This window comes from Uloborus diversus, chromosome 9 (genome assembly GCF_026930045.1).
Source record: "Uloborus diversus isolate 005 chromosome 9, Udiv.v.3.1, whole genome shotgun sequence".
NCBI lineage: Eukaryota > Metazoa > Arthropoda > Arachnida > Araneae > Uloboridae > Uloborus > Uloborus diversus.
In genome coordinates, this window is record NC_072739.1 from 105,689,509 (window position 1) to 105,816,534 (window position 127,026).

The 127,026-nt window shown below is 32.4% G+C and overlaps 2 protein-coding genes across 4 annotated transcripts; one reads left to right on the top strand and one right to left on the bottom strand.

Annotated features, from left to right (window-relative positions):
• Positions 1–2,229: 2,229 nt before the first annotated feature.
• LOC129229233 (protein arginine methyltransferase NDUFAF7 homolog, mitochondrial-like) lies at positions 2,230–49,865 on the bottom strand. 3 transcript variants are annotated; one of them, XM_054863496.1, is made up of 10 exons: positions 49,573–49,865; positions 49,328–49,452; positions 37,460–37,540; positions 30,119–30,229; positions 24,224–24,475; positions 18,315–18,419; positions 15,091–15,234; positions 11,717–11,822; positions 7,122–7,189; positions 2,230–2,423 (listed from the first exon to the last, which is right to left on the bottom strand). In XM_054863496.1, the coding sequence occupies exons 1-10, from the start codon at positions 49,619–49,621 to the stop codon at positions 2,262–2,264; spliced, it is 1,203 nt and encodes a 400-aa protein (XP_054719471.1). In that variant the 5' UTR covers positions 49,622–49,865; the 3' UTR covers positions 2,230–2,261. The 3 variants fall into 3 exon arrangements, with proteins under 3 accessions (XP_054719471.1, XP_054719470.1, XP_054719472.1); XM_054863495.1 differs by having other exon boundaries at positions 49,546–49,865; XM_054863497.1 differs by lacking the exon at positions 24,224–24,475 and having other exon boundaries at positions 49,546–49,865.
• Positions 49,866–50,826: 961 nt separating this feature from the next.
• LOC129229203 (ATP-binding cassette sub-family D member 3-like) lies at positions 50,827–118,248 on the top strand. Its single transcript, XM_054863464.1, has 26 exons — positions 50,827–50,977; positions 51,112–51,151; positions 52,970–53,016; positions 53,127–53,178; positions 56,352–56,440; positions 65,964–66,033; positions 73,560–73,586; positions 74,823–74,893; positions 78,637–78,760; positions 78,852–78,908; positions 80,720–80,772; positions 82,076–82,165; positions 83,672–83,741; positions 85,722–85,791; positions 92,338–92,426; positions 97,205–97,394; positions 98,650–98,728; positions 98,808–98,871; positions 100,425–100,502; positions 102,943–103,008; positions 104,418–104,531; positions 107,773–107,823; positions 108,158–108,202; positions 110,372–110,476; positions 112,134–112,190; positions 118,137–118,248. Exons 1-26 carry the CDS (start codon positions 50,868–50,870, stop codon positions 118,209–118,211), a joined length of 1,983 nt encoding a protein of 660 aa, XP_054719439.1. The 5' UTR covers positions 50,827–50,867; the 3' UTR covers positions 118,212–118,248.
• The last annotated feature ends 8,778 nt before the right edge of the window (positions 118,249–127,026 follow it).

Genomic DNA, 127,026 nt, shown 5'->3' on the forward strand with positions numbered 1-127,026 from the left:
TCGCTCTTTCAGAAGAATGACAGCTCGTCAAAGTAAGAAAAGCAAGGTACACTGCTTGACATTGAAAATGCAACACCAAGAAGGAGTGGTCAGAAAGTGATGAAATTTGGAAAAAAGACAGAGACAGCAAGGAATAATAAATGATCTTAATTTCAAAATGATAGGCAGATAGATAGTGCCTCGGAGAGGCATGTTGACAAATGGAAGCACTGTGTGGTCGGGCGTTATCCTGCTGAAAAATTGCATTAAATAGCCCTTGAATGTAAGGGATTGCCACCAACCGCAACACATTATCCAAGTATCGTTGAGCCGTTATAGTGCCCTGAATACGAAATAGAGGTGATATGGAATTGTACGCAACTGCGCCCCAAACCATTATGCCACATCGTCGTGTGGTGGGACGTTCCACAGTTACTGGCGGATTAGATCTGTCTCCACGTCGACGCCACAGTCGTATGCGGCGACTATCACTGGATAAACAGAAGCGAGATTCATCTGAGAACACGACATTTCGCCATTCTGTCACCCACGTCGCTCTAGTCCGACACCATACTAAACGTTGCTGTCTATGTTGTGGGTTCAATGGTTCTGGTTGACACGGGAAAATTCAGGGTATCTTGCACGTGCTGCAGAATCGAGGAACAAATGACTTGTGGGTCTGCTACAGCTTGTCGGTGGACGAGTCGATCCACGCGTTGAAGTCACTCTGGCTGCACCTGCACCCCTCAATCTTGCCACATTTCGTTGTCCCAACCATCATCGGCACAGCCGATACACCATGCTAGCATCCATGTGGGTATCAGCTGCGATTTGACGTACGGACCAACCTCCCCTTCTCAGTTCGATCACCGTACCCCTCGTAAAATCGTCCATCTGCTGGAAGTGCCTTCGTTGACGTCGGCATAGCATTCTCTTGTGTTACATGTATCCTCCAAGACAAAAACAAAATTTCTTCGGTAATTCTCCAGTCACAAATAACGATACTAATATTGCCCATTCTGCAAGTTCCTTCCCTAATATCTTACTTCACATACGCCAATTTCCAATATTTTCTGGGGCCGATCCCCCCCCCCCCCCCCGTTTCTTCCTCTGATGTCAAAACCAGACTATAAAATGCGTTTTTACGACTAGTAAGTTTTGGTATCTATTACATTCACCAAAGATATAAATTGTACCTAATAAGGAGTTTCTAACTATAAAACTTCTTCCTTTTCACACAAATTCATCTTTCTTCTGTTTTTTTTTTTTTTTTGAGCAATCACGATTGCTTATTGTTCTCACTTGACCGTCTTTGATGTTTGGGTTCCTTTTTCAGCTTGGACCAGGAACACTAGCACCACCGCCCACTGGCCTCTGCAGGCGGTGTGGCGCGGATGCTCCGGTCCTGAGCTATACGCTTCTCCTGGTCGGAGGCGTCCATGTCCAGCACCATCGCCCACCGGCCTCTGCAGGCGCGGCTCCGAGCACTGCCTCCTGGAATCCGTTTCTCCTGGTCGATGATATCCATGTCCTACACACACATACACACACACACGCTCATACACACATACACACATGCCTACGTGCATACACACAGGTCTACGCACACACACAAGCCTACACATGCATGCAAGCCAACACACAACTATACACACGTAACTGCCCAGAAGGTGGGGCAGGTTTGGGGGGACAGGAGCCGTTTTTAGAAATAGTAGTCCCGAATGAGTAGGGCCTTGTCGTAACTCGTGATTGTGAAAAACATAATTTGAATTCAAAATTTCAGAATTCAAATTAATTATCTTTTTTTTCAAAATTAGAATTTGATAAAAAAATTCGAAGAAAGATTTAGATGGACGTTAAGTATTGGTGAAAACATGCAAATTGCTCTTCAGGGGCGGCACATTAGGTCTTTGCACGCGGGCGGCCAACACCCTGGGATTGCCCCTGAACAAAGCTCAATCATTCTCCATATCAAAAACTTGAGCAGGCCACTATTTACCTCGGCTATCGTTACACTGAAGGAGTGCAGCCAGGAATTACCTTATTAGATTCTGATCTTTCCTGAAATTTCTTTTGCATTAAAAAATGCATTCCATGTACCGCCGAGACATGTGTCTGCTGTAATCTGCAGTTTGACATTGTTATTTTTTATAATTTGAAACCTTTCTCTGTTAAATGTCTAGCTAAAATAAAAACCTCACTACTACAAACTAAGAAAATAATTGCACAACACAGTAACATATTGCACAAAATATTTATTTAAAATTTGCTTAAAATATAATTTAAAAACCTGCAGGAGGATATTTACGAAGTCTATCTTTCAGTACTACAGGGTATAAAGCTAAAAATTTAAATCTTTCTCCCATTTCATCAGGACTCATTAACATTTTATATCCAGATTTCAGAGACTTTTGATCTTCAGGAGTTGCACTTTCCATAAGTTTCTATGAAAAAAAAAAAAAAACAGAAATTAACAATAAAATACCACAAATTAAAATTAACCTATTTTTTATCACCATGTACTGGGCATTTTTATACGTCATTATTTGACAAGTAACAACGTATGAAAACATGTTGTTTCTTGACATGTTTACGTTCTCAAAATGACAAATTCAGTTAAAAGAATATGAAAAATAACAGAACTTTAAAAAATACTAAACACTTTTCATAATGCACTCAAAAGGACAAAATAACTTTTCTGAGTCAGAAAGGACATTTTAAGTATTCCTGTACAGGGTGGCGACAGGAACTGTGAAAAAAAGTTCCCTGACTTTTCCCTGATTTCCCTGATTAAGTTCACCAAATTTCCCTGATTTACGTTACCAATGATAATGGTTTTCTTTCTTTGCTCTACTTGAAATCCATTGTATGTTTGTATAAAATGCAGTATTTTAAACGTTTTAAGTTGTGTAAAGTTGTTGAACTAAAGGTATATTTTAAAAAAATGCTACTTTTTTAATAAAATGGTTAAAAAAAACATATCAAGTCATTTTTTTGGGGGGAAAAAACCCTACAAAATAGAATATTAAATTTTTCTACAATGGAAAGATTATAGAGAATTAAAAAAAAAAAACTTTACTTCCAGAAACCACTTAGCATAAGAATTTTAAGAAACTATTAAAATCACTCTTAAAAACATATGTGTATTTATGATAGAACTAAAAAGTAATTGATATTATTTTGAACTAAATTTTCAAACAGTATAATAATTGCTGCAAGAATAACAAGCAATAGTGAAATAATAGAAGTAATGTAGTTATTCTTATATAACTAATTGACATATTTATGCAAAACAGATGAAACCATTTGACATCCATTCATATGGAGCTTTTCACTAATCAAGAACATAGATTTTAATGAATGAATACAGCATTTTAACAATAAAAAAATAAAGATATTTACTTAAGTTACTTAGTTAACTCTATTTCAAATGATTTCAGTATGTAATGAAAAAAAAATCTTACATCGCTTTTGTAACAAACAACTTTGAAATGAAAGGGGGGAAAAAAGAAATAAAAAAGCAATTAGTTAATTTCAAAATATATAAAAGAAGAATACAACTTGGTTATAAAATAAAAGAATCACTTAAGTCCGAAGAAAAGAAAACCTTTATAATCTGCGGTGATAACAAATAATATAACGGCAAAAAACAAAGTTTTTTTTATTTAAAGTTCAATTTTATCAATCAAATTAAAAACAGGAAGAAGTAATAATTTTTAAGCTTTTATAGTATTAATCCAAAAACCAAAGATTTCTTCTTGAAATTCTGATTACAGTATGCTAATTACTTCGAGACAATGGAATAAAGGCAAAGGAGCTAAGGCATTAATGAAGGCTTCCTCTTTGCCTGTATGGTTGTTTATTTTACGTAGCATTGAAAGCGTAAAAGGAAATTTTAAGCTAGGTAAAATAAACAACCTAACAGACACAGAAACAATCTTAGGAAGTTCATCCTGTGGGGAATAAGTAAGATTCAATACTTTGACGTTGAGGGAAAAAAATGCACAAATATGCGGCAGTGTATAATCACACCTCATTAATTTTACTTTTTTTTGAGCAGATAATTGGCGGAAAATGCGTAGGGAATTAAAATACTTAATTTTGTAAAGCAAAAAAAGAAAAATTTTTCTTCATAAAATAAATTTTCCCTGATTTTTTGTTATTTTTTCAAAATTCCCTGATATTTCCCTGACTTTTCCCTGATCTCCCTGATTTCCCTGATCTGTCGCCACCCTGCTGTAGCTTTCAATTATTCCGCAAGCATAGAAAAGTGCTGCTCAAGTCATGAAGAGAACTTTGTATCATTATCTAGCTTTCAATCATAAATTTGAGTGTTGAAACATACATATTTTTCTGGGAAAGTTTCGTTTGAAATGACTTCGAGTCACACTTTTCTTCGTTTGCGGGGTGGATTTCTTGGAATAACTGAAAACTACAGCAATACTTAAAATGTCCTTTCTGACTCAGAAAAGTTATTTTGACCTTTTGAATGCATTATGAAAAGTGCTTAGTATGTTTTTAAAAATCTGTTATTCTTTTTAGTTTAAATATATTTCAGTAATAGATTAATGTTACCATCATGCAGTGTTGGCACTAAAAATGAATCCTTGTTCCTTTCTAGATTCATTTGTGTACTTAATTTAATTAAAACCATTTAAATATTAAAGGCTTCCCAACTAATTTATGTTTCAAAACATACAAGGTTAATCGTGGTAAAGATCTTAATATGTCTCCTTTACTTAGCCCCATTATCGATTATTTTCATATCATGCTCTGGAGCTTCTCTGATCGATTATTTTCATATGCTATCTTGCTTCTCTGGAGCAAGCATTTCATGCTTGCTCCAGAGAAGCCTTGATTCAAAAGTTTCATTGTGTACAGTTGCAAGGCAACAAAATTTGTAACAATGGTTTTTATATTTAAACATTTAATGGGGAAATTACATGAAATTTGCTGTTTTCCATCCTAACCGAAATAATTTTACTTCAGAATTTAAATTTTTTAGCGTTAAGTTATACCTTAACATTAAGCAAATCATTTAGAGAAATCCAGAAGTCTCTAAGTGGTCTAATTGCTGAAATATAAGCAAAACCAGGCCTCAGATTACTCCGTGACAATCAGGCCAGGTATAATAAAAGTGCTTAATAAATTTAAAAAATCTCATCTCATTTATGACTTAATTTGCTTATCTCATTAGTTTAATAGCTTGTACATTTTTCTTTTCATCAAAAATAGCCGCAACCACACAGAGAACAAAGATTGGTTCGATAATAATTCAAAAGATTAATCGAGGCAGTGAGAAGCAAAGGGATGTAAGTGGCAAAATTAAAAATTTGGAGATAACTAGTAGACATGGTAGGTGAACCTCTCATCTGTCTTGGGGAAAGAGATGGTACTAGTAGTAGCCCTGGTAGTTGCTGCTATACAGCATGATTTAGAAAAAAATTTCAATAAAAGCCTACCTAGGATGTTAACCTTCAACGCGTTTTACTCAAAACTTGAAAATGTCCACTTATATCCCTTTGCTTCTCACTGCCTCAATTAATGACCTAATTTAAATAACAGTGGAACCTCGATTAACCAAGGTTTCTGTTAATGGAGCAATAAGTCTTTTTTTTCTTACAGGATTGGCAGGTATTAACAGAAACTGCAGACTTTTACAAAGAAAGGGGGCAGACTTTTTTTAAAAAAATAGCCTAAATTTGATAAGTTTATGAACTTATCAAATTAAAAATAAAAAATGTTTTCTGGAAATTTGTATTTTTTTAAATGCATCTTTGAATATCTAGTTTATCATCGTGAAAAAGTTGATTTTTTAAAAACTTACTACAGAGTTACTTTCCTATTTTATTTTTTTTTTTACTGTAAAACATTACTTTTTGTATGTACATTTTCATTTTTTAAAAGTTTTCTAATTCATTTTGAATTGGTACATTTTAAAAATTTGCAATCTTGAAAAGTTTTCAATCAAAGCTCCTCTTAACCGAGATGTCAGGCATCCAAGACACTAACAGTCCCAATTAGCTCGGATAATAGAGGTTCTACTGTATGTATTCGTCCGCTGCCTGCAGGAACGCCAAACCTCCTGATTTCTACGTACAATTGTACAGCTATTTACTGTAATGCAATTCATAGTTCAGACATTGTATGTATTATCTCTAAAAGTTCTCAAAAAAAAAAAAAAAATGCTACTAAGCCTCAACACATGGATACATTCATTAGCTTTTACAAGAAACAACGAATGTTTCAGTGACCTTGGTGAGAGTATTGGGCAACATAAAGGTGTAATCCTTTTGATTAAATGGGAAAATTCTTAAATATGATTAAGTATTCATGATATGCAATCATTTAAACTCAAAACGTTAAAGAAAATCTTTTTTTTAGTGAAATACCTGTCACTTTTTTTATTTCAAAAATTTTATTATACGTTTATTTGAGCGTTAAAAATGGGTTAACTGAATTCACTGCAGGAACACTGAATATTACTTAAAGAGAAATGCAGGAAGCAATGGTTGATTGTGTCACAAATTCATAAACAATAGCAAACTTTAAATTGACGATCTTTGCAAAATAAAGTTCAATATTTCAACTCAATTTTAAGGTATAATGTTTTTAAAAAGTTATGCAATTATAGAAAAGCAACAAAAGAGCAGGAAAACTTCTCCATTTATATGTAAATTTTTGTCGAAAAATTCCCTTGAAACAAAAATAGCTCAATCTTGAGTAAACCTTTATTCATCTTCAAAAATAAGAAAGAAAACAATAATTAAAAAGTAGTAATTTAAAGCTTCCATTATTGCAAACTTCCTGATATAGACTTATAATGTTCCTATAAAATTTCATAATTTATTAAATTGTCTAATATTTCTTGTTAGCATGGCAGAAATGTAATAAATAAAACTACAGATATAAAAACAACAAAGAGGATTCGTTAACATTTATTAACGTTTGTTAAAGTAGCACTTATAAACATTAGTAACATTGAAATTTCTAAACCTTCAAACATCAATTTTAATTACGAAACAAAATTAAAAAAAAAGCAAAAAGGCATTAGTAAAATTAACATTTAATATAATTAAAATAAATGTAACATAAGTTGAAATTATACATAAATTAACTTTCCAACAAAAAAGTTGAATTACCTCCAGACGAACATCAATTCCCATATTTTTCAGAAAATCTGCTTGATTCACAGGGCCAAAAATTACAGCTGTAGAATCAAAAAATGTAAACATAAACTAAAATATGTAAGAAAAATAAAAAAAGAAATAAATACTTTTTGAAAAATGCTTCATTTGTTCCATTTTACTGAAATTGCACGTCATAGTTAAAGTTTGAATATAATGTGTCCACTTTCAGTCAACACAAGGGATTAATTGGTAATGCATTTTGAACAAAATAATTTCCAAAATCCTTTTTTTTTTTTGGTCACCATTAGAAAATTCCAGACCTTTGTCTAAAAAATGTCTGCCAAAAAAGAACTTTTCACTGTTGCTCTGATATTTCAAGGAGTTGTTTAAAAAGTAAGCTTTGCAAAGTGGATTAGTGGGGTCCTAAAAAGGAATGAAAGAGTGAGATTTAAGAGACATTGTCTGTAAGGATCAAGCAGGTTAAGATTGTTGACATTCTTAATTTTCTTTATTTTTGCAAATGTTGTTCTTTATCATGAATGTAATGTTCGTGCAAAATATGAGCTTTGTCTGCCTTACCGTTTTTGGGAAATTAAATTTAATTTAGGGGGAGTGGCACATTTTTGCATGTTTTTCAAATTTGCAGATTTTAAAGTTCTTGTTGCTTTAAGCGCCCCTATAATGACATGGATTTTTAAATTCTATACTATTATATGGTCTTCTTAGATACTATTACAGCTGTCAAATTGGTGTCACTACGAGGGCGACGGCCACAAACTCCGTTTAAAAATGACCTGAAATGAATTTTTTTACTACATTCAATGCCAATTTTCTCAAAGGGTCTTCATGATGACACCAACGTTTTTACATAAATTCCTAGCTACACTTGCACACATCAAAAAATATGTAATAAAATTGGTGTCACTATAAGGGCACCAGAAGATATTAGAACTTTTATGTGATAAATTTCACAAAAATGGAAATGTTTAAAATCTAACTACTACTCTCGCCCTCATAGCAGAGATCTAAAACTAATTAAGTTTGATAACCAACATGTTCGTCTAACATATGAAATAAAAAAATCGGTGTCACTCCTTTTACTTTCGGAAATATAATCATTCGAAATTAGAATGTTATGGAGTTATTTAAAAAAAGGCTTTTCTAATTCGAATGGCTTTTTGCACGGTTTGTTTTAAACTTCAATATAAAATTACAGTAGAGACACCTAAAATAATATGTTTCTAATGCTTTTTATAAAAAAAAGCTTTATAAAAAGCATTAGAAACACAGTAAATCGATATAGGTACAGATGGACGTATTGTGTAATGTGCATTATGGCTAAAATAGTCGTACTAATATTCATATTTTTCCAACCATACTAATTTATCGGTTATTTATATTAAAAATGCAACTATTTATAACATAATGTCTTAAATAGTGATGAACATAATGTATTATATAGCGAGCATTCAGAATCTGAAACATAATTTGAGGATGACGTAGACTAAAACAAAGAAAACATAAAAAATCAAATCACTCAGTTTCAGAAAGACGGTCATTTCTTATTGACATCTGGTAATTTTGTACTACTAAAGCTTGGGAAAACATGGTATCCCGGAGAAATAGTAGAAGTTGACCATTTTCTAATCTGAATACAACTAGTCACCTCATAGCAGAGATCTGAAACTAATTAAGTTTGATAACCAACATGTTTGTCTAACATTTGAACTAATAAAATTAGTGCCACTCCTACTACTTTTGGAAATATAATCATTCGAAGTTAGTATGTTTTGGTGCATTTTTTTCATTTATTATTATTATTTTTAATTTATTTTATTTGTATATTTATGTATTTTGTTAATTTAATCTTATCACACCCAGAGAGTGTTTTTAAACATATTTATTTTTAATTTATTACAAAGAAGCAACGTTTAACATAAACAGCTTTGGACAGTAAGAGCGTCTTTATGTTCAATAGAAAATGCTCGTTTTGATAAAGGTACAGGTGGATCTATTCTGCATAATATGTTTAGATTATCATAGCAATACTTGCCTTTTTTCCGGTCGAATAAATTTATTTATTCCAATCCTTCTTGCCATGCATTTGACCTTTACTTGCAAATGGTCAACTTCCACTATTTCTCCGGGATACCATGTTTTCCCAAGCGTTAATGCTACAAAGTTACCAGATTTTAATAAGAGATGACCGTCTTTCTGAAACTGGGTGATTTGATTTTTTATGTTTTCTTTGTTTTAGTCTACGTCATCCTCAAATTATGTTTCAGATTCTGAATGCTCGCTATATAATACATTATGTTCATAACTATTTAAGACATTATGTTATAAATAGTTGCATTTTTAATATAAATAACAGATAAAAAATTAGTATGGTTGAAAAAATATGAATATTAGTACGACTATTTTAACCTATAAGGCACATTACACAATATGTATCGATTTACTGTGTTTCTAATGCTTTCTATAAAGCTTTTTTTTTTATAAAAAGCACTAGATACATATTATTTTAGGTGTCACTACTGTAATTTTATATTAAAGTTTAAAACAAACCGTGCAAAAAGCCATTCGAATTAGAAAAATCTTTTTTTTAAATAACTCCATAACATACTAATTTCGAATGATTATATTTTCGAAAGTAATAGGAGTGACACCGATTTTTTTAGTTCATATGTTAGACGAACATGTTGGTTATCAAACTTAATTAGTTTCAGATCTCTGCTATGAGGGGGAGAGTAGTAGTTAGGTTTTAAACATTTGCATTTTTGTGAAATTTATCACGTAAAAGTTCCAATATCTTCTGGCGCCCTTATAGTGACACCAGTTTTATTACATATTTTTGATGTATGCAAGTGTAGCTAGGAATTTATGTAAAAACGTTGGTGTCATCATGAAAGCGCTTTGAGAAAATTGGCATTGAATGTAGTAAAAAAATTCATTTTCGGTCATTTTTAAACGGAGTTTGTGGCCGTCGCCCTCGTAGTGACACCGATTTGACAGCTGTAATAGCATCTAAGAAGACCATATAATAGTATAGAATTTAAAAATCTATGTCATTATAGGGGAGCTTAAAGCAACAAGAACTTTAAAATCTGCAAATTTGAAAAACACGCAAAAATGTGCCATGCCCCCTAAATTAAAAAAATTAATTTCCCAAAAACGGTAAGGCAGACAAAGCTCATATTTTGCACAAACATTACATTCATGATAAGGAACAACATTTGCAAAAATAAAGAAAATTAAAAATGTCAACAATCACAAATGCCGTAAACTGCCTGATTATTACAGACAATGGCTCTTAAGTTAATTTCCCAGCACATAATGTGCAAAATCGCCACTCTAAAACTAAATATCCAATCTGTTGAAAGGCAATTTCTATTCAAACTGCACTGAAAACAGACTTCTCACAAAATCACGATAGGCATTTAAAATAGCATTAGATGAGAGTTCATTAGAGAAAAGGTACACTCTTACCAGAGTTCACTATAATTATTACAAAAATAGCAAATCAACCAAAAGTGTACTAAAGTACAAGAAATTCACAAAGTATAATATTTCAAATAATTATTTCTTCTAAATTACTAAAAATAAAATCATCATTTCCACATTCACGGACAGATAACAGTTTAAAATTTTTAACTGTCCAAGTAAAAATTCTACTCATTGCCCCATTCACATGAACCTTTTCTACCCTGGAAAAAAACTGCTTAAAATGGATTCTGGTTATTTCTTAGGTAAATTTTATCATCTTCCTGTTTCCTACTGGAGTAAAAGCTGGGTTTTACTTAGAATGCACTATGTGCAAAGAGTTGATTCACTTGTTGAGTATAACCGTTAAGGATTCTGCGAAAAACTGCTTTCTCGGGTCCTACCTCTTTTCACCTGTGAATGGTGAATTTTCTAACTTTTTTTCTTTTTTGTTTGCTTTAGAGCTAGGGCAGGATATTGTGAGGTACAAAAGTCTCATGTGAATTCGGCTATTGGCATTGTGCCTAAAGGGAACCATAACAAGAACAAGTATTTGTGCGAAGCAATTGGCAAAACTTGTCCTATGTTGGAGTTCAATGTGCTTTTTGCAGTAAGTTTAACAAACAATTGTTGCAGCATAAGCAGATTTATCAGTGGCATCAAAAATTCAGAGAAGCTAGTTGTAATCTGCTAACACATGGGATGTCTGCACGCAAGTGAAAATGCCAATTACATTCAGTTTTCAAATGGGGTCCAAAAACATCTATACCCAAGACTCCTGAAAGTCTGAAAATGAACTGTTGAGGCCGTGAGTTTGATAACTAGAAACTTTTTGGCTTAAGTGTGGCAAGAAATGAGCCACAGTTTTGATATTTATTGTGTACTTTTATTGAATGCATAAAATAAAAAAAAATAAAATTTTCTCTTTCCAGCAACGTTGGAATTGTTTTTCAAAGTTTTGTAGTTTGAAAGGAATAAATGTTCGAAATTTGATCCTGCTCTTTTAATATCCCTGTGCAGTTTTTTTTTCTACTAGTACATGTATCATGTAGTGTGTGTGTATACATATGATCACACTATTTTTAGATTAATTTTCTTAATATTTTATGTTAAAAAAAATCTACCTTTATTTTTAGCACACTTTTTAATGAATGAAAAATCTACATCAGCAGTGAGATCTGCTTCTCCCGGCTTTTCTAATGGATCATGAAGCTTGTGGCCTTGAAAACTCTTTAAATAAATAAAAAGATTATTCTACGAAATAACAAGAAAAAATCAACCCCATATTACAATGGGTAATGCATGCCTCTTTTTAAAAGACTCCACAAAAAACTACAACTGCAGCACATATTTCCAAAACATCAAAACAAAAAGACATCACAATAGGTTGAATTATACTCACCATAGAAATAGTAAGTTTTCAGGATTTTACTTTTACAAAACTGTTAATCTTATATATGATTTGAAAGAATTTCTTTTGCCTATTATATGTTCCCTATCTTACTTTTATACCTTTAAAAAATAGAAAACTTTTTAATGAGAGACAATTATATCATTAGTTTTAGTAAGAATCGTTAAGGATTAGCTATAAGACTGCAAAAATAAACATTCAGACCCAGCAACAAATTCAGCGAAACGGTAATTAATATCAATCCTAATCAGATACAGTTGAACTGTTAATAAGATCACGTTTAATACAAAATCACGGCTAAAATGGTCACTTTGTTCATCAAGTTTCATTTGCTATCTAATTATATTAAAATATTCACGCATAATACGTGCATTAAATTTAAAGTCTCGGCTAAGACGAGCAAAAATTTCTGATCTCTTTACTTAAAATGTTTGTGCTACTGTATTTTTCTTTTATAGAAATTGTTCATCATTTTGTTAAGTAGTAGAAACAGGGCCGTCCGAAGAGGGGGGCGAGCGGGACAATCGCCCCGGGCGCCACAAAATGAGGGGGCGCCTCAAAAATAGAGAATGTTTGCAATGATTCTCTATTTTTTCCTAGTACACAAAGATATTCTTCTCTCCCAGGTTTCAAAACATTCGTTTCTTTTTATTATTGAAGCAGATATAAATTCTGAGAAAATACCTGTTAAAACAAAAGGCACTTCTCCATTGAATAGTTCTCAACAAATTTCTTAGAATTCAATCCCTTCGTGGGCTATTAGACAGGGTTTGCACAGGGGGGAGAAGGGACATCTGTTGGCCCAGGCTTGAATCTGAAGGGGGCCCAAGATTTTAAAAACGAGGGCTGAAATATATGTAGAGACGTAGGGGTAAACAATATAGAATGTAACCGTAAATGTCATTTGTTACAGACCCCAAAATTTCTATGCACGCCACTGCTTACAGGTGGAAGGGGGGAGGCTCATGCTTGGGAACAACACAGGAGATGTCTTTAAGTTGACCCATGACATTAAGAAAATGCTTTCAGTTCACCCCAGTAATTTCAACAGGCTATAGCCAAAAAACCATTGCCATTCTGCTAGTGAGCCTTCATTTTGGTATTTTTTAGGGTCTTGGTTGAGATGTAATTTTTTTGAAATATCAAATGGCAAATATACGTTCATCTAAATTACAAGCAAAGTAACGCATTGGTGTATACTTTTTTTCTTCTTCACAAATAAATGTGCATATTAAACCAAGGACGATCATTTTGATTTATTTTGTGCCAGTCCCAAAAATTGTTCAGTTTGTGATGGTTCAGTACTGTCGGCTAAAACTACGAAGTAGGTAACATATTTTTGTTTAGCAAACTCATTACAAATATATGGTGATAGGGTGCCTATCTCCTCTCAAATGCTTTGAAACATTAAGTAACTCACTTGAAAACGCTCCTTCTAAAAATTGCAATTTTGCAATCTGAGTCACATCTCTCTTATTTGTAATGGGGCACCAGGGATGGATAGAAGGGAGGGGTGATTGCCCCAACCTTGAGAGACTCTCCACTGGTAATTTTTCGAAAATGAAGTTCAAAAAACGCAAATTTAGACAAGTTTAGTCGATGTTGGGAGAAAGGAGGTTCCCTATCCCGAAACTGTTTCAGAATTAAAGTCCAAAATCTTTGTGATCACTATTTTTAAATCAGAAAACATAGTAAAAAGTAAGTAACAAAAATGAACCGCCCCTCCCTTGAAAACTTTCTGTATCCAACCTTGTGGGGCACCCATGAACCTAGCTATGTAGAACAGAAACTTATAAAATTTTGATGCAAAAAACTTTCTTTGTTTCTACACATATAAATGCTGGTATTAAGTTAGCATTGCATGATTATTGTGCTCTGTTCAGAAAGTAGCAAAATAAAATTTAAAAAAAAAAAAACAACATTGCTTCATCACCAATTATTGTAAAAACACAATTCAAAGCATGTTTTAAAAAATTAAAATATATTAAAAAAATAATAACATTTTTCTGAATGAAACACTCTTCATTTGAAGAGTATATAGTAAAATTTATAATGTAGTTATGATTATAAACTGAATACAATAATGAATAGTTGAAAAGGGATGGGGTGGTTTCCTTCAGTCAAAAGTACTTCTTTTAGTCATTGAAATGGATCTAATGAGCAAAAAATAAATAAATAAATAAAATAAAATAACATGGACCCAAAAAATACTTTCATTTTTCCAACATTTTTTAAAATCAATTTTTTTAAATGTCTTATTTTTCAAACAAGGCATGGTCTTGATGACGTCACAAATGATGCACTTTGACGCATCTTTCTACTATGTTTCCACGTTATAATCAAGCAGCGAATTAAATATTGCACTCTGCTCTTGCTATCAACCATATCGTTGCTGATACACGTGAGTAAAGATGCAAATTAAATATTTTGCACAGTGAATGGCAACACTCAATGGCATTTCATCATTTGTAATGTCATCGGCAGAAGCCGTAAACAATGAAAGCGCTCTGATTTAAGTATTTGTTTTTAATATTAAACATAAACAAATTTATCAAAAAATTGTCAGATCTTATGTTTTTAAGCATGCTCTTTCAGAAAAAAATACTTTTAAAATTTTGGAAACGACCCCATTCTGTTTTTCTGAATAAGAAAATTTTCTCAAAAGTTTGAGTCAAAGCAAACCAAGACAGACATGCATATAACTATCTAAGAACCAATTGCTTTTCTTTTAAGCCATAAAAAATTACATTTACTCATTGTTTATGAATTCATTCAGCATAATTTCTTGCTTTAAGCATACTTAGGTACATTCACTCAAAAATTACCTTCCTGACCATTAATCAGCAAAAATTGGCAATTCGGCCAATTATCAATTACTTCTGATTAATCAGTGCATCCTTAGGTCTTAGATTAAATTTAACTTTTTCAAACTTCATATTTCTAAGAGTTAAAATCTGAACATATTTTAGACCTATACAACAAAAGTATTGAGTATTAAAAAAATAACTAAGCATAAGTTATTAATGAAGAAATATACATTTACATTCATACTGAGGAAGAGAAATATGTTTCAAGAGTACTTCATACTCTAAATGTGTCTGTTTTAGTTCCTTGATGACCATAATCAACAATGAGAGATATTCCACCATCTTCTTTCATCCTTTTTAACACTTGATCCAAAATCACACCAGTTTCAGGAGAAATTTCAACATGATCACGGTTTTCATTCGGCTGAAACATGCAGCAAAGCATTGAAGCACCATTTAAATTATAGAATTACAATCAAATACAATATTACAATCACTTTTTAACATTTTTATCTCATCACTAAACACATTGATTAACGCTAGATATTGTTATTTATTTTTAGACACTTTTTAAACGTACACTATATGACTAAAAGTATTGGGACACTTTCAAAAATTCACATTTTTATGGATTTCTTGAGAAATAAAAGATCAATTGCTTTTTAATTTTTTTCACATAAAAGGTACACTCCAGCTGTCATTTTCCAGTAAAAAATAAGTCTACTATTCATTTGGAGGACCAGCAACAAATTGAAGAAACAAAAGAAGGTTTTTAACCATTTTTCATTATAAATAGCGGGCAATTAGCTATAAATTTCAGAAAGAAGCTGAAAAACTATCTGGAGCTTATTTTTATATTTTTGGGGAAGTATCTCTTATACCCATGGAGACATAAGCATTTCTTTCAAAAATACGATTTTTTTTAAAAAGGTTTTCGGCTTATATTACACAGAATTTTTCTTCAAGCTTTACTGAACTTTCAGAAAATTTAATAGCATATCAGAGAAACATAATAATAAAATTTGTAGTTAAAATACTGAAAATTAAAGGAAATGTGAATGTTTTAAGTAATTTATTTTTCACTGTGCATGCGCGAAAGATAGAAATTTATAACCTTCATAATCGGCAGTCCAGATAGATTCTAACTCATAAAAAAATTCCAACTTAATATCATTAAAATGTAAAAAGTTATCAGCGATCTAATGAGCCGAATTTTTATAATTCTTGGCTACACGACAACTCCTGAGAGATTGTTCGCAAATAATCCGTTCTTATCATGAATCGCTCTGCAACAATAAGAGAAAAGTGTTACTGATTCGCAAAACAACCCCTTACCATTCATCGCATATTAAAGAACTACAGAAATTTGGCTCATTAGATTGCTAATAACTTTTTTAATTTTAAAGATATTGAGGTGGAATTTCTTTATGAGTTGCAGGATCTATCTGAGCTTTGGATTATGAAAGTTATAAATTGCTATCTTTTGTGCACGTACAGTGAAAAATTAATTGCTTTAAACGCTCACATTTCATTAAGTTTTCAATATTTTAACTTCAAATTTTATTATGTTTCTTTAATATGCTGTCAAATATTCTGAAAATTTAGTAATGCTTGACGAAAAACTCTGCACTATAAGCCGAAAACCTTCAAAAAGATTTATTTTAATACTTATATCTCCGTGGGTATAAGAGATACTTTCAGGAAAATATAAAAATAAATTCTAAATAGTTTTTTAATTTCTTTTCGCAATTTATAGCTTATACCTGGCTATTTACAATGAAAAATGATCAAAAACCTTTTTTTGTTTCCTCAGTTTGTTGCTGGTCCCCTAAATGAATAGTAGACTAAACTTGATTGGAAAATGACAGCTTCAGTATACCTTTTATGTGAAAAACTTACAGAGCAATTGGTCTTTTATTTCTCGAAAAATCCATAAAAATCTGAGTTTTTGAAAGTGTCTCAATACTTTTGGTCATATAGTGTAGTAAATAGAAGCACATGGTAAAATGTAAGAGTTAGTAGCATTTTGGAGTATGACCATATGCACTCCTTGGTTTGGCTCACATAACAAATTTTGGATTTTCAAGATTATGGGAGGGTTTTTTTTTTTCATTTAGAAAAAAATATTTAAAAAAAAGAAAACAAGTTTTTGTTAAATTCAACTAATGAAAATGATGAGAATTATGAGTTGGGGAAAAGAGAGAAAAACAGAGGCTCTCTCTCAAGTCTCAATCGGAAGAAAAAAAAACTTCCAAAAGCATGCTCCTCACTCTGGACGGCAGAATTTCTTTAATTGCTTTAAAAAAAATTAATGCTTTCAATAATTTCAAACAAGAACAAATCCACCACAAAATTACAAGAACTATCTAAAAACAATTTTTAACAAACAACCTTATGTTCTTATTACATCATTTTTGTACTTTTAGTTTATTTTTTTAACAAAAAAAAATCTAACATAGAAAAATAAATTTAAAAATTTCTTGCGTAGAGCGCTAAAATTGAAATCAGCACAAAACAATTTGAAAACAATGCATAAAACAAATCTGTACTGAGAACATAGTAATCTAACCAGGAAACCATACATCAGTGTAATAATGAAAACATTTTAAACAATAACAATTTTAGGAGCATAATAAAACACGTTTTCTGGGCAATTTTTTTTGCCCTCGTATCCCTGTTATCGAACTAAGAGCAGAATTAAATAAGAGCCAAATTTCTTAAAAAGTTGCCAAATTTTGCGAGTTTAAGACATCTTTCACAGGCTTTGTAGATGTTCTACCACATGCAGATGGTGATGTTGCATGTTTAACTTGAATTTCTCGCCTAGTCTTCTAAGTTGGGGCTTCTTAAAAAAATTGGCAGGCTTCTTCCGATTGCTACCTTTTAAAACTTTTTTCATTATTACACTATTTGTGTGGTTTCTTGATTCGAAAATAATTATTAATCATTTTTTGGAATAGCAATTTTTTAATTTTTTTGATAGAGGATAACATTTTGCTCTAATTTTGATTTTTTGCTTGTCTACCTTTTAAACATGCCATATTTTCTCTTCCTTTTTCAAATATCAGGGTTGAAGCATAGCCAATGAATTAGGTGCAGATTGACATGGGGCATAATCAAAACAAATTGACATCGATAAGTATGGATGACCCGTTAAAGAGAAAACTACAATGTTCTGAAAAATTCAGTCTATTTCTCCAGTCATCAAAACAATGATAGTGTGAAACTACAAATGCTTCAAATGTGTGTTTGAGATCAATTCTTATTGCTACATTTCTGATTAGCCATGGCATTTTTTATTTCATAAATCAGAGAATTTACTTAGGAGATTACATTGCTACATACCTTTGGATTCTAACTTTCAATAATGCACAGATAAAATAACTACATTTCACAGAAAAAAGCTAGCAAAAACTTCAAATATCACACCAGGCACATTATTTACATCACACTTACTCTACGAGTAGAGAAAAAAAAGTGTAAAAAAATTAAAGAAATATTTACATCAATAAGTAGTTTAGAAGCAGGAGTTGGACTACGTGATAAAACAAACTGGAGTTGACCACCCCTATAATCTACTAAAATTTCTTTCCAGCCATCTGTAGTTTTCTAAAATGTAAAATATCATCAAAACTAATTTGGAATTTAACTTGCTGACATATTTCAAAGCATTTAGATTCAGCACTTTTTTCACACAAATTGTGGTTGCAAGAGAAACTTACAAAGCAGAAACTGATATGCCCAATCGCACAAAAAGCGACTCTTTTCTCAAAAATATTTAATGAGCCCATACTGCATTTTTCCGTTAAGTATAGAATCAATAATCCACAAAAAAATGAATTGTATGCTAAATTTTCATTGTTATTCACCATCAAAATATGCGCAAACAACTTTCTGGGACAAGATTGTTCTGTTGTTTTGGTTCTATTTCTGTTGTTGTCTTCAGTTTTTGTCACCATATATTATTTTATTGTAAGTTACCGCCCGAAAGGATACTGCCGGCAGAAATACTTAAAATACACCGCCAGCTCAGTTATTCCATCTGAAGACTGCAGTTTCGTGCTTTTTAGCACTCATCAGCCTGGAAAAGGAATCACATGAGTTGGAGGCAAAAAACCTCTTAAGGGAGCCAAGAGAGCCAAACAAACTGGTAGCTAATGTAGAATTAGCAAACCAGATGAGCGACCACAGCAATGGTGTGGTTCAACTCAAAGATTGAAGGCAAAGCATGGTATTTTGTAGAGTTTGTTTGGCTCTCTTGGCTCCCTTAAGAGGTTTTTTGCCTCCAGCTCATGTGATTCCTATTCCGGGCTGATGAGTGCTAAAAAGCACGAAACTGCAGTCCAGGGATGGAATAACTGAGTTGGCGGTGTATTTCAACCATATATTTATTATCTTTCACTAAGACCCATCTGCATAAACTTTCATTAAAATAGATTTTATTGATCAAATAATAGATTTTATTGATCAAATTTTAAAAAAGGGTTGGTATAGAAACAGGTTTTTTTTTTTGGTTTAAACCAGGTTTTTTGGTTCAAACCAGGTTTATTTGGTTTTTATTACTTATTGTAAGAAAAACAATTTTATTTCAGGAAAATAATGGAGATTTTATGAATTATTAAGGAATGTTTAATATTCATATTTGTACCTAATTTATTCTTAATTAAATAATTAAGAGTAAAATCTTGTAATTTCATTTCCTCATACCATAGGCGGATTTACGGGGGTGCCAGGGGGTGCGCCGTACCCCCAAAATTTTTGGTTCGGTTTTGAAAAAAATTAGTTTAGTATATTTCACTCAGAAACGCAGTTGAGGGAAAAAAATCATAGCTGCTATACTAGTATATTTACTTGAATCCAGTATATCACCACACGTCGCTAGTACAAGAAAAACATAACTGTACTCATATTAAGAATTAAAGTAATTTTATCCATTTGGAAAAAAAAACTTAAATAATTTTATGCAAATAAAGACACTTCTCAAACAATTTATTGTTCAATGCTGTGTTATTGTATAGAATAATTGCATGTTCTGTAATTGGGTATTTATTCGTATATCAATACCAATTCTTCTATTTTGAAACAACAATGGCTAATAAAGTCCAAAAAAAAAAAAAAAAAAAATGGCTATTGCAAGAAACTTCAAAAATTTTTGAAGGAGGACTCCCGGACATTTTGCATCAGGGGTGTATCCAGGGGGGAGGAGGCACAAGACTGGTGATCCTCCCCACAAAATGCTGAGTGGATGTTTTTAAAAATATATTCTTTATTATTGAAGAGAAGAAAAGATCTCATTTTGAGAAAACGCAGTTATTTTACGAAAAAAAAAGAATGTTGAGAACAAATCTTAATTTCTTTCAAAAAGAAATATTGACATTTAAATTTTTCAACAGCTTCAGATTATAGGCAGCGAATTGTGTGCTTCCTCCCCCCTCGTTGCACAATCCTCTTTCTTTCATATCTCCCCTTCCCATTTTTTTTTCATTTTTTCTATTTCGTTTTCATTTTTTCTATTAGTCCTCAAAATTTTTCTTCTCCAAAACCCTTTCTCCAGCCAAAGTTATTACAGAGTACCTCAAATTTCGTTTCATGGGCTTCACTTTCACAAAAATTCCAAGGAAGATCTTCTAATCACCTAAATACATAGAATATTGTTTAAAATTGCGTTTTTGGAGCTTCAGTTTTGAAAAACTGCAGTGTCCCTAACGTTACCAAATATGGTCTTACACTCATATGTTTAAGACTTTAATTTTGAAAAAAATTCGAACAAGGGCCTCCGACCCCTTTACTCTAATATCATCAAAAAGTGTTAATATTTTGGTTTTGAAAACTATTTCGAAATATTTAAGTGGGAGAATCCTTTTTTTTAATACCATGGAGTATTGCAGAAGAACTTCATTTTTAGGACTTCAATTTCGAAAATTTTCCAGGGGAGAGCTCCAGAACACCCGGTCCAGCATCAAAAATTGTCCTCCGTAACATTTTTCAACTTCAATTATGAAAAGTAAAAGAGGTGGCGTGGGGGAGGGGAGGGGATATGTATTTCTATCTGCTTTTCAAAAAATCGATTGGAGACAGTCTATGAGTCTCATTCCTGGCCCAAACTATAAATATGGACTAAAATCACATTTATAAGACTAAAATTTCTAAAAATAGCCTTGGAGCCACACATACCTTTCTTGCCCCTAAAATATCATCAAGAACTGTAAAACTGTGTTTTCAAAACTACTATTTCAATTTTTTTCTGGGGCGTGAATCCCATTCCAAAACAGTAGCTGGATTCACCCATTGCTTCTAATATCGACTTTCGTTTAAGACTTTTTCTGCAGTTTGAAATGTTAAGAATTGCCCATCCCCTAATCTTACTAAATACCGTTTACACCGCGTTTTTTAGACTTAAAAGTGTGTCCCGCCCTAAAATTATTTTCTGATTTCGCCACTGCCTTGTTATTCCGGGAATACCCCCCCCCCCCCAGTTTCCTGTTATTCTTGCACCCCCAAATATTTTGGTCTAAATCTGCCTATGCCTCATACTGAGAGATTTCTATAGAAGAATATTGTTTGAAAATCTTTAACTATAATACAAAATACAATACGTAAATGGGTCTTAGTATAAATCAAAGAAATAATTTACTGTGATAGTTCAGACATTAATTAGTAATTACAAATAATCAAGAAGAAATTCTTGCAATTTCCTCATAATCAGAGCTATCTACTATAAATAAAAAAGTTAAATTAAAATCATGCATTCTTTAACATGGAAAGTATTTTGCAGTACAGTGAAACCTCTTCGAGTGGCCACCTGTCTTAAGTGGCCGTCCCTCTTAAAAGGCAAATTTTTGCTCCCCCCCCCCCCCAACCCTTCTGAATGGCTGCCGTGTGGAAGCATCCATCCTAACTTTTCACGATAATGTATTCACTTTCTGTTTCGAATCTACAGCTATTCAGTTGAGGAGACTCACAACAAAGCGTTCAGCTCAAGGTCATATTGTCTGTTGGCGAATTCTGATAGTTTTGAAGTAAAAATTTCTTTTATGCTTATTTTATTAGTTGGTCAATGTGCATGTGTAATCTGGGTTGCAAACATTGTCGAAGCTCACTTTTATGAATCTCGAATACCGTATTATTGAAATACTGATCAATATGAGAAAGGAAAATCAGCAAAAGAATTAATAGAGTACGATTGCAAATTCTTTCCAGCACGGAGCAGAAATGGAGTGCTTTAAAATAATTGCAGTGCCGACAAAGAGAAACGTCTTCTGGTTAACAAGTCAGCGAAAAGTTGCATTTTAAAATCAAATCTAATATTTATTTGGGGTTGGTTTAAATTATCTTACCAGTTCGCTGCGTGAATTATTAACGTCTTTTGAACAAAGATATTTTTATGCCTTTCAGGTACTAATTTGGCCTTTGACGATGAATTTACTAATCCCTTTTGTAATTATCAGCAAACTCAACTTTTAACTGAAGTGATTTTAGGGAAATAGATAAAGTCATTGGAAATTAAGATGCAGTGACAAATTAATTGGCTAGAGATATGCATTTTGTATTGAAAAACGAATTTGAAAACAATTGTTGGAGAAGAGTAAAAACTTAAGTCACAAATTGTATCGTTTCTTTGAAAAATATAAACAGAAGTTAAATAATATACTACTTCCTCTTTAGAAAGGTGTCTAACTTCATTTTATGTGTTACACTTGCTTATATTATGTATTATAGAAATCATATTTCAACTGTAACGAAAACCCTTTAACGTGGCCACCCCCCTCTGAACGGCTGAAATTTTAAGGAAAGGAGGGGTGGCCGCTCAGAGAGGTTTCACTGTATCTACAAATGAATCATTAGTCCGATGTACAAAATACAACTTTAAAAAAATCAAAAGACAAACCCATATTTTGTTTAAAGATTTGAAAAAAAGTTACAAATCATGTGATTTATTTAACTAGTGTATGAGTGACAACAATTATAGAAACAGGAAAAGTAGGTTTTAAGAAAATCACTATGTTTTCCATTGTAGTTATATCTACAATGGAAAACAAAGTGGTTTCTTTGGGTTTATGCATTTAGGAATACAATTTTTTTTTAACCAAAAAAAATCAGTACAACTTCAAGTCCTCAGTTCAAACTTCAATGAAAATACTTTTCTAACATATTTTAATAATGAAGACTGGCATAAAAAATTATTGTTAATTGATTCTTCCACCATTCATACATGGGACTTCTTTTATTATATTAAGATCAAAAAAGTTCTTTGAAAGGTGAAAATTTAGCACACCTTTTCTTTACATGAATGTTTTCTGTTTTCATAATTTTATACATTTTCTTTTCTTCCTTTGACTGCATCATCTATATGGATGCAAAAAGTGTGCAGGAATAAGTGCAATTTTATGCCTACTAAAAGTGTTTTTTGACTTCTTTAGTTGTTTCTCTCTCTCTTGTCATTTAAATATTCTAGTGTTAAGACATTTTCACACTATGCACAGCTTCAATGGTACATAATCTCAATAAATCTTAAGTAATCAAACAAATTAGGTAGTACGTGAAGTTTTGGCTGAAAAATGCTTTTTGAGCTATTTTGAAATGCAAAAGACTGAAACATCATAATTAAAAAAATATAAATGAACTACCTGGATTTTTCCCATGTAATTTTAGAAAAACTTAGTTGGTCTGCCTTGTATATTTATGTACCTAATAGAAAAGGGGCATAGACTTTAAAGAAATGAAAAAAGTAAAAATAATAACAATTTCACAAACTTGCATTACCTTAAAAAACTTAAGTTTCTAAATTTATTAAATCTGTGATAATAACAAGGCTATCTATAAAGCTTTGCTACTTACTTTGCATTAATTAGATTTTTCTCTTTGCAAATAAAATGTAAAATTTATGAAAACATTTGGGGGAGAACAATTTTTTCAAAAAGCCATTTTTGAAAAAAACCACATGTTTATTAAAAAAAAAAAAAAAAGTTGGTTTAAACCATGGTTTACACCTTTCCTGACACAGGAGGTGTCATATCTGCTGTTTTAAATAAAAACTAACTTTAAAAGATGAAGAACTGAAAATGGTTTTACTACAAAAATTGCACGAAAAACGCAGTTGAAACTAGCTTCTGTGCGAAAATTTCGACATATCAAGGGTTTCAAAAAATAAATTTTGAGATAACTGGAAAATACACAGGAGTTTTTATGCAAAATGCAGGGAGAAAAGATTTTTGGAAGACATCTTGGATTTTGAGCTAAAGAGGTTCAAAATATCACGGTTTCATGATATTTATTTACTAATTCTTTTATCAGTATTTATTATTTTTTATTGATCCACAGCTGTGTAAGTTTTTTTTTTAATCAATTAACATGTTTGTTTGTTTTTTCTATGAAACAGAACAAATTTCTGAGGCTAGATTCAAGAAGAATACCTGAAATTTATGAATAGGAAGAGCATCAAAAAACTCATGAGCTAAGAAAAGAGAAAAATTTTCAGGCACAGATTCCAAACTTGAATGCCACTTTAATGGGAAACCATATTTAGTTGGTAATAAGTCATTCTCAATTCCTTCCTCAGTATCTGTTGAGCATAACTTCAAAGCCTGAAGTTTCCTTAAATGTGGGCTAACTTCAATGAAATGGATAGAAAGTTGGGTACCATGTGGCATAAATTTTGAAAAGACCTGAAAATAAATGATTTGAAATATAAAATTCATGCATTTGTAAGAAATAGCTAACAAAGAAAACTAAAATTCAAATAAATCACTAGATATTTATTTTATTTTAGCCACTTCTATACATTGTTGGATCTCCATACATGTTTTCCAGTAACTAAATAAGAAATAATAGAATTTGATATTATGTATATGCCAATGAAGAGAGATGCACAACCTACATCAAACACAAGATCAAATTTTAGAACAACAAACTGACTTTTTAACATTCACATTTTTCTGGAAATATAAAAAATCATTAATATAAAAATGGCTTATGAAAGAATTAATTTTCATAAAAATATTTTAGAATTGCATTTTAGAGCCCTATGATAAATATATCATTAATATCTACCGACACAATTAAAGCAAAAATAAAAATTAAATCACAGATTTAGCATTTAAATGTTTAACTCATAAAAAGGAATTTTGCTTAAAAAACATGAAATAATTGTTGCTAATAGAAATAAAGAGATTTTTCATTTATTTGTCTCCTAATAAAGCAATGTTAGCTTGAAAAAAAGAAATTTTGAATCTCTTACCGACGCAAACACATTGCATTTTAGAAAATAAAAGTTTCAAAAGTATAATAATTAAAGTGAAAAAGGTTATCAAAGTAAAATAATCTTAGAATTGCACTTTAACGAATCTGTTAGACGAATATTATTAATAATCACAGACATATTCAGTGAAAGTTTGGAAATTGGGAAGAATAACATAACAAACAATACCGGATTTCCAATATTAACACACAAAAAAGATTGGAATTCCCGTACATAAGAGGAACTTAATCTTTCCTGTTAGCATTGAAAATTCAAACCCATACGATTTTCCCCTAAAATAACATTCAAACATCGTACCTTAAAGACGTAAATATTGTCAAGCTGGTAAAATGAAGGGAATATTTTCCAATCAAGTCACTATAAAAGTTTAACAGCAGACTCTAAAATGGCGATAATTTTAAAGCTTGTAACCCAATCTGAAGCAATCACTTTCCTCCCACCTCCAAGTTATCTGTTTGCATCTAAAAGTTCCAATCGCTGATACAGTCAAACCTTGATATCTCGAACCTCCTTATCTCGAAATCCTTGATGTCTCAAAACAAAAATTTTCCCCAGCATTTTCTATAAAAACCTCTATGTATTTTCCATAGTTATCTCGAAACTTATTTTTCGAAACCCTTGATATGTCGCATTTTTTGCACAGAAGCAAGTTTCAATTGTCGTTTTGCTTTGGCAATTTTTGTAGTAAAACCAGTTTCAGAGACAATTGCTTAACGTTTTTCATCCCTTTACTTGGAAATTTTGTGAATAGGGGATTGGGACAAGATAATAGGGGACTGTTGGCATGAAGGAGGTGCAGTGTTTTCCCCAGAGTTTAGAATCTTTGTGCATTTCTCTCGAATATGTTGTCCACTTTGAGGAAAGAGGTTCGATTTTTCGTCCGTCGGTTTTCAAGCGAAAACGGAAAATGCGTTCCTCATTTCCATCATTCAGCTTTTTTAACTCCTACAAAATGGCTGCTGAGAACTTTTTGAATGTGAGGGTACTGGTTAAAGATAAAATTAGAATTTTTAAATTTTTAGGTGAAAAAACCAAGTTGACATTGTTGTTCATTTCAAAATCTCATCCTGTGCACGTTCGACAATTAGAAAATTTCAAATCTGCTGAAATATTGAAGACTACTTTATTGATCGTAATTCGAAGTGGTCCCATAGTACATATATAAATGCATATAGCGTATGTGTGTGTAAATGTGAGAGTTACAAGTGTAATTTTTTAAAAACCTTGATATCTCGAAATTTTTACCCGTCCCGAGAGATTTGAGATATCGAGGTTGTACTGTATATGCCATTGTTATAATTTTTTTTAAACTGTTGTTTACATTATGAGTGGGGACAAAACTTCTTACGCTAAATTTTCAGAGAAGTTCTCAGCAACACCTCTGTTAACCACTATAATGGTATGATAAAACAAACAATAAAAATTATTCAAAACAAACCAACTTAAGCTGTTAATTTTTGTAAGAAACATACAAGCACTATAATTTCCAGTTTTAGTTATTTACTTCTTGTCAGGAGTATCATAGAAGTGTGCTACCTTTTTTTTTTTTGAAAAATTAGCAGATATATGTATAAGCAGGTCCATCTAATTTAACTTTAAAAAAGATTTTAAAAATTATGGATTTTATGTACGGAAAAATGCATTGTTTCAAGTTAAGATATGTTTTTTCAATAAACAGTTTGTAAAAGATTCCTTTTGGTTTATCAGAATTTTGTGTCCGGTTCGTTTTTGGTAATCAGAATTTTGTGAAGGGTTCGTTCTGGTTGATTGGTGTTTCGTTAAAGGTCCCTTTTAGTTGATCAGATTTTTGTGAAGGGTCAGTTAATGGAGCGCTTCTCTATCGGTGTGCCACAATATTTTCGGAGTTGTATAATAAGAAAGAGCACAAGTTTTACCTGCGATAGTAACCACGCACAGTAAAACCTGTATAGTTGACCACCCTTGTAAGTTGATTACCTGTCTATGTTGACCACCAATATGCACCAAATTTGACTGAGAATCATATAACAAACCCTTTGTAACCTTGACCACCTGTCTAAGTTGACCACTAAAGTACTGCACAACAAGTGGTCAACTTACACAGGTTTCACTGTATAATGTTACCAGTTTCATCGATTGTGTGCGTGTTGCTAGTTTCATTAAGTTAATACCAATGGTGTCAACACTAATTTTACTAACGTGTAAAGAAATCATATGGGGAATGATAGGTTCGAGGCAATGAATAAAGTGGTCTAAGTGCCAAATCCAGACGATGTTATCAGGCGACTAATTAATGACATAATGGGGGACATTAAAAACAATGGTTGATAAACTACAACTAGCTGAATTTTTTTTTTACATTTCAAGTTGATAAATTAACAGATGTAAAAGGTGTACTAATCTTGCTGATTAGGACAGCATCCAAGATTATTTTATTTTCTCAAAAGACTTTCTCAGCATGCAATGGGTGATGAAATATTCAGCTAAATTAGTAAAAAGGAACTTGATCCAGTGTTACAACTGCATACGTGCATGCAGTGATGGAGTTAGTTGCAAAGATGAGACAGATCAAAGAGTTCATGTTGAATGCGAAAAATCAAAATCCAGGTGTTCAAATTGGTTTCCTCCATCATGAAACTCTCCTGGCAAACAATATGACATATGAGCGGAAGTTAGCCATGGTTGAATCAGTAAAAACAATCAACTTCCTACCATTAAGAAAACTTAATTCTCATATTTCCATTGTACTTTTGGAAGATGTGGGGGCAGATCACTCCCTGCTTCTTCACAGGATGGTTTGCTTTTTTTGAAAAGCAAGATCCAGCCAAAAATTTTTGAGTTGAGGGACGAAGTAAAAATTTTTGATGTTTCACGACAAAACGAAACATACCAGTTCATTACAAGACAAATATTTTCTGGGAAAACAAGCGTACGCAGCTAATATTTTTTAGAATCTCAGAGAGGAATTCGATTACGGTCCACTGGAGATGTTTAAAAGGACTAACTATAGTTGGGGCAAACCTAACCTGGCAGCATCGTAATGCTGTAATTTGAATCTGCGTAGCCTTCATAATGTTGCCAGACTAGGTTTTCCCCAACTATATACAGTTGAACCTTGATATCTCGAACCTCCTTATCTCAAAACCCTTGATGTCTCGAAAAAACATTTTCCCCCTGCATTTTCTATAAAACCCCTATATGTATTTCATAGTTATCTCGGAATTCATTTTTCGAAAACCTTGATATGTCGAAATTTTTGCACAGAAGCAAGTTTCAGTTGTCGTTTTTCTTTGGCAATTTTTGTAGTAAAACCAGTTTGAGGGACGAGTTTTCATCTCTCTTCTTAGAAACACTGTGGTTAGAGGATTGAAGCAAGATAATAGGGAAGTGTTGGTATGAAAGGGGTGCTGCGTTTTCCCCACAGTTTAGAATCTTTGTACATTTCTCTCGAACATGTTGTCCACTTTGAGGAAAGGGGGTTGATTTTTCGCCAGTCAGTTTTCAAGTGAAAATGGAAAATGCGTTCCTCATTTTCATCATTCTGCTTTTTTAACTCATACAAAATGGCTGCGGAAAACTTTTTTGAATGTGGGGAGCTACTAGTTGAAGATAAGAATTTTTAAATTTTTAGATGAAAAACCAAGTTGAAATTGTAGTTCATTTCAAAATCTCTTCCTGTGCACTTTCGACAATTATAAAATTTCAAATCTAGTAAAATATTAAAGAATACTTTATTGATCGTAATTCAAAGTGGTCTCATAGTACATATATAAATGCATATAGCATACCTGTGTGTAATTGTGGTAGTTTCAAATGTAATTTTTTAAAAACCTTGATAACTCAAAAACTCGATGTCTCGAACTTTTTTTCCGTCCCGAAAGATTTGAGATATTGAGGTTGTACTGTATACATTTTGAAACACAACACCTTGAACAAAAATTTAAGCACCAATTTAAGTTGACTAGCATAAAATAATATCACTGGGTTCATTATCTGTTTACGCATCAGCAAGGATCTTTCTTCATAAGAAAAATTTATTGATCTCAGGAGCGACCACCCCTTAAAATTGGGGTTTAGTGCCATTGGATGGGTATTGGCTGTTAGTAAAAAGAGTAGAAACCCAAAAATTTCTGATCACGTTATTCATGAGCTGTTACTGTTACAATTATTCTTAGCACTGACACATTTTAAGAACAATAAAATATTGTGACTAGATCCTCGATTTAAAAACTTCCTGCAGCTCTTCTCATCATAGAGCTGAATAAAAAGTGCCACTTTCCCTCAAGACAGGCATAAATTTCTCAGTAGTGTTATGAAAGTTTGCGACTTGCTGGTCATAATAATAATTAAAATTCATGAACTTCAATTCAAAATCTAAAGAAACTGAAATAGTTAAAAGACTAAATGTTAAATTCGTATGGAAACGCTGTTTTTTTCTCTTCCTTTCTCTGATGTTTCACGACGAAGCAAAACATACCAGTTTATTACAAGACAAATATTTTCTAGGAATACAAGTGTATGCGGCTAATATTTTTTGCAATCTTAACGAACTGAATTGAAGATTCATGGACACGGTGAGTATCGTGTTCATATGTATGCACAATTAAAAGAATTCAAAACAAAAATTTAGTAGTGGAGAGAGAAATTAGATCGTGGTCCACTGGACATGCTTAAATGGACCAACTCTAGTTGGGAAGTAGTAGTGCCACCCTTTAAGTAGTGCCACCCTGTTACAAGGAACTTCAAAGCACCGCAAATTTTGTGCATTGTAACAGGAATTTTGTTGTAATGGAACTCAAGTACTAAAGTAATGTAATGGACATAACATCCAGACAATTTTTTTTTTTTTTGAAATTGATACTTTGTTGCATTTGTATTTGTTGTAACCAGATTTCACTGCATTTTTAGAATTGAAAAAAAAAAAAAAAAGCATAGAATATTTATCAAAAGTTTTACAAAACTAAAAATAAATAATGCTTTTCAGACCAAAAACTTAGCACAATTAGATTTTATAAAACACATACATAAACATTAATTTATTAAAATTAATTGTTTAACTTTTCATACTTACTCTTAGTAAGTCATCTGTTAATGTTCCCCGTCCAGGACCAAATTCAACTAGCTGAAGTGGTTGAGGTTTCCCCACTTTCAACCATTCATTATAAAACCAAATACCAATAAGCTACATAAAAAACTTTAAATCAATCTATAGGCTTTGTTGTTACAATATTAGAACACAGAAAAAAACATCTATTACATTGACAAACTATTTATCTAAAATTTACAGCAAAAAAAACAGGTTACTATGGATGCATTTGCAAAATGCAAGGTTTTGAATGCTACATGAAAAGTGTTTAAAGCTGAAAATTAGGAGTCGCTACTCGCTGATTAAAGTTGCAAAGGTGGCGATTAAAAAATGTGTCATTGATTTCCACTCTTGCTAAGTCACTTTACTTGCATTCCCAATTGAACCACATACCCCTCCCCCTGTTCCGAGCTACCCTGATGTATTTCTTTTCCCCAACCGCTAGAGGGAGAAATTCAGTAGCAGCAGTGTACCGTCATTTGCACTTTGAACCCTGCACGTGCCACCTGCCTTGCAATGGCTGCTCAGCGATCACGTGGTGGAAAGCGTAAAATTGAAGAAGAGGAGTCGATTAAAATTACGTCATTTTTAGCATTATTTATTACTCTTCTATTTTTAAATGTTTCCCATTGTTAACTAAAACTTATCAATAAAAAATACATTCTCTTAGTCAAAAAATCAGTAAACATATATATATATATATAGAGAGAGAGAGAGATACGCCTTTTTGCTCCATATAAAATGTAAAATATTATGAATAGAGTGAGACTGGTTAATTACTTTTGACTTAATCTTAATTGTGAGTGCAAAATGAGATATTTTGTTTTGGTTTTAGTGGAACAATTATTTTGTAATATTTTTTTGTTTCATGTTATAACCTCAACTATGAACTCATAACTATACTTCTATTATTTTTTTTTTTTTTTTTGTAAGCCTATATTTAATTGTTGATGTTATCAATATTTTAATTTTATTGTTATTAGGAATGCACTAACAATTTTGCAGAAATGGGTGGGAGGAGAAAAAGAGAATGAGCTAAAGAAAATTTTAAATCATCAATCTTATTCAACAAATAGCAGTTAATGATGCTCTAGTGCAATGCTACAAGTAGGAACAATTTCATTTTATAAATTTTATTCTCAATATCATATATTCATTGTTATCAAGTTTATGAAGTGTGAATGTTTAACACAAATTCATTTTTCTTAAGATTTTAAATAAACAGAAACATGTCGTGCAAGATTTTTAATGTCTTTTACCAGTCATATTTAAAAACTAAAAGTATTTTGCATAAATTTTCTAGGACATGCTCTTGAATAGTTAGCAGGTTACAAAAAATATATCGCTCATGCACAAAAAAAGTAACACAACTTAAAACACATATTTTGCGATTCATTTAAAAATATATAAGTTTGAAATGTAGCTTATAACAGGAAAAAAAACATAAAGGTCCCTATGGTTCGCAAATTGATTTACTAATGTTCTAAAACCGAACATTTTCCTCGTTTTGCACTGTATACTTAGTGATGTGGATTGGGTAAATACCCAGTGGGTAGGTAAATATTTTTTGGGTATTTACAAAAGTCTTTGGGTAAATACCCAAAAACTGGGTACTTTACAAAAAAAATGCAAAAAGTGAACGGAGATTTCTTTTAAATCTAAACATGAAATACAAATACAAAAGTGACGACCAGCAACAGGCTCTGGGCCCAGCTAGACTGGAATAATTGGTAAAACTGATACATACATATATATTATACAATTTATAATATTTTTTATTGAAAGACTTGAAGAAATTATGAAAGAAACATATTGTGAACCAAAGAATCTTTCTTTTCAATGTCATAATTGAAGATGTTTGCTTTTTTTTTTGTGACCAGTTAAGCTTTTTACTTTTTTTAGAATGGTTTTTTATATCTGAAATTTGGCTATCAACATTGATTAGACATATCCAACACATTCAATGTGGATATCATATTAGATTGCTAAGTTGTTTCACACAATAGTTCTTTAAATATGTGATCAAAATACAATTTTTGGGCAAAAATTTATTGTTTTGTATATGGCTGGTTATACAAGGAGTATTCTCAAAGTAATGCAATAGTTTTTACCAGGCCGCTTTTATTGGTTGGAGTATAATCAAACTACTTGGTTTAGGTGAGCGGGACCCTAATGCTTTCCGGAAAACCAATCTGGGGGTTCTCTGAGCTGTGGAAGTGGCTGGACGTAAGTTAATGTTAACCTCTGCCCATCGACCATGTCACGGGAAAAATGGTACGCGATTAAGTTTTGTTGCGTAAACAACATAATCTCTTGAGGAAACTAACAAATGATTCCTGAGGCTTACGGGGACTCTTCTCTGTCCTACTCACGAGTTTTCAGGTGGTTAAAGATCACTAAAGAGGGCTGGGAAGAGGTTCAAAATGAACAACGCTCTGGGCGGCCATCAACCAGCAAAACCAACAACAATGTGGCTCATGTTCCTCAATTGTTGTACTTTGAACCTTGATTGACTATCAAGATGGTTGCAAATGAACCGAACCAAACATGTCGTCTACTACTGTGTTTTGCATTACTCAAGATTTAGTGATGAGAAAAGTGAGAGGCAAGTTCGTGCTGAAGCACCTTGGCATAACAGGCTGCGAATCCGCGAGATCATGGCTAAACACCAGGTGAAAACGCTTTTCCAGCCCCCTATAGTCCTATCGTTGCCCCGACAGACTTCTTTTTGTTTCCTCGGATTAAGGCAGGCCTGAAATGAACCCATTTTTCATCCCTAGAAGAGATCCAATCAGCCGTGACAAAGACCTTAGGGAAGGTCCCTAAAAACGCCTTTTAGGGCACTTACCAGTCATGGCAGAGATGATAGAAGAAATGTGCAGAAGCCCAAGGACATTACTTTGAAGAATTTTAAGTGTTTGTGCAAATCTGTTCAGTAAATTACTATTAAAAAAATTGCATTACTTTTGGAATAGACCCTGTATCTATACATAGTGGAATACATACAGAAAAGTATTTTAGTTGAATATAAATTTTTGAAATAAATACCCAGGGTATTTATTAAAAAATAAATATTTGGGTATTTTACAGCACTAACAGTACTAAAAGGTTTAATTTTTTTCAAATCTCTTCGTTAAAATTTTATACTTTTTGGTTGTGTCGCCATTTGTGTGTGAGCAATATTCTGATGATACGTTTTTCCATTATTAATAAAAACTTGAAACATAGTTGCAGTTTTAAAAAGTGGCTACTAACTTTAAAAAGTGGCCACTAATAAAACTGAGTCTACCGGCTACTGGCTACTAACCAAATTTCCCAGTTTTCAAATTTACACAAGATGAAGTTTGCTCCAATTTTCTCAATTAGATAGAGCAGGAGATACAAGGGTCTTTAATTTAGTGGAAATCCTAAGCAAAACGCAATTCAAGCACTTAGTTATGGAGCAAAATATTACTGGTGAAAACCAATCTGAAGGACTTTTCAAAAGTTACATACGACCTTTCTGCTATGTCCAGAAGCTCACCCCCCCCCCCCCCCATAGCTGAAATTTATTATAAAATTAGTTTGGATCCTGGGAGGTGTGCAAGTCAAATAGTTTATGTGTGTATGTGTGCATTTAAATCAAGTTTTTTTTGAGTGGGAGTAGGATTTTTAGATAATTATAATGAGCACTTTAATGAAGATATATTTCTAATGGTAAAGAAAACCGGAGCTTCATTTTGTGATAATTTTAATGCCTGTTTTTAATCAAATTCCTTTGAGCCAATGGTTTGAAATCTTCGCACATCAAATAAGATAGTGAAGCCATTTTTGAGTGAGCAGGGTGTAGAGTTCCTAGTATATAAAAAAGATTAATAGTTTGTAAATTAACAACAATTCAAACTATAACACCCTCACCATTCACACGAGATGCTAATATGAATGGTAATAGCAAAAACTATTTTTAAAAAAACACAGCCTTTACCCAGGGTTGTTCTTAAGAGATTACTGAGCCAGGAACAAATATTTTCTGGCACCCTTCCCCAAGCAGGAAAGTTGCTTATAACCAGGGCCGACTCTAGTAGTTTTGCCACCCCAGGATATGCTGACCAGTGCCGCCCATTGGTCTTCTTTCATAATGCACTCAAGAGGACAATTTAAGAATTCCTGTAGTTTTCAAAAATTCAAAGAAAATGACACCACAAACAAAAAAAAGTGCAGCTCAAGTCATGCAGAGAATTTCTTATCGTTATCTAGATTTCAATCATAACTTTGAGTGCTGAAACATGCATATTTTTCTTATTAGGAAAGTTAGGTTTGAAATAACTAGAACCGCACTTTTCTTCGTTTGTGGTGTGATTTTCTTTGAATTTTCGAAAACTACAGGAATTCTTAAACTGTCCTTTCTGACACAGAAAAGTCATTTTGTCCTTTTGAGTGCATTATGAAAAGTGCTTAGTATTTTTTTTTTTTTTTAAATCTGTTATTTTATTCTTTTTAATGTAAATGTATTTCAGAAATAGAACAATTTTACCATCACAAAACTTCACAGCAGTACTAAAAGAGAAAAATCCTATACACGTGTCTAAAACTTGAAGCAGTTGGCACTAAAATTTACTCCTTGTTCCTCTCTAGGATTTATGCTTGCTAATTTCATGCTTGCTTCAGAGAAGCCTTGATTCAAAATTTTCATTATGATTGCTTTTAACATTACTGTAGCAAGGCAACAAAATTTGTAACAATGGGTTTTATATTTAAACATTTAATAGGGAAATTACATGAAGAAACAAAGAAGTTGAGTCAAGAATTCGTAACGCCATTTTGCGAGTAATGGAGAGAAATCGTTACGTTAACATTTGAAGTTATGTGAATCAGTTAAGTAATTTTGTGCATGAAATTCAGCAATTTTTTTACGTTGATGGATAAATTCACTGAGAGTTAGCAACACTTGTTTCTGATCATTTCCATACATTTTCATTGAAGTCCATCATTTGATTTCTCACCCTGGATCTTGTAGGAAATGGTCGTCACGCAAAGAGTGATGGTTAAAAGGGACCCGTCACAGGAGTGAAGAAGAGGAATGCGATGTAACTTGCATCCTTAAGACAGCCCAGTTTGGATTAACGGACGAATTTATTCGGCGTAGTATTGGCTTTGAAGCCTGTAGAAATGTGGAGATACAACCCAAGAGAATGGCCGAACAGGACGTCCAAGAAGTTGCTGAACGCCTGGTGGAAATCCTGAGTGACAACATTTTATTCAGCCGGTATGGCCCAATACCTTCAAATACTTAATGAAGCACAGCTAAATTTTCCCCCAGCTAAACGGACCTGTAAAAGTCCCCACCCCCTACTGCATCTCCTCAAATTGAGGTAGTAATCAATTTTCACCCCTTGAAAAACATTACAGAGGATAACCCATCTCCCAGTCAGATAGTCCCTCCCCCCAAACTCCCCCTATTGTGGTGCAAACACCACAAAACTATGCTGATTTTGTCAGGCAACTAAACCAAAACTGTAAAATCTTCCAAATTAGGAATAGGAATCGCAATGAAAGTGCTATTTTCGCGAATGATCCCACAGCACGTAACTTAGTGATTTTGCACCTAAAAACCAATAATACCCAATTTTACATTGGTAGGCCAAATGCACAAAAGGTTCTTAAATTTGTCATTAGAGGTCTGCCCTCGTTAACCCACACCTATGACTTGCTTGAAGAACTTACTTCACCCAATTTCAAAATAATCAAAGTAGCTCAGCTAAAAAAGAAGGATAAAACCCCACTCTCCCTTTTACAGGTTCAACTCCCCCACTCTAAAGATTTGGCCGTTTTTTCGGACCTATAAAACGTAATGAATACCAAAATTTCAGTCGAAAAATATCATATCAGGAAATCTATTCTGCAATGTTACGCCTGCCAGGGGTTTAACCACCTGGCGGAGAATTGCTTCAAGCAAGTCAGATGTGTGGTGTGCGGTCAAGCGCACACCAAGGCAGATTGCCCTAACAGGCACGTTAGGGATAAATCTTGTTGTGCAAACTACGGGGAGAACCATGCAGCCTCTTACAGGGGCTGCAAGGCCTTCCCGAAGCCCAGGATCACCCTAGACAAAGGGCACTTTTTCAACCGGGATGCTGCTAGTGTGGACGCGCGCCGTGCATGCTCCCATACTGCACAAAGTATTCCAGTCACTGAAACTAAACCCAATCTCACTAATATCCCAGATCAAAATTTCTCAGACCTTTTTTCAGTCATTCAAGAAATAAATAAATTCATTAACATTAATAAACTCATAACTGCCCTTAAGTCAATCCTCCCTATCTTAAAAAGTCAGGAAAATATTTTAAATAAATTATCCTCCATAGTCCAAGTTTTTAGCAACTTGGACTAATTTGTTTTTTTTTTTCCTCTCTCTCTCTCATATCATGTACCTTTTCAACCCCTCTTTCCTGTGCACTTTTCCTCCGACATTGTTCCTCCTTGGAACCATCAGGATCAACAAACGGCTACCATTCTTGCCAATAGCAGCCAACGTCTCCCTTCGGGGAAATTCTGCAATAGCAGTCACACCTGAGGATAAGGGACGGAGTCTCCAGGCGCCTCGAACATGCATCTCATATTTCCGTGGTAATTACATGAAATTTGCTGTTTTCCATCCTAACTGAAATAATTTTACTTCAGAAATTTAATTTTTCAGCACTAAGTTGTACCTTAAGATTAAGCAAATCATTTAATGAAATCCCAAAGTCTCTAAGTGGTTTAGTTGCAGAGATATAAGCAAAACCAGGTCTCAGATTTCTCCGTGACAATCAGGCCAAGTATAATAAAAGTGCTTAAAAATGCAAAATAGTAGACTAATAGTTTTTTCTAATTTAGTAGCATTTCTGTTCATAACTTACTTTCTGATGTTTTTATGTTTGTGATTGGTTTTGGGGATGTTTTCCACTTAAAACATTGCAATGGGGATGTTTTCCACTTAAAACATCGCAATTTGAATTGCTTTGCTCTTTTTTAGTAGAGTATGAGAAAAGTTTTTGCTTGATGAAACGCATGTTGGGAAAAAGCTTTTATTTCCATTGGTACATAATTTTTTGGTGAACTATTATAGTAATTTGTTAATTTTAGCGTTTTAAATAACTTCTAGAGTTTCTTTGTATACAAAACCTTTCTAGTTTCTGGTATTTTTGAAGCGTATATCTGCGTTGTTGTTTTTTTGCTGTGATTTTATGTTGTTTTAAGGTTGTGTTCTGAAAAATTGTTAGAAGTAAAAGCTCATTAATTGGTGCCCTCTTATATTTTGGCATTGGGGCAATTCCCCCCCCCCCCCCCAGTCAGCACTGCACTTACCTCCCCAAAAACTTGCGAAATTTCTGGCGAAGTAATAAAGTCTCCATGACTTCCAAAGACATCTTTTTTCATGTAATAACCCTGTAAATAAAGGGATGTGATTATTAAATAATTTAGAGCAAAGTAATTTTATGATATCCCACACACAAAAATATTTTTTACGAATCATGAAAAATCATCAGTAACGCTTAAAAAAAATAACGAAACATAATAAGCTGTCTTCAGCATAATAGCATAGTATTCAGAGTTTTAATGTCCCCACCCTCTAATCACTCATTTTCAATTGTGTCCAACTAAAGAACCAAAGTACCAATATGTCCTTCAGATTAAATTGTTAATAGAAAAATGCAGACCGCCACCAAATTTCAGTACTTATAAAATGGTAGCAGAACGGATTGAAAGGACTTTTCAAAATGTTATCTGCAATATTATTTACTTTTGGAGCAATCAAGATTACTAATTGATCGCCTTAGGTTGGAGTTTTACCTCGAAAATGTGTTCGTGATGAGTGGGTTGTGAAGATGTGATCTGTTGCACCATTGCCAGTGAAATTCATTTTCTGGAATTTTATATTTTAGACTACTTTTTTCACATGCATAAATGTTTATTTTTTTATTGATTCTCCTTGATTTTTGATTTTATTTATTTATTATAAATGTATTTTTGCAAATTAACATTTTTTTTCTTAATATTTATATTTTAAAGATTTCTTTTGAATTGGACATCTGTATATCCTTTTATTATTGAGCATTAAATATTTAAATACAGTATTTACAAAGAATATTTTAAAATTTATTTTCATTGAATTCATTCACTTTTGTCGGGCAATTTCTTTTGGACTAGATATTCTTCATACAATGTTATTTTATATTTAACTTTCAGTGTTCAGACATAGTAATTAGAACAGGCGAGTTCATAAAAGTCATGACGTAGACTGCAGCGGTTCATAATGACTTTTATTTTTCAACAGTCATTTTATAATTCAACTTGAGGGTCTCACTCTTAGGGGGAGAAGTGTTCCATCGCCCTTGAAGGTAGGAGGGTCATTCCACATCAAATCAACACAATTTTTGACAAAATTTTACCTCACCCTCTCAGATTTTGATGAAATTTGGTACAGAGGTAGTGTTAATGTAGACATAATAAAATATATATATATTTTTTTTAAATATTAAATGGTTTTCTTTTTGGCTGACCGGAAGGAAACAAAGAGTAGTTGTAAGGGGAAATTATTCTAATTGGAGTGAGGTCTTAAGCGGGGTTCCTCAAGGATCAGTGTTAGGGCCTGTTTTGTTCATTGTCTTTATGAACGATATTCACAAAAATATTTCTGGGAACATGAATTGTTTTGCTGATGATGTCAAAGTTATGGGGACTGTAGAAAATGAAGAACAAGCAAATCAGCTGCAAGAGGATCTAGATCATATTACGGAGTGGGCTGATAAATGGAGTATGGCTGTTAATGTTGGGAAATGTCAAGTGCTACATTTAGGGCATGGAAATAAGTGTACAAGTTATTATTTGCAAGGTTCAGTCATTAGTCAGGCAGACAAAGTTACTGATCTGGGGGTCCTAATAAGTCAGGATTTAAAGTTTAGCCAACAGTGCAGCATTGCTAGCAACAAAGCCAATAAGATGCTTGGGTTTATCAATAGATCTATTTCAAATAAATCTAAAGAAGTTCTTCTGCCCTTATATAGAAGTTTGGTAAGACCCCATTTGGAGTATGCTGTTCAGTTTTGGTCTCCTTATCTTAAGAAAGACATTAATGTATTGGAAAGGGTTCAAAGGCGGGCTACAAGGCTAATAAGTGGACTTTCCCACTTAGATTATGATTCCAGGCTTAGAAGGCTAAAAATGTACAGTCTTGAGCAAAGAAGAGACCGAGGGGACATGATTCAGCTGTTTAAATTTATTAAAACGAAAGATGTTACGGGGTTAAAGTTTAGCACTGAAAACAGGACAAGGGGTCACTGTTTTAAGCTATTTAAATCTCAGGCTAACATGGATATTAGGAAAAATTATTATTTTAGCAGGGTAGTGGAACCTTGGAACAGCTTACCGGAAGAGGTGGTAATGAGCAAAGGAGTAGACAGTTTTAAGAGGGCCATTGATCTTCACTGGGGATTGTAAATTGACTAGGACCAGTCTAGCTGGGCCCAGAGCCTGTTGCTGGTCGTCACTTTTGTATTTGTATTTGTTTTGAAGATACAGCGCTGTAAAGCCACCAAAAAGGGGTCAAAAAACGTGAAAGACCCAATTTTCAAAATGACCTAGAATCTTTTCTAATTAAGATAAAGAGTTGTGGCGAGTTTCATCTGACAGCACTTTTAATGACCTTTTCAATGATATACAGCATGGTTAGGTTTGAAAAAAAATTATTTTAATTAAATTTGAATTAAAATTTAAATTTCTCAAAATGCGCATCTTCAATTTCTTTTAAATTTTTTTTTTAAAAATGCTTATACACTACTCAAATGGCTGTAGAAGTTTCAAGATGGGCTTACAATGGGTTCATGTTGAAAAAAATATTTGAATAAACCGCTGCTGGATTACATCACAATTACACCGTATAATATAGCATGGTTTTAGTACCAGAAAATATTTATTAAAGGGATGAAACTAATTCGGTTTTACTTGCTAGTTAAATGCCAAGTAGCTTATTCTAAGAGCTTTTGCAGTCCATTTAATTGTATTTTTTTATTTATTTACTTGTCAGGTTCTTCATTTTGGTACTCAATGCAAATTACACCAAGAAACAGCAAAAACCACATCCATTTTCATGTAAGTTGGTTAATCTTCCTATTTCAGGAATATCACCCCACCCCGACCTTTCCTAAATGTCAGGACTGCCTGTTGAAACATACTTGAACCGGTAAATGTATGTAAAAGTTTGTCAGTCGCATAACCTCAAATTTTAAATCTATCATTACTTCATTTTTTAAAATAAATTAATGTAAGAAATTTAGACAATAAATATTTTGTTCCAAGTAATTTTTATGCTTTTAATTTTTTTTAAATATAAATAAACCTTATGAAATGTAATGAAATTAATTTTGAGGCATGCTTACTTATTATTTAAAAAAATATACATACAACTGATTAAAACCAAGTTATCAATTATTTGAATGGTTAACTTGCTAGATTTAAAAAAAAGGGGGGGGGGAGTGTGTGAGCTATTTGGTAGTCATTAAGATGACCTCACATAGTTGAGAAAGAAAGATGAAAAAAGTAATAAATTTAGTTACCAAATCTCCATAAGGTTTTATTAGGCATAACCAAGCAAGAAGGAATAGAACTTTGTTTATATTAAGCTACATCTGGCATATGTAGGTCTGACATATGGGCTTCATTGTAATGTGCATGTCTGGATAGATTTTGTATATCACCACAGTTCCTTGTTTTAAGCTCAGTGTCAATTCTGATCAGCCCCAAGTCAGATGTGTGTTTTATTGGAGTATGTTAAAGAGATAGGGAATATATTGAGTTTTTGTTGACTGCAGTATTATAGTGAATACAAGGAAATTTTAGTTTAAAATTCTTATTATTTTGTACATACGAAATTTAATATATTTAGTAATCACAAAAGTTGTTTAAGTATTAAGTTTTTGGAAATATAGGGTAAAATGTAAATATTATGTAAAATTTAAGATATGGCTGATCAAAGATACTTGACTGCACAGTATTTTGATCCATTTAAAAAGGATAATCACTGCGTTAGAGACAAAAAGAAATTACGTGAAGTTGCAGGCTGGATGACAGAATACTTGAGTGGAGTTCCAGAAAATGCTAAAATTTGCCATACTTGCAAAAAAGAATTGTCTCTTTTAAGGAAAAATTAAGACTCAGGCCAGCATATTGAAGACAGTGGATGTTCTGAAAGTTGTGATTCAAATTTTGCGACTAAGTCAGAAATTGTTGAAACCTGTAATGTGTCTTTTTACAAGAATTGGGAAAGTCTCTGATTGATAAAAGGAAATCAGAACACAAAGGTTATTCAGCAAATAAGATGAAAAAGATTAGTACTGCATTAAAATGTAAACTGTTTACTAATATTGAAACATCTTCTGAGAGTGAGCCTGAAACAGCTGAAGAAACACTTTTAAAAAATTTGAAAACTAAATTCACAAATTCTTCCTCTAATGTTAACAAATTGATGATACTTACCTGCCTGCCTGAGTCATTGGAGTATACGAAAAATTATGCAGGAATTCAATGCATTGGTAAGAAAATCAAAAAAACTCTTACAAGATAAAAGTATCCTGGCCAGCCCGAATCAAAAACCAGGGAAATGTCTTCCTCCTAAAATTGCAGAAAATATAAGAGCTTTCTATGAAAGTGATGAAATTAGTAGAATATTACCAAGAATGAAAGATTGTATATCTATTCGTACCGAAAATGGGGATAAAGTAAAAATATCCAAACGGTTGATTCTCTGCAATTTGATGGAGGCGTATAGATCTTATGAAGATAAATATCCCAACTTTAAGATAAGTTTCTCCAAATTTGCTGAACTAAGGCCGAAAAATTGTGTACTTGCTGGCCAGAGTGGAACTCGCACGGTTTGTGTATGCACCACCCATCAAAACGTAAAGCTGATGATTGAGAATGCAAAACTTGATTTGTTAACTGATGGTAAGCTGAAGACTTATAAACATTGCATAGCTAAAATTATGTGTAATCCTGCATCGATAGAATGTTATTTGGGAAAATGCTCTTTTTGTTCAGGAACTAAAGAAATCAAAGACATGCTGGAATATTCGTTTGATGAAAACATGATAGAAAAAATAACTTTTCGTCAATGGATATCAGTTGATCGTTGCAACCTGGAAACTAGAGAAATCTGCGACAGACTTCACAGATTTATTTTGTGAAAAGCTTTTTGCTCTTGCTCGGCATGATTTTATTGCAAAGCAGCAAAGTTCATTTTTGAATGAAATTAAGAGTAAATTAGTAGATGCAGAATTTATAGTAATGTGCGACTTTTCTGAAAACTATAAATTTGTCCTACAAGATGAAGCTCAAAGTTACCACTGGGCAAGTGAACAAACCACAATTCACCCATTCATAATTTATTATATTAGTGCAGGAAAACTTGAACACATGAGTTTAGTTGTTATAACTGAATGTTTAGAACATAATACAGTGGCAGTGTATTGCTTTCAGAAAAAGCTGATTGATTTTCTAAAAGGAAAATTTGATGACAACATTAGGAAGATTTTTTACTTTTCAGACGGTTCAGCAGCTCAGTACAAAAACAAGAAGAACTTTACCAACCTGTGTTTCCACAAAGAGGATTTTAATATAGAAGCTGAGTGGCACTTTTCAGCCACTGCACATGGTAAGGGACCATGTGATGGTATTGGTGGTACAGTAAAGAGGTTAGCAGCAAAGGCAAGCCTACAGAGACCTTATGATAATCAAATTACAACACCAGTACAATTGTATGAATGTTCTGTACAAAATGTTCCATCGGTCAATTTCGTTTATGTCACTCCAAATGAATACATGAACACTGAAAAATTCCTTGCAAATCGTTTCAATAAGTCAATAACCATTAAAGGAGCACAGAAGTTACATGGATTTATTCCCCTAGCGTCTAGTACATCAAAAGTCAAAGTCAAAACATTTTCTCATTCAGCAGAATTTGTTATTGAGAGAGTAAGTTCTTCAGAAGATAGGCTCAAACTTTCAGAAATACAAGGTTATGTATGTGTAATATATGAACATAACTGGTGGCTTGCATATGTGCTTGAGAAAAATGAAGATACTGATGAAGTCAAAGTAACTTTCTTTCATCCAGCAGGACTTCATCTTCTTTTTCTTTTCCAACACAGCCAGATACACTATGGGTATCAGTCACTCTAATATTATGTAAAGTAAACCCAATGACTCCAACAGGTAGAGCATACACACTGCCAGAAATTGAAACTCGACAAGTTATTGAAATATTCAAAACTTTCAAGTAAAGGTATGCTCTGGTAATAATTATATTTAAAATTAATACAAAATAAATTATTTGCTAGAAAAATAATTACAATATGCTTTATTAATTTTTTCCTTCTATTTCTTAGAGCTTAAAGCATGTTATCTAATACCTATTTTGTGCTATCACTGCTTTATTCAATGATTTATTTTAATATGAACCACTTATTAGCCCACTTTCAAATTCATTCAGACATTTTAGTCAGCACTGAATAAACATTTATAATAATTTATTTATTTTTTTATGCATAAATATTTTATTAACACTAAAACCATGTTATATTATATGTTATAATTGCGTTGTAGATCCAACAGTTGTTTATTCAATGATTTTTTTAAACATGAACCCATTATAAGCCCATCTTGAAACTTCTACAGCCATTTGAGTAGTGTATAAGCATTTTTTTAAAAAATTTTGAAAAAAATTAAAGACGCGCATTTTGAGAAATTTAAATTTTAAAATTTAATTTAAATTTAACTAAAATATTTTTTTAGACCTAATCATGTTGCATATCATTGAAAAGGTCATTAAAAATGCTTTCAAATGAAACTTGTTTCAACCCTCTATCTTAATTAGAAAAGATTCTAGGTCATTTTGAAAATTGGTTCTTTCACGTTTTTCAACCCCTTTTTGGTAGTTTTACAGCGCTGTATTTTCAAAACCGTTTCATACTTTTCAAAAAAAAAATTATATTTTATTATGTCTACATAAAGACTAACTCTGTACCAAATTTCATCAAAATCTGAGAGGGTGAGGTCTGATCACTGTGTTGATTTGACACGGAATGACCCAGGATGGACAACACATTATTACTGATTGACTTAAGACGCTATGACTTGCCAAAAATATTTAAGTGATTTAATTTATTCTTAAGTATTTCATTTACTTCCATTTAAAAATTAAAAAGTTTCCTTTTTTTTTCAACAACATCTTTTACATAACTGCGCACATTCAGTGCCGAATCTAAGGTGAACAAGCCGGGATCATTGCCCGGGCATCAGCTTTTGGGAGACTGACAAATTGAGCCCTTTTTTTTCATTGAAACTAGAAAGAAAACTTGGAAGGCAGATGGGTAAGGTCGGTCAGGCAGTTTCACGTTTTGCTTCAATTAGGAAAAATTATAGATTCAGCACAGTGTACATTGCTTACTGCACAGCTCATAGTTAATTTATTTTTTATTACATCATATATTATGGTATAACTTTAAAAATATGATTCATTAGTTATCTTTTTGAATGATATTAAGTTTAAATTAAAAACCTGAAATGATAAGACAAATTTATACAGAATCATAATCCAGGACCAGATAATATTTATCCAAAAATTTTAGTTGAATGTGCAGAGGAATTAGCAGAAGTAATCGTAAATATTTTCAACACTTCTTATAACTCAGGGACAGTGCCAGAGGATTGGAAGCTGGCTAACATTACACTGCTCTTCAAGAAAGGGTCTAAAGGGAGTGCGGTAAATTATAGACCTGTGACTCTAACTTTGGTGGTTTGCAAAATTTTTGAAACATTCATAAAAATTAAGATAGTAAATTTTTTAGAGACTAATAATCTATTGCCTAGTTTTCAGTACGGTTTCGGGAAAGATAAATCTTGTGTAAGTAATTTATTACATTTCTATGACAAAGTTACCATGGCTTTAAACAATAAGAAGCCTGTAGGTGTTGTTTACATTGATTTTCAAAACCCTTTCGATAAGGTACCGCAGGTTGCTCTACTTAACAAATTAGCTAATATAGGAATAGGAGGGAAAATTTTCGTTTGAGCAAAAAACTGGTTGACCGTAAGGAAACAAAGGGTAGTTGTGCGGGGAAATTATTCTGAATGGAATGAGGTTTTAAGTGGGGTTCCTCAAGGATCAGTGTTAGGGCCTGTTTTGTTCATTGTTTTCATGAACGATATTCATAAACATATTTCTGGGAACATGAATTGTTTTGCTGATGATGCCAAAGTAATGGGGATTGTAGAAAATGAAGAACAAGCAAATTAGCTGCAAGTGGATCTGGATCATATTACGGAAAGCGCTGATAAAGGGGGTATGGCTGTTAATGTTAGGAAATGTCAAGTGCTACATTTAGGGCATGGAAATAAATGTACAAGTTACTATTTGCAAGGTTCAGTCATTAGTCAGGCAGAAAAAGTTACTGATCTGGGAGTCTTAATAAGTCAGGATTTAAAGTTTAGTCAACAGTGCTGCATAGCTAGTAACAAAGCCAATAAGATACTTGGGTTTATCAATAGATCTATTTCAAACAAATCTAAAGAAGTTCTTCTGCCCTTATATAGAAGTTTGGTAAGACCTCATTTTGGAGTATGTTGTTCAGTTTTCGTCTCCTTATCTTAAGAATTATATTAATGTATTAGAAAGAGTTCAAAGGTGGCTACAAGGCTAATAAATAGATTTTCTCATTTAGACTATGATTCCAGGCCTAGAATGCTAAAAACAAATACAAATACAAAAGTGTCGACCAGCAACAGGCTCTGGGCCCAGCAAGACTGGTCCTAGTCAATTTACAATCCCCAGTGAAGATCAATGGCCCTCTTAAAACTATCTACTCCCTTGCTCATTACCACCTCTTCTGATAAGCTGTTCCAAGGATCCACTACCCTGCTAAAATAATAATTTTTCCTAACATCCATGTTAGCCTGAGATTTAAATAGCTTAAAACAATGACCCCTTGTCCTGTTTTCAGTGCTAAACTTCAGCCCCGTATCATCTTTCATTTTAATAAATTTAAACAACTGAATCATGTCCCCTCGGTCTCTTCTTTGCTCAAGACTGTACATTTTTAGCCTTCTAAGCCTGGAACCATAGTCTAAGTGAGAAAGTCCATTTATTAGCCTTGTAGCTCGCCTTTGAACCCTTTCCAATACATTAATGTCTTTCTTAAGATAAGGAGACCAAAACAGAACAGCATACTCCAATTGAGGTCTTACCAAACTTCTATATAAGGGCAGAAGAACTTCTTTAGATTTGTTTGAAATAGATCTATTGTTAAACCCAAGCATCTTATTGGCCTTGTTGCTAGCAATGCTGCACTGTTGGCTAAACTTTAAATCCTGACTTATTAAGACCCCCATATCAGTAACTTTGCCTGCATGACTAATGACTGAACCTTGCAAATAATAACTTATACACTTATTTCCATGCCCTAAATGTAGCACTTGACATTTCCCAACATTAACAGCCATACCCCATTTATCAGCCCACTCCGTAATATGATCTAGATCCTCTTGCAGCTGTTTTGCTTGTTCTTCATTTTTTACAGTCCCCATAACTTTGACATCATCAGCAAAACAATTCATGTTCCCCAAAATATTTTTGTGAATATCGTTCATAAAAACAATAAACAAAACAGGCCCTAACACTGATCCTTGAGGAACCCCGCTTAAAACCTCACTCCAATTAAAATAATTTCCCCTCACAACTACACTTTGTTTCCTTCCGGTCAGCCAGTTTTTTACCCAAATGAAAGTTTTCCCTCCTATTCCTATATCATCTAATTTGTTAAGTAGAGCAACATGCGGTACCTTATTGAAAGCTTTTTGAAAATCAATGTAAACAACATCTACAGGCTTCTTATTGTCCAAAGCCATGGTAACTTTGAGAAATGTAATAAATTAATTGCACAAGATTTATCTTTCCTGAAACCGTACTGAAAACTAGTCAATAGATTATTAGTCTCTAGAAAATTTACTACCTTAATTTTTATCAATGTTCCAAAAATTTTGCAAACCACCGAAGTTAGACTCACAGGTCTATAATCTCAAGCACTTTCTTAAGACTCTTTCTTGAAGAGCGGTGTAATGTTAGACAGCTTCCAGTCCTCTGGCACTGTCCCTGAGCTATAAGAAGCATTGAAAATATTTACGATTACATCTGCTAATTCCTCCGCACATTCAACGAAAATTTTTGGATAAATATTATCAGGTCCCGGAGCCTTAGTCTCTTTAATTTTTTTCAAATGAAGTAAAACGCCATCCCTGGAAGATACAAAGTCTTCAAGCTGTACTATAGCTTGTGTCTTGTTGGTGTCAACTGTTGAGATACAGTTATCGTTAAAAACACTCGAAAAAATGTTATTAAGAATATTAGCAATATCACTATCGTCCTGAATTAAAATTCCGTGCTCATCAACCAGTGGCCCAATATGACTATTTCGAACTTTCCCCGAATTAGCGTATGCAAAAAACCTCTTGGGATTCCTGTTTATGTTATCTGCCAGTCTTTGCTCCAACTCTCTTTTCTGAATCCGTACCAAATACTTAAATTTACGCCTTGCCTTACAATATCGGAGCCTATCTGCACTGTGACCAGTTTCTCTAAACCTATGAAAAGCAGCTTGCTTGTGATTTAGAGCGTCTTTAGTTTCCCTGGAGAAGCACATTGGCCAAATTTTAGTGTTGACACCCTTTCTCCTAAAAAAAACATGATCCCCAACCGTTTTCGCTAGCTTTTCCTTAAACTCTGCCCACTGAAGATTCACATCGCTATTGTCCAATCCAGAAGAAAAAACTGCTTTCAAACTCTGCCTAAGTGCCAAAAAATCAGTATTTCTGAAATTGGGTCCCAAACCTAATACTGTTGTGGTCACTGTCTCCAATGTGTTCCCCTACACATAACCCCTGAACAGAACCTTCCATATCACAGAAAACTAGATCCAAAATCACGTCCTGTCGAGTACCCTGAGTTACAATTTGATCTAAAAAACAGTCGCCAATTACTTTCGAAAATTCCTCTTCTCTGCTATTACTATGGTAAAAATTATTCCAATCAATTCCTGTAAAATTAAAATCTCCCATTATAATGACTGACCCCTTGCTTGAAATGTCACTAATAATACTAAACAACTGTTCATCTTGACCCTGGCTTAAGTTGGGTGGCCTATAAATGTTCCGTAAATGTAGTTTATTGCCCTTATTGCTCATCAACTCCAGCCAAATCATATCAATCTCGTTAGGTTTATCATTAATTACCAATTCATTGCAAATTAAAGTGTCTCTGACATAAAATAAAATCCCACCACCTCTTTTACCTACTCTATCTTGTCTGAACAAATTATACCCAGCAATAGATAATAAATCATCATCACTTTCGGTAGCCCATGTCTCGGTAAGTCCAATAATCTCGTCTATTGTTATGCTTTTCAATTCTTCCATCTTGTTCCTAATACTACGAGCATTTGTATAAAAAACCTTAAGTAAGCCCATCTTACCTTTATTTAATGCTGCGCGATTATTTGAATCCCAACTGCTAAAATGTTTTCTCTTACTAGCTACCCTATTTCCGTTTCTACTAAAATCCCAATAGTTAGTACCCATTCGAATTCTGCTAATTAAAGCATGCTCCCCATTCCAAACGTACAGTCTTGAGCAAAGAAGAGACCAAGGGGACATGATTCAGTTGTTTAAATTTATTAAAATGAAAGATAATACGGGGCTAAAGTTTAGCAAGATTTTTAAGGCTAAAGTTTGACAAGGGGTCAATGTTTTAAGCTATTTAAATCTCAGGCTAACATGGATATTAGGAAAAATTATTATTTTAGCAGGGTAGTGGAACCTTGGAACAGCTTATCAGAAGAGGTGATAATGAGCAAGGAAGTAGATAGTTTTAAGAGAGCCATTGATCTTCACTGGGGATTGTAAATTGACTAGGACCAGCCTAGCTGGGCCCAGAGCCTGTTGCTGGTCGTCGCTTTTGTATTTCTATTTATTTGTATAACATTTTATAAACATGGGAAAATATTGCCTGGCTGCAATCTTTCATTGCGACATAAATGCCACCAACCTGGAACAATGACAATAAACTGGACAAGCAAAAGAACTACAAGTTTTGTATTTAACTGCTAAAATTTAAACTTTTCAAACACATACTGAACTCGGCGATAGTAAAACTTCTTTCATGTAATCTGCGACCGAAAGAGGCCCAGTAGCTTCAATTCTAATTCTCAGTTGGTTCAAAAGCTTATTCTCTTCAATATTATCGGAGTGAAAAGAGCCTAAAAAATAGAAAATTTACATATAGTAAGTTTTGACTCGGTAAAGAAACTGATACAAAGTTTAGTACTTATGAAAAGAGTTAAAACAATTACAAGTTGCAATAGCTAAATCTTGTTTACTCGAGAAAAATAGTCTGTGCATACGATTGAATACTGCTCTGAACTTCATTCTTTCAGCTTCAACCACTACTGACGAAATACAAAATTAAAAACTTGATTTTTTATACTCATATTAAAAATCAAAAGTTCCAATGAAAACGTCCTTGGAAACTAAAGATAAGTTCACGTCATTTTAAATGAGAAAAGGTTTGAACTGATATGTATTAAAAACATAATGAAGAAACAGCCTTTCGCAATTTTTTTTAAGTGAAAAACAACTGGATCAGCGAGTTTCATCCATAAACACATGAGCGAGAGCGAGACATTTAGGCTGCGTTCGGAAACGATCCACCGGTTACACCGCATGGTTAGTCCGGTGTGGTTATGACGTATTTGGAATTTCTCCAGGAATTCCGGTAGAACAGCTGTGTTTCCGAACGCTCGTGGTTAAACCGCGGTAATTCTAGTTCAGCAGCAAACGACACTCCAATCAACGCGTAACTTTCATAATAGGCAAGTCACGTGCATTACGATCAGAACATGAAACACGACCGGATTGGCCAACACAGACTTTGTGACGTTTGTGATCTCGCTAACCGCTTCCAGACAGCGGTGCCACAGGTTGCTACCAAGTCGACCGCCAGAAAACAACCGCAGTGTTTCCGAACGCGGTTAAGTGACGTCACCGGTTCCACCGCAAGCGTTTCCGAACGCTTGCGGTTGCACCGAGGCGACCGATCCGCGTTTCCGAATGCACCCTTAAATTGAATCCCCAGAATACCATTGCCACCAGTATATAGTAACTACTAATAATTAAAATACATATCCATTTACCAAAGTGGAACAACTAAATTACTTTCATTAGCAAATAATTCGTCGACGTGTAGATTTCTTCGAATTTTACCTCCTTGAATGGAGAAGAAAACTATGTTTACGTTCGACGAGCATGACCGGTAGCGACCGGTAGACAGCAAATGATCATTTGCTTTAATCAACTAATCAACATCTTAAAACGGTAACCGAATAGATCTTAGAACGCTGTGGTTAGTAACCGGTTAGTTACCGGTAGACCGGTTAAGTTTGTCAAACGCAACCTATTTAGTTCTGTTTTTGGATTAAATGCCCGTATTTTTTGTAATTGTAACTGATCGTAATGACATGTCCAGGACCTACGGTCCAGGAAATTTTCTGAACTATTAAGCTTATACTTTTCACAAGCATTTTAACACTAGTTTATATCTTCTTTCAGAAATTTAGGCCGTCAGGATTGAAAAATATAAACTTCATAAAAAATCTGTAACACCACAATTAAAATTATGGCTCCAGTATTTAGTAAAGTTGCCGCCCGTAATTCTGCTGTGATCGCTGCTTCAGTTGGCTTAGTATACTGGATTTCTACTGTACGATTAAGAAGAGGAAGGAAAAGGTTAAAAATTCATTGTCATTTTAAATACATTACTAGTATAATATTTTGATCATATATTGAATTTTTATTGATTGTGCATGATACCAAAATGTGTATTCATTTCAAAATCATTAAATATAAATATTTTTCCACAGAGCAGAACTAGTGGATGAGGTTGCTTGTGCATATGCTCAGGTTAGTAATCAAATTTTATCTTATTTCTCTTTTCTAAATAATTTAATACTACAAATTATAAAAAAACTCAGCTATAATTTTAAAACATTGTAAGTATTGTCATGGAAACAGGGCCGTGTCCAAGGGGAGGGTTTTAGGGGTTAAACCCCTCCCATTGGGGGAGAATAATGATAAAAGCAATATGAAGAAAATGATATTTAACTTAGTTATAGTGTTAATGTTTATGTCAGTGCTCTTTTTTTAAGTCATTTTCTTTGATTTTTTTTCAGCAATTTACGAGTGCCCACTCTTCACCAACTGAAATTATACTTTAGAAAACCAGTTGCAAAAGAACCACTGAATAGACTGACAATACAAAACATCCAATGGGAATATTTTTTGGTATACAGCATGAAAAATTAAATATTTGTGCGAAATTTTTAATACCTTTTGCAATATGCAGTGTAGTTAACAGATAAAAAGGCTTGTTTCTGAAGAAGCTGTAAAACAACATTCTATCCACTAGCGCAGCCGGAATTTGGGGAAATAGGGGAGGGGTCACAAACATCCCTACATGTATATAATACTATACTTGTTATGTCTTCCTATGAATAGTAATGCGCTTTAAAATCAATGACTCTGGCCTCTAAAGTACTCCATTGCTTGATTATAACCATAAAACAGGAATGAATTATTTGGTACAAGAGGTGTTTTCATGCCACTGCGAGAAATGATTTTTAAAAGATCTTTGAAACCCCTCCCTTTGTGAAATCCTGGACACGGGCCTGCATGGAAATGAATGCAAACATTATTTCCTTCTGTGTTGCAATGTATGTATAAAAATTTGAAACTGTTTCCCATTTTAAGAGGTCACAGTACCTTTTGAACATTTTTTTTAAAAATTTATGAATATTGTGTTTTTCTTTGAAACCACAACATACACACTCATTTCGCAACCAATAATTTATTTTCAAAATCTTAAAATATTGCCCACATTTTTTAAAAATCTAAAAAATTTAGGGAAATTTCAATTTTTTAAAATCCCTAAGGCTTTTTTGTTTTTGCACTTATTTAAAAAAAAGTTTTTGCTTATCAATCACAATATTCATCTCTAAAAATCTGTGCATTCATTTGTTTATATATGTAATGGAACATTTTCTGTGATTAATTATGTAAAAAATTGTAATCTTTTTTTAAAAAATTTTGTTTTTAAAGGTATAACATGCTCTAAACATTTGAGTAATTTATAAATTGCTTACCCAATGCACAGTTTTGTTAAATATATTATCCTGACTGTAAAAAGTATTATTTTAAAGCAGTATCTTTAATAGAAAAAAATCCTTAGGGATTCTAATGACATGAAAACACAAAAAAACGATCACTGAGAAAAAGCAATTTAAAATTTTTCTTTTGCGTAAGAACATGTAGCGAGCATGACCTTAAACTACTCATAACTTTTTAAATGTTTGAACTCAAATGATGAAACTTTTTCCCTGTGTTTGGAATAATTTGTAGTTTTGAAAAAAGCAATAAAATATTTTTTGATCGTTTGATCATTTTTGAGGTACTATGACCCCTTAAGTTACATTCAGGAAATAAATATATGATTTGAAAGCTTTTTGTGAAAGTTTAAGTTACTTTGACAATGTAGTTATGTTGCCATGTACAACTTTTTGATAACTGAATTGATGTTTCTTGATTCTCTTTTTTCTATATTTTTAAAAATATATTTATACTACTTGGACTAATGATCTATTGATCATTTTTGTTACACTCTGTAAATCTCTTTCAATTTGTATAGTAAGTTCACAGTCTAAGATTATAATTTTCTATTTTTAGAAAGAAGACAAAAAAGTTAGAGTGCAGGTTGACATGAACTTTTTCAGGTTAGATTTATCATTCAAAATATTTATTTTTAATGTTAAAGACATCATTCTTATTTTCATAAATGAACTATACGTTTAAACTTAGACTTCTTGTCAACTTTATTTTGTAGGCAGTTGAAAGCAATATTGAAGATAATTTTGCCTAGTGTGTTTACAAAAGAGGTATGTTTTCTTAAAAATATAGATTTTGAATTAGTTTCCTGCTCTAGGATTTAACTTTAAATATAAGTTTTAGGAATGTTAGTTTATATATCGTCCTCTCAAAGCAACAGTAAGACATCTAATCCTAGGAATAAAAGTAAGATATCCTACTGTTGCTTTGAGGTGATGATTTACAGTCAAACTAGCTTTTAATGAGAGCAAAAGGAGATACTCTTTATAACCAAGTGCTCGTTAAAAAACAGGTTCTTGAAAAATTTCACAAATATTCTTACATGTGCTTTTTCTGTTTTTTTTTAATTTAGTATGCTCCTGAAGAAATCGGTTTAATTTTTTTTTTGAAATGACTTCTTGTATCATCCTTGTATTATTGTTTTTCAAGAAATATTCTCAAGGCCTGAAAAAAAAAAACTTGTGCATTAAGTAAAAAAGCAGTCTCAAACTTAGTACAATGAAATGAGTGAAATTACAACAACATGTATACTTGTACAGATAAAAGCAATTAAAAGAATTTAAATCAGTGTAAGAAGAAAAACTTTTTTCTCTCCTTTTTGCACTGATAAAGGGGTTTGCTTTTACGATCTTGAAGCAGCAGTTTGCAGAGTTAACTCTTTTTAATTGTTTTTATTTGTACAATTATACATGTCCTAATTTTGCTCATAGACTTGCACTCCTGGCTTCAAAAAACACTTGAAGTTTCTTGGCATGTGAAATGTCATTGCATATGTTGAGGGTTGTTCAACTTCAAACTCTTCACATTTGTTGTTATAGTCGTCACTTTCAAAATTTTTTTTAATTTGCATTAGTTTGAATCTGAACTGCAATAATGTTGCAGTATCTTGGAAGTGATAACATTAATCATCAACAAATTGATATTTTTTTTAATTCTTCTCTACTCACAAATTAAAAAAAAAAAACTGCTGTTATCACTTGTTTACAGAATATTTGACTCATCATTAATTTTGGTTGACTTTCGAATGTTGCTCGAAATTTTCCAAGAATAGATAAGTGGACTGAAAGCTAATTGAAATTCAATAAATCAGAAAAATATGACTTGTTTTAAGCGGTGTTTGCTTGTTAAAAATGAGTGATGCTTCCATAGACTTAACATTGTACCAACCAATCATTTCCGATTTCCTCGATAAACCCTGGTTCTCATTGAATCAGGGTTTGTTATGAACAAGTTCGACTATATGTGGCTGTGTGGTATTTAATAGTGCAGATAGTGTAGTGTTTCTAGTGCAGATAGGCTCCAATATTGTAAGGCAAGGCGTAAATTTAAGTATTTGGTACGGATTCAGAAAAGAGAGTTGGAGCAAAGACTGGCAGATAACATAAACAGGAATCCCAAGAGGTTTTTTGCATACGCTAATTCAGGGAAAGTTCGAAATAGTCATATTGGGCCACTGGTTGATGAGCACGGAATTTTAATTCAGGACGATAGTGATATTGCTAATGTTCTTAATAACTTTTTTCGAGTGTTTTTAACGATAACTGTATCTCAACAGTTGACACCAACAAGACACAAGCTATAGTACAGCTTGAGGACTTTGTATTTTCCAGGGATGACGTTTTACTTCATTTGAAAAAATTTAAAGAGACTAAGGCTCCGGGGCCAGATAATATTTATCCGAAAATTTTAGTTGAATGTGCAGAGGAATTAGCAGATGTAATCGCAAGCATTTTCAATGCTTCTTATAATTCGGGGACAGTGCCAGAGGACTGGAAGCTGGCTAACATTACACCACTCTTCAAGAAAGGGTCTAAAGGGAGTGCGGGAAATTATAGACCTGTGAGTCTAACTTCGGTGGTTTGCAAAATTTTTGGAACATTGATAAAAATTAAGTTAGTAAATTTTCTAGAGACTAATAATCTATTGACTAGTTTTCAGTACGGTTTCAGGAAAGATAAATCTTGTGCAATTAATTTATTACATTTCTCAAAGTTACCATGGCTTTGGACAATAAGAAGCCTGTAGATGTTGTTTACATTGAATTTCAAAAAGCTTTCGATAAGGTACCGCATGTTGCTCTACTTAACAAATTAGCTGATATAGGAATAGGAGGGAAAACTTTCATTTGGGTAAAAAACTGGCTGACCGGAAGGAAACAAAGTGTAGTTGTGAGGGGAAATTATTCTAATTGGAGTGAGGTTTTAAGCGGGGTTCCTCAAGGATCAGTGTTAGGGCCTGTTTTGTTCATTGTCTTTATGAACGATATTCACAAAAATATTTCTGGGAACACGAACTGTTTTGCTGATGATGTCAAAGTTATGGGGACTGTAGAAGATGAAGAACAAGCAAATCAGCTGCAATAGAATCTAGATCATATTACGGAGTGGGCTGATAAATGGGGTATGGCTGTTAATGTTGGGAAATATCAAGTGCTACATTTAGGGCATGGAAATAAGTGTACAAGTTATTATTTGCAAGGTTCAGTCATTAGTCAGGCAGACAAAGTTACTGATATGGGGGTCCTAATAAGTCAGGATTTAAAGTTTAGCCAACAGTGCAGCATTGCTAGCAACAAAGCCAATAAGATGCTTGGGTTTATCAATAGATCTATTTCAAATAAATCTAAAGAAGTTCTTCTGCCCTTATATAGAAGTTTGGTAAGACCCCATTTGGAGTATGCTGTTCAGTTTTGGTCTCCTTATCTTAAGAAAGACATTAATGTATTGGAAAGGGTTCAAAGGCGGGCTACAAGGCTAATAAGTGGACTTTCCCACTTAGATTATGATTCCAGGCTTAGAAGGCTAAAAATGTACAGTCTTGAGCAAAGAAGAGACCGAGGGGACATGATTCAGCTGTTTAAATTTATTAAAACGAAAGATGTTACGGGGCTAAAGTTTAGCACTGAAAACAGGACAAGGGGTCATTGTTTTAAGCTATTTAAATCTCAGGCTAAGGCTAACATGGATATTAGGAAAAATTATTATTTTAGCAGGGTAGTGGAACCTTGGAACAGCTTACCGGAAGAGGTGGTAATGAGCAAAGGAGTAGACAGTTTTAAGAGGGCCATTGATCTTCACTGGGGATTGTAAATTGACTAGGACCAGTCTAGCTGGGCTCAGAGCCTGTTGCTGGTCATCACTTTTGTATTTGTAATAAATAAAATTTGTTTGCTGTCTTAATGTATTATTTATATGCTTAATTATTTTGATTTTCTATTTCAAAGTTTGCTTATGTTGTTATGATTGCTGGCACACTAGTTGGCAGGACATTGTGTGACATTTGGATGATACATAATGGTACTGTCATAGAAAGGTAACAATATTTAAAATCTTTATGTTTATTGTAAAACTATTTTAACATTTGTCGATGTTTTGTTAAGATTTTAAAACATTAGTTCATTAGTTAATAGATTTCTAGTTAGACAACTAGTTAATGTTTCTTTTATTACATTGACTGTTAACAGTTACCAGTGAGATAAATAAATACCTTCGTGCTGAACAGTAAAGTAACGTAAAGCAACAACGTCTAAAAAGCACAAATTCGCAGATTACTGCAGACATATGTTTTGGCGTTTCCTGAAAGTTACCAGTGGTTCAAATCTTGGAAGCTAGTCCATTTAATCATGTCATTTATTCAAATGCTTTTATTGTTTGAAGGTTTAAAATGTGCATCGTAGTATGTTATAAAAATTTAATGAGGGTCTCATAGCGGCCAACGAATAATTGCAAGCTGATGACCTAGAGAAAGAGAGATGGGGGTCATAGACCCCCACCCCTTCTTAAGTGACCAAAGATAGCCAAAAACTTGGTTTTGGAAGCTTTGAACTTGTTGCTTGCGAACCCTCATTTTCTCTTAGAATTAACACTTATGGACCTTACGGTAATGACCCACTCCAGGAACCAGAAGCTGGATCCTCCCTTAACTGAATTTCATGATCAGCATTCAAAATTTCAATCAAAGGCTAATATTATAGATCAAATACTATTGTTTGCGGCAGATAAAAGTAAAACTGGAGTAGCATTTTGATACAAATTTGTTGCGTCATATTTTTGAATTTTTTAACAAAATCATTTGAAGCTGTAAATTTTTCATGTGTTTAGAATTACAAAAAGTAGTACTTAAATTATTGTTTTTTACAGCAAAGAATCTAATGTAACTTCCATGCCTCTCAATTAGAATTAAAATTTAGCTTTGGTGATGATTTTATATGCTTATTAAAATTGAAATGTTTGCATTATGTAAGTCGATTAAAAAATTATTCAGAGGTAGAAAATCCATGCCACTATGTGCCAAACTAAAAACCTTGAATCATCCAGATACCAAAATTAAAAAGTCCCTTTTTTCTTTAATAATTACATTTCTACATGCTATATGAATTCTGGTTGCGTGAATATTTTGTGATTTTGTGAAGAATTATAAATAAGACTATGATAAGCTAGTTAATTTCCGACGCAGCCTGGAAAAGCGCCTGGGACGAAAAAAGCGGGTTAAAAACTCCTATTTGTACTTCTGTTAACAAAAATTGAAGGGACTTGCACCATTAGACAAAGCGGCCCCGGCACTGCTATTGTGTGGATCATGCTTTGGGGTGCTGATACATGAGCACGAACAGGAGCATACACAGGCACATGGGGGGGGGGGGGGAGAAGGGACAGGTTTTGGCCCGTTCCGATCCTGAAGAAGGCCCCAGATTTTTTAAATGAGGGGAGAAATATATGTAGGGACGTAGGGGGTGAACAAGATAGAGGGGAGGGCCCATAAAAGTCATTTGTGACATGCCCCAAAATGTCTGTGCACGCCCCTGGTATTTACTGGTTGTGACAGATTAAACTAAATGCTGTCAGTTGGCAAGATATTTCATTGGTCTATTGTAAATTATCGCTATACGAGTATTTTCATCTCCGAATCGCAGACGGGAAAGCTAAAGCAAGCCTGGACTACGATAAACTGAATCTGAAACAGAACAAAACTTAGACTTCGAGAGAGCTCCTGAACACAAGCAGATTTAGGACTGAGTTCCGGGGTGCTGGGGAGGGCAAGGTATCTTTTTTTTTCTTTTTTTGAGCTACATTAGTTGAGGAGTAATTTATCAAAAGGGAACATGTCCCCCCATTTTTCGAAAAATTTATTTTATGATATTTTCTAAATCTTTCAGACGACCTTTATCAAATCACTTACTCTCAAGAAGTCCGAACGTGGAAAATCCAATTTTATTTATAGTATGGCTTTTTGATCAAAAGGTAACAAATCCGTCCTCTGCACATTTTATTTTGAACAAAAGGGGACATTTCTTGAACGAATCTGTAGTACGAAGACTTTTAAATCCAAAGGAAAACATGTCCAAAATCCTCAAATTTTAATCCACTACTTTTAGATTCGTGTACTTCGATAAGAGAATATGACAAGGTGAAATATTAGAGTTTTGTTGAAATTGAAATTTTCTACATTCAGGTTTTCGTTCAAAAGGGCACATATCCAAAATATCCTTTTTTTTTTCTCACCTCCTGAACCTTTTTGGAAACTGGATATTAGGGTGGTCCTTATTTTCGAAGTTGAAGATATTTTACGCGACACCCCCTCAATTTGTTCCATTGTACAAATAAATGATCCTTGCAAAATTTTAAGCCAATCCATGAATATTAACACGTGCCCCTAGGGCCCCCTTTTTTGAGTTTCGAAGAAAAAATTGCGGATTTTCTCATTTTTATGTAAAAATATTCTAACTTTTTACATTTAAAGTAATTTTGAACCTCAATAGGTGCTGCTACTTCCCGACCAAACATTCTCTCACTTTCATTCTGTAAAATTTAACATGTTACAGAGAATAAAATGTACACCAATGGCCTTGGGTCAAGCGTACCGCTCTTCTGCGCTTGTTCCAATCAAGCGGCAGGGGAACGTTTCTTCTCATCAAGATGGACACAAGGGATTCTATAGGCCATTAATGAATGACCTAGGCCATTAATGAATGATCTCTGACTACAAATTGCATCCTCCAGGCTTTGGGGGTGTTGATTTACGAAATTCTCTGTGTATGTAATAGGTGTGGCAAATAGAATCGCAAGGTTTCAATGCTATAAGTAATTGCAATTATATTTTAATTCGCTGTTCTTTAGGTATAAACATACCTACATGCTTATGCATTTTTTAATATTTAAAATATAAATTTCGGAAAATCCTCGATTACTCCTAACATAAAAATATACTGTATTTTCCATATCTAAAATATAAATTTTAAAAAATGTATATCCAGATTGGAACAATGTAGAAATCTATACTTTAAATTAATTTTCTTCTGTTTCAGTACATAGTCCTTTATTATCATCAAATTCTTGCGATTCACAAGATTTAGAAACCGAAATGGGTATCTATCCTAACCTGTTGAACTTTTGTTTTCTACAGCTGGTCTACCACAATGTAAAAAAGCTTGACAACTATTGATATCTGCTCGGCTTTCATCACTGTTAGACAAATGCCATATTAGGGATAAAGATGTTGTTCATTTATTTACAGCCTATGTAAATGCAGTAAATTTAAATCCAAATGACCTAGCGATCAATCGTACATTCTTTAAGAGAGCAAAAGAAAATCTTCGAGAGGTAAAATTAAATTTCATGAATTTAAATTTAGATTTTGTAGTTATTCACTGGGATACGAAGTTACATCCAGATGTAACTGGAAAAAAAATGCTGGCAGGATTGCCGTGATAGCTTCAGGTCCTAATATTGAACAGCTACTCGGAATTCCTTAGATATTTCTTCAGTTGAATACGATATCTTAGATGATTGCTCTTTATTGCTAACTGTTCTAGCTGTAGTCTTTGATACAACGACTTGCAATACGAACTGTATAAATTGTGCATGCAATTTTTAGAGCAAAAACTGAACGGTAATACATTACATTTGGATTGCCATCATCATGCACTTGAAATCGTACTGCAGAGTGTGTCCTTAAAGAAGTTCTTGACTTTCTTAGTTCTAGATCCGATATTCAATTATTTAAGCACTTCAAAATTTTGTGGAAAGATCTCCATCATTCAGAATGATTGAATCATTCTGAACTTGAGATTGAAGTGTACTTGAGAACTGATTGAAATGTCTTGATTGAAGTGAAGTGAACTGATTGAAGTGAAGTGTACAACTGATTGAAATGTTGTAAGTAACATTTCAATCAAGTACACATACCACTTAAATTCTAAAAGACGAAGTTGATGACATATTATTGTTCGTAAAAAGCGGAATTGAGAAAGATAACAGAGAATTCTCATAACTTGTAATAATATTTCTTGCTGAATTTCCTCCTACAGGAACATGTTTTCGGCAACCTGGAGGTTATCCCTGAGCCACATGGATGGCAAAAGGAATTTTTGTTTGAAAATTTTTACGTTTAGGGAACAATATAATTGACCTTACATGAAAAGAAAGCCCTTCAATGCTGTTTTACAATGCTGTTTTACAATTGAATGCTGTATGAAGATATGGTTTTTCGCAGCAACCTAATCGAGGCTCCTTTGAATAATATAATATGTCTGAAAAACTAGCAGCGTTCAAAATGACGACAAACATGCAGCAGAAGCAGTGATTGGAAAATTCATAAATCACTTATGGTATTAAGGGGATAAACTAGTAGCTTTGTTCATATTGGATGAAGGAATTAACTTTGAAGATAGGAAAAGACTAGTCCAAAAAATGCTTGTGATAAGGAAGACGTGTCTGATGACTATTTAACAAATTTCAGATAACAGTAGATGATTTGGAATACTTTCTTAATAAAGATCTTCCTCTTTGTAGAATCAATAAAATTGTTTGATAAGTTACAAATACTAAAAGATTTTTTCCTCTTTGATCCTGATTCACGGGAAAATGAAGGAAGCTATTTAAAGGGAAGAGATATTGTTAAAATACTGAAAATTGTGAATGATACAACTGAAAGAGGAGCACAATTAATCGAAGGATTTCACAACTAATTTACCAAATATGAGTCACAAAGCAATTTATTTTACAGACTGTCCAAAACAATCGGAAAAAAATACACTATCGAGATACACTGAGAAAAGCGTAAGATTAAGGCGAGTTTCTAAAGCAATATTTCATTCTTATTCAACGTAAAATCTTTAGATGATATAAAGATTAATTTAAAAGATTAATTTTAATGCAACCTCACTGTAAAAATATTTTGCAAACCTCGGAGAAACGATGTACTGGGTCTGAAGTAAAAACTCGCAAGATTTGTGAGAAAATTATCAAAAGTGTTAAAGTTCAACGGCCTAGGGGCACGTGTTATTATTGACCGATCAAGTTCAAATTTTGCACATGTTACTTTTTATTATAGTGTCACAAAACTAGGGGGCGTCACTTGTTGAATTCCGAAATTTTTTTCCCCCATATAAATAAGGACCACCCTACTGGATATGTTCCTTTTTGATAAATTAGTCCTCGGTTGTAATCAGGACCAGATTTATGCTTAACGGGGTAAGGTATTTCAGATATTAGGTCTCTCTGAAATCTAAAAGCCACCAACGATACTAGCCTTAAGTCAACAAATTGAGGACTTTGATGCAAGAACCAGTTCAGTCCAAACTTTTTTTTTTTAATTCATTTTTGCGTGCGGTCGATAGTATAGAAGTTTCGATTGGTGCTACAACGGGAACCAAATGTAAGATCAGACCTCTGCTTTCTAGTAAATAATGTGGGAAAGATATTAGCCTTTTTACCGGACACTAATGTAATTCGTTGGTCTTACCAAAAATGAGTAAGTCTGGACTTACTTGGTTCTTGCATCGAGGCCCTCAATTGTGTTTTTCAGATTTAAATATCGAAAAATTGCCAGACAAAGTCTTCGAACCTTCGCCGTTCCCTTAAAATCTCTAAAAATAGCCTAAAATTTCACATTTTGAAATTTTCGTGGGAGAGCTCCGTAACCCTTTTATTAGCACTATAGCCAAAAACTGATTTCAGTTTCAGAAAAAATGCTGTGAGGGAACCAGTGTTTCTCCCAGACCAAAAAAGAGACAGTGCGCTTTCAGATAAAAGGGTACTGTTCAGAGAAGTTTTGTAAAACACAAAAGGTGCTTCTTTTACTTTTTGGTCTTCTAGTTACATACAATGTTCAAGTGTTTTCCATAGTAATTATTTTAAAAATATTGAAAAGCTTTTTGATGTTTAGTTTTAAAGGTAATGCAAAAAATATTCAGATATATTCTAATCAGATTCTTGTGGATAAGTTTTTGAAACGAAAGAGTGACGTTTCAAGGACAGGCTTATGTGAATCTTTACCTTTTGAAAAAAAAAAGTAGCTTTTGTGCAGTTTTGTCTAAACTTTTAAGGGACAAGGAGGGATGATCAAGTTAAGGCTCAAAAGTTAGCTTAAAAGCGGAAGGGCACAGTGTCCTCCTAAAAAATCTGGGGGGGGGGGGGAAACACTCGAGAAACCTGTCCCCTTTCCTTTTAATGTTTTCAAACACATTACAAGATTATGTTTTTAAAATTCCAATGTCGAAAAATTAAGAAGGAGAGTTACTGGATTCCCTATAGTAACTAAATGGCAGTTTAAGATTGGGTAGAGTATACTTCAGTTTTTAAATGTTTCCAAATGAGATCACTGAGCCTCCTCCTCGCTCAAGTGTGACCAATGATAGTTATTTGCTTTTTAATAGTTCAAAATCAAAAAACGTTTTCGTAGAGAGCTCCCAATGCTTTCCTGTTCCATTCATTTTACCAAGGGTAACCTAAAATTGTATTTCTAAAACTTCCCATTTTGGAAATTTTTTGGGAAGAGCCCTCGACATTCTATTGTAAACAAAGATAGCCAAAAATAGGCTTCAATTTTGAAAAAAAAAAAAAAAAAAAAAGTTAAGAAAACAAAATCGTGGGGGAACCCTTTTTTTTTTCTTGTCTTCAACGTTACCGCAAATTGTAAAATTACACTTTTTGACATCAACTTTGAAAATATCGCTTGGAAGGGAACTCTAGAACCCCTTCTCCCAATTCTTTTCTCCTTATGCCTATACAGATCAACCAATTTCGAAAAATGTCCGGGCGAATTCACCTGATTCCTCCCTTTCCTCGTGTCCTTCCTATGTTGTCAGTATAGAAGACAAAAGATGTGCCTTTTCAGACTTATACCATTAGTATCCTTTGAAGGCACATAAAAAATGTGTCAATGTTAGCTTTATTTTACGTTTCACAATTTTCTTTTTTTAGAACTCTAAAACTTGATTTAGAAACTTAAAGGGAAATAGGAACTATAGCGGTAGTTTAGTGTCTTTGCTCGACTCGGAAGAATCGAGATCCAATACTGGTTAATTCAACTTTTTTAATTTACAGAGGTGGGCCAAAATACTCTTTTGCCGACGGGGCCAAAGCCAGCCAGTCCACCCCTGTATATATATATATATATATATATATATATATATATATATATATATATATATATATATATATATATACTGGCAAAAATACCCGGCGTTGCCTGGGTCAGAAATAAATGTAAGAAACAATCGCTACTTCTTTTTTTTTTCTGTTTTAACTGAAAGAACTCAAAACATATCACTTTGACAAGATTAAAAATCAAGCTTCTTCCTTACCCATTAAAGTAAAATAGCGATAAGTATAAAGAACGAACGAATATTCATTTAGAAATGAAAGCACAAATTTAAGCATATAAAAGTTTGAAGAATTACCAAAAGATGAACTAACAAAAACAAAGACCACTGAAAAAACCGTGTGCTTTATTTAAATAAATAGTACACACTCAAAAGAAAAAAAAAGCTCTCTACTATGTTTCTTTAAGGATGCAAAAAGTAGAGTTTCCTAATGTTTAAACGACTTTAAACTCATGTCTGCTCCGGAGAAACCTTGATTCAAAAATTTCATTTTGATTACTTTTATTATTGCTGTTGTTAGGCAACGAATTTTTGTAACAATGGGTTTTATATTCGCAACTTCAAAGCTCGAATATGCTACCTTGCGGTGATTACCAATACTGAAGAAAAAGGTAAAACATTCCATTCCGCGAGTTTTCTTTGGGGTAAATTTCTGGCTTCAATCAGTTTGTGGTGTAATGTAATTTCAGAAGAATAAAAAAGAAAACTTAGCATAAATACGATGAAAAAGTACTGTCATTCACTAAACGTCAAAGCAAGTAATAAGTTATGGCATTTGTTTGTTTCACCTTTTTTCATCCGCCATTAGACAGTAGCTGCTGCGTTCCCTATAATTTATTGGAGTTGCGAATTTAACTATTTAATGGGGATATGATATGAAATTTACTGTTTTGCACCATAACTTTTTACAACTAAGTTTTTAAGGAATAATTTACAGCCTAAGTTGCTCCCTCATAATGTATCTATCTATGGTGAAAAATGGTTAAAATCCGTCCAGTAGTTTTTAAGTTTACCCCGGACATCCGGACAGAGATTAGCCCTTTATGTATAAAGATGAGGATGCAATTCCTAAGAAAGCAATGTCATGCTTGCTCCAGAGAGGCCTTGTTTCAAAATTTACATAATGATTACTTTTAATATTGCTGTTGTTAGGCAACGAATTTTTGAAACAATGGGTTTAATCTTTAATCATTTGATGTAGAAATTACATGACATTCACAGTTTTCGGTCACGCCGTTTTTAAACTATGATTCTTAGCAATAAATTGTAGCCTAAGTTGTTCCCTGATAGTGTAGCTATCAATAGTGAAAAAATGGTTAAAATCCGTCCAGTAGTTTTGAAGTTTACCCTGGACAGAAGTAGCCCTTTACGTATAAAGATAAGGATGCAACTCCTAAGAAAGCAATAAATAACATGCTTGCTCCAGAGAGGCCTTGATTCAAAATTTACATTATGATTACTTTTAATGTTCCTGTTGTTAGGCAACGAATTTTCGAAACAATGAGTTTAATCTTTAATCATTCGATGTGGAAATTACATGACATTTGCTGTTTTCGATCACAACGTTCTTAAACTAAGTTTTTTAGCAATAAATTATAGCCTAAGTTGTTCCCCGATAATGTAACTATCAATGGTGAAAAAATGGTTAAAATCCCTCCAGTAGTTTTGAAGTTTACCCCGGACATCCGGACAGAGATTAGCCCTTCATGTATAAAGATAACTGAGCATAATCTCTTTGGTTCTTAAACTGTTAGGACTTAGAATTTTGTAGCACATTGGATTAGATATAAAAAGTCAAGCTGATTTAAAGGTGAAGTCTTGAGTCTTTTTGCATGCAAATTCTTTAAAACTCTTAAAGCTTTGAGTTTTGCATGAATTTTCTCTCTTTTCATTTTTTAACAACCATGTGAATAATTTTGAGAAAAATTTCTTGTTTTAAACATATTAAGAGAACAATTAAATGTGGGTAATGGACTCCATTCAAAAATTCATGTACCGAAAAAAAATTCTCAAAATTATCCTAAAAATTAAAATATTAAAAATATAATTTTAAAATATAGAAATTTGTAGCTATGAAAATGAAACACTTCATCAACTTTTTATGTACAGAAGCAAAAAACTTTTAATGCTAAAATTTCTTTTATAAGTTATTTTTCTCATAGCTATTTTCACACTGGCTGTAAAATTTTCTTTACGATTACAATCTTATAACTCATCTCTAATTTTTTTTACAAAATGGAGGAAGAAAGTTATACATTAGTTAACTTTTTTTTCAAATAGTTCACAAAATTTTGTCTTCAATGTTAACCTGTGAACAGAGTATATTTTGCAAGTTGCTCATTTTTACAAAGGTAAAATAGTAAAAGTTCATAAATATATATTAATTTGTGCACATGTATTGCAATGTAAATGTATTTGTTTTCACTAAAAAATGTTCAACTTAAATTTTAGGGCAATCATCACTCAAGATATAGCTCTTTTTAGGAAAAGTTTGGAAGCTTTTATATTTGCTATGCCAATGGTAAGTGTGACATGCAAATTGCATCCTTATATTTCTATGCAATGGTCTTTAGAGCTTAGCATTTGAGTTGATTTATATTTGAATAATGTAAAATAACTGCACTTTACCTTCAAGTGCTTTAATGCCACTTTAGTTTTTGTATGTGAAATATTTTTATGAAGTGCTGAATACAACTTTTTTTTTTTCAATGAAATATTTATTTTGTATTGTTTACAGGGATTAAAATCTTCGGCAGATCTGCAATCTTGCACTTTTTGTAGTTTCTTTATTTCTGTGTGTTTTGGTTTTGAAAGCCAATTTTCAAAGAAGGCATATATTGATCACCTCATCAGAGAGACAGCGCGATGCGATATAGGAAGATATCAGAACTGTCGGCTAATTAATGACATGGTGTAGTGTACAATATTGTCACAATACCACACAAACAATATAGGAATATATCGGCCAAACTAATATCGACACGATATTGTTTGTCTTGATCACAATGTTGTTTTTGATATAGTTGCAAAATCACACCCAGCGCCGGATTAGGCACTGTTGTATATTGTGATCCCATAACATAGCGATATAATATTGGTAATTTTTACGATATCGTCATACGACATGTGCTATAAGGGATCTTTGCAAAAATGTTAGAAACTCTGAAAAATTATGCAAAAAAAGAACAAAAGAGAAATTAGGCTGTAAAAGAAGAAAAAAGGAAAGAATTTCAATTAAAAAAGCTGCAAAAAAAATACGGTAATGCTGCAAAATGCCAAAGATTTAATATCAAACTGTTAAAAAGACTTAAATTATACAGCTGTTAAAGTAACTATAGATAAATCAAATGAATTATCTACTGATGCCGTAAATGAGGAAAGCAAGAGGACTTTAGAATTAAGGTACCGCATGTTGCTCTACTTAGCAAATTAGCTGATATAGGAATAGGAGGGAAAACTTTCATTTGGGTAAAAAATTGGCTGACCGGAAGGAAAAAAAAGAGTAGTTGTAAGGGGAAATTATTCTAATTGGAGTGAGGTCTTAAGCGGGGTTCCTCAAGGATCAGTGTTAGGGCCTGTTTTGTTCATTGTCTTTATGAACGATATTCACAAAAATATTTCTGGGAACATGAATTGTTTTGCTGATGATGTCAAAGTTATGGGGACTGTAGAAAATGAAGAACAAGCAAATCAGCTGCAAGAGGTTCTAGATCATATTACGGAGTGGGCTGATAAATGGGGTATGGCTGTTAATGTTGGGAAATGTCAAGTGCTACATTTAGGGCATGGAAATAAGTGTACGAGTTATTATTTGCAAGGTTCAGTCATTAGTCAGGCAGACAAAGTTACTGATCTGGGTTCCTAATAAGTCAGGATTTAAAGTTTAGCCAACAGTGCAGCATTGCTAGCAACAAAGCCAATAAGATGCTTGGGTTTATCAATAGATCTGTTTCAAATAAATCTAAAGAAGTTCTTCTGCCCTTATATAGAAGTTTGGTAAGACCCTATTTAGAGTATGCTGTTCAGTTTTGGTCTCCTTATCTTAAGAAAGACATTAATGTATTGGAAAGGGTTCAAAGGCGGGCTACAAGGCTAATAAGTGGACTTTCCCACTTAGATTATGATTCCAGGCTTAGAAGGCTAAAAATGTACAGTCTTGAGCAAAGAAGAGACCGAGGGGACATGATTCAGCTGTTTAAATTTATTAAAACAAAAGATGTTACGGGGCTAAAGTTTAGCACTGAAAACAGGACAAGGGGTCATTGTTTTAAGCTATTTAAATCTCAGGCTAACATGGATATTAGGAAAAATTATTATTTTAGCAGGGTAGTGGAACCTTGGAACAGCTTACCGGAAGAGGTGGTAATGAGCAAAGGAGTAGACAGTTTTAAGAGGGCCATTGATCTGCACTGGGGATTGTAAATTGACTAGGACCAGTCTAGCTGGGCCCAGAGCCTGTTGCTGGTCGTCACTTTTGTATTTGTATTTATAAATTGTGTAAATCCTACTGGTAAAAAAATCTGCCAGTGATAATTTTTTTAACTTAGAAAATTTTCAAACTGTAGTTGAAAAATCAAATGGAAAGATTAGCTCAAGGATTACGGGAAAGAATAGCTCAAGAAAATGGAAAGAGGACTCAAGTTCTGAATTGCAGTTTAAGGCAAAAAGAAAAAAAAAATCTTCAAACTTTAAGCTGCATAATTTTTCCTTTCTTTTTACTTTGGGCTGTTTTCATCCCTGTATTTAAAGGGGATATCACACGAGAGAAATTACTAGACATCGCAACCGTAATAGGAACCGTCAACGCTATCTGGAACTGGTTTTTCGGACGGGAAGTTGCCTACAGGGTTACTGCCGGTTCCGTGGACGGTTGCTCGATTTGTTCACAATGGGGGCTACCATTTTTTAGCTTACATCCATGTGTTTGTGCTTGTTCATCGCTTTTCGTCGATTCCGCATTTGGTTATCACACTGCATCACGATAATTTGACACTAATGGATGAAATTAGTAATCAAATACTTAATGCAGCTCTTGCAGCTTTAATTGTATGTGGAGTTGTGAAAAGATGGCAAAAAAAAAGGGAAATGATCAAGCCAATGATTTCAGAGCTAGAGCATCAACTATTATTTCATGCAGTCACCAAAGCTCCTCCTGTTAAATTCATATTTGAGTGTTAACATTAATTTATAGAACTTATGGTGAAAATTTCAGAAAAACAGAAAAATTTTATTACTATTAATTGAATGTTTGATTTAAAGTGATACTCTTGTTACATTTAAAGAAGACATACAGAATATATGACTTCTCTAGGCTTATTTTTCCCATAACTACTAAATAAAATCTTAATTTTAGATAGGAATTATTAGTCACTTACTGACAGGTAAGAAAAAAATTTAACTCTAACAAATTATACCTAAATTCATAGCTAAAAACAAACATGAAAAATTCAAAAAAAAAAAAAAAAAGCCAGCAATCTCTGATCAATAGGTCTTTTATAGTTATTTTTTTAAACTTTGAGTTTATTGGATGTGCTAACTCTTTAACCTACACAAATATAATACCACTAGATACATATTGCACACAGGAAAATGTGTGTCCGAGTTTATTAAAATAGTTCCAGACATTTAAAAATAAAATGACGCTTTAAAAAAAATGTGATGAAACGATGAAGCGCAAAAAACCAGTATTACTTAATGTACAATTTTGAAACTTTTTAAAAACATTCTTTTAGTCGAATAATAAAATCATTAAAATTTCAGTTAAATTTGCTACGCGTAAATAACTGGGATTGCAGACTGAACTCTCATAATTTGAGCTGCAAAACTGTTTAACATTATCAGAATCTTGCCTAGTAACGTTAAAAAGTTGAGAAAATTAAAACTTTTCATAATATTCTAGATTTCTATTGTACAATAGCTGTTTGCCTTACATGCTACTATGCACCATTCTGTATGGTATGATGGAAATTTCATTTTAATATAAAAAATTAATATAATAAATATTATTATCAAAGTAATAAATTTAAAAAACACTGTAGGGGAATGTGGGGCAAAGTGAAATAGTTAACTTACTTTTTTCAAAATGAACAAATTAAAAATTCTTTCTGAAAATTACAGTACAGAAAGGAAGGAAAATATGTTTTGCATTAAAACTCGCATTGAATAAGTACTTTTTATTTTTGGCAGTAAGTTTGTGCCTCAGAAAAAAGAAAAAAAAGGTGGTAATTTTTCATCTTTTTTTTCCATGGGGCAAAGTGAAAAATTAAATATTTTTCTAATGAAAGTTTTTTTATTCTATCGTTAAAGATATTTTTTGTCAAATAAGTGTGTAAATAAAAGAAAGAATGAATAAGTGAAAAGAAAATGAAGGAATAAACGAAAATAAATTAATGAGTGAGTAAAATAGCGAATTATTAAGAAAATAAGTCAATGAATGAATAAATAAGGGAAGTATTGTAGAAGGAATGTAAACGAACTAATTAATAAATGAATACGTAAGTGATTTTATCAAAGACCGAATATGATACAAATACAAATACAAATACGAACTATTTCACTTTGCCCCGCATGGACATGCTTAGCTATACAAGCATTTATAATACAAATAAGCTTAATACTGAGCAAATAAACACTGCATTGAATATTAGTAAATCTCAATCAATATTTCAAATGTTAATAAAAAGAACTTTATCATTTAATAATGCCAAACATTTTTTGACATCTCAACAAAATATTACAATGTGCATATCATTTTTTAAAAATTCTTTCTATTATCATATTCTTTGATTTTCAGAGGGATTTTTTCTCTTGACTGAAATAAAGTACATGTATTACTACACAGTCAAAATATTACTAAATAGGTGGCTCTAAAAGTAGAGTAAATATTTCACCATTTCACTTTGCCTTACATTCCCCTGCATTTCAAGTATTTTTAAATGGAACATACTGTATGTACCCATCAGTTTGAATTTAAAAAAAAGTACAGCTTCAACGCTATGATTGGTAAAAAGGAATTTTCACATAACTTTTTCAAGGAAAAAATTTACTGTAATTGTTCAAGTATCAGAATGGGGTGGTTTCCTGCAGTCAAAAGTAGTACTTTTAGTCACTGAAATTGATAGAATAAGCAAAAAAAAAAAAAAAAAAAATCATAATAATTTGGACCCAGAAAATACTTTCATTTTTCCAACCGTTATTTTTTAATCAATTTTTTTAAATATCCAATTTTTCAAACAAGGCGTGATCTTGATGACGTCAAAAATGATGCACTTTGCTGCACCTTTCACCACGTTTCCACGTTATGATAATCAAGAAGCGAATTAAAATTGCACTCTATGCTTGCTATCAACCCTATCGTTGCCAATACACGTGAGTAAAGATGCGAATTAAATATTTTGCTCTGTGAATGGCAACACGAAATGGCATTTCATCATTTGTGACGTCACATGACAGAAATATAAACAATAAAAGCGCAATGATTTAAGTAATTTTTTAAAAATATTAAACATAAACAAATTATTTAAAAAATGGTCAGATCTTATGTTTTTAAGCATGCTCTTTTAGAAAAAAATACTTTCAAAATTTTGGAAACGACCCCATTGTAACATTTGTGCAAAACAATTTTCAAAAACCCAATGAAACAAAAAACACCAATATAAATTAAGAAATGCATAAAATTTACACTGATGTTAACTAACATATAAGTAGCAATTTAAATTCAAAATCAGATGCAAAACCAGAGGTTAAATGTCGCTCATACGTTTTTTTAAAGTGTAACCGAAAATTATTGAAACATAAAATAAATACAACAATAAAAAGGAATTCCCACATTTCTGTCGCCACGATTGCAAAAGTATTTTACAGTGATGCTGCCTGACGTCACGAAATCCCAGCACCTTGATTGGTTCCTCCGTAACTTGCCTAGAATTAAAGGCAATTTTTTTCTAGCGGAGGAAAAAGTTTGCCCCTATACGAGCAACTGCGAATTTCCATAGCAAACGAGTATTTTGAAGCAATCGTTTGTGGTAGTGAGTTGAAAAACCAGTTCCAGATAGCGTTATGGTTGCTATTGTGGTTGCGATGTCCTGTAATTTCTCTTGTGTGATATCCCCTTAAAGGAAAATTAAATTGTACCTTTTTACTTGTGTGTAAATCAGAACAATTGTTACAAAATTTAGGAGCTTAAAAAGAGATATCACTCTGTGCACTTATTAGTGAAATTTATAATGGAAAATTTTAATTGCATTATGACTTAAAAGTTACTGTTAAAAAATCATTTCAGCAATAAAGCTCAACTGATTAAAAAGCCTGTTTCTGCTTCTTGATCAACATTGTGCATATATTAAGGCGGCATTTTTATTGACCATAAATTTGAAAAATCTGAAAAATGTTAAAAATATAATAATATGAATCAACTTATGTAAGAAAAAAAAGGAATCTATCCTGAACCCAAATTTTGCTTAAGTCAGGGTCAACTTGTACGTGAGCATGATATCTTAATATATAAAAATCTTCTGTGCGGACATTTGCCACCATAAGGCTTTTAAACGGCCGGACCGATTTTGATCAAATTTCTTGTGTGTAATCAAGTGCAAGCATGCTTTCAAAGCACAATGGATCGAATCGGAAACATTTTTGTTAATTAATTAATTAATATAAACATTGGATGGTTATATCTCCCAAATGATTAATGCTTATTTTAACCTATTGTTGAGGGAGAACTGAAATAAATATTTAACTCATTGCCAAAGGATAATAAGAAAGCCAGCTCTGCTTTTTGTACTGAAATTTTCTACTGTGATATGTCAATTGAGAATAGATAAAACGTAGAGAGAGAGAGAATGAAGCTTTCATTTCTTGAAAGCAACGATTTTAGGTCCCGTGGTATACTTTAAAGTAAAGTACTAGAAGGTTCACGCAAAAACTGTGTGCTGTTGTCGTAGTTGAACCATGTGACCAGATCGGTGCTTTAGGTTTTCCTAACCAAATGATCAAAAAGTACCGCACCTAGCAACATTTGTTTCTCGGCTGAAATTTATCTCAGTTTTGGCACCAATCTCAAGAATACTTTAAGGATTATCTAACTAATCAGTAAATTATTAAAGGAAAAGATGATGGAATTTAAAGACGAAACAAATTTTATTTTCGTCCCGATAAATTACAACAGGGTAGTTCTGTACACAAAAGATTAGTGCAGTGGAAGATCTTTATCTTTGATGGAAAGAACAAATTAGGCAATATATGAAGTTTAAAAAGTTTTGTTCAGAAGATCGGACCGCTAATCGGTCTGAGTTGGCTTCGCTCAATGATCTGCTGGATTACAGTACATGGTGGCTTGGCGACTTTGGCGATAAACAGTAGAGTTGCTTGATCATTTGTTTACATTTTAAAGCTACTGTTAATGTAATTTTTTGTATTTTTTGTTTATTTGGAAAAATATTTCAAATTGCAAAGAACTTTTTTTTGCTTTTAAAGAGCTTTTAGTCATTTTAGTTGAAGAATGTGTCATGTTTTACATCAGGAGGAGAGGGGGGGGAGGGATGAGTGATTTTCGCTTATTCAGAGAACTGTTTTTACCTTTATCATTTTTCTAAAGGATATCCTTTCGATTGTTTTATTCTTTTTCATATGGGGGATGCTGCAGCGGGATTTCCCGTTTGTTCCAGATGGGTAGTTAGGTTTTTAAACTTCTGAGGATGCTTTTTTATCCTGGCTGAAAGAACAAACCATCAAGTACGGGAGGAAAAATAGTTAATGAAACAACTTATCCGTGGGCTTAAATCAAGGGGAGATAAATCAAGTTGTAGATATATGCATTCTAACACCATAGCAGCTTAAAACATTTTTTTATACTTATTTTTTTCAACAGAACGGTTCAAACACTTGATGGTTTATTGAAATTTTTCAACTTTTCAATTTACAAAGTTTGAACAGAACAACGTCTGTCGTGTCCTCTAGTGATAGATAAAATGATGATACATAAAATTTTAAACATGAATTGTCTTTCTGTTTTATTATTATATTATACTCAGTTATTTTATTTTTCAGCTTTCTCTGGTGAATAATGCAATGAAAGTAAGTATAATTTCTCCTAATTGTTTTTGAATAACAAATTTAATTCAAGAAAAAAAGAAAACAAGGATGTGTTTTTTATCTACTCTAAAATTTAAGTAATTAAATTGCTTTTTGATTTCCCCTTTGCTTTTTTTTTTACTTTCAAGTTTCAGCTATAACAATTTAAAATTAATTTAATTATAAAATAGTATCTGAAAACTAAAGGGAAATTTTCTTTAGCTCTGATAATTTTTATTACAAAAATTGCACCTTTAGATATTGATAAAAAGATCCCCTGTCTTAATTTAACCACCTTTTTTTAAACATTTTTTATTCTTGAAAAATTGTTTAAAACTGAAAAATTTGGACTTTTTAAATTATTAGCGCAGCATTACTTAATCTTTTTGATAAGCCAAATTCTTCTTAGTCTTAACTTTTACTGTAAAACTAGCAACATATTTAGAAATAATATAGTTTAATACAACATTCTGGGATAAATTTTTTGCAACGAAAATGACAAATATTTCAAATATTTATTGGCATCAACTCAAAACTTGACTGCACAGCACTGTGTGGTTGAAAGGAACTTCACATTTTAAAAAGAATTAAACTTAATTGAAAAAAAAATTAAAATCATCATAAATAATGAGTTTGCAAATTTATAGTGCAGTAAATGATTTTTTAATTAAATTTTATTTTATTATATGAATTGCTTTTTGTTTAACTTTACTTGTATACAAGTATGCACTAAATTTAATGAAAGGGTTACAGGTAGGATTTAATTTTGCGTAGGGCCTCTAGAAACCTTAATATGTTCCTGCTCCGAGTTTATGCTCACAGCCCTTTTGATCAGTAGCCTGTCTGAAATGTATGATACAAATGCTTTGTTTGGATATTTTTAATTTGGAAGTTCCATGTAAGGTTTGTGTCTGCAATTTTATCACTTCTTTGTGCATTTAATTAAATTCATTTTCTGATTTATTAAATTAAAATGTGCATTCATCTTCATCAGTTTCAATGAAAGTTCACCAAAACTGATTAAAGTTATGCTTATTTCAACTCATTATACAATTTTTCTCAACAAAAATGTCCTACCTTTTTTTCTTTGATGTATTTTCTAATTATAAAGAACTCTCAATTACTATTGTTGACTAGATTTTTTTTTTCTAATAAAGTATTTACTATCCACACATTTTGACAATACGTTTGTTATTTCCTAAATTGCATTTATTATTTTTAATCTTTATTTTGTTCCAGTTTGGTTTGAATGAGTTAAGGTTGCATTTTCGCTCTCGATTGACTAAGCATCTTTATGATCGTTATCTTAGGTGAGTTTTTTTTTTTTAATTTACCTGTAAAGCGTCTTTTAAGTCTAGAATATCAACATGATTTCCTGAACTTTTCTAAAAATCAATTTTACTTAATTTTTTAGTCACTGCTTGTATTATCATTCTCTGTTACTAATATACAAATACAAATACAAAAGTGACGACCAGCAACAGGCTCTGGGCCCAGCTAGACTGGTTCCTAGTCAATTTACATACCCCAGTGAAGATCAATGGCCCTCTTAAAACTGTCTACTCCTTTGCTCATTACCATCTCTTCCGGTAAGCTGTTCCAAGGTTCCACTACCCTGCTAAAATAATCATTTTTCCTAATATCCATGTTAGCCTGAGATTTAAATAGCTTAAAACAATGACCCCTTGTCCTGTTTTCAGTGCTAAACTTTAGCCCCGTAACATCTTTCGTTTTAATAAATTTAAACAGCTGAATCATGTCCCCTCGGTCTCTTCTTTGCTCAAGACTGTACATTTTTAGCCTTCTAAGCCTGGAATCATAATCTAAGTGGGAAAGTCCACTTATTAGCCTTGTAGCCCGCCTTTGAACCCTTTCCAATACATTAATGTCTTTCTTAAGATAAGGAGACCAAAACTGAACAGCATACTCCAAATGGGGTCTTACCAAACTTCTATATAAGGGCAGAAGAACTTCTTTAGATAAATTTGAAATAGATCTATTGATAAACCCAAGCATCTTATTGGCTTTGTTGCTAGCAATGCTGCACTGTTGGCTAAACTTTAAATCCTGACTTATTAAGACCCCCATATCAGTAACTTTGTCTGCCTGACTAATGACTGAACCTTGCAAATAATAGCTTGTACACTTATTTCCATGCCCTAAATGTAGCACTTGACATTTCCCAACATTAACAGCCATACCCCATTTATCAGCCCACTCCGTAATATGATCTAGATCCTCTTGCAGCTGATTTGCTTGTTCTTCATTTTCTACAGTCCCCATAAGTTTGACATCATCAGCAAAACAATTCATGTTCCCAGAAATATTTTTGTGAATATCGTTCATAAAGACAATGAACAAAACAGGAACCCCGCTTAAGACCTCACTCCAATTAGAATAATTTCCCCTTACAACTACTCTTTTTTTCCTTCCGGTCAGCCAGTTTTTTACCCAAATGAAAGTTTTCCCTCCTATTCCCATATCAGCTAATTTGGTTGATGGTTTCTCAAAAAATATATATATAATTTTGAAGCATAACTTTCATTAATGCATCAGTATTTTGACGTTTTGTTTCTCAAAACGAGTATACTAAATACTGCAAAATTTTCCTACGAAAATGCTCTAATTTCCATTTGTGTATGTTACTAATGTAGTTTGCAATATATTGCATAATAATTTTATTTATTGTTCTATAACTCATGTTTAAATGTTTAGGCTTGCTGTACTCTCTGCTGTGTATTTGTTTAATTTTTTGAATCATGATAGAGTTTTTATTGGCAGGAAAAGTGAGATTTGAGAACATGGGGAAATATGCATGTCCTGAGCCCCGAGGCTGATAAAATTCATAAATTTTATGTTCAAAACTTTTTTCATTATCTTGTAGAATACCCTTAAACCACTGATCTATGAAGTACAATTCTCAACAAACTGCGTAAGGTTACAGAAATAAATAGTAAATAGTGCAGTGTAATAAGAGCATTATATTCTGCATTGCATCAATTCTGCAGCAAATTGAATTTTAAAATAGTTTTTCAACTTCTTGCGTTAATTCAAAACTTTATAATGAAAAACAGTGTTCACAGTAAGAAAAAAGTAATATCAGGGGATTGAAAATGTAGTTGCTATGCGAATCATAAAGCTAACAAAAGTGCATGATAATGCACTTACTTTTGATTATGGAGCATTTTAAATTAAGAAAGATGCTTCAAATTGCATAATTTAGGCTTTGATCTTAAGAAAGACAATGTATTGGAAAGGTTTCAAAGGCGGGCTACAAGGCTAATAAGTGGACTTTCCCACTTAGATTATGATTCCAGGATTAGAAGGCTAAAAATGTACAGTCTTGAGCAAAGAAGAGACCAAGGGGACATGATTCAGCTGTTTAAATTTATTAAAACGAAAGATGTTACGGGGTTAAAGTTTAGCACTGAAAACAGGACAAGGGGTCATTGTTTTAAGCTATTTAAATCTCAGGCTAACATGGATATTAGGAAAAATTATTATTTTAGCAGGGTAGTGGAACCTTGGAACAGCTTACCGGAAGAGGTGGTAATGAGCAAAGGAGTAGACAGTTCTAAGAGGGCCATTGATCTTCACTGGGGATTGTAAATTGCCTAGGACCAGTCTAGCTGGGCCCAGAGCCTGTTGCTGGTCGTCACTTTTGTATTTGTATTTATATTCATTGTAGTTAAAAATTATTTTAATGTTCACAAAATTGATCTATTCCAAATTTTCTTTTGTAAATTTTTAAAATGATCTATATAACACCAAAATCACACAAAGCTTCTGGTCCCATTGAATGTGTTATAACAATCTTCTATTGTACCTGTTAAAGGGTCTAAAATTTTTGATAATGCTAAAAAAAAAAAAAAAAAAAAAACTTTCTTCAAGGCTATTTTGTTTGTACCTAATGTATCATGTATCACGCAGAATAGTGGGTCGGTCGGTACCCTTGTTTCAAAAATCGTATTCATGTTGCCAAGTAGAATTATTTTGTGAGCTAGTTAATCTATAATTTAATTATGTCTGCTTACTTCTTCATTTATCCGAGTTCTTCTAATTTATCAGCAAAGACCCAAATATAGATTGTAGATATTAAATAAGATTTTTACTTACATTAGTTAATGGTACTAAACATTGAAAATTTTCATCAAGAATTGAAGGCTAGACACTAGCCTCCTTATGAGTTTAGAAGGTATTTTTGGGATTATGTAATGCTTGTTATTTTGTGTGAAATGAATACCTGTTATTATTTTCCTGCATATTTATACCCTTGTTTTTATTTTTTCAGTTTTGTGATTTTGAATATCATTTTTTCTTTTCTAAACTGGTTATTTCTATGTTTGATTTGTCATCCTAAGTTATTACTTGAGTGACTTAATAGTTCAATAGATCGAATATAGTAGTTAGCACCAAAATAGTTGAATATTAAAAAGACTGAAAATTTTACATTATATACCTAGAAAGAGTGAAAGGGCTAGTGTGACTCCACTGATTTTTTTCAGTGTTTATATATATATATATATATATATATATATATATATATATATAAAATTTCTTCCTGAAGTGAGGTCACTAATGTACCTTATCTTCTCTTATGACTAAATTAACATTAAAAGAACATTAAAATAAGGTTATATTATGAAAAGTCAGAAAGGTCCATTACGTTCAACTATTTAATATTCAATTTTTTGAGCAACAAATTACGAGAGGACCCATACGAGCCTCCTCTGTCGTTTGAAAGTTTGAAATACTGATAAAAAATCATTTTCAGATTATAATAAGCCTCTGATTAACTTAGATCATTATACATAGATATGTTTATTTATCTGTTAAGCACTTAATGGATTTGCACTATGTATGCTACACTACAATTTCAGCTAAGGTAAAAGAAATGCAAATTTTGTTGTTACTCTACTTTCCAGTACCAAGCTGTTTATTTTGTTTTTGCAATAGTGCCCAATTCATTAAAATTTTCATGTGTGTAATTGTTTGAAAGATACCTTAATTATGTTCCATATTTTCATTTCAAAAATTAAACTTTTTAATGTAGTGGAATAATATATTATAAGATGAGCAACATTGATAATCGAATATCTAATCCTGATCAGCTACTTACTCAAGATGTTGACAAATTTTGTGCTTCCGTTACAGACTTGTATTCAAATATCAGTAAAGTAAGTCGTGTATTTTGATAACCAACATTTTACAATTTGAGGCTGTGATTGTTAAAATTATTCTAATATATGGATTTTCTGAATTCCACAGCCCACATTAGACATCATTATATTTGTGCAAAGGCTATCCTCTTCTATTGGTGCTGAGGTATGTTAATATTGCTATTTTTGTGCTCTTTGTATCTTTTCTCATTTATTTTTTTAAATTTCAAATAACCTTTTTTTTTTAATTTATACTTATTTATTTTACTTACCTACCTTTTTATTCATTTACTTATTTATTTGATTATTTGTTCTTGTTGAAAAAAAAAAAAAAAACAAGACCACTAAACTTATTTTTTACTGTTGTATATTATTTATGTTATGTTTAAGACATGTAAGTAATCATGTTTCTTAACTAGCAATCTTTGATAACTTTCTGGTTTACCTTTTCTTAAAAAAAGAAAAAAAAACCTTGTTGATGGTATTTCATTGATGTTTTGCATTAAACAAACTAAGAAGGGCCAAAAAAAAAAAAAAAGGATGCAGTTAAAAACTTAAAACTGATCTTTTCACCTTGAAATGTAGCAGTGAGGACTGTAATTTTTTATGCTTATTCTAAGAGTCAAAACATTTCTGTAAAAGACTCGAGAGGATGCCATAAAAGCATTGTCAACCCATCCTAATAAATATTTTGAAGAAAATATCTTCTGTTTTAGAAAAGATTTAGAATTTTAAACCCAGATTTTGTTTAAATTTTTATTTCTTTTTTTAAATTACAGTGAAGCATCGTTAAGAGCAAGTTTTAATAAGTGTCAGACTGGTCAGATACATGCCATTTTTGGTTTCGCTAAAAATTTTACAGTGGTTTCTTAGAATGATTTTAGAAGACACATATTCTTTCTTTTCTTCCAAAAAAAATTTTTTTATGATCGATAAAAAGTCCAAAAGTTGGTCCTAACTTAGAGTTTTTCTCAAATGGACATTTTTTAATATTCAATTATCTCTGCACATTGAGCATCAGCAAAAGTAATCTTTGTGATTATAACATGATATTTAGTGCCTGTAATGAAATATATCATAAATTTTATGGCTGACCTTCAGTGGACTCTGGCAGGGGTGGCTAAACTGTGCCAAAAAAAGTAAAAGTGTGTCATGTTTGAGGCCTCCTGGTTCCACGCACTAAGATTCAACTATAGTTTTTGCAAGCAATTTGTGTAGTGATATATATAAATTATTAAATATGCTCATTAAATTCATGGTAAATGCTTACTGCTGCAAAAAAATACAAGATTTTTTTTTTTTTTTTTTTGGCTGATGCTTAATACACAGAAATAATCTCATTTTAAAAAACACTGATTTGGAAAAACCTCTACTTTGGGTTCCACTTTACTAATTTTTACAGGTCTCCAAAAAAATTTTTGGAGGAAAAGAAAAAATGTGTCTTCTAAAATCTTTAAAAGAATCCACCATAAAAATTTGAGCAAAATCAAAAATGGTGTGTATCCGAACACCTCATTTCTGCATGGTTCTTATAAAAACTGGCTCTTAATACTTTTTTGAAGGAACTGTCTGAAAAAAGTATACATAAGAAAAAGCGTATTACAGGTATACGTTAATATGTATTGGACTCTGCTGGGACCAGTTTATAAAATGTATAAATGATAAATACGTATGAAAGAGAAACGTATAAACAGTGCTTCACTGTGTTATTATTATTTGTTGAAATATGAAAGAAAAGAATGCTTATCTCGCACTAAAATAAGTAACTTTCCTTAGTGATACCACTGGCATTTTTTGCTAAACAGTTCTGTGAGGCATATTTTGCAATCTTAAAAGTTTAATTACTTTTCATACTATCAACTCATGCTTTTATATACATGTAAGTTGAACAGGAATGCTACATTTAAATAATAACTTGATGGGTTTATTTCTTTATTTTTTTAGTAATATACTATTTTTAAAAAAATATATTTTCAGGGACCATCATTAATGATGACTTATTTATTATTTGCTGGACTTCTTCTCACCAGGTACATCTCAGTTTTGTGGAATGAAGCAATCTTTGTTTTGTATTTGTTTTTAATTATTGCATTCTTGTTTTTAAGTTTCATTCCTGTAAAATATGTTTTGTAATCTAATACTGCTTTATTATTTATTTAAAGTGTTTCATTATTTTGACAAAAAGAAAAAAAAAGTATTTTAAAATTTGTTATGTGTTTTGCTATTCTTGAATTCTTTAAAGAATCCTTCCTGCATTGAGCTAAAATTTTATCAAATATAAGCTCATTCAAATATAACCTATTTTTTACTTTCCATTGTTAATTTTTTATGTTACTGAAAATTAGTTCCTGAAATGATTTCTTTACTCTTACTAACCCTACAACTGAAACTAATTTTCTTCGTAAAAGAAAAAATACTTTTCTTACATTTCTTTTTTTAATAAGATTTGGGTTGAGAAAATAATTGTGGGAGTTTGGGGTTAAAACACACACATTGATACCATTTTTTTTCTTTTTCTCTTTCTCTCTCTTTTGTATGTGTGTCTCTTACAAATTTGGCTGAATTTTATTCTCCACTAGCTGTGTCGCCTGGCTTTGCAAGGCTACATTGAAAATAAAAGTTAGGTCAAGTAAAGCCTGTTCAGTCATGAAGCTTGAACAAAAAAAAAAAAAAAAAAAAAATCCTGACAGATTGAGAAAAAATAACCAAAGAAGGAGAAGTTTTAAATCTCCCGTTTATGGGAAAAGACAAAGGCAGGAATTTTATTTATTCACAGTTAATAACAAAATGGTAACAGATCTTTCTTCTCAACTTTTACGCTAATTAAAACTGATCTCTCAACAGACGCTAAATAGTGGTTTTGAAATCCAAAGGCAGTAAATCTACTTCAGGGGTATTTTTCGGGAGCCTTCAGGTGAGAGTGAAATTATGACAACTGGATAATTATGTCAAGCAGAAAGATCCATTTAATGCCATTTTCAGGTCCTAATTGTGGTAAAAATTTTAGCTTTTATACTAGAGTAACCAAACACTTATTTTGTTAAAAAAAATAATTCTTTTCTTTTTTACCATCTTACTTATTTATGACAAAAAAAAAAAAAAAAAAAAAAATTCAAACTTCTTACCTTTAGTAAGTTAGCTAGCCTTGTATTATTACAGAAGTATTTTTAAGTTCTGCTCATGAGTTATTTTTGTAGCGATAGTTTTAAGTGTAAATCTAGAAATTATTTTCAAACTTTTAATTGTTTTGAACATGTTTAAATAACAACTTAGTTTATTTATTTCATTTGTTCATTCACTTTTGCATTAAGCTATCATTTTTCTCCCCTACAGATTGAGACGTCCGATAGGAAAGATGACAATGACTGAGCAGAAGTTAGAAGGGGAATTACGATATGTTAACTCAAGATTAATTACCAATAGGTATGTTTCTGACAAAAATTGAATACTTTCAAGTTTTATTCAAAAATTAACATTTCTTTAGTATGGGAGAGGCTTTTATCCTACAGTAGATTCATCAATCTACTGCAGAATAATTTGTCAGCATCTTCAAATGTGTAGTTTTTGTTGTTGAAAATTAAATTGTTCATTGAAAAAAAAAGTATTATTCCCATGTTTCTAACCATATTTCTTTTAAATGATAATTTGAATCAAGTTGTTTCAATGATGCTTTTTCCTTTTGGTGAGTAACTTCAGCTGTTGGATGAAGAATTTTAGAAAATATTTTTGGTTACTGCTAGATATTTAACTTCTTCTGGTATAAAATTTAGGTTATCACCAAATATTGGAACAAATCAAAGCTTTTGATCGTTTAAATTCCTTGAACTGTGATTAAAGATAAGAAAGTGATGTGTGTAATACTAACAGAGAGAGAGGAATCAATCCATGACTTATAAAAAGTTATTGGAAATAACAAAATATCATTTAATCTTTTAACACTTAATAAAATTTCATTTGCATGTTTTTTTTTTTTTTATTATTATTATTATTAATGTATATATGTTATTTGTTTTCATTGTGTTTGGTAATACCTTTTCCTTTTATGTGATGAAGAAAAGTACAGATAATATCATGAAATTTTTTGAGAATAAAATACAACTGTGTTTGTAGAAAACATTTTTTTTCTGTCTCAAGTTTTTACTTGGGAATCAGAGTGTTTAAGAAGCAAAAAATTTTTGTTCCTCATACAAACTAAATATTCTATAACTAATATGCTGAATCCATTTGCACAAATGAGATATCTTTTTAGCATATGTTTGCACTTAATTCCAGGAATTTAAAATTTTGCTATGTTCAAATATAAGAAATCAATATCCTAGAAATTCCGGGGAATGTTTCAAAATCCCCTCTTTTAACATGATTGAGGTGGTCTTAAATTCGTGCTTTTTTGGAGTTCCGGCTTTGAAAAATTACTTGAGGAAAATCAATGAACACATTCCTTCCCTAATAAACTCTACCTGAAATGTCTACAATTGCGCCTTTAAGACTTCAATTTTTCAAAATGCCCGGGTGAAGGTCACTAAACTTCTCCCCCTAACATTACCAAAGATCATCTGAAATTATCTTTTTGAAACTTTGATTCCAAAAAATTTTTGGGGGAGAGATTCGAATCCCATTCCTTTTCTTACATCATTAAAGATGGCTTACGCTTGTGTATTTGAAGTTCAATTTGGAAAAATTACCGGTGCAGGGCTCTTCAAGAGAAGAGTGATTGCCCCATTGCCCTCCCTTGTATTTGCCCTTGGTTACAGAGTTATTGTTTTAACTTATGTATTTTAAATGTCAGAAAATTTGTGTATGTGCGTCAAATAATTTTCTTATGCTTTCCTAAAGTGAAATCTTCTTTAAGTTTTCTACATCACTGTTCATGACTAAAAATAATAGCCATTTTAATGATGAATTTAAAAAAAAACCCTCATTCCTTTTCAGTGAAGAAATTGCTTTTTACAAGGGTCATGGCAGAGAGAAAGTCACCATGCTGCATGCTTTTCAAAGATTGGTAAATTGTGTACAACTTTACAATATGTTTATGCAAGGCATGAAATTAATTTTTAAATTCAACTCTTAGTGTTTTTAACCAGCTTTGAGTTCTAAAGTTAAATTGTTTTAAAATCATTTTAGAGGCAATTAATATCTGGAACACTAATGTTAGATTTATTGCCAGAGACATTATTGAGAAACATTTTAAAACATAAATGTATCAGAATTTCATTTATATTTTTTACTTTTCAGTAGAAATATAGTATTAGAAACAGTTAAATGTAAAAAGCAAAAAAATATGCATTTTCTTTGTTTGTAAAAATGTATACCCCCTCCTTTTTTCCAATAATTTTTGATGAATTATCTTACAATCCTTAAAATATTTTCTCTGTCATACATTGTATTATTACAATTAGTTAAACTTGTATGGTTTTAAAGAGTTCTAGTTTTTTTCCCCCCCTAAGCAACACCATTTATTGTGATATTTTACGAAGTATTTTATTAAAATGTTTAGTATTTATTAACATGTTAAAAACATGACAGATTTTTTTTTCTTTCTGATGCGACTGCAGTGGAGGCAGCACGTTTTGCGACCCCCTCTCATAGCAGCCACTCTTTCACGTGGCACCACTATCGGTGGGATGCCATTGCCACGAGAATTTTGACGCCCAGTTTCCCTGCTAGATGGAGACACCTGGGCTCTATTTGATGCAAAACAGCACTAGAAATTTAATTTTGCCTAAAGACACTCCGTGCTAAACAAGTTCTCAAGGGGTCATTTACATGCTGCATAATCATACAATATAGACACACTCGATTTTCTGCATCTTGAAAATCCACCGAGACCAAACCTGCTCCTTTGGTCATTAGAGACCAGCGTCTAACCACTAAACCACTCTGCCGGCACATATGAGATATGGATTGTGATACTTTACAAGATAATACAATGTGCATAAAATGGAAAAGTAATACCCAGTACTAAAAATTCAGTCAAAAATGCAAACCTATGTGACCTATTGACCTATCCAAGGATAGGTCACATAGGTTTGCAATCCTATAGATCCTTGGAAAGTTGCAATTTAAAAATGTAAATTTACGTAAGCGTTCAATAAGTTAAGATAAAGTAAATTGTTAATTGCGGGATATGATGTGCCAAATTAGGACATGTAGTAGCTTTAAATGTGTAATGTGTTTGTGGCCCAAAGCATTTTGAATGTACCACAGTAGATTAGTCTGGAAAGTAGCAATAAATTATTGATACCAGCAGTGAAAACCCCAGTCCTTATGTGCATGCTTTATTTCAATTATTAAATAAAATATATTTCAGAAATCAAGCACATTTTTAATGATTCTGATATTAGATTTCATGATTTTAACAAAACTAAAGATGCTCAATGTGTATTGAATCCCTTTAAAGAAGATTTTAATAAAAAGCATATTGAATTTAAAATGCCTAATTTTGATTTATAATGAAAAGTGTCAGAAAATGAATTTCAGTCAAAATAATATGAACTCAACAACCTGAAATTCTAATAAAAAAGACTCAACCTTCTAAACATTGCTTTTTTTTTTTTTTAAATGAATATGAGTAATGATTACACTGGTGTGTGATCAAATTGTTGCCTCCAAAGTTTGAATGTTTTGGGGGTGTTTTTAGCATGCCAAAATAAAATTCAAAATCAGGAAGTCTCTATCATACTCCATTTATTTTTTCTAATGAAGTTAATTCCATACAAAAAAAAGCATATTTTTGATATTTTTTGGACAATTTGCCACTTTGCAATAGTTGGAAATAGCATCAAGTTTGTTTATGCTGTGATTTTTGATAACCTTTTTTTTTTTTTCATTTAAATGTTTAGTCACACATATAGTAGTATTTCTTTACTATACAAATAATAATTACAATGCATGGAATAACATTTTAACTACGATTTGTATGAATATTTACTTACATGAATTTAAATTAATGAATTACAAATAAGTGCTGTTGCTCTTATAGGTAAACCATATCAGAATGTCTCAGCATTTCAATTTTGCGATGGGTTATATTGACAATATTATTGCCAGATGTAAGTATTGTTGTAACTTGTTCATAAAATGTTAAATTATATATATATATATATATATATATATATATATATATATATATATATATTTTTTTTTTTTTTTTTTTTTTTTTAATTTAGTAAAGCACTCATAACTACTTTGAGTATTATAACATACCCATGTTAACCAAACAGGAAAAAAAGGAGCAAGAAGGGGTAAAAAATAGTAATGCATTCAATTTCTGTCTTAATAGAGCATTTATAAGTTTTAGAAAAGAAAAAATGAGTTTTTTTTTTCTTTCTTTTTTTAAATTTTTAATTACACTGCATGGCCAAAAAACCTTCTTAAATTGCTTCTGACACCATTCTTTCTAACTCTTATGTAAAATATCCCTCTAAATTCAACTATGACCACTATTTTCTCCATTGCGTTCTCCTTTTTGGTGATAGCGTCTCTTATTCCCATTTTTGACTTTTGAATAGCTAGTATTTTTATTTGGAGAGAAAAAGAACATTACAATAGCAGAGTTAACATTCTTCTGAGGGGCTTAAGAAGTGAAAAGATCAAAAGTATAAACTTTTATAGGAGGAAGATTCTCATAAAGGTAAGTCCCCCCTTCTCCCCTAAAAAATTGCCTTCAAAAATGATTTTTTTTCATTATTTTTTCAGCTTCAAACCATCATATTGGCCTTACTCCTATGAGCTCTAAGTCCGAAAAATTTTAATTTTATATATAAATACACACACACATATATATATATATATATATATATATATATATATATATATATATATATATATATATATATATATTGTAATCTTGGAAGCATTGCATGTCGTATGTATGAGTCGCATCGCACATCTTTAGTAAAGAACCTTCTGTATTACAGTAGAGTCTCAAAAATCCAAGTTAATTGGGGCTCACGCTACCTTGGATTTCTGAAAACTTGGATTATCCAGAAAATTTTCAGCAATTTAAATTTTACACTGTTCTAATGACATAAAGTTGTTCAGCTTATGCTTTCTTGTAAAGTGGAGAGGATGCATTATCTGCTTGAAAAATTTGTTTTTTAAATTTCAACGTAAATGAAAATTTTATTTGCCTTTAAACAAAATTGTATTAGATTTTATTTCATGATGTCTTTCCATATAATTGTATATAAACTTGAAGACAGTAAAAAAGTGCATTTCGATTATCTCTAAACCCATTTTTATAAATATTACTGTGACATCTGTATGTGTCTGCGTATGTAAGTAAAGTACCTTGCATACTTTAGGTAGACCTTTTCGATAAGGTATTGCATGTTGCTCTACTTAGCTGATATAGGAATAGGAGGGAAAATTTTCATTTGAATAAAAAACTGGCAGACCGGAAAGAAATATAGGGTAGTTGTAAGGGGAAATTATTCTAAATGGAGTAAGGTTTTAATCGGGCTTTCTCAGGAATCAGTGTTAGGGCCTGTTTTGTTCATTGTTTTTATGAACAATATTCATAAAAATATTTTTGGGAACATGAATTGTTTTGCTGATGATGTCAAAATTATGGAGATTGTAGAAAATGAAGAACAAGCAAATCAGGTGCACAATGAACTAGATCATATTAGGGAGTGAGCTGTGAAATGGGGTATGGCTATTAATGTTGGGAAATGTCAAAGGCTACATTTAGGACATGCAAATAAGTGTACAAGTTATTATTTGCAAGGTTCAGTTATTAGTCAGGCAAAGTTACTGATCTGGGGGTCCTAATAAGTCAGGATTTAAAGTTTAGCTAACAGTGCAGAATTGCTAGTAACAAAGCCAATAAGATGCTTGGGTTTATCAATAAATCTATTTCAAACAAATCTAAAGAAGTTCTTCTACCCTTACATACAAGTCTGGTAAGACCTCATTTGGAGTATGCTGTTCAGTTTTGGTCTCCTTATCTTAAGAAAGATATTAATGTATTGGAAAGGGTTCAAAGGCGGGCTGCAAAGCTAATAAATGGACTTTCTCATTTAGACTATGATTCCAGACTTAGAATGCTAAAAATGTAGTCTTGAACAAGGAAGAGACCAAGGGGCCATGATTCAGTTGTTTAAATTTATTAAAATGAAAGATGTTACGGGGCTAAAGTTTAGCACTGAAAACAGGACAAGTGGTCATTGTTTACAGCTATTTAAATCTCAGGCTAACATGGATATTATGAAAAATTATTATTTTAGCAGGGTAGTGGAACCTTGAAACAGCTTACCGAAAGAGGTGGTAATGAGCATGGAGTAGATAGTTTTAAAAGGGCCATTGATCTTCAATGGGGAATGGAGCAGAATTCGAATGGGTACTGACTATTGGGATTTTAGTAGAAACGGAAATAGGGTGGCTAATAAGAGAAAACATTTTAGCAGTTGGGATTCAAATAATCGCGCAGCATTAAATAAAGGTAAGATGGGCTTACTTAAGGTTTTTTATACAAATGCTCGTAGTATTAGGAACAAGATGGAAGAATTGAAAAGCATAACAATAGACGAGATTATTGGACTTACCGAGACATGGGCTACCGAAAGTGATGATGATTTATTATCTATTGCTGGGTATAATTTGTTCAGACAAGATAGAGTAGGTAAAAGAGGTGGTGGGATTTTATTTTATGTCAGAGACACTTTAACTTGCAATGAATTGGTAACTAATGATAAACCTAACGAGATTGATATGATTTGGCTGGAGTTGATGAGCAATAAGGGCAATAAACTATGTTTACGGAACATTTATAGGCCACCCAACTTAAGCCAGGGTCAAGATGAATAGATGTTTAGTATTATTAGTGACATTTCAAGCAAGGGGTCAGTCATTATAATGGGAGATTTTAATTTTACAGGAATTGATTGGAATAATTTTTACCATAGTAATAGCAGAGAAGAGAAATTTTCGAAAGTAATTGGTGACTGTTTTTTAGATCAAATTGTAACTCAGGGTACTCGACAGGACGTGATTTTGGATCTAGTTTTCTGTGATATGGAAGGTTCTGTTCAGGGGTTATGTGTAGGGGAACACATTGGAGACAGTGACCACAACAGTATTAGGTTTGGGATTAAATTTGATACACACAAAGTAGAGAATTTCAGGTTTGTGCCCAATTTCAGAAATACTGATTTTTTGGCACTTAGGCAGAGTTTGAAAGCAGTTTTTTCTTCTGGATTGGACAATAGCGATGTGAATCTTCAGTGGGCAGAGTTTAAGGAAAAGCTAGCGAAAACGGTTGGGGATCATGTTTCTTTTAGGAGAAAGGGTGTCAACACTAAAATTTTGCCAATGTGGTTCTCTAGGGAAACTAAGGACGCTCTAAATTACAAGCAAGCTGCTTTTCAAAGGTTTAGAGAAACTGATCACAGTGCAGATAGGCTCCAATATTGTAAGGCAAGGCATAAATTTAAGTATTTGGTACGGATTCAGAAAAGAGAGTTGGAGCAAAGACTGGCAGATAACATAAACAGGAATCCCAAGAGGTTTTTTGCATACGCTAATTGGGGGAAAGTTCGAAATAGTCATATTGGGCCACTGGTTGATGAGCACGGAATTTTAATTCAGGACGATAGTGATATTGCTAATGTTCTTAATAACTTTTTTCGAGTGTTTTTAACGATAACTGCATCTCAACATTTGACACCAGCAAGACACAAGCTATAGTACAGCTTGAGGACTTTGTATTTTCCAAGGATGACGTTTTACTTCATTTGAAAAAATTAAAGAGACTAAGGCTCCAGGACCTGATAATATTTATCCAAAAATTTTAGTTGAATGTGCGGAGGAATTAGCAGATGTAATCGTAAATATTTTCAATGCTTCTTATAACTCGGGGACAGTGCCAGAGGACTGGAAGCTGGCTAAAATTACACCGCTCTTCAAGAAAGGGTCTAAAGGGAGTGCGGGAAATCATGGACCTGTGAGTCTAACTTCGGTAGTTTGCAAAATTTTTGAAACATTGATAAAAATTAAGATAGTAAATTTTCTAGAGACTAATAATCTATTGACTTGTTTTCAGTACGGTTTCAGGAAAGGTAAATCTTGTGCAACTAATTTATTACATTTCTATGACAAAGTTACCATGGCTTTGGACAATAAGAAGCCTTTAGATGTTGTTTACATTGATTTTCAAAAAGCTTTCGATAAGGTACTGCATGTTGCTCTACTTAGCAAATTAGCTGATATAGGAATATCAGGGAAAACTTTCATTTGGGTAAAAAACTGGCTGACCGGAAGGAAACAAAGGGTAGTTGTAAGGGGAAATTATTCTAATTGGAGTGCGATTTTAAGCGGAGTTCCTCAGGGATCAGTGTTAGGGCTTGTTTTGTTCATTGTTTTTATGAACGATATTCACAAAAATATTTCTGGGAACATGAATTGTTTTGCTGATGATGTCAAAGTTATGGGGACTGTAGAAAATGAAGAACAAGCAAAACAGCTGCAAGAGGATCTAGATCATATTGCGGAGTGGGCTGATAAATTGGGTATGGCTGTTAATGTTGGGAAATGTCAAGTGCTACATTTAGAGCATGGAAATAAGTGTACCAGTTATTATTTGCAAGGTTCAGTCATTAGTCAGGCAGGCAAAGTTACTGATCTGGGGGTCTTAATAAGTCAGGATTTAAAGTTTAGCCAACAGTGCAGCATTGCTAGCAACAAGGCCAATAAGATGCTTGGGTTTAACAATAGATCTGTTTCAAACAAATCTAAAGAAGTTCTTCTGCCCTTATATAGAAGTTTGGTGAGACCTCAATTGGAGTATGCTGTTCAGTTTTGGTCTCCTTATCTTAAGAAAGACATTAATGTATTGGAAAGGGTTCAAAGGCGAGCTACAAGGCTAATAAATGGACTTTCTCACTTAGACTATGATTCCAGGGTTAGAAGGCTAAAAATGTACAGACTTAAGCTAAGAAGAGACCAAGGGGACATGATTCAGTTGTTTAAATTTATTAAAATGAAAGATGTTACGGGGCTGAAGTTTAGCACTGAAAACAGGACAAGGGGTCATTGTTTTAAGGTATTTAAATCTCAGGCTAACATGGATGTTAGGAAAAAATTATTATTTTAGCAGGGTAGTGGAATCTTGGAACAGTTTACCGGAAGAGGTGGTAATGAGCAAGGGAGTAGATAGCTTTAAGAGGGCCATTGATCTTCACTGAGGATTGTAAATTGACTAGGACCAGTCTAGCTGGGCCCAGAGCCTGTTGCTGGTCGTCACTTTTGTACTTGTATTTGTATAAATTGACTAGGACCAGCCTAGCTGGGCCCAGAGCCAGGCCTGGCTCCAGGGATAGGCAACCTAGGTGACCGCCTAGGACAGCAGATTTTAAGGGCGACAAATTTCAAAATTTAAACTTTTTTTTAAAGTATGAACATCTGTTTCAGTGCAGTAAGATTCACTGCTTTAATGCTAAAAAAAATAATTTGGAGTGTGGTACCACTGCTTAGATATGCAAAATATAGTTCAGAATGTAACTAGAAATTCAATTTAATTTTAGATTCGGCAAATTGCTTGATTTAAGTCTTTCGAAAATATTAATATCTGTTTCAATCAACTACTTTAATTTTTAAAAAAAATTAAAGTGTGTACCAGTGCTTGGATATGCAAAACCCAGTTTGGAATTTAACAAGAAACTTGCTTTAATTTTAAGTACCGTGCTATCATTTTTATTTCATTAATATATTATTATTTTATATTATTATTATTCAATAGGGGGGCGGCACTTGTCAATATCGCTTAGGGCGGCGGAACTACTAGAGCCGGCCCTGCCCAGAGCCTGTTGCTGGTCGTCACTTTTTGTATTTATATATATTGTAATTATTTCAATGAAAGTTAATAATTTTAATAAGCATCTATAAAGTTGGATCATTCAATTTTGTAACATCTACCACGTTGAAGTTACGGACAGCAATCTGAAATTCCCCAATGTCTCATGGTTTTCTCTTGGTCGTTTAGGGTCCTAAGTTATAAGTTATTGTTATAATTTAGAAAACTCTTTGGAGCATGTTTAAATTACATCCCAGTTTTTACTTAAAAAACAATTTTGCTTTTAAATTGTTTAATTTCAGTGTGACGTTTCTGACGGGTGCAGCACATGCAGTCACATTTTTCTCTTTTTAATAAGTGCCACGATGGGTACGACTCTTACTTCCTAAAATACGGCGGTGGTTCTTTAAAAACATCTTGCACAGAACTGGTGTCATGATTTTCTGTCACCTGGGCAACTGCTAGATTTTTTTATAAAATTTTTTCAACCCAGACTTTCTATATAATTTCCTGTTTCCTCTGTGTATTTATTTCCCTTGCAAAGGCATCAAACCCTTCTAAACGTCTAGTCATAAAAAAAAGGCTTTCATCCATAACTTCTTTCTGCATTGAAAAATGGATTTCTTGAAACTGAATGAGTTTTTGTCTTGAAACATGTCTCAGCAACTTTTTGAAAACTAGTGCTTTTAGTGTTGTAAACTTTACTTTTACTTCTTAGTGCAAATCTATTAATTTATTTTTATTTATTTCTGTAGTGTATTCTCTGTTTATCAATGCTGATAAATGTTTTTTTTTTCTTTTGTAGATTGGGCCACTGTTGTTGGTTACCTTCTAATCAGTCGTCCATTTATTGGGACTCAAAAGAATTCATTGTCACATAGCGAAAGATTAGAGGTAAATATCATTTTTAATATGTTTTTAGGGTATGATATTCTTTCTTTCAGTAAATGGAAAAAAGTTTTATAACTTTTTTCCATTTTAATACATTTACTGAAAGCATTTGATGTCATTACTTTTATATAAATGAATTTTTTAGCTCTACTATACTATACTATTTGTCTAGACGGCAAGTTTTGAAAGAAATGCTAGTGTTGGCACTAGTAGTAAATTTTTGTTGAATTTTTATGAAGAAATATTCATTTAATTTAGAATCCAAGCAGTGTAAATGACAAAATTGAAATGGAGATAACTGATGCAAATGATATAAACAACACTTTGCAAATCACTCTCTAGTGTTCTCTGTCTATCACCTCCTGTGGTTTTACCGGTTGAATGGAGTCCTGAAGACTGTGTATGCTCTAATTTTTTGGTCCTTACAGGAATTAAGAAACCTATGATCCCGAGCTCCCAGAGGATTGATTTGGAATGGAAATTTGGAGAACTTTGTGACCACGACAGATTTATAATGTACTAGTCACCATTAGTATACACAGAGGGTATTTGACCCGTTGATATTAATGCTCTTTCAACAAAAACTGATTCAGTTTGTGTCGGATCTTTGCCAAATTTGGCACTGAAATTCTTTGATGATTTCAATAAGGAGGTTAGGTTCCCCCCCCTCCTATACAAATTCAGCTCACTTCGGGTCTTTCTCAAATTTGGCATTAAGTGCCTTTGATGTTCAGGAATTCACATAGGGAGGTCTTTGACCCCTGTGGGGGGGGCTTAAACCCCCCACACATTTTGATGAGAAATTTTGCACTATTTTTATTTATTTTATATATGCGCATGGTTGAACATGTATCACTTGGCACAACCTTTATTTGTGAGTTAGACTAGGTAAGGCATCTAGTGAAATTATATAAAACCCTGGTTGTGGAGTCGGACTGATTTTGGGGTAAAGGAGTCAGTGTCGTTAGAAAACATGCCAACTCTGACTCCAGGCTTTTGCTTTTTAACTTAACAAATAACAACTGTCAGCGAACGGTTTTGTTGCCTAACATTTTCAAGTAATCAAGTAGAAATATAGTGTTTTGTTCAATCTCAGTTATAAAATAGTTAAAGGAAAGTAGCAATTTAGTAAGTCGAGGCCCGTAGCTCTGGTGGAAACTTTTGAGAGTGTTCGGCAAATTCAAATAAGTTCTGGCGTGAAAGCACGAATCTAAAAGATCCGATGAAATAATCTAGTGTTTATTTTATTTTTTTCATTAAGACCATTTCTATATGCTTAATTCTCCCTAAAAAGTGTGGAACAAAATAAGTGTAAGTGATTTCTTGGTTACAACACTCAATAATTGCAGTTTATGTTAAAAACTTCATATTAATGTTAATTCTAAAGCAGACTATAAAATTTAAATCAAAAATTTAGCAGAGAAGAAATATAGGTATAGTAAAAGCTATTTGTACAAATTTGTATACCGCCGCATTTTGTTTAAAATTTGCTCCTGACGTATATGTGCCTTACTTTCGTTGAAATTTTATTAGTGAAATCTTATATCTTTAAACGAGCAATTCTTGTGGGTATATATATATATTTCTTATCTCGGAAATGGCTCTAACGATTTGGATGAAATTTTGGATTTAATTGTAGTTTCTAAGTTCATCTACATCAGTGCTTTTTCTGTAAAAACGCGATTTTTTTACAAAAAAGCTTTTTAATATAAAGTCAAATTGAGTTAAGCCTTGAAGTAAACTGTGAGTTGATGCATCAGGCAGAGGATTTGCAGCCATAACAATGAAAATTTGTCTCTTCTCATTTTAAAATTTTATACTTGCTTAGGGTTGCCAGGCTTGGCTGATATTGGCCACTTTGGCTAATTTCAAACACACTTGGCTAAAAACAAATTCAAAAGCATTATGTAAGTCGATGTAAGGCTTTTTTTCTTTTTTAAGTGAAACTATTGCTTGACCATCCTATTTTATTTTATTTATTTATTTTCTTTTTACACTTCAAATAGTTTAACATGTTTTTTAAATCCCGCATCTAAATTTTATTTCGAAGAAATGTATGTCTTGAGATTGTTTATGTTTTGTTAAGACAGTTGTTATCATTTGTTGGAATGGTTTGTGGATCATCAGTTTTGATGGATATCATGCTGTATGTAGCATTTTCTGGCGTAAAAACTAAAAGTACTTATTCAAAAAGAAAATCTCGATTGGGATAAAATCGTGAAACGCATCATAGTATGAAAGGAAGTATTCGGTTAAAAAACGATTTCACCATAGCAAAACTAAGGTCAAAATATTTTAATTACTGACAAGAAAATTGTATAGTGGAAAAAAACGTAACATATAGTTAAAAGCAAAATGTTGATTTAATTACATTCAGAATCTTCTTTGTTTGGTACTTTAGTGTTATAAGAAGGTCGAGTACATAATGTTTCATTAACGTGAAGCTTTTCAGGTATATTTGGAAAAGTATTGAACCTTAAAAAAACACAATTTGACAAAAAATAATTCTTTTAAAGTCGAGCGAGGCTCGGTCGTCCAGGTACTATAATTTAAAATATGTTTGGGAAAATTTTCAGAATTAAAGTATTTATATTTTTCACAAACTCTGAAATTAACTTTGGGTGTCACCTACCAAATAGTTGTCACCCGGAGCAAACCACCTCCTCTCAAGAACTTAAACTTAGAAAAAAAGCTTTTTTTCTTTCAAGTTGCAACTTTGAAAAATTGAAAGCACACGATTTTATCAATATGTATTTGTTAAACATTAAAAAGGGGAAATTACAAGTAATATTTTTAAAGTATTGAAAAAAATGGTATTTTTAAGTCATCTCACTTTTAAACTCGTAACTATTGGAAATTTTGATTTTTAAATTGAATATCTAACGTTGTATGCATCTTGGTTTTACAATAAAATATAAAATGCGAGATTTTCATGAAAAGGAATTAATATTTCAATATCTGTTTGGTTTTCCTCCTTCCTGGAGGGGGAGAGGGAATTTAAAAAATACAATAAAATAAAAATTTTAAAAATCTGGAGTCGGAGTCGGGCGTTTCAAAATTCAGGAGTTGGGTTCTGAGTCGGCCTTTTTCCTTCCGACTCTGCACAGCCTTGTATAAAACATCATTATTTCTTCAGAAGGTTGTCTTTTTGATTTTAGAAAGCCATTTTTAGAGGCTTTAGTTGGGTCTTTAAAGATAAAATCAGTTTATTTCATCTCTTGTAACAGATTTAAACTCTACCTAGGGTGCGGAATACCGTTAAATTTGGCTCTGCATGAGTCCAGTCAGAACCTCGCTGATCTGGTAAGGTTAGTCCCATTTTGAAAAAAACATCAGGTGTTAGTGGATAGATAGTTGCTGCTATCTAGCGTGATTTAGGGGGAAAACATAGTATTTAAGTTGGTGGTTCAAACTTTGCTAACATTTTCACTCAGAATCTGCACTTACTCTCCTTTGCATCCCACCATATGAAGATTTTTCCTTTATTTCATTACGCTTATAATTGAGATAAATATTGTATAAATAAATAAATAAATAACCTTGTGAAAAAGTTAAAGTTTATGACATAAAAAAAGCAAATTTGCGAAATGTTGCAGACGTGTTGCAGAGTACAAATAGCCCCTTTTCCAATTCAACTATAAAAAGGGTTTTGTGTGTAATTGAATTATAATAGTATTGTAATTACATTTTTACTTTTTCATTGAAAGGCTAAAAAATATTTGAAGGTTTAATTGAACTGTCAGTGCAATGGTAGTTTAGATAGAATTAGCAAAAACTTAGAAACACTTTAGTGGATTTCACTATATCATACGAAAGTTTGTATACAAGGTGAGATTTTATGCTGGTTATAAATTTGTGATAAAAGCCAGGATTTGCTTTCTGAAATTTTAAAGCTGATGCTGCTTAAAATATGACGGTAAGTATTTAACAAAATTTGATAGTTTTATTTTATACTGTACATTATTCAAGATAAACTTATGTATTTCATGTGTTTCTGGTGTAAACTATTTCAGTTAAAGGGACTGTTTCAATTTCTTTCTTTTTGGGGGGGGGGGGGATTACCTTCCTTTCTGTAGTGTCATTGTAAAAAGGTTCTCCTTTGAAAATTCAATCCACAGTTGAGACAGTGAGAAGCAAAGAGATGTAAATGGCAAAATTAAAAATTTGGAGATAACCAGCACACACTGTCTTAGGCCAAGAGCAGGGGTATTTGTAATCTGAAATTTCCGAAATTTTTTGTGTTGTTGTTGTTTTCCAAAAGCTTAGTCTGGCAACATTCTAAAATCGAAAAATTTATTTAAAAAAAAAAACTTTCAAAATGTTTTTTTTTAAATGATTTTTGTATTCATATATTTGAAGAATTTTTATGGAGGAGGGGGGGGGCAGTTTCCAAAAACTTCACACTGTCTTCAGAAAATTTTACTTGATTCCACTTGCACCCTACTAGTAGCCCTGGACGGTGCTATTATACAGCTGATTTAGAGAAAGAAAGCGTACCTAAGACCTTATCTTTAAACGCGTTTTGCTTAATACTTGAAAATGTCCACTTACATCCCTTTGCTTCTCACTGCTTTATTTAATGTTAGTTACATCAAAAAGTCAACACTGATAATAACATGAAGCACTATATTTAAAAATAAAAAATCTTATTTTCGCTACTCTCTCTTTAATTAAATATAAAGTAATTATATAAGCTCTTATTCTGTTATTATTGTTGTTTTGTGTGTTCATTTAGTTAAATTAAACTGTATTAATTGATCCTCCTTTCTTTCTCACTTCAGTCTTATTACAAAAGTGGTCGCATGTTGGTCAAGTTGGCTGAAGCAATAGGCAGATTAGTTTTAGCTGGAAGAGAATTGACAAAATTGGCTGGCTTCACAGCACGAATTACTCAACTCATAAAAGTTCTTAAGGATCTAAGTGAAGGATCATACGTGCGCACTATGGTTGGGGAAGGATCTAAAAGCTCTTGTAAGTCTGAGCCACTAGCTCTCACACTAAGTGGCAACTCTCAAAGTGCTCCTTAGTGTGTAACCGCTAATATTTCTTATGGTTTTTTTGCAATGTTGATAATTATGATTTTTATGCAATTTAAACATATGCAAGTAATACTATTTATTTGTTCAGTAATTAAATATTAATTAGTTTACCAACATTTTTCAACATGTGCTAGTTTTTTTTTTACAGTGTCTGTTATGTATAGAATCTACTCTCTCCATTCTGCTTTCTTGAAATCTGCAAACTACTAAATCTGTATTATGTAAAGTGAGAGATAGAAAAATTAGATAGTAGAGTAGAAGTTTGTGCCAACACTATCAGTCTTCAATGTCAAGTTTATGGAATTACTTTTCCATTAGCGTATTTAGTTTAAGGTTTAATTTTAACAAATACAGTGAAACCTGTGTAATTTGACCACTTGTGGTGTACTACTTTAACGGTCAACTTAAACAAGTGGTCAACTTATAGAGGTTGATTTATATGATATAGATTTAATTCTGTGCCTGAAAATAGCAATCAAGTTAGAGAGGTGATCAACTTACAAGGGTGGTCAATTTTACAGGTTTTACTGTATTATAATCACTACCCTTTGTATTACCCTCTGCAATAGGACTTTATACACAGTACTGTCCTTGTACACAGTACTGCCGATAGACCTGCATTTCTTGAATGTGCCCCTTAGCTCCCAGAAGCACGGAGCCCTGTTGGTCGCACAAGTTGCCCATGCCTACTGCGACCACTGTTAATGATGTGAACAAATAGTAATTAAAGTTAGTCTGGAATTTTTTTATATAGTATATCGCAGTCTCAGCAAAACAAAAAGAAAGAAGGGGGACAATAGTTGATAACGTCTCCAAATAATACGAAAAGTCAAGTTCTTGACTCATTTGTAAAGATGTATTAAGTAGTTTAGCCACCATAATGATAAAGAGAAGTCAAAATGGTTGTTTAAGAGAAAAATGTTAACGTAAAAGTCTATCATTATAAGCAAGAAATCATGATTCTTTTCAATTTGAGTACTATTGATGTGCTTGAAGTAGGGTTTACACTCTACATATATCTGTACTATTTTGCTTCTTTTCAAATGTTAAGATAACACATTGAAAGCAAAAAGAAAATAATCATAATGATGATGGAATATTATCAAAATATTTCTTATCTTATTGTGTAAAACTGTTCTATGCTGTGCTTGTTTCCATGGAGTCTTATGTACAATTTTTATTCTCAGTATCAGGTGATGATAGTTCTAAGAAAATGCTTCTTATTCCTGGATCTGGCACAATCATAAATGTAGATAATTTAATAAAGTAAGAAGTAATTTGCTTTTCATCATTCTTGCATCACAGTGTTAAAATATCATAATGTTAAATTCTGTTAATATTTTAGATTTGATCGAGTACCTTTAGTTACTCCTAATGGAGATATTTTAATCGAAGAACTGTCATTTGAAGTAAGTTCCATTTACATATAATTTGTTCCAATTATTTATTTGTTATCATTGTGGACAATTGGTTTTGGTTTTTAGTATGAAAGTGAAATATAGACTATGCAACTGTCAACTGTTTTAAGACCCCCCGAAAAAAAAAACAGTATGGAGAAGTAACATCATGATTTTTTTTTTTTTTTTTTGAAGTTCAGTAAAACCTCGATTGTCTGAGTTAATCGGGACCACTAATGCCCCAGATTTCAGAAACAATAGAAACTGTGTATATATGTATAAAATTTTGTCAATCGGGGTCATAAATTGTAAAAATGTATTAGTTAAAAATACAATAGAATATTTTTTTAAAGAAGAACATTTAAAAAGTAATGTTTTAGAGTTAAAAAACTAAAATGGAAAATGGCTTGTAGTAAGTTTTAATAAGACAATTGAATTTTTTTAAAAAATACAAGATAATATTTAAAATATGCAATGAAAGAAAAAAACATAAATTTTCAGAAAGTATTTTTATTTTCAAATAAAATTTATCATTTTATTAAATTTATACGATTAAAAAAAGACTTCGTATCAGCTCAGTTGATAGAAACCTTGGTTAATCGAAGTTTATCTGTACAGTTATGTCATGGTTAAACAATCTTTTCCGTAGTGTTATTAAAGCTAATCTGAGAAATATATATATTTAAATATTTTATGGTGAAAAAAATGCATTCTTGGGCATTTCTATCACTATTCAGTTGAAGACTCTTATAATGCACACCTTGGAACCTGAGGTTTTGCTGTATAGATCATTTCAAATTTAGAAAGTATGATTCAAAATAGTATATCAGTATGTTTGCACATTTGAATGAGTTTTTACTACAATGAGGGTTACAACTCAAATTATGCAATTTAACATTATCATTCACAAATAAGTATGTCTTGTAGTCAAAAGAAAGTGCATTATCATGCACTTCTACTAGCTTCATGGTTTGCAGCACAGCTGCATTTTCAAGAACAATCTGGTGATAGGTTTACTGTTGACGTTTAAAAGCTTGGAATTAAAATGGGAAGATGAAAAAAATTCAAATTTTAAAATGCCAAACAATTGTTACGTTTCTTGCGAAGCAAAATAAAATATTTTTTTACTGAAAAAGTTATTGCTTTTTTCGGAAAAGTTGTTGGTTTTATAGAGAATTGCATTTTATAGGTTTTTGTTATTAATGTATCTACTGTCTTTTGATGCTGTATATATTAGATCGTAATATTTTTCTGAATTGAATAATGTTATTAAAACGAATGATTCATTAGAGCAACTTGGTTTAGGTTTCCCCATTTTCTTTTATTTTATTTATTTATTTTTTTGTGAAGGTAATTGAAAATATAATCAAGATAAGATATGAAGATAATCTAATTCATAGATTATTGACATTGTTTTTTTTTTCCAGCATAATTTTCAATATCAATAAATTTCTTCATACAAATGTAATGGAAACAGCAAGTGTGTAGAGTGCCAAAAAAGAAAAAAAAAAGTTCTGTTTTCTTTTAAAGAAATGTCTAATTTAATGCTTTAAATATTTCCTTAGGTCAAGTCTGGTATGAATGTTCTTGTGTATGGTCCCAACGGTTGTGGGAAAAGCTCCTTATTCCGAGCTCTTGGTGAAGTAAGATTCAACTTTTTTGTTTCTATATTGCATGTACTTTTGTCTTTGTTCAAAAGTCAGTGATTATATTATCGCATGTCTAGGCTTTCAAAAGGTTTTAAAATATCATGGAGTGCCTCTAGTTTGTTTCATATATTAATCGAAGATTTCAAACTGACTGTAATCTGACCGTAGTAAGGTGTTTAGTATGTGTTAAAAGTCTTTCATAAACAAAATTTCATTTTTCCCTTCTTTAATGTATTTCAGGACCCGTGCTAGGGATTTCAAATTGCTAGCCAGTAAATTAACCAAAATTTACAAATATTAGCCACACTTCAAAAGTCTTAGCCAAAGACTATTATTTTAACAAATCAGAGAACAAAGAATATTTTTTGAAAATATAGAATATAAACACTTTTATGTACAGTTGAACTCTCTTAATACGATCACTTTTAATATGAAATCTCGGCTAAAACGAACATTTTGTTTGTTTAAGTTTGATTTGCTATCTTTTTACATTAGAAATTTCACTTATAATATGTCATTAAACTGAAAATATTAGCTAAAACGAACAAACATTTCTGACCTCTTTACTTAAAATGTTATTGGTTGAATATTGTAGTTTTCTTTTTTAGAAATCATTCATCATTTTGTTCGGTAGTAGAAGTCTCATTGTGTTTCAAGAAGAAAATACTAAATATTTTAAATAGAAAATAAAGCCGTACTTTTGTTTAACTGTGGACATTTCAATTTACTCGGAGATAAAACTGTTCATCTCCTATTGTAGATTACTACCTATTCCGCGATTGTCGATTATCATCTTCCTTTTTCAATATTTCCCAAAAACAATCATAAACAATCATTTATACGAAATTAGTGATTTTTTCTGAATTTAGTAATAGTTAGATTACAATGTGTGTATTAGTAGTAATATTTTTTTTAATATATATAAGCATTCCTTTGTTTTTCACAGTATCACTCGTTTAGGGTCGTTATGAATAACGGCTAATACGAATGAATTTGCAGAGAGTTCAGAAAATAAATAAGTAAATAAGAGTTAATATTAATGAAGAGGGAGAAATTAATTAATAAAAACCTGTCATAATTTTCTAGTAGTAATAAATTGCACGTGGGTGCCAGTTTTTTCGAAAGAAAGGATTTTGCACCGCAAGTTGGCAAAACCCCTATAATTTATCGCTTGAAAATTCATCATGTACTGAAAGGTTACAGCAAAAGAAGCAAAATCTTAATGTTCTTGTTTCTGAATAGAAGCAAAAATCGCAATCACAGCCGCAAATTCGTTACGAAGATCGTAATTTCGAAAACTGAGCTTTACAAAGTCCAGTGGATTAACCCTAAACTTTAAGAGGATAACGTTAGTTTTTGACCACTTTTATAATTCTTCATTCCCCTAAAATATTACAATTCTCCCCCCCCCCCCCTTGTCTTACCAGTAAAACAGTCAAGTTACCAGATACAATACAGCCTTGTCAAAATAAAGCCTTTCCCTGCATGTCAAACGTTACCAAAACATATTATCAAATTATTATGCCGTGGCCCGAGTTTCATTGTTGGTGACATCAGTAGCGTTATTCGATCATTCCCTATTATAAATATAAGGATTCCATTCAAACTTTTTTTTTTTACTTTCAAAAAAATAAAACGAAAAATGGCAGGAAAATTTCCAATCACCCTAAAAATATGTGAGCTATGCTTTCCCTATTCTTGCACATGTTTCTCTGTTCCTGAGAAAATAATGATAAAATGAAGGATCACTTGAAAAAAGAACACCTGCCAAAGCACTCTAATTAATGTTAAAGATTCGTTCTTATGATTCATCCTCTCAACTCATCTTCGTTTTTTCATTACTTATTCAGTGCATTTAAAATTTCTACAAAGAAGTTTTGGTCTAGTGGAGAATTTTTAAAACTCATTTATTTCAAAGTATTTAGCTGAATCATATTTCATTTAAACCTTTAAATTTGTAGACTTATGAACTTCTTCACATACAACTTCTTTCACCATTTTCTGTCTTTCACCATTTTGAGAACATCTTGCTTTGAAATATTTTTAAAAGCTAGGAACAGGTATTTTGGAATGGTTGAAACTTAAAATCTAACTACCAAGTTAAAGATTGGAAATATACATTTTTATCCTCTTGTTTTGCAATACTATCCTTTTCCAATCACGGGTTCTGTAAAAGGTTTGGTTTTGCATTTGTGACTTAGTAAATTGATTTCGTCTTTGCAATTCCCTGTAACAATCCAAATTGAGAGGGGGTAGATATTTGATACTTTTACTGTACGGAAAGTCCAAGGAAAAGAGAGGACTGCTTGTTTATTGTTTCGCAATGTTCTTTTATAACTGAATGAGAAATTTACAAATTGAAATGTAAAACATGAATTATTTTCTCCTCTCCCCAATAATCTTTTCATCATGTTTTGTTTTTGTGTATTTATAGCTGTGGCCGTTATTTGGTGGGACACTGAAGAAACCTGAAAAGAAGAAGCTTTTTTATATTCCTCAGGTAATCAATATTTAATATCTGCTTGATTTTCCAATTTTGTTGCACAAACTGAAATTCACAAATGATTTTCATATTTTCTTTGCATATTTACTGTAGTACTTTTAAAACACTTTTAGTTTAAAAGTACTTCATCTTGTGAAGTATGCTGTACAGATAGGTTGTGACACATTGTGAACTCCCACAAGAACACATTGCTTGAGACTACAAGTGTGTAAAACTCTGTTAGACAGGATTGCCCATCCCCCCAAGGTGAATGGCGCACCACCCTCAAATATTATGGAGCTCCTATCCCAGAACAAGAACACCCATGCATTAAATAAATCCCACTTTTATCTGCCCAACTATTAAATATGCTGTTTAACACGGTCGACGAGAGACCTTGTCAGCCTAGTCAGAAACGAGGGTCTAAGCTCTTGGAAGAGCCCCCGCTCAGAATTGGAGTAGTATAAATTTTACAAATTTTATTGGGGGAAGGGGACCTAAAGGCAGAAAAGTTAATGCACAAATTTTATACATTTGTGCAATACAGCTTAAAAAATTCTTTACTTTCCCCATCTTCCCACTGTACATAAAAAATTATATTTTCAAACATATGTAATATATTTTTGAAAGTAATCGTTATGTTGATTTAATATTGTTATCTTTTTTTTGCTTTAGCAAAGTATGAAATGCTCAAGTTTGCATGTTATGAAGGGAAAAATTGAATTTTATCCCCTCTTGTTGATCTTCTGGGTATTATATGTTTTATTCATTTAGTTTTGCTTCGCATAACCATATGAATACTAGCTGCTTCCCCGGGCTTTGCACGATCTTCTTCAAAAATAAAAGTTATGTCAAGTGACGTGTGTTCAACAATCACACTTGAAAAAAAAAATCAGTGCTGCAGATTGCGGAAAAATAACCAAAAAGGAAACATTTTAAATATCCCGATTACAGGAAAAGCCTCAAAACAAAATCCAGAATTTTATTTGTTCATATTCAAGAAAAAAATGACAACAGATCTTTCGCCTCGAGGATTTTCTTCACGCTACAAATTTCAATCAAAGTATTGTTACAGAAAATTGAGATAGAGGAAAGTCTTCAAAAAAATAGGGATTTTATGTCAAAATCTAAGTAACGTAATTAATGGCTTTTAATTGATATCTCCGCTAATTATTATCGGAGAATTATATTTAAAAGCCAGGAAAATTACGAATCCATCGATACCTGGTTCAATCGTCAGTTTACTGGCGTTTGGGAGAAGTAACTCAGACGTAGATAGATAGATACATAGATAGGTACATATGCTCAGTTTTTAATTATGTAAGATTTAGTTCACTTAGACATAAACAAGAAAATGTGTTTTTGTACTACATAGAATGATCTTATTTAATATATACCTCATTTCTTTAATAATCTTTTTTTAACAGAGACCCTATATGACTCTCGGAACATTTAGGGATCAAATTATCTACCCAGATAGTCTTGAAGATATGAAAAGAAAAGGGAAGACAGATTATGATTTGGAGTTCTTTTTAGAAATGGTATTTATTTTTATTAACACATTTCAGAAATTTCTGAATTAGTTCCAAGCTTTATTTGCTCTATTATATAGAAAATTTGTACATCTACCATATATACTCGCTTATAAGTCGAGAAATTTAGTAGAGAAATTAAAGTTAAAAGTAGGAGGGTCGACTTATATGCAGGGTTGAACTTCCAAAAATTTTCCCTGAACAATTCTTGGAGAAAAAGCACTTAGAAAATTGAACATTTTCCCGATTTTAGTCCAACCCTTTAAGGCAAACGCTAAAGAAATAAATGTTCAAACACATTCTGTTACAATGCTACATGGTCAGACTGTAAAATTTCATCTTAATAATTACAGTTAAAGACTGACTACTAAAAAAAAGAGGGAAGCACCATATTCATGAATTTGTCCGTTATTTGTTCATGTTAAATTAATGCTCATTAAAAAAAAATGCAATATGCTACAACATAAAATGATATTGATTTTAATTCAAATTAAAATCAACAATTAAGAGAATTGGTAATGATGAAAATATACCCTTTACAATAATCGCAATCCCAGGAACAAAAACTTCTGTACAAGTATAAAAATCAGGCATCTTTGATTTCAAGCAGGTTTATTACATTTGATTTTCCTTCTTTTATATAGGGTCTGGTGGGGGAAAGTGGTCAATGGGGTAAAGTGGTCATTCGTGAAATAAATGGCTATAGCTTGGAAATAAATGTTTGAATGAATGTGAAAATTTTACTATAGAGTAGGGCAGTTGGAAACTCTATTTTGAATACAAAATTTTGCAAGTGGCAAAATTTCATTTGGTGAAAAAAAATATTTTGTGTGAATATGAAAAGATTTAAAATCTAAACACCTCTTTTAACTTCCTTGGGAAATTTTGTTTGTTAGAATTATGAACAGATTGACTGCATAGGAAGCTTCCTACATGTCTCAAGGACTCTTACTCATTACCACTTAGCTGAATCTCTTTTAGATAATTTTTTAGAACAGTTTAAGTAAGATGGGGTAAAGTGGTCATAATACTAGGCTTAACAATTATTGTTCATCTAAGGCCACTTAATCGTTAAGTATAAGTAAGATATAAATTAAAATAGTAATTTCACTTAATATGTATTGTTTTACACTAAACGAGGTTAAATTTACGAGTATATGCATATGCATATACTCGTGTAGGGACGTATATTGACGTATTCACATAAATGCACCAATAAAAACGTATATGAGTATCTCAAGTATTTTTAATCTATACAGGTATACATTCGACTATACACGTACATACTCGCTTATACTCGTATATGTATAAACACTTATATACTCAGGTAGAAACGAATATACGCCCACGTACTCAAGTATACACTTACATACAAGTATATGATATACAAGTAAACAGGGTGAGTTTAAACGCTTAGGCAAATTATTAAAATGTATTAGAGGGGAGGATAAGAAGAAAGAATCATAAGGAACATATGGTCACATACACAATGCTGACGCGCTACATGCACGCAAAGCCAGAAACTAATGGATGCAAAACAGGTCACAAATTTATATATTATACAAAGAAAATTTAACACAACATTGTAGGTCTCAAGAAAGTTTTAAAGCGATTGATGAATTTGCGGCCTGCTACTGTAATACATGTGCGTCGCAATCACAAAGCACTCTCTTGCAATAACGATACTTTTGAAAAAGTTTCATCTGTCGCTGCGCCTTTGTTGCGATGCTTGTATTTGAGCTACTACAGGATGTAACTTTTACCAACTGCTCTATATATTTCTTAAAAACTAAAATGTTGGTTAAAATCATCTTTGTGTAACAAAATTGCGATTTGTTTACATCCATCAGTTTCTGGCTTTGTGTGCATGTAGTGCTTCAGCGAACGTAAGTTCCTTATAAATCTTTGCTTCTTATCCTCCCCTTTCACACTCCTTAGATTTTTGCTCAAGAGCTTTTGCTCATTCTGCAGGCACACATGTACTGGTGAATACACGTAAATATACTTATATACGTTTATACAGGACATAATCGTGTTTGCACGTACATACGTATATACTCGTGCTTCACAAAAAGAATTATATATATATATATATATATATATATATATATATATATATATATATATATATATAATGTGTGTGTGTGTGTAGACATGTACCAAACACGCACTAGATGTATCCACGAATTAACTCGTGTATACCCGTATATGTGTGTATATACACTTATATATGCGTGTATATGTCTACTGTACACGTATATACTCAGGTATGCACGTATGTACTTGAAATACAAGTGCATACACTCATATGATATTCGTTTACACGTGTATGTTCCCGTACGTACACGTGACACGTATATTCACGTGATACGTATATACTCGTGTAGACACGTACACACTCCTGTAGGTAATCACGTATACATGCTTATATACTCGTGTATACACGTATATACTTGAGTAGGCACGTGCATGCATGTATCTGATGCACACATGTATCTATTCATATATGAACGTGTTTACTAATGTTTACACGACACGTATATACTCGTGTATACACACATATGCTTGTGCATATACTTGTAACTATAAAAATAACCAAAATATACATATATTAGGGTTGTTTTAAATGGTTTTGCATCTATTTTTAACTATGACCACTTTACCCCATGCTATAACCACTTTCCCCCACCCCATGGGGTAAAGTGGTCATAAATACAAAGGGAAAAGAAAGTGTTATAAAACTACTTAAATCAATATTTATTTTCCTAAAACTCAATGTACTGTGTTCCTTAATAATGCAATGTAAAATAAAAACAAAAAAAGTTTAAATGTTTAAAGAATTTATTGTATCTATTATTCACATAATTTGAAAACCTATGATTTTATGACCACTTTACCCCACCAGACCCTATAATTTTTCTTTTCAAAAACTACCACAAAATCTCTTGATTTTTCCAGAAAGCAAAGGCTTGACTTACATGCAGGTTTTCAATTTTTTTCTGATTTTCACCCTAAAAGTAGGGAGGTGAACTTATGCATGACCTCGGACACACACAAATGTGTACTTTTTTTTTTTACATTAAATTCAAATGTAATTTATCATATTTTAGTTTCAGAAACACTATCATCAAGTGCCTTAAACTCATTTAAAATGTAATGTATCTATGTAAAACTATGTTTTTGTTCAACAAAATTGTTTGACTTCAATTTTATGACCCTCTTTTGATATTTTGCTGTTTATAAAATTTAGGTACAGTTAACGTATTTATTGGAGAGGGAAGGAGATTGGAATTCAATTAGGGTGAGTATTACTGTTCAATAATGTAACTTTGAATGTTGTTTTCTTCTTTTTTTTTTTTTTTTTGATAAATATTTTGAAGCAAGAACAAGTGGAATGACAATATTGTATTTTAAGAAAGCATTAATTAAAATTTACCAGCTAAATCAAGCTTTACAATATACTATAGATGTAATATATATATAAATTTGAAAAACCATGTTTGGAAAATAAGCTGGGATTTACATTAACTAAATAATCAATTTCTATGTTATTTTACTTTTTAATTTTACTACTTTTTACTTCTTGTGTATGAAATTTTCAAAAAATAAGTAAATGACTTATGGATTTCTTTAAGGACTGGATGGACTTGCTTAGTGGAGGAGAAAAGCAAAGAGTTGCTGTAAGTGCTATTGCATATGTTTCAACTTGTACTGAATTATTGTTTTTTTTTTTTTTTTTACTTTTTTTTACAAAAAAGGAAGTATTGTATTCGCGAAAAAATTTTCATTAAAAAATCGGCCTTAATTTCCATTTTGCTCACCCCCAAATGAATGTTGAGTTTTTTTTCCTACCCGACCGCACGTACATATGTACCTAAGAACGTATAGACGCCCGAAATATCCATTTTGAAGTTTCCCCGAGTTAATTAAAACGAGTTTTCTTGTGACGTCTGCATGTACGTACGTATGTATGTGTGTATGTATGTTGCATAACTCAAGAATGGTATGTCCTAGAAAGTTGAAACTTGGTACGTAGACTCCTAGTGGGGTCTAGTTGTGCACCTCTTTTTTCGGTTGCATTCGGGTGTTTCTAAAGGGGTCTTTTGCACCTTTTTGGGGGGAATTCATTGTTAGTTTTGATGCGAACTCAAGTGGTGTTATAATTTGGCGGACACTTGGCGATATATCGCCAGTCTTTTGGTCACCAACTTGGCGACAAATTTGGCAATTTTTTTTTTATTTTTTTTAAAATCTGGTTTCAATGTGGCCATTGTTGGAGATATTTAGAGAGTTAGAAAGTGAATCATACTAAAATTGCAATAATAGAGAAATGACATTAAATTGGTGTAAAAGAAAGTTATGCAATGCATACATCAGCTCGTTTTTTTTAATTCAATTTGAAAAGCAGTCCTTTTTTAAAACTCATGTGCATGTAAGTTGAAAATGTGGCATTGCAATAGAAAATTCAAAAGATTCCGATTTGCTCAGCATATTTAAAGGTAACATGTTCAAGGTATATCCAGTGATAGACTTCGGGAAAGTATTATATATTTTTGAATATCATCAATGTCAAATGGCGAAAAAAGAGTATTTTCTCCAAATAACTTTTAAATATTATTTTGGTTAAACAAAAATAAATTTTTATCATGTTTCAAATATTAAATTATCTTAATAAAACATTGATAGCCTATTGTGATAAATAATGTTTTTGAATTAAATTTATCAAATTAAGTCAAATCTTTAAAATTTGTTTTACATTTGCCTGTTTGATTTAAAAGCTGTGCCTTTTAAAAAAACTTTCATAACTTGAATGTAAATAAAAAAAAATTACTTTTTTTTACTTCACTACATACTCACTAAGTTATTCAAATTTTATACAATGAAGTTTCATAATTTTTTTTTTTTTTTTTTTGATAATGAATCCTACATAACAAACCAAAAATACATGTAATGTACCATGAATGTTTTTTAAAAATACTACCCCCCCCCCCCCCTCTCCCTCCAAAAAAAAAAATTATAAAGCAAATAGGTGAATTAACTCTTATTGGTTATATACTGTGCATTGCTATTTCTTCTAATAATTCATATGTTTTGAATATTATAAATGTGTGTGTGTCTTTTTTTTTTTTTTTTTTTGAAGTGAACTTTTTATGCTAGGTCTTTGAAATTTTGGTACTGTATCTCTTTGTGTGAAGGAATTGACATAATTTGTTTGTGTGATGAAAATTCGCTCATGCACTTTTTTTCTTTCTCATTATCTATGGTTGCGTGTACCTCATTGAGATGGCGCGACAATCACTAAGTAAAGCTGTTGGTTCAGAACATCTGTTGAAACATGTGTGTTTCCAATGCATTTTGATTATTGTATAATGTTTTTGTTTATAATCAATTTTCTTTATTTATTAAATTGTCAGTGATAATTTTTAAGTATTTTTTTAAAAATAGTCTGACAATCTGATGTCAATCACAGGAAACAAATATTGACTGAAACCTATGTTGGACCTTAGAATTCATCAGAAATTTCTTTTTTTAATAAGTCTCGGGAATTCAGTAATCATTATTTTTAATGGGGTGCATAAAGCCACTTGTATTTTTCTTCCTATTTAATGTGTAAATTACTTTTATCTAAAACTCCCATTTTCTTCTTGATAGTCTTATTGTACATCATGTATGTATTTATTATTATTGTGAAATTTGTTTTTAAACGAGCTTGGGCTGTATTTAGATTGTCACTAAGTGTTTTAACTGAAATGTTCTAGCTTTTGATAATCTACTCAACTTTAATTAACTTTTTAAAAAATGTATGTGTAGTTCTTTTTTTTTTAAATTTGACCAAATTTTATTCTTAGATGGCAAGGCTTTTTTACCATCGCCCACAATTCGCTATCTTAGATGAATGCACAAGTGCTGTTAGTGTTGACGTTGAAGGATCTATGTATCAGTACTGTAGAGAGGTATAAAATTTTCTCCTGTGTAAATAAACTAAAAATTAATTTTTGCTTGACTAACATCCTATGTTGTTTTTGTTATTACATGTTCAAAATACAAATTATGTATTTTATTTACATGATTAAGACTTTCAATATGTTTGCTTTCCAAACTTAATCAAATTTTGAATTTTTTTTTCTTGAAGAAAGAGTATTATTTTTTGATTAATACATGTATCACCATTTAATTTTCCAAATAATACAAATCACATCTTTTTACTGTCTTTATACTTTTTGAAGAAGAAAAACATTGGGCACCTTTTAATCTGTTTATTTTTTTTTTTTCATTATTTTTTGTTTAGTAACTATTGCTGTACTTTAATGTTTTCAATAAAAGAAATTGAAAACAGATGCTAATCAATGGACAAAAATACATAAAAAATGTATAAAATGTAAGGATCTCTTACCAAAATTTAAAAACTATAACACAACCCGAATATTGTAGGTTAGTGTTTTATGTTAAATTGATTGCCAACCTAAAAAATATTTAAAACATAAGAATAAAATTTAAAGATATGCATCTCAATAATCATTTATCAAAACTGCATCCCACCCCTCCTCTTTTTTTGTTTGTATATATGTGAAAAAGAATTTTAAATTTACTGATCCAGATCATTCAATCAATTAATCATTTAAACATTTTATACAATCTGTCTTTGGGAAAAAATATTTTTTTTTTTGCTAATCACTTTTCTTTGATTTCTTAGAGCAAAAAACTATTCAGAATCTCTACAGTTTTCTTCATTAAAAAAAATAAATGTTGATAAAGAACTTCAAATTTCTCCCATACGTGCTAATGTTATGAATGTTTTATTGTTTAAAAAAAGCTTTAAATAATGAAACAAAAAAAAAACTGTGTTTTATATCAAAAGCTCTTCTTGATTAAAAATTTCCCACACAAACTTGTTGCTGGATCAAAATTTGAAGAAGAATGCAAATTTACCTGTAGAATCTATCATTAAGTTTTTCTTAGCTGTTCAAAGTTGAATGAAAAAATGCTCAAATCAAAAAGTGGAATTATAAAAATGAAATATCTTGATTGAAAATTTTAAATTAGAAAATAAAAGTTTCAAACTGAATTCCTCCAAAAATTATTAGGAAGAGACATAGCAACACATTTATCTTGTTTTGCAACCCTTCATTCGTAATTTTGTTTTCAAAGTATTCAATGAATTAACTTTATAGTTTATCTTTGACTCATATGCTTTTGAAAAATTTTTATGAGGTATTAAGCATTCCTTCTTTCATACCTTTATTATTATTTAGTTATTTTTTTATTGTTCTACCTCTTGTGGGACCGTAAACTAAAATCATAATGTTCAGTTTCCAGCATTTTCTATTATAACACTTTAACACAATATTTATATGATAATGATTGGTAAAGTTTGAGCAGAATTGCAACTCTTTTTGATTTTTTTCTAAGGCATGTATCAAAAATCTCTCAATTTAAACCAAACGTAAAATTTTATAAACATATAGTAATTTTAAAATGAAAAAAAAAGGGAAGTGGTTTTTTCACATTTTTTTCCCCTGCTTTGTTTTTATTTTTCATCTTTTAGTTCTGTATTTTTTAATATCTTTTTTTAAAATCATAAACTAAGTTTGAAGTACACATTTGTTTCAGATGGGAATAACATTATTTACAGTTTCACACAGAAAATCCTTGTGGAAACACCATGAGGTAAGTTTGTTTTTTAATTTTAAAAGCAGTAGCATGTATAAAATAGTTTTATAGTCGTAGAATTGAAGCCCGCAAGAAATCTTTTCCCCATCTGTGGTCTTAATGCATGCATAATGGTCCTCATTTTGTAGAAGAGAAACTGAAATTGTTATGTTATGTATATGAGGACATCATTTTTCAGTGTTATCTGTAACAATGTCTATAGCAAGTGATGGAGCCTTGAAGACAAGAAATAATTTTCTATCAGATTGATCCTTTTTACCTCGAGGCCAAAATTTCTTCTGGGAACAATAAGGAAATAGAGGCAAATTGAGAGTAGTTGGGATATTCCAGCGTTACGTGTGTGACTTTTTGACACCATTTCTTTTGCAAAAAGCAATAAAAACCAATATGATGTTTTAAAAGTATTTCTTAATAGTTTCCATTGGAGTAACAAAACATATGTAAAAGTTTTTAGGTGGCAATTTTTTTTTTCATATGAAAATTCTAATTTTTTTAATAAAATTTTAAATGCAGCATTACATGTGTGACTCGGAAAATCTGAAAATAAGTTGTACCTCATATTATTTTGTTATTTCTTGTGAAGTTTTAAAAGGTAAATGAACTGTATATTTTGTGCATGTGTCTTGGTATACCAAGTAAGTATTCCATAAATAATTTTTTTCTACGTTTCAGTGCCAGCACACAATAGTTTTAGTTGAATTATGTAAAGTACTTTTTCCCTTAAAAATGATTTTATAATGAAAACAATTCAGGTGCGTTACATGTGTGACATTTTTCAAAAAGCCTCACTAAAATTTTCTGCCGAATGTTTGAAGATGAAAGTCAGGTTACAGGTAATTAGTGATGTTCCGGATATCCGTATCCGTATTCGTGGATATCCGAGGGAAAATAAAAATCTGTGTCCGTATCCGCTACTTTTTTGACGGATCTTAAACGGATCTTTTCTATTCTAAAAATTCCTTATTTGAATAAAGGACTCTTAAATTCCGTTTAAATTAGGTTTTGTTCCCTGTTTAAATTATAAGGTATCATTTCAGAAGCCAATTTGTACCCCCCGTTGCAAAAAGAAATGGATAATAAGTTTTAAAAGTTTATCTGTGTCTATTTGTGGCATCGTAGCTCCTAAACAGATGAACCGATTTTGATAGTTCTTTTTTCGTTCAAAAGGTGATTTGATCGAAAGTGTTCTTAGCTTGGCCTCGTTTTTGCAAAACTTTAATTACCAGAAATATTAATAAAAAACAACTTAACGTTTTTCGGAATTATGGTAGTAAAAACTTACCTGTATGTTAAAAATATTGGCCCCAAATTGAACGAACTAAGTTTTCTGCGTTTGATATTTGTTTGGAACTTCCAAGTTATATACAGTAAAAGTTATAATCTTGTTAAGGAAATTTTAAATGCAATTCAAAGCCTTTATACGCGTGATCAGTAGCTAATTCGTAGTCAGATAAGGAGAAAAAGCTCCATGATTTAAAATTTCTATCCGCTGTCAGTTCTTATTTGTTAACAATGTGTGTTCTGACCCGCGAAATCCATCTCAATATCAGGTTGACCCTCTGGGACATGTTTTTTTTTTTTTTAATTTTAGTTTAATATTAGTTTCTATACTAGGCATTCTACAAAAAAAGTGAGACTAAATTCTCTATTTACTGTTTGTAAATGTGTTTCCGGCTCTGTTATTCTGTCAGTCGGAGTCTTCCCGAGGATCCCCCATCTGGTTAGTCATCACAATGACAGGTACAGGGGGCCCTTGGGGGAGATGTCAGTCGGAGTAAGTTGGGTGGAATGGGTCAGCGCTGCATTTATGCTGAAATAAAATGCAAAAAATTATTTCTAGCCTGTCCAGTAGCAGCTTTACACTCTTGCTCCTGTATCCTACATCTACCGAGCAAGCTAGAAATAATTTTTTACATTCTATTTAAGCATTAATGCAGCGTTGACCCATTCCTTCCAACTTTCCCTAAATTTTAACGGAGATTTCTTTAAAGAGTAAATCAGAGTCTTGATTATATTTTCGCCGTACATGACATTTTTTGAAGAAGCAGTGTTATTATTCTGACGGGAATACCTTCCGTAAGAAATTAAACACTTAAATAGTTGAATTGGGTTTTTAAAAAAAAAATGAGATCCGTATCCGTATCCGCGGATCTTGACACTAATGATCCGTATCCGCGGATCTACTTTTTTGACGATCCGGCACATCACTACAGGTAATATGTATCAAGTTCATTTATGATATGAGATATTTTTCTTCTTAGTCCATTAATTTAACCTTGAGGGAAGACTTTTGTTCCTTTTGTGTTATGTGTGTTTCCAATAAAAGTGACCTGCATATTTTGGGAGGTTAAAAACTTTTCAAAATTCTTTATTAAAAAAAATTTAGACGTAGTTATAGTAAAGCATCTGTGTTCATGATACTTGACAGTTTTTCCCGAAAAAATTGATGATTAAGTAAAAAAAAATTCTCTTACATTTATTTCACTAACAATATGTTTTTCTTTTTTTTATGCTCATGAACAAGAAAAATGCTACGCGAAGGTAACGTTAAGTATTGTAAAACAAGCGAATGTCAAGGGGTTATGGATGCAAACCACAGTGATATTTGGTATACTATTGTAAAAATATTGCAAACTTAATGTAAATTAATTTCAAACTGCCTCCAGAACAACAAAAAAATAATTAATGTCAATGTTTTGAATTAAAGCTACTATAATTATAATCCAACCGCAAACAAATGGCACCATTCAGTCATTTGAAAAAATGAGTTCATTCCTTAAAATACATATAGAAGGAAGAAAAGACACATGCCAAAAAAAAAATAAGTTTAGTGTTTTTTGGTGATAGTAATGTTTTTTGAATAAGTTTTATAAATCAAGAAATAGTTCTATGAGAACAAAAAAGGGGCAATATTGTTGCAAATTATTTTTAATTTAGCTCCTGCAGCATTTATTTTATTATTTTATAATTTATTTCAATTGAGACGGTTGTAAATATCTTGAGTGAAATAATTAAAGTCTTTACTTGCTGTTTGCAGATTGAAGTCTGTTGATGTTTATTTGTATTATTAAAAATGACGTACGTAGTTTTAATAATTAATACTTAAGGTGTTTGCAACCAGTTGAACTGGGGAAAAATGTGCTCCTAATATATTTTCGTTTTGTGATTGTTTAGACCTGAAATGTTTAAGCTGCAGCAATAAATGCATTGAGTTGGTGAAAAAATACAAATGACAATGAGCTTTACCATAGGCGGCTTGGGGGGGGGAAGGGGGGGGACTGCCTCCTCACTTTTCAGAATTAAAAATTAAGAGTTGATTTAAAAGGATTTTTTATAGGGTGGATTTATTTATTTCACGAAAGTAAAAACTAAAAATTCCAAACAAATGACCTTTTATCACTTTATTTCATGAGAATGGAACTTTAAAACAGAAGTGGAAAGCCTGCTGTGGCCATCCATCCCGATTTTTGATGCTGTATCCTACATTTTTAGAAGTTATTAAATCAATTTTATTAAAAGCTAGCAATTTTAGCAAAAAAAAAAAAATCAGTTTTAGCATCCACAACCCCTAACACCTACACTTCTTTTAACTTCCCACTTTTTTTTGGTGTGCCAGCCACCCATGAGCAGGGGCGGATCCAGACAGAATTCTTGGCGGAGGCCATTTAGAAAAATGCTTTGGAAATTTTTGAATATTACAAATATTAATATAGCCCACCTTTGACTAGATCATTTTTTAAGGAATTTTTTATTTAGCGACACAAGTTTAAAATAAAGGCTGTAACCCTTTCAATAATCTTCCTCTTTTTGTGATAAACATGTGCATATATCGTCACCTCAAAGTGGTATCACTGTGTTCAGTACTGTTTGTTCTAAGGCGATTGTATAGGACTTCTGAATTAAGAGAAAGCCTATATAAACCAACCGTAAGTATAATATTAACTCCGAAGTAAAGGGAGAGGGGGGGTTCTACTCCGGAAATTTTTGGAATTTGTAGTCTTAAAAACGCATTTTGGACGATCTTTGGTAATGTTTGGGGAGAAGAGATTTGGTGGCACTCCCCTGTCTATTTTTTGAAATTGTAGCTCTAAGAATGCAGTTTTAGATGATCTTTGATGATGTTAGAGGGAGGAGAGATTTGAGGGCCCATCTAAGGAATTTTTTCCGATTTGTAATCTTAGAAATTCATTTTAAGTGTCTTTCGTAATATTAAGGACTCAGATGCGACTCCATTCCCCCGCCTATTTTTTGAAATTGGAACTTTAAAAATGCACGCATTATCTCCAATAATGTTAAGAAGAGGGAGGTTTGGGGGTTCCTCAGCAGATTGTTTTTGCAATTGAAGAGCCAAAAACTCAGTTTAATACGATCTTTTCATGATGATTTGTGGAAGAGAGATTCGAGGGCCCACTCCAAGAAATTTTTCTAATTTACAATTACAGTCTTTAAGATGCATTCTAATTATCTTTGGTAATGGTAGGGGGAGAAGAGGGTTGGAGCACTTCCCTGGAAATTAAAGCTTAAAAAATGCTGTTTTAGACTATTTTTGGTGATGTTAAGGGGAGGAGAGATTAAAATGCACATCCCAGGAAATTTTTCTAATTTATAGACTTTTAATCGCATTTTAGACTATCTTTGGTAAGGTTAGGGTTTGTAGAGTTTCGTAGGTCCACTTAGAACGAAAAAAAATTGATTTGATTTTTTTCATTTTAAGCTAGGAAAGAGGGTTTCAAAAAACTACTTGAAACTTCCTCAGTGTGAGTTTATGACTCTTCGGCATTGTTTTTATATTCATGTTAAGCTTCGAGGAATAATAAGGATTTTTTAATGTTTAGCTCTAAAACAGCTTTTTAACTATTTTTGAAACTTTCTCATGCCCCCCCCCCCTCATTTTTTTCCCTATTGTTATACTTTGTATGCATTATAAGAGAAATTATTTGCCTTTTTGCTCAAAAAAGGGGATTTTAACTATTCTTGATATTTTCTCGGAGGGGGCCATGGCCCCCGTGACCCCTTCCTGGATCTGCCCATGCCCATGAGCTTTGCGTTCTTTATTGCTACCTTACTCTTGCCAATTTTCAATTCAAGTTAACTATAAGAAGTGTTGTCATCTCTGACCAATGGCTGCTGGAAAAGATAAAACCAAAACCCACCCATTTACTTGAATATGACCTGTCCCGTGAGGCATCTGCCTTGATCACACAAAACTGAAATCTTTTTACCTCCTTGGCTAATTCCTTAAATTCCAAGATGACGTATTCAAGCTCCAGAACCATTACCACATTTGTGAATTCCGTTCTTCAATTTTCCTCTATGTATCACCCTTTCATGAAAATGCACGCTTCTGAAATCAGGCGTGATCAAGTGTCATCTTCTGACAGTCGGACTTAAATCAAAACGGACTTTTTTAGGCCTAGTAAAATTCATCCACCTTGACATCTGTCCTATAAAAAGGCATGTTCCCCCAAATATTTAATGACATAACAGCACAAGAGGCAGGATGTGGTAATAATAGCCCTGACAGATGCTGCTTGCAGCATAATTTAAGAAAACGTTTCAATGAAAGCCTACCTATGATTTGATTGCACAAGTTTTACTCAAAACTTTAAAAAGTCCCCTTGCATCTCTTTGCTTCTCACTGCTTCCGTTGTCTTTGAGATAATTGTTCAGACTATAAACCTTTTAATGAAAATTATTGTTTTCTTATAGCCTTTAATCTTAAAAAAATGAAGGGAGAAACAGCTTTGAAATGGAAATGCTGTACTAAAGTCATGACAATTATAATTCATTAAAATCCTGGTTTTTTTAAAACAGTTAAAAAGCTGTAAATTGCTCTGCATGTTTATCTATGAAAGACTGTTACTTGGAAATAATTTTACTTATTTTTAAATTAATGTTTTGAGCATATGTTTCTTCAATAATGCCATTTTCTTTACATTTTAGTACACTTTATACATGGATGGGCGTGGTAACTATGAGTTCAAGCCAATTGAGGAATCTGAAGTTTATGGTTCATGAGCGTCAGTGACAACAATTTAAAAAGCCTTCTGCTCTTCTTCTCCCAAGGTTGTGGCCTTAAACTGCAAAAAAACTAGACTCCACAGACAGAATACTCATGTGATATATTTATACAACTACTTAGTTTAATATTAAGGAAAAGAATACTCAGGCAGGATAAATAATTATTTATTTATCACTCTGATAGCTGATTATGTTAAAGATGTCATTGGATACCTCTGATCCCTCCTACAATCATCTCTCACTTGCAACTTACAACAAGCGATGACCAAAAAAAGATGCACAAGTGAGATATCACAGAGTTGTATACAGCGTGAATCTAAGCTCTTGGACAAAACTTGAATTTGTGTTAGAGGGTTGGATAAGAAGCCAGAGTCACATATCAGAATGTATGGTCACAAATGCAATGCTGGTGTGCTACATGCACACAAAGCCAGAAGCTTATGGATGAAAACAGGTCACAAAGTACTGACAGAAAGATGATTTTATACAAAATGTTAGTTTTTAAGAAAGGTTTAAAGCAGCTGAAATTTTCAGCCCGCAGCTATAATACATGGGTCGCAATGACAAAGAACTAGTTATTGCTATAACAATCCATTTTAACAAACTTTTATCAATCACAGCACCTTTGTTAGGAGTTGCGAGGTGTGTATTAGAGCTATTACAGGCCGTAACTTTTAACAACAATTCTAAATATGTCTCAAAAATTAAAATGTGGTGTAAAATTGTCTTTGTGTAGTAAATTTTTGACCTGTTCGCATTCATCAGTTTGCGGTTTTACGTGCATGTAACACGTCAGCATTGCATTTAGAACCATGTGTTCCACATAATCCCACATGATCTTATCATGACCTCTAAAACCCCTTACAGTTTTGCCCAAGAGTTTAGACTCGCCCTGTATATGAAATTCAGAACCTAATGTTATATAAGCTTATTGGTAATTAAATAACAGAAAAAAATGTCGACAAAATTCAGAGCAGTTTTCTTTCAAAAAATTAACTTGCTATTAAGAAAAAAGGTTAACAAAAATGAAGCAAAACGAAACAAAATGTACATAAATGATATTTTTTACTTTTTTAAACTTTCATGAGTCAAGATTGTTTTCCCCCTCATTTTTAAATGATTTTTTCTATCTCATTCAAATAATATTTTTGGGGAATAAAGACACTAGATCAGCATTTTGCGAAAGATTATCTTTGAAAAACAAAGAGGACAGGAGAAAAAAAGTACAATTAAAATTTTACTGATGCATGACTAAGAGATACTTTCAAGCGTTAAGTTACATCTGAAAATTTATTTACTGGGTCTGATTGCTGAAAATTATCAGAATTTGAGCTTTCTCTCATAACTTTTAGGGTGCCTAATGTCTGAAAATGATTGAAAATTACACTTTTTGCTTTTAAATGCATTTTTAAAGAGAAGGTAGACATAGAAATTGATGAATAGAAAACCTTTAAATAAAAAATGAGGACAAATGGCGACAAATTTCATAAAATGCAAATTATTTTGAACAGTGGGAATATATCAAACTTTGTCATGCTGTACTTTTTTTACATTGCCTACATTATGTGAAGTGATAGATATGACTCAACTTATCCAAGAATCGCAATGCAACGAATTGGGACAGCTAGTGCCTCAAATTACAGAAATCTTGGTTAGTAGAAACTTTATAAAATGTCAGAAATGTAAATTTTTAAAATGTAATTGAAAGCAAAATAGAAAAATTTTAAAAGATGAAAATAAACACAAAAAAGTAATGTTTTACAGTTAAAAATCTAAAATAGGATAATAACTTGTAGTAAGTTTTAGAAAGTCAACTGATTTTTTTTAATTTTTTTTACAACGTCAAGTTAAACATTGAGAAATGCGTTAAAAAAACTCAAATTTCAAGAAAATAATTTTACTTTCAAACTGAAAATGTATCATTATATTACATTTACATTATGTAAAAAAAGAAGAAATAAAACATTTGAAAAACAGAGAAATAAAACACCTTGTCTTTCTTAGGGCTTACCTATTTACAAAAAAAAAAAAAGACTTCATTATCAGCTCGGTTAATAGAAATTTCGGTTAATCATATGTATTAATTTTATTTACAAATGTCTCTTAATGACAGGCAATTGGATAAAAAGTGACTATTTTTGAAGGTTTTTTTTTTTTTTTTTTTTTAATGATTATTAATGAAATTGAAAAGTTAACAATGCCAGTTTTAGGTACTGCCTAATACCGAGGATTAACTTAGGTAATACACGGCATTAGCATTCTTTTGTGAGGAAATTCACCGCTGCTACTTCAATGATATTTAAAGTTTTTTTTTTTTAATGCACAGAAAATACACAAAAATCAGACAGTCAAGTGGTTTTTTTAAACTTTACATATATTCATTACATCGATAACTGAGAGTTCAGTGTAAATATATTAACAGATTTTAAGTGCTGTAATCATGTTTTAATTCCAAATGCTTTCCTATAAATTATGTTACCAATTCCTCATCTGTAAAATAGCATTCATTACAGAAACAAAATCCTGTAAAATATTTAACAATATATTTTTCACTTGTCTTTTAACCTTATTAATTTCTTCACTTTTTTCCTTTAAATGGCACTCTATTTTAGAGACATTAGTGACTTACTATGTTCTCTATTCGAAGAAATTACTACTATGGTTATTTTAAAACAACCATGAAATGAGTGAAATGGTTTTGTTAATTATTTTTACTGCTCAAATAGATATTAAATTTTTAAGTAGATGGAATTTCAATTGAACTGTGATGATTAATTATGTTTGTTATGATTTTAGTAACAACCTGGTGATTATTGTATTGAGATTGTTTTGTTATGTATTTTGAATATGTTTATTATTGCTCACAGACGGGAAGATCAAGTTTTTGAAAGTTACTTTTAAATGTATATTCTAAATGATTAAAGTTGGTTTTATAAGTGTGTGATTCATCTTTTAAAATCACATGTATACTTTTAGGAAACACAATTTTTGTTTTAATTAGGGTGTTACTTTCTCATCACCTAATTTCTAAATATTTCCACCACTTCTTTCAAAGCATTTTATGCATTTTTTAACATTGATCATTTTTTAGTTAATTCAGTGTTGTGTTTGTTGGTGAGCAGGGGCGTTCACAGGGAGGGGGGGAGAGATGGAACACCTGTTGGAAAACAAAATTCCTGTGCAGCATAAAAAAAAGTCCAAATTGACCAAAGTTTCCCTACTTCTTCTTGATTAACAAACTTCAACTATTCTACAATCTTTTGCCATCACCGTAAGGGGGGGGACAAACCGAAATTGCCAATAGTGAGACGGGCAATGCTGCAGTTCTGCACCCTCTAAGTCGGTGGGGGTTCTCATTTGCAAACACTGAGCTACCTCTCTTTTACGCAGCTGGTTATGTGAATTATGCTAAATATGCAGACATATACTTACAACACTATCTCAAACTTTTAAGTACATTATGCGATAAAAAACATTGATCACATCAAACATCAGCTAAAACATCAGCTATCCAAAGATCTAACGCAGTGACAACTTCAGGTGGTCTAGAACCTGTAGTGATTCAACGATAGAAAAAGTCTTGATGAGAGCAATGAGCAATACAACAATAGAATGCCAAATATTTACACCTTTTTGTCTCCCAGTTTGGAAATCACAATCCGTTTCTAAAGCCCCCAGAAGTTTCTTCCCTCTTAAGTTGGTAGTGGTATTGCTCGCTGATGAAGGTGAGTTGCAATGAGACCTTTAACGTTCGGGTAGTAACATCAAAGGATATTGAAGGCAAACAATTTTGTGGCATTTCTTTGTAAAGGAGGTAAGCAGTTATGTCTTTAGCTTCTGTTACGAGAGTAGTTACTATCTGTAAAGATGTGTAAGCCCAAGCCATCTTTTACACCGAATGGTATGAACATTAAAGATGGAATAACAAATTGTTGAAAACTTCTGGTACGAGTTATGCGCTCATCCTCCATCAGTATTCGATGAATCTGGTTTCAGAAGGAAAGAAATCTTGTATCGTTAAAGTGCTATTATCTGAAGCAAAAAGTTCATCCACCATCACAGAACGAACAGCTGGTGTCATTTATGAGGGAGGCAGTGAGAAGCAAAGGGACGTAAGTGTACATTTTCAAGTTTTGAATAAAACGCGTTTAAAGATAAGATCCTAGGTAGGCTTTCATTGATTTTCTTTTCTAAATCATGCTGTATAGAAGCAACTACCAGGTCTACTAGTACCATCTCTTGCCTCAAGATAGAGGAGAGGTTCATCAACCATTTGTACTGGTTATCTCCAATAGATGGAAGATACCTGCTTGATCATATTTTTGGTAATGATCTGTAAGCTTCAAGGAAATATGCCAGCAATGCAGTGTATAGGTAATTTGTAAGTATGGGAAAGCTAGTGTCATTTTTGATGGGTGCAAAGAAAGCACCACAGAAATATAATCTGCGTCCTATTACAACAGCCAAGCCTTCTGCTCTAGAAGACATCATTTGAAAGCAAAAAACAGTTCAGCGTAATTTTTCTGGCCATTTAATCGAATGTGCACCATTAGAGGGGGTGGGGGAAGGATAATATTTTAGTATACAATTTCGTTTTGGGAGGTGAGCTACTGTTCTTATGGGGTGGACAGTCCTGATTTAATGCATTTTTGATTTGCATGAAATAATACTTCTACTTGAAATAAAGGGGGGGTGAGGATTTATTTTATTTGGCGGAGGGGGGGTGCTGTAGCTTTGAGAGCAGGTGCACCATCGATCTTGGAAGATGGGACACACTCGATTTCTAACTTTACCTTAGCATAAAGTAATGTTTCCATATGTAATGTATGGAGGGGGGGGGGGGGTTCGGGGATACTGCTTCGTTTTACGGGGATAGGGGGGCTCTGTAGCATTGGTGGGTTATGTCATTCGTCTTGGGGGTCAAACACCTTTAATTTCATGCTTTTAAATTTAGTAAAACATAATATTCTCACTTTAAATTTACTCTAAAAATTCTGGAAAAATACCCAAAACAGCAATTTTTAGATGCCCCCCATTCCAAAACCCGACGCACAATGGGGTGGGACTTTCTACCTGTTCTTATTGGGAGTGTAATAAACAATTTGCACCAGGTTTAGCTTTTTTTTTTTTTTTTTTTTGGATGTTTGGGTCCGACCCCTATTTTTACTGTACTAAACCCCCTCTTTGGGACACTTTTTACAGCACTTATGGAGCATTCTTTTGATTATACCAGTAGTTTTTGCTGTATATTTTACAGTAATTTCTTAAGGCAGCTGTAGATCGACGTCGTTCAATGGACGGTCTAGGATCAGGGAAGACTCCCCCCCCCCCTTTTTTTTTTTTTTTTTTTTTTTTGCATTATTGACCAGCGCACGATTAAGATATCGGGAGGTCTTAGCCAGACACTTTTTCAGGTCCCCCTGTAGTCAAATCTTACAATTTTAGCCATTTGGGGACAGTTAAACCATGGGTCCATCATGGCCTACTTGACCCATCCAGTAATCCAGGCCCTGTTCTTGACACAAACGGACAGAGATTCATTGCAACAAAAATTTTAGCTCTGTCATTCTATTTATTGATAGTTAAAAACAGCTATTAAAATTATATTTTATAAAAGAAAGCAATGATTTTACAGTGGTCAAATTTGTTCACAATCTGTTTTCATCTGTTCTCAAATATGTGTGTACCGAAGCTTAAATTTAACAAATATCCTAAGGGGGGACACATTCGGAACAGATTTGGAGCAAATTACTGTACGATATCTTGGGTAATTTAATCCACAACGCCTTTCCAACTTTTTTTTCCGGTCCCCTTTCACATAAAACTGCTTACAACTAAGGATTTAAATATTTCTGATTGGCGTTCCGGCACTAAAAAATTTACGAAATCACCCCTGCTCCAGATTTTGGCAAGTAGTGTTCAAATAAAAATTCCATACTTCAAAGGTGAAAATTCTTGTTTTCAAAGGCAAAAGCATTATTTCAATATCATTTGTTTTTGAAACATTTTATTCCGAAGTTGGCGGCGGACCCCCACCGGCTCCACGGACCACAGTTTCGGAAGCTCTGAACAAGAAATATTCTACAAGTACCAAATTAGGTGGACGTTCTGCTATGACTTAAAGGTGCTTTGCTTACAATGGTGTAGGCTCACGGTTCATTTGCGTTCGTTTCAGGTAAAATGAATTCAGAAACGCATCAAAATATCCTCGCAAGTCATCTTTTACCAAATGCTGAATTTATTTCTGGAAAATTTGGAAATTTCAACAATGGAATGCAACCATCCATTTGAGTAACAGTACACATCAGGGCCGTACACAAGGGGGAGGTTTATAGGGTTCAACCCCCCCCCCCCCCCCGAAAATTTTCAAAACTATTCTAAATATTCCTTTTCGTTCATCATAAAGATTTCTCAACAAATGAATTTGGTAAAAACCCTCCCCGAAACAAAAGTCTGGTTACGGCCCTGGTACAAACAAGAAACGTCGTTCTATTGCTCCACCTCCTTGGAGGAATTTGTGCCAAAAACCAATGGACACAAGTTCACATAGGGGCTCATATGTGTACCAAATTTCGTTCGATTTCATGGTAGTTTTTGCTGTGGAGCGGCCACAAAAAACTGGTCACACACATACGTGACACACACACAGACAGACAGACATTTTCCAAAAATGGTCGCAATGGACTCAGCACACCTCAAAACGTTCGAATCCTTCGAAAATTTGCACGAATCCAATACTTTCTTCTATATATTAGATATAGAAGAAAGTAAAAATTGGTTCCAAGTCAATATTGTTGAAACTTTGAAATGGTCTCTAATGGTCTACTCCAGATCTCAACCCATTCAAGAACTGAAAATCTACTATCGAAGAAAAATGGGGTAGAATAGATCCAGAACTAGCTTCATCTATGACAGCGTTTCTTAAATTGTGTTCCGTGGAATCCCGAGAGTTCCATCGAGATTCCTCAAGGGTTCCACGTAACTTTTCTTCTTTTTGATTCAAATTAGTCTTGTCTTGTAAAAAATCGATAAAGATGTCACATGTCAGTGATTTAAAAAACTTCATGAAGCTTTAAATCTGTACTTTCCGAATAAACAGCGAAAAGGTATCAAAACGAATTTTAAATTAAAATCCAATTTATTTTTACGTACGAAAATGGACTTTGTCCTTGCAAGAATATGAAAATTTTATTGAATTAACATCTGCAATTCATTTTTGCTACTGAAATTTCGTGGGGTTCTACGAAGGAAGTGGAAACTCAAAAGTGTTCCGAACGCTGATCTATGAAAACAAGAATATTTGTAGCAACTCGAAGAAATGGTTCCTACACAAGCTTTTAAATGTTTTTTTTTTAAAATCTTTTTGTGGTTTTCTATGGCCTAAAAGATTTTACTCAGGATCAAATACTGTTCTGTACTGTTTTTTGATAACAAAATCTTACAAATGAATATTTTTGTCATTTTTTCTTGTGTTTAAGGTTAATTATTAATCACGCAAATGATTTTTTACTTCCTTCTATATCCAATACTAGCAGTATCCGCGCGACGATGCCCGTACTAATTTTAAGGAAGTCTGTTGAATAAAAAAAAAATCCCCCCCCCCCTTGATGAGAAATGATATTTTTTTAAAACACCTTTTATAAAGTCTCTTTGTAATTTCCAACTATTTGCCAAAACATTTGAAAAGATTTACAGTAGCTTCAAAACACAAAATATTCGTCTAACTGTATAGTTCATCGCGTTTTACGTGCCAAGCAACCACGCGAAACCTTGCCCTTTAGCGAATGAAGCGGTTTTTTATTTGCAATTTGAAATGTTTTAACAAATAACCAAAAAAGACATCAAATAGTTCAAATGTAAAATTCTTATGCAACTCTATTGTTTGTCGCCAAGCGATCACGCTACCGTAACCCAGCTCTTAGCAGCGACGCGAACTCCGATTGATTAGCTACCCCATCTGTGTAACGAAAAAGGAAAAAAAAATCCCATGGTTCATTCAAAAATCGTCAGTAAAAAAAGAAGAAAAAGTCGTAAATATTTCATTTGGTTAAAAAAATCAAAAGTTTTTTTGGAATTCAAACAGTTCACGAAAACAATTTATTAAACTTACAGTTGCTTTAAAACTTAAAATTGTTATCGCCTAACTCGCCAAGCGGTCACGCTACCGGACCTCAGTCCTTTTGGAGTGAAGCAGTATTTTTTTTTTTTTTTTTCAATGGACCTTATTCACGGTTTGGCAACGGTCCCATCAGCTGTCCGTCTGCGGGTATTTTGACCAATTACGTAGTGTCAGTAGTGCTAAAAAAACTCGTTTTATTTAAGGATTACTGGACTTCATGGGCATAATGAACATGTTAAACGCTTGAAAAGACTTACGAATGCATGGAAAATACTGAGAAACAGGGAAAATAAAAAGAGAATTCGAGTTTTCACCATGTTTCTGATAAGGAACCAAAGAGGCTTAAACCCGTGAAAATACGATAATAAAGAGAGTATTTCGTATCAAATGAATCGTTCATCATTCTTTTACAACGTTTCCTAGTTAAAAACGTGAAAAACCTCCCATTTTTAAATAGAAAGAAGAGTTTATAAGCCACACAAAAGCAAGTGTTATTATACGCTGTAGTGCCGGATTTTCGTCTGCTACAGTTCCCACAATGCACTGCAGTGAGGGTTTTTACCCGCAGTGACGTCAGGTGAATACTGTCCATTAAAAATGTTTCGCCAAATAAACAAAAAAAAAAAAAAAAAAGGCGTATAGTATACAACAAAACAAACAAAAAAAAAAGGCGAAAAGGATATTTCGATAATT

What these genes read in the sequence shown, in the direction of transcription:
- LOC129229233 (XM_054863495.1), bottom strand. Translation starts at nt 49,621, where the DNA reads ATGAAGTTCAGAGCAGTATTCAATCGTATGCACAGACTATTTTTCTCG. An exon ending in TTTCGCAAGTTTTTGGGGAG is followed by an intron (nt 30,230 to 37,459) that starts GTAAGTGCAGTG and finishes TTTTTTATGTAG; the next exon opens with CTTATTGGTATTTGGTTTTA. An exon ending in AAAGTGTGCTAAAAATAAAG is followed by an intron (nt 7,190 to 11,716) that starts GTAGATTTTTTT and finishes TTGATTCTACAG; the next exon opens with CTGTAATTTTTGGCCCTGTG.
- LOC129229203 (XM_054863464.1), top strand. Translation starts at nt 50,868, where the DNA reads ATGGCTCCAGTATTTAGTAAAGTTGCCGCCCGTAATTCTGCTGTGATC. An exon ending in TCAAGATTAATTACCAATAG is followed by an intron (nt 82,166 to 83,671) that starts GTATGTTTCTGA and finishes ATTCCTTTTCAG; the next exon opens with TGAAGAAATTGCTTTTTACA. An exon ending in TGTATCAGTACTGTAGAGAG is followed by an intron (nt 110,477 to 112,133) that starts GTATAAAATTTT and finishes CATTTGTTTCAG; the next exon opens with ATGGGAATAACATTATTTAC.